This window comes from Cnephaeus nilssonii (genome assembly GCF_951640355.1).
Source record: "Cnephaeus nilssonii genome assembly, chromosome: 5".
Lineage (NCBI taxonomy): Eukaryota > Metazoa > Chordata > Mammalia > Chiroptera > Vespertilionidae > Cnephaeus > Cnephaeus nilssonii.
In genome coordinates, this window is record NC_137076.1 from 89,378,097 (window position 1) to 89,522,275 (window position 144,179).

The window sequence follows — 144,179 nt, forward strand, 5'->3', positions numbered from 1 at the left end:
GCTCCCGGGGCCAGGCCCGCGTTGGGGAGCGAACCAAGTGGCTGCCCGCGCCCCTTTCGCTCCCGACAGAGTCGCTCCACGTGCTTCAGTTCCACGTTGCTCTGCAAAACTTATCGGGAGCCCCCTCCCGCAGGCTCACGTGCCTGCAATGAGAATGGCCCCAGGCGTGTCTTTGTATTTCCATAGAAAATGCTCTTGGTCACCAACAGAGGGCCCAGCGATACACTCAGAGACGTGGACCGGACCCGGCCGGGGCGCCGCTGAGCCGTAGAACCGTTTCGGGGAACCCCTGGGGTGTCCACATAGGCGTTTGACAAATGACCTTTTAAAGACGGAATGGCCTGGAGAAATAAGCGCTCCCTCCTCCCTAGCGGATTAGAAAACCGAATGACAATGGCCGTGATGCGCAGGGTGTTGCACGGAAGCCCTAGCGGATCAAAGAGTTTGCAAACTACCGCCCCTCGGCAGCAGCAGAAAGGGGAAACCTCAGCGAACACGCACGCGGCGCCTTCGGGCCGACCTGCAGCCGCACTTGCCCCAAACGGCCGGGCTGAAATGTGTGATCTCCAGCTCAACAGCAGCTTTCACGCGTTACTTTTTACTTCTTTCACGGGAGTTGCTTTCTCCTTGGCTTTCCCTTCATAGTTGTCCGCGCTAGTGCAGACTAATGGGGGGGTGGGGTGGGCAGCAAGTGCCCTTCGGCATGGAAATAAAAAGTTGCCATCAGAAGAAACAAACAAGGGGAAAGTTTACCACTTGGTTTCCCTGGTACCGATCAGCCGAAAAGGCGGGAGAGGGGCCGCAGGGGCCGGATCTAACAAGGGAGGGAAAGAAGGAAAAAGGACCCCGCCCCGGACTGGAGAGGCTCAGAACCGCCCCTGAAGGCACGGCGGCCCTAGGGCTCGTTCTCCACGGTGGAGTCCAACCCCCGTGTCAATCAGCCCTTTCTTGCGTTGCGATTGGCCGAGGCCTTCCTCGGCCTCCCTCGTTCCCACCTCCTAGTTGCTTGGGGTTTACTTCCCCAAAGTACACGGGCCCCACCTTGTGGAGCAACCGCTCCTGCAATGGAAAACGGATCTCCGCCCAGGGTAAGACGTTTCAACGAATGGGAGCGGCCCCAAGCATTTATTGGCCATTGTGGGCATCGGTCAAAAAACTTCCCCCCCTCCTTTCCACCTTCCCTTTAAGTAATTGGTCCCTCTCTATGCCAATCCGTTACTAGGGAAACGAGATCCTCACAGTCTCATAGGCATGAGTCAAAGCCAATCAAGAGTCACGCCTTCACCCTGAGTCGATATCCAATTGCTGCTCGAGGAGCCCAGAGGACGCAGTCGGGATTGGTCGCCAGCCAGCCGGACCTGGCCGCAACAAGTTAGGCTGCGTCGCGGTTATATAGACCGGCGACGGAGCACGCGTGTGCGGACGCAGTTGCGCGAGGGCTTTTTCTCCTTCCTCCGAGCAGTGGCGCAAAGCTTGTTCCTCTCCGTCTCAGCCGCGCAGGTACGCCGGGGTATGGGCGGCGCTGTGCGGCCCGGGGTCGAGGAAGAGCGGCAGCGGTTGTGAGAGGGAGGAGAAGACCGAGCGGCGCCTGTGTGAGGCGCGCCCCCCCCTTCAACGGCCGCAGGCGGGCGCACGGGCGCGCGGAGGCTCTCCGCCCCTCCGTTCCCCTTCCCCCCCCCCGCCGGGCCGGCGCGCGTGGCCGTGTCCGCCGCGTGCGCGTGCCGCGCCCAACTGCCACGCGGGGCGAGAGCGAGCCGCGGCCGCCGCCCGGGGTCCCAGGGCGATCTCGAGGGTTCGCCCGCATTTCCCGCCCGCCTCCCCACGCGCCAGCTGGTCTTTCCTCCGCTGGCGAGGGGGCTCCAGCGTGGCCTGGGCCAGAGGAGGCTTTTATTCGGGGGTGGGAGCGTCACGAAAGTGCGATAAGAAAAGGATTTTGCGACCGGGAAGCAGAAGTGCTGCTTTTTGGTTTTCCAGGGAGTTAAGGGGGAGCAGTGGGTGCATGCATGGGTAATGAGTGGTAATAACGAATTCTTTCCCAGCCCTTATTGTGTGCCAGGCACTGTGTTGAGCCACTTGTGTGCCTCTCGTTGACTCCCACGGCCTGGGGAGGTAGGTTCGATGATTTTCCTCATTTTACAGCGGACTCGGAGGTCCCGCGGTGTGTGACATGGTCCGAGGCATGCAGACGGTAAGGGGGCAGGTGCTCGTTTGCACCCAGGTTGCCTGACTCCTAGTCCCCGAGCCTATTTTATTCTGTATTCCAGCGTCCTAGGTGGCCCCAGGGCACCTTGGCCCCCAGAGACCTGGTAGTCCCCTGGGGACGGCATCCGCCCCGGAAAGCCCTGCTGCGAAGGCTGCAGCGGCATTGGTACTCGAGCCAGTCCTGGGCTTCCAGGGAGACCAGGGTTGGACGTGGGCTGAAGACAAAGGAAGAGAAAGCGTTTGGGCTTCCTTTCTGTTTGTATTCGCGTAGGTAGCCGATGGGTGTGCTGCCCTCAAAGCTCCTGGGAAAAGTATCCGATGAAACGAATAAGTGCAAGGGAACATGGACAGTGTTCCTCGTCTGATTTGAAACTCACAGCGTGATGATGGGAAATTCCCGCCAGCAGGAAGTTAGGCTCTGATATTAGACCCTGAATCATTTCTCTCTTAAAAAAAAAAAAATCGGAGCATACTTTGGAGAAAGACCTTCGAGAACATAGCTTAACTTCCTCGTTTTATATAATCGAAGAAAATGAGGTTCAGAGCCATGTGTTTCAGACCTCGCCAGCATGTGTGGGTTAAAACTTGAAATAGGAATGGGAAGGAGGGTGCTCAGTTACAGTGTAAATCTGACCTCTGTGGAGCTTATGCTAGGTAAATTAGGGGTGACTGAGGTGTGTGGGAAATCTTCACCTTTGTTGGTAGTTGGGATCGTTTGCGGATGACAGCCTATCCGCATTCAGTTCATTATTTAGCATTTACTCTTAGGCTCCTGTGTATATGCAGACATAGAAGACACTTTCAAAGACTTGAGTGTATATTTTTCTAGTAAAGTTATATTTTAGTTTTTTGAAAGCCAGTATACTCCCTGGCTTCATGAAATAATAAATGTTCCTGTGTTGCAGGTCCATCATTACACCACAGATGTCTCTACTTGAGATAAAAAGTACAGTAAAAGTTTTGAGACTTAATCCTTTTGAATTTTGATTGGGATGACTTTCAACTTTTTTTTTAAAAAGAAATGTACCTGTTTTGAGTATATGGACACTATTTACGATTGGTCTTGATTTTTTTGCAATCAGAGAGAACACATAATTTAATCCTTGTAAGTATATTTAAAAACTATCAGGAAGCTTAATATTTGTAAGTGTGTCCATTTACTCAATACTTCCCATGTTTCTTAACAGAAAGTAGCAGCAAATATAGGATCGAAATTTTGTATTGAAAAGCTGTAGGTATGTTGGTGTTGCCATAAATAACAGATTGCCTTAGAATATAACATTGTTTTACTTGGAACTTGCCTTCCTGTAGCAGTGCCACTTACCTGCGATTAGACACCCGTTAACTATTGAATTAGCATTTTAAGTTAGCAAATGTTAAAACACTCATGACCTACATTTAAACTGAGTTTGAGTCCAGCTAATTTTATTACTGCTTGAGGTAAGACACATCAATGAAATTATCTTATGCATTAATTGGGGAAAATTTTTGTTACTTTCCCCTTCAAATTCTTCTTTTAAGGAAAAAAAAAAACCCCTGTTCTTGGCCTCAGGCAAATGGTTATCAGTTCAGCAGGAATATGAAAACTGTTATTTCCCAAATTGGTAGCCTAGCTGATCTCGTGTGCATTCATTTATCAAGAACAAGTGATTTTTGAAGAAAAATTGTAATAATGCAAGACTTAGGTGCCACCTTGATTCCCAGCCAAGTCAGAGGTTACTTTTGTTATTGTTAAACCCTTTCAATATAAGCTTTTGTGCCTCTTTTAACTGGTAGAAAAGTAGGCAGTTCTTTGTTCTTTATTTAATTCAGTTTGCAGTTCTCAGCTGACAGTCTGCTAAGGAACATCAGGAGATGTGGAAATGTTGGTGACCTACTTTGCAGCAGTTTTTTTGTAATTTACATTATTTTATTTTACTTGTTTTAGTACTTTGAATAGAAAATAAAGGGCAGAGGTTAGCTTTAAATTCTTACTGTTTTTTTTTTAATCATTTGTTCTTTTATTTTTTTTAATATTTATTGATTTCAGAGAGGAAGAGTGAGGGAGAGAGAGAGAGAGATAGAAACATAAATGAAGAGAGAGAATCCTCCTGCACATCCCCCACTGAGGATGGAGCCTGCAACTTGGGCATGTGCCTTGACTGGAATTGAACCCAGGACACTTCAGTCCGCAGGCCGATGCTCTATCCACTGAGCCAAACCAGCTAGGGCGTCTTACAGGTTTTTGAATTGTATATGGCTTTTAGGATGGATAAGGAAATGTTTAATTAAAAGATGAAATTTAATATAAAGCCTGAATTTGTGACCTAAATAATTTTTTTCTTTTTGCCAGTTTAATAAAATGACTCACTTGACCTTTCAGCAAATCCTACCTAATAATAGACAAATATGCAAATTGACCGTACCTTCGCTATGCCCACGATTGGCCAGGAGGCGCGGGGGGGCGGGACTCGGGGTGGCTGGGGTGGCTGATTGGGCCTGCGGGACGCTGAGCTCGCGTCGCCAGCGGCGGCTCAAGCTCAGCGTCTGCGCCATGGCTGTGCTGCGGCACAGAAGGGGCCTCTGGGGCAGCGAGCTCACGTCCCACCGAGGACCATCAAAAGCGGGGGAGCTGGGTGCCTGTCCGCTCAGGCACCAGGCCTTTCAGAAGCCTTCGCCGCGCCAGAGGGTTCTGAAAGGCCTGGTGCACCAGCGGACAGGCACCCAGCTACCCCGTGATCGAAAGCAAAAGCGTGGGAGCTGGGTGCCTGTCCACTCAGGCACCAGGCCTTTCAGAAGCCTTCGCCGCGCCGGAGGCTTCTGAAAGGCCTGGTGCACCAGCAGACAGGCACCCAGCTCCCCTGTGATCTAAAGCGAAAGCGTGTAGGGGACCCTACACGTGCATGATTCAATCATGCACTGGGCCTCTAGTATATATATATATATATATATATATATATATATATATATATATATATATATTTTAGTTTCTTTTTTTAAAATTTTTTAAAAATATATTTTATTGATTTTTTACAGAGAGGAAGAGAGAGGGTTAGAGAGCTAGAAACATCGATGAGAGAGAAACATCGATCAGCTGCCTCCTGCACACCCCCCACTGGGGATGTGCCTGCAACCGAGGTACATGCTCTTGACCGGAATCGAACCTGGGACCCCTGAGTCCGCAGGCCGACGCTCTATCCACTGAGCCAAACCGGTTTCGGCAGCAAATATATATTAAAGTTAATATTTCAGAATTTATATATGCATTGTATGTTCATTTAGTTGTGCTTTAAGACTGCTTTGGAGCTCTGGCTGGTGTGGCTCAGTTGGTTAGGCGTTGCCCTGTGCACTGAAGGGTTACCATTTCCATTCCTGGTGAGGACACATGCTCCAGTTTCAGCTCTATCCCTGCTAGGGGGGCAGACAGGAGGCAGCTGATTGATGTTTTGCTCTCACATCGATGTTTCTCTCTCTGTCTAAAAATCAATTAAAAAATCTTAAAGAGCCCTAGCTCTTTGGCCCAGTGAATAGAGGGTTGGCCTGTGGACTGAAAGGTCCTGGGTTCAATTCTGGTCAAGGGCATATGTGCAGAAGATCAATGATTCTATTCTCTCTCCTCATTGATGTTTCTATCTTTCTCTCCCTCTCCCTCGCTCTCTGAAATCAATTAAAAAAAATAATAAATTCAAAAGGAAATCACTTCCAAAAAGAACATTTAAAAAAAATCTTTTTTTTTTTTAAAAAATATCTTAAAGAAAAAGACTGCTTTGCACAAAACTTAATTGACTTTACAAAGGGAGATAATTGTCAGAGTAGGTAGGCTACAAAAAAACACACCAAACTGCTCTTTTCTCCTCTGGCTAGTCAGTTCTTAACATCTAGTGGGCAAAACCTTTCGTGCAATAATGTCCTTCCAGCCATGGAGTTAAATTTACATTGAGCAACTGTAATCTCACTTATAGTTCGTGATCACACTGTGGCAGTTAACCAGGTTTATGTTGTCACTTTTATTTTTTTGTTAATCCTCACCTGAGAATATTTTTCCATTGGTTTTTAGAGAGAGTGGAATGGAGGGGGAGAGAAAGAGAGAAAAAACCGATTGGTTGCCTCCTGCAGGTGCCCCAACCCGGGCCAGGAATTGAATCTGCAACTGAAGTATGTGCCCTTGACCGGAATCGAACCTGGGACCCTTCAGTCCATGGGCTGACACTCTATCCACTGGGCCAGAACTGGTAGGCAGGTTTATGTTTTTAAATCTCAAAAATAAGCTTTCTGTTTACTTTAAATTTTTTATTTTAAGTATTATTGGACACCTTGTCTGGCCTTGATTGGAAAAGCTAAATTGCAAGCCAGGTGATAATGGTGAAGAGCTAGGAATAATTGACACATGATGAGTGGGTTTTATAAAGCAGAAAGTAAATATGAAAAAAGGCTGTGGCTTTAGTAAGTTCTTATTTTTTTGGTAATATACTTTTATTGATTTCAGAGAGGAAGGGAGGGGGAGAGAGATTGAAACATCAATGGGGAGAGAGAATCACTGAATCACTAATCGGCTGCCTCTCCTGCACACCCCCTACTGGGGGTTGAGCTTGCAATCTGGGCCATGTGCCTCTGACCAAAATCGAACCTGGAACCCTTCAGTTGGCTCTATCCACTGAGCCAAACCAGCTAGGGCAGTAAGTAAGGTCTTTATATGATAGATTTCCCCTTCTGTCCTCGGCCAATCTCATAATATTGCTTAGCTGTTTAGCCTGTGTGCTATTGAGGTATTTAAAAAATATTAGATGGTTCAGAAAAAGAAAGCAGGCATCCTGGATGGGGCACATTTTGTAGGTATGTCATCCTTGGTGGCTGTTAACTTAAGTGGCTATGAATATATAACAGCATTGTATATTTGTATGGCCCTTTACATGTTTTAAAATTGCTTTCACATTTCTTAGATTTGCCTATGTTTTTACTTAAAAAGAGAACTGATAATTTGATATTCAAATAGTTGTCTAAACTATTTTGTTAAGCTTGTGGTGTATCTAGCTATTCAAAGAAAAACCCTGAAGGATTCAGAATCAAGATGGCGTGAGTGTGACACTTACCTGTCCTAGGCTGTGCCTCAAGTACACACCACATTTGTGAGCTTGCTCTTAGGGTTTCCTGGAGTGTATCCCCCTATGCTGTATGATCTAAAGGCTAGGAAGTTTATGTTTTTAGGAATTTCATAGGTAAAGCATTAATAGTAACTATAAAGTATCTTTTCTTCTTGATAAGAAAGAATATATAGTTGCTTAACTTTAAACACAGTGACTTAACTTTTAATTTTGAAATGGGAAAGGGATGTTAAAAACCACGAAAAGCTAGTGCATGTTATGTTTTCTAATTTCTGTCTTGAAGTTTTTATCTTTCAGGAAAAGTTGTTTTTGAGATAGATAAATTTTAAATTTATATGAGAGTTGGAATGTAATGTAGAGACATCTTTTTTTAAAAAAAAATCCTCACCTGAGGATATGTGTATTTACAGGATCTGTTTTTAATGTGGGCTTCGATGGGCTGCCTTCCATATGTGCTCTGACCTGGGATTGAACCTGCAATCTTTAAGTGTACTGATAATGCTCCAATCCACTGAGCCACACCAGCCATGGCTAGAGACATCTTATATAGCCTTTGTCTAGCTTCCCTAATGTTAACATCTTACATAATCATGGTACACTTATCAAAACTAAGAAATTGATATTAGTAAAATACTACTAACTAAATCATTGACCTTATTTGGATTTCCTTATTTTTTTCCCCACTAATGTCACCTTTCATTTCCCCGATCCAATCTAGGACACCACATTGCATTTAATCCTCATGTCTCCTTAGTTTGTCTTCTCTGGTCTGTGACAGTTTCTGTCTTTCCTTTGTCTTTTATGATTCTGACACTTTTAAAAAAAATATTTTTTTAAATTGATTTCAGAGAGGAAGGGAGGAACATCAATGATGAGAGAGAATCATTGATTGGTTGCCTCCTGCATGCCCCCTACTGGGGATCGGACTGTAACCCCGGCATGTGTCCTTGACTGAAATCGAACCCAGGACCCTTCAGACCGCAGGCCAGTACTCTATACACTGGGCAAAATGGGCTAGAGCACGTCTCGTGTTTTTTTAAATGTAATTTTTGTATGGACTAATCTATAATATAATATTCCTCCACTGCCCTCACCTCTAAAAAGAAAGTGGTCAGTGCTCAGAGGTTTTAAGTTGCTAATCCTATATAATAAAAGGCTAATATGCAAATTGACCAAGCGGCAGAATGACAGGTCGCCATGATGCCCACTGACCACCAAGGGGGCAGAGGCTCAATGTAGGAGCTGCCCCCTGGTGGTCAGTGTGCTCCCACAGGGGGAGCCCTGCTCACCCAGAAGCCAGGCTCATGGGTGGTGAGCGGTGGTGGGAGCCTCTCCTGCCTCATTGCAGTCGGACATCCCCTGAGGGCATCCTGTACTGTGAGAGGGTCCAGGCTGGGCTGAGGGGGGGGGACCCCCTCCCCCTCCAGTGCACGAATTTCGTGCACCGGGCCTCTAGTATTTGGAATAAAATGAGATAAACATTTTCACATATTTTCTAGTAGTTTTTCTCAAGGGAAATATTCCTGATGACTATGATGAGTAAACATTGTTTCAGAAATACTAATTTTATTCAGCAAACTAATTTTCCTAGCATAAGAATAAATTATTTAGCAGTGTTTAACAGAAAAGTAAAACTTAATGTTAATATTTTTTTTTTTTTTTTTTTTTTTTGTTAAGCCTCACCTGAGGATATTTTTCCATTGATTTTTTTTTTTTTAGAATGAGTGTAAGGGAGGGGGAGAGACAGAGACACATCGATTGGTTGCCTCCCCCACATGCCCTGACAGGGGCTCAATTGAAACTGGGACCCTTCAGTCCGCAGGTTGATGCTCCGTCCACTGAGCCAAAACTGCTAGGGCTAATGTTAATTTTTTTAAAGAGAGCAGAAATTTTTATACCTAACAGGGCTTAAACATACCTAAAACTACTGTAGTTCCAAGATGCATGTTTTAAAAGTTAAGATATTAAGATGTGTACTTGATTTAGTTTTAGATTTACAGTTTGACTGGACAGTTATATTCTGTGGGCACACAGACAAGTCTTTCTACATAGCATTAGTATGGGTAGACCACTGCAGTCATAAAGTCACCCTAAAAGTTTTCTAAAAAGGTCAAGTTTTACATTGAATGTTTGGGCTTCTGTATTTCAGGATACATTACAAAAATTCTTCTCATAGATGACATCTACATTTTTATTTTGCTAGCAGAATACTTAAATAAATTGTCTTATAAGTGACAGAAAAGGATGGGATATAGAAATGCTTTCTTTTATCATAGTTAATAATTATAATATTAATAGTACTAAAAGCTAACATTCAGTGCTTACTGTCTACCAGACAATTCTTATAATTAGGATTTTAATTTTACAGATGAAAAAACTGAGGGGCACAGATAGCAAGTTACTAGTCCATGAGCACAGCTAGTGAATGGAGTTGAGGATTTTCCCCAGTGAAAGCATTAAAGAAAGTTTGGGGGTACCTGTTGTGGTATTTCCAATACTCATTTACTATTTTTAAAATAGAGCACTCAATTTCCAAGTTTTGTCATGTTTTACTTCTCTTAATCATTTCTAAGTGGTCAATTTTGTCTTTAGTTCTTGGGGTAAAGAACTATTCCCTTTTCCTAACCTAGCACCTTTTTAGTATTTCCAGAAAAATATTTTGAGGGAAAGTATAATATTTAAAAATATATATATTTCCTGTCCCTTTTCATTGAGTAATTTTGAGATATCATGACATTCACAAATAATGGGAATATTAAAACTTAGATATAAAATTAGTGGAAAGTGAACTTCCTTTAGTGAAAAATGATCCACTTCTCTTCCTTTTATTCTTCCCACGTCCTGTTTCTTTCATCTCTGATCTTTCTAGTCTATAATGATTTCAGTTTATATCCTTCTTAGGAATATTATTATTATTTTATTTATTTACATTTTATTTTATTGTTTAAAGTATTACAAATAGTAGTACATATATATGTCTCCTTTTTTCCCCCATTGACCTTGCCCTGGCCTCCCCTACCCCCTGGCACATGTCTTCACTCCATCCCCCCAATGTCTTGTGTCCATTGCCTTCCTCCAACCCCCAACACTCCCCAGCCTTCCAGCTATAATTTGACAGTCTGTTCGATGATTCTCTGCCTCTGTATCTATCTTTTTATTCATCAGGTTATAATGTTCTTTATTATCCATAAATGAGTGAGATCATGTGGTATTTTTCTTTCACTGCCTGGCCTATTTCACTTAGCATAATGCTCTCCAGTTCCATCCATGCTGCTGCAAATGGTAAGAATTCCTTCTTTATAACAGCATAGTATTCCATTGTGTAAATGTACCATAGTTTTCTAATCCACTCATCTGCTGATGGGCATTTAGGCTGTTTCCAGATCTTAGCTATGGTGAATTGTGCTGCTATGAACATAGGGGTGCATATATTCTTTCTGATTGGTGTTTCTGTTTTCTTGGGATATATTCCTAGAAGTGGTATTACTGAGTCATATGGCAGTTTCATTTTTGAGGAAACATCATACTGTTTTCCACAATGGCTACACCAGTCTGCATTTCCACCAGCAGTGAAGGAGGGTTCCTTTTTCTCCGCATCCTCTCCAGAACTGGTCATTTGTTGATGATAGTCCTTCTGACAGGTGTGAGGTGGTACCTCATTGTTGTTTTGATTTGTATGTCTTGGATGATTAGTGACTTTGAGCATGTTTTCATGTGTCTCTTGGCTTTCTGAATGTCCTCTTTCGAAAAGTGTCTATTTAGGTCCTTTGCCTATTTTTTGATTGGATTGTTTATCTTCCTTTTGTTAAGTTGTATGAGTTCCCTGTAAATGTTGGAGATTAAACCCTTATTGGAAATAACACTGGCCAATATGTTTTCTCATGCAGTGGGCTTTCTTGTTGTTTTGTTGATGGTTTCTTTTTTTTTTTTTAAATATATTTTATTGATTTTTTTACAGAGAGGAAGGGAGAGGGATAGAGAGTTAGAAACATAAATGAGAGAGAAACATCGATCAGCTGCTTCCTGCACACCCCCTACTGTGGATGTGTCCACAACCAAGGTACATGTCCCTCACCAGAATTGAACCCGGGACTCTTCAGTCTGCAGGCCGACGCTCTATCCACTGAGCCAAACTGGTTAGGGCTTGTTGATGTGCAGAAGCTTTTTAAAATTTTTTTATTTTTAAATATATTTTATTGATTGTTTACAGAGAGGAAGGGAGAGGGATAGAGTTAGAAACATCGATGAGAGAGAAACATTGATCAGCTGCCTCCCGCACACTCCCCACTGGGTATGTGCCCGTAACCAAGGTACATGCCCCTGACTGGAATCGAACCCGGGACCCCTGAGTCCTCAGGCCAACGCTTTATCCACTGAGCCAAACTGGCCAGGGCAGAAGCTTTTTATTTTGATGTAGTCCCATTTGTTTATTTTCTCCTTAGTCTCTCTTGCCCTAGGATCTGTGTCTGTAAAGATACTGCTATGACATATGTCTGCAATTTTGCTATTTTATTTATTTTTAAAATATGTCTTTATTTGATTTTAGAGAGGAACATTGATGTGAGAGAAACATCTGTCCGTTACCTCCCACACACATCCCTACCAGGGACTGAACCCACAACCAGGGCATGTGCCCTTTAAGTGTATGGGACAATGTTCAACCAATTGAGCCACATGGGTCAGGGCAGGAATATTATTATTATCATTATTATTTAAAATTCTTATTGAACATATTGGGCTGACATCCTATATAATAAAGAGGTAATATGCAAATTAACCCTCACAAGATGGCTGCTTATGACCAGGCCGGCAGGGGGGTTAGTGAGGGACAACCAAAGGAATGAACAGCAGGCTGCGTGGGGCGATCAGGCCAGCAGGGGAGGACAGTTAGGGGTGACCAGGCTGGTGGGGTTGGGGCAGTTGGGGGTGGCCAGGCCGGTGGGGGGGCAGTTAGGGGTGACCAGGCTGGCAGAGGGGGGCAGTAAGAGGTGACCAGGCCAGTGGGGGGGGGCAGTTAGGAGCGACCAGGCCAGCAGGGAGGGGGCAGTTGGCCAGCAGGGTGGGCAGTTAGGGGCGATCAGGCCGGCGTGGGGGGGGGGGCAGTTAGGAGTGAACAGGCAGACAGGCAGGTGAGAGATTAGGAGCCAGTAGTCCAGGATTGTGTGGTCCCTGATTGGAGAGGGTGCAGGTTGGGCTGACGGGGGACACGCCCCCCCCCCCCCCCCCCCCCGTGCATGAATTTCATGCACCAAGCCTCTAGTAACTAGAGTCTAGTTGGTTAATAAAATTATATAGGTACCAAGTGTTCAATTCTATAATATGTTATATATTGTGTTCACATTAAAGATCAAGTCTCCTTCCATCACCATTTATCCCCCCTTTATCCTCTTCTTCTCACCCCCTTTCTCTCTGGCAATCACTGTACTTTGTTGTCTGTGTAAAATATACACAGACAACATATTGTGGATTCGGTCCCTGGTAGGGATGCATGTGGGAGGTAACTGACGGATGTTTCTCTCACATCAATGTTCCTCTCTAAAATAAAATTTTGGGCTGACATCCTATATGTTTCTCTCTAAAATCAAAGACATTTAAAAAATAAATAATAAAAATAATATTCCTAAGAATGATCTATCCTGTTGCTCTGAAAGCAGTGTAATAAGGGAGTGATCTCCACATTGGAATTATTTGGTCAGCCAGCTTTCCTGTGGTTCTGGATGATGTCCGTTTTGACTTTTAGTTGTGTTTTTGATATTGTTGTGCCCGGCTGTAGGTTAGGTGTTTAACCTATGCCGCCATCTTGGTTTCTCCAACATTGGAATTATTTGGAATGTTTGTTTAACGAACTTACTGTTTCTTGGGAGAATGGCTTCTTTTAGGAAGTCTTCAGCCAGGGGATTGCAATAGTAAGATGTTTCCTACTCCTGATTTTGATACATGCATCATAGTCTAACCCAGTGGTCGGCAAACTCATTAATCAACAGAGCCAAATATCAACAGTACAACGATTGAAATTTGAGAGTCAAATTTTTTAAACTTCTTCTAACGCCACTTTTTCAAAATAGACTCGCCCAGGCCGTGGTATTTTGTGGAAGAACCACACTCAAGGGGCCAAAGAGCCGCATGTGGCTCTCAAGCCGCAGTTTGCCGACCACTGGTCTAACCAATAATCTTTCCACTGATGGGTATATGCTGTTATGTTAGGAAAAGCCAGACTCCATAGTTGTATAAATTTATAAAACCTCTTTTAAAAGGACACGGTGTTTTAGGAGTGTTTAGTAAATGAGGGAGAATGTTGGAACTTTTTAACGTGGGTTTTCATTAATAGTTTATAATTGTCACAATGAATCAGTGATTGGCAAAACACCAGCTTTTCTGAGATGAATCCATTTGAGTCTGTTTACTTTCATTATTTTAGATTTGATAGAATTGAGAGTTATGACGAACAAGAGTGAGATTAGTGACTTTATTCAGGAGATGTGACATTAGTTCACATATTTTTCATAGCTTATGTTTTATGTTTGGGCCAGAAACAACGATGAAGATTTCAGAGATGATTAAACAAATAGAATTTTTCTAATTAGGATAGAGTCTCTCTGTATAGACTCAGATCTTTTGAGTCTATAGACATTTTCTGCATTTCTTTTTTACTGAGAATGGTGATTAAATAGAGATGAATATTTGCAAAACTTTAGGTGTATGATCTTAGATTACCTAAGAACTTCCCTAAACATTTTGTAGTCACTGATGCTGTTAGTGGTCCAGTAATCTTAATTATTTCAATACATTTTGTGATGTCTTCAGGGTTTTTTTAATATCACATGCAAAAATGGCTTTATTGACACATGCCCAATGCTATCTTTTTTTTCCTTATTTTTTCCCATCACCATTTATCCCCCCATACCCTCTTCTACATGTACCCTCCCCCCCAAAGAAAAAAAAAAGTCAGGATTTTTTTTTAAACGTGGAAGGTTTTTTAAAAAAATTTTTAAAAGAATTTTTGAGGTGTACTTTACAAACAGTAAGATCATAGAATGTAAAGGTTCAGTTTGAGAAGTCATATACATATAACTGTCACCTTAACACATGCATTTTTCTCACCCTAACCAGTTCCCGTGATCCTTTTCAGTCAGTTCCCTCTCAGGCAACTGTCTTCTAGCCACCTTAACCATAGTCTTTTCTTAACCTTTAAAGAAACAATGTTATGCCTGCTATCTTAATCTAAATTATACAAACCCTGACAAATGGATGGTCAGATATTCATTTTGCTTGCATAAAATTTTATCCTCCATTTGTGTGAGAATGTTGAATGAAAGAAAACTTATTTCCTATTAATGTTTCAGCTACTATTAAGTTTTAGGAGTAGAAAGTTATGTAAGAAATTATCTCTATTCTTAAGAAATGTAACATGTAGTAAGAAGCTTGCATTCTTCCTAATGTGGAATTCTTGAATCCTTTGATATTTTAATTTTGAAATCAGCCCCTTTTTTGAACAGTGAAGCAATACAGTTCCTTTCTACTAAAGTACTATATATTTTAGTCACGTGGACATAATTTTCCCCCAGTTTTATTGAGAAATAATTGCCAAGAATATTATTTTTAAATACTGCTACAGTTTCCCTTGGGCTCATTGTTCAATGTTTATTATAGAAGTGCTTAAAGGAGAGACTTCAAGAGCCAAAGCTTTCATTTTAGTGGAACCACATGTGCCAGTGGTATACATAAATAAGCCTTGGAAGCAACCCTGATGATCCACATTAAAACTTGTAACTTTAGTACTAGAGTATTGAAAATTTGGTTTCAATGTAGCTATATTGCATGTTTCTGAAGTTGAAAATTTCAACCCCAAATAAAGTACCATCTGTTTGGAAAATTCAGAAATTGTAATTATAAACCTAGTTTTCAATTATGTTAAGCTAGTAAACTAAAAAAATTAATGTTTGGAAACTTGGTGAATTATAAGTATTTCTCTGACAAGGTCCAGAATTATAGCAGTTAAGAAAAATGCACAAATGTGATGAAGATAAATTTAGCATATAAATATGTTTGATTTTACTTACTTGGTTTTATGGTGATGACCTGAAATAAAATGTTGATGATAATGGTTCAGTGAAACCAATAATGAGCTTTTAAAATTCTTTTTTTTTTTTTAATATATTTTATTAATTTTTTTACAGAGAGGAAGGTAGAGGGATAGAGAGCTAGAAACATCGATGAGAGAGAAACATCGATCAGCTGCCTCCTGCACACCCCACACTGGGGACGTGCCCGCAACCAAGGTACATGCCCTTAACCGGAATCGAACCTGGGACCCTTCAGTCCGCAGGCCAACGCTCTATCCACTGAGCCAAGCCGGTTTCGGCTTAAAATTCTTTTAATTTGAATTATATAGGTAATCTCACAGAAAGAGAAAAGAGAAATTCTAGAGGTGGTCTAGAGGTTTAATTTTTTTGTTTTTGTTTTTTACCTTTGATATACAACCTAAAGGATTTTCAGGATTTTTGCATAGGAAGATTGGACATGAGAAATAGTATTTGATAAAATGTTACTTAGAAATTTATATTTTATATATATTTTATTGATTTTTTACAGAGAGGAAGGGAGAGGGATAGACAGTTAGAAACATCGATGAGAGAGAAGCATCGATCAGCTGCCTCCTGCACACCCCCCACTGGGAATGTGCCCGCAGCCAAGGTACATGCCCTTAACCAGAATTGAACCTGGGACCCTTCAGTCCGCAGGCCAACGCTCTATCCACTGAGCCACACCGGCCAGGGCTAGAAATTTATATTTTAATGAAACTACTTGACAGTATCAAAGGACAAAGTTAGGTTGATGTTATTGGCCTAGTAATGGTGACATTTGTAGTATTGCCTAGTGAATAAGAGCATATGGTACTGAAGAGAAGGGAGTGCAATTAGTGGAAAAAGATAGGAGGAGGCCAGTGTGGCTCAGTGGATGGAGTATCAGCCTGTCCACCAAAGGGTCTTGGGTTCAATTCAGGTTAAGGGCACTAAAAAAAAAAAAAAAGATCGGTGTTTACTTAATTGTACTGTTTTCTTTCTCTGGTTTATCAGTCCTGTCATGAAGGTTCCGTTTAAATTGCTTTTTATATTGTGGATAAATTGTATATTTTGGATGAGACAGGGAAGCAAAACTTTCTGTTCAGCCTCAATATATTTAAAAATATGTAAATACAACTTAATGGAATAAAAATGGTATTAACTTCATCAGTTTCTGAGGAATTGGAAGACTGGTTTAACATTCTGAAAATAGTTCTGAGATCTGGGAATTTTTTCTTTAATCTGACATTGGGTCAGATGTTAGTGATTTTTCAGTAGAGAAGCTAAGTCCCGCCACCCCCCACCCCCTTTTTTTTTTTTTTAACATTTAATCACATTTAGTTATTAGAGGCTGGGTACACGAAATTCGTGCAGGGCAGTGGCGGGGGGCTGTGCCTCAGCCCAGCCTGCACCCTCTCCAATCTGGGATCTCTCTCATAATCCAGGACTGCTGGCTCCCAACCGCTTGCCTGCCTGCTTGCCTAATTGCCCCTAACCACTTCTGCCTGCCAGCCCGATCACCCCTAACCACTCCCCTGCCAGCCTGATTGATGCCTAACTGCTCCCCTGCCGACACGATTGCCCCCAACTGCCCTCCCCTGCAGGCCTGGTCACCCCTGACTGTCCTCCCCTGCAGCCCTGGTCACCACCAACTGCCCTCCCCTGCAGGCCTGGTTGCCACCAGCTGTCCTCCCCTATTGGCCCGGTCACCCCTAACTGCCCTCCCTTGCCAGTCTGGTCACCTTTAACTGCCCTCCCCTGCTGGCTTGGTCGCCCCTAACTGTCCTCCCCTGTAGGCCTGGTCGCCCCCAACTGCCCTCCCTTGCAGGCCTGGTTGCCCCCAACTGCCCTCCCCTGCCGGCCTGGTCACCCTTAACTGCCCTCCCCTGCCAGCTTGGTCGCCCCTAACTGTCCTCCCCTGTTGGCCTGGTCTCCCCCAACTGCCCTCCCCTGCCGGCCTGGTCGCCCCTAACTGTCCTCCCCTGTTGGCCTGGTTGCCCCCAACTGCCCTCCCTTGCAGGCCTGGTCCCTCCCAACTGCCTTCCCCTGCTGGCCATCTTGTGGCTGCCATCTTGAGTCCACATGGGGGCAGCCATCTTGTATGTTGGTGTGATGGTCAATTTGAATATTACCTCTTTATTATATAGGATTGTTTTTGTTAATCCTTACCCGAGGATATTTTTCCATTTATTTATTTATTTTTTAGAGAGAAGGGAAGAGAGAGAGGGAAGGACAGAAACATTGATATGAGAGAAACATCGATTGGTTGCCTCCTGCAGGACTCCTGACCAGGGCCGGGGCGGAGCCTGCTACGAAGGTACATGCCCTTGACTGGAATCAAACCCAGGACCCTTTGGTCTGCAGGCTGATGCTCTATAAACTGAGCCAAACCAGCTAGTGTGAGAAGCTAAGCCCTTTTAAGAAAGGAAAATTTAAAGTGTAGTCACTCTGGTTTAACCTTTTGCACTCGGATGTCGAGTGTGACTCGACACGGTTAGCATCGGTAGCAGCTCTTTTTATACTCTTTGAATGTATCAATAATTTGAAATATAAAAAAATCCAAATAAATAAGTTTGTATGAAAAGAAACTCCAGTTTTTTATTCTATTGCCACGCTTTGTAAAATCTGGGGTATTTAAAAAATTAAATCCCGAGTAGAATAAAGGAATCGAGAAAAAAGCAAGCACGTGCAAAGGGTTAAGTAAGTAATGGGAAATCTTAAAACTCAGAAACTGCAGGCTAGATGACTATTAAGAACCTTTAATATCCAACTGTAATCTGTAAGTTCTGAAGAATCTAGGATCAGTAAAAACATCTGGAATTATCTTTTCCTGGACCAAGAGCCAGGGGAAAAAATACAGCCATTTCACATTCTGCCTCAGGTTAGTCTACTTGAAGTTTATTAGTTTAAGACTTGGGATCCAAATTCTTGTTACAGATATCCTCATAACCATGCCTGCAGGCTAACTACTCTTCAGTATGACTGGGAAGCTATTTCATAGGGGCTGTAATTTGGGGAAAATGCAGAACAGGCCTTCAACTAATTTCTTACATTCTGGTGAAACAAGTAAGTGGGACAGATTTAAGAATAATAAGGATGGGGACATCTGTAATAATGTCAACAATAAAAATAAAGTCTTTAAAAAAAGGAAAAGAAAAAAAATAATGAGGAAATGCAGTGGGTGAGGATAAAATATCTCCACAAACTGCTTATTCAGGAATTGACAAACCAAACTCAGTCCACTTTGCCTATCCTTTTTTTATTTAGATTTTTTATTTTTAATGTATTTTTATTGATTTCAGAGAGAAAGGGAGAGGAAGAGAGAGACAGAAACATCAATGATGAGAGGGAATCGTTGATTGGCTGCCTCTTGCACGCCCCCAACTGGGGACTGAGCCCGCAACCTGGGCATGTGTCCCTGACCGGAATTGAACCCGGGACCCTTGAGTCCACAGGCCAACGCTCTATACACTGAGTCAAACTGGCTAGGGCTTGCCCATCCTTTAGAAAACTGAAATAAAATTTGTCTCCTTAATTGATACTGTAATTAATCTGTATATACCCCTCTATGTTTAAATTCAAGATAATTTTACCTCTTAAGTAAAAAGTTAGGATTATCTCACGCCAAATACCTTTCAAAGTTTTTCTTTCCTATTTTTTAGGTTTGAAATTTTTTTCAATAACAGTTTACTTTCAATATTATTTTGTATTAGTTTCAGATGTACAGCAGAATGATTAAAAAAATCATATCCTTAAAGTTCTTTTAAAATAATAACTGACAATAATTGAGGACTTAGTATCTGTCAGGTGCCTTTCTTAATGCTCAAAGGTACTAACTTTAAATCATAATGATAATTTTGAGGTGATAAAGATTATTTTGTTGAGTAAAAACATTTTAACTTTTTTTACCCACATTATTTTCAGATTATTTTTGGTCCCATTATAGAATAAATTGAGCATATTTAGAACTTCCAGGTTTTGTTTTTAAAGATACCAAATATTTCTCTGACTTAGTTTGATTAAAAATGTGATAGTATGTGCCCATATGTCTTAAGCTGTATTTATTGTTTGATTTTATCCTCAAATGAAATAGCTCCATAAATAAGAATATGTTTGTAATTTATAACTCGAATACTCTGGGTTAAATTAATTTGGAAAATTACGGTAGGATGGAAATATGTACCTTTGAGTTTCTTATATTCAGTTTAAGAAAATTGAATATTGGGAATAATGATGAATTAATTATATATATTTTTTTATTAATTTTTTTTTTTACAGAGAGGAAGGGAGAGGGATAGAGAGTTAGAAACATCAATGGGAGAGAAACATTGATCAGCTGCCTCCTGCACACCCCCTACTGGGGATGTGCCCGAAAGCAAGGTACATGTCTTTGACCGGAACCAAACCTGGGACCCTTCAGTCTGCAGGCCGACGCTCTATCCACTGAGCCAAACTGCTTAGGGCGATGAATTAATTTTTTATAGTGATATTTTTTTTCTCACAGTATTTCTCTGATTACAATAAATTTCAATGTATAAAATCTCACCTGGTCTGTGTGTTTTGTTTTTATAATAATTATTTCTTTTTCAAACCAAGAATTTCTAAAGTAATCTTGTCTTTACTTTTGAGTTGGTTTTAGCTAAATGATTATCTTCTCCCCTGCTACTTTTTCCCTTTGTAAGTACTTGATCTTTCCGGTTGAACAAATTTAACTGTTGTTTTTTTTCCAGGTTGAATTGACCAAAGCAATGGTTATGGAGAAGCCTAGTCCCCTGCTGGTCGGGCGGGAATTCGTGAGACAGTATTACACACTGCTGAACCAGGCCCCAGACATGCTGCACAGGTAAAAGTTCTCCTTCAACTGCTGTTTTTTAGTATGTGGTTTTTTATCCTTGAAATTCTCTTATTCATCCTTCACCTGTAGGGTTGTTGCATAATAGTGCTTTCTTTTCATTGAATTTATTGGGGTGATATGGGTTAATGAAATTATATGGGTTTCAGGTATATAACTCTACAATACATCATCTGTATATTGTATTGTGTGTTTACCACCCCAAGTCAAAATGTCTAATGGTGCTTTATATAAGTGCCAATAAATTGTGGTTGTTAAAATGATACCATTTTAAATAGAATATACAAATATTATTATTACTAGAGGCCCGGTGCATGGATTTGTGCACCGGTGGGGTCCCTTGGCATAGCTTGCGGGGATTGGGCCAAAACCGGCAGTCCAGCGCCGTTGCTCTTGCCTGCCACTCCTGCTCATCCCGGCCCCACTGTGCCTGCTGCCGCCACTTGGTAGGCTCGCTGCTGCTGCTCCGCTGCGGTTTCCGGGCTGCTGCGGCCAGCCGTGAGCCCTGCGTCTGGTGCCCGTCAGTCAGCTGAGCAGTGCTCCTGCTGTGGGAGTGCATTGACCACCAGGGGGCAGCTCTTATGAACAACTGGAACGACCTGTCGAGCATTCGCTATGATGTGCACTGACCACCAGGGGACAGACGCACAATGTAGGAGCTGCCCACTGGTGGTCAGTGCGTTCCCACAGCCAACCTCCTGCAGTCCCTCCCCCCGGCCGGCAACCACCCCCCATGGCCCCGATTGGGGTGCCAGCCGGCCAACCTCCCATGGCCCTTCTGCCCCTGGCCCATCAACCTCCCGCTGTCCCTCCCCCTGGCCGGCCCTTCGATAGGCCTCGATCATCAGTCAGGCTGAGGGACCCCACCTGTGCACGAATTCGTGCACCGGGCCTCTAGCATATAGATAATTTTTTAATCGTCATCCAAGGATATTTTTTCCATTTATTTCTAGAGAGAGAGAAGGAAGGGAGGCAGGGGGTAGAGAGTGATAGAAACATTGACTTGAGAGAGACACATCGATTGGTTGCTTCCCGCACTGTGCCCCTACTGGGGCTGGGGAACCTGCAACCAAGGTATGTGCCCTTGACCACGAATCAAACCTGTGACCCTTCAGTCTGCAGGTGGATGCTCTAACCACTGAACAACCAGCCAGGGCTACAAATATTATTTAAAAATTAGACTTAAGTTAACAAAACTTATACATTATCAGAAAAATAATGCCTGAAAATCTAAAGGTATATTTATGCTTTTGTTTGTTCATTGTTTTGCTGTTTTTGTTGAGTCATGAATTATTTAGTAAGAATGTATTGAAGACTATTGAAGACCGTTCTTGTAATAACATACTTTAGTGTTGCTATGCTTTTAGAAATTAGGGGCTCTTTTTAGTGGAAATAATAATGCTTGTTGTAAATTAAAACATGAATTAAACATGGAAGTAAAACCATGGTAACCATTTTTCTATGTATGTACTCTAGAAATGGGAAATATTTCTTGTACCTGTTTCTTTTTGATCTTTTCCAAAACTTTTTGGTAAGGCATTGTATAGAGTTAATCTCATTTTGCAGATAAAGATGCTAAAGAGTTAAAAATCTGCTGGTATTCATGACAGTTAGTGATAGAAAAAGTATCCAAAGTTTTTGTTGTGTTTTATTTTTTATTAAAATTTTTAAGTTTTTTTTTTTTTAATGTTTTTAGAGAGAGAGGAAAGGAAAGGGAGATAGAAACATCAATGAGAGATAACATCAGTTGGCCGCCTCCTGCATGCCCCTCACGGGAGATCAAGCCCAAAACCCGGGCATGTGCCCTCACCAGGAATCAAACTGCCAACCACTCTTGGTACATGGGTCCACCCTCAATCACTGAGCAACACTGGCTGGGCCTTTTGTTGTGTTTTAGGTCAAAAAAAATTTTTTTAAAAAATATATCTTATTGATTTTTTTACAGAGAGGAAGGGAAAGGGAGAGCCAGAAACATCGATGAGAGAGAAACATCGATCAGCTGCCTCCTGCACACCTCCTACTGGGGATGTGCCCGCAACCAAGGCACATGCCCTTGACCGGAATTGAACCCGGGACCTTTCAGTCCGCAGGCTGATGCTCTATCCACTGAGCCAAACTGGTTAGGACTTAGGTCAAAATTTTATTCTTACCCTTACAAGTTAGGTAAATTTGAATTTAGTAAGCAGGAGTTGAAAGAAACTAACCAAGTACATTCATATATTTCTTATCAACATTGACATTTTTTTATTCTAAGACATCCTTTTTCTTTCACATTTTATCTCTAAGATATGAAAAGTGGCTTACCAGCAGTGAATTGATTTCACTGGCTGACGTGCAACCTTTTAATAACTAACAATTAAAAGGTATACTTGGGGTCTTGTGGGCCCAGATCTTTCTCCTTTTAGGGGTTGGGGGAGGTAGAGTCAAGATGTAGAAATGGCACTTATGGGCTCATTTGTGAAAATTATTTATATAAAGTACAGATATCAATAAATCCTTATAGGGTGGTAAACCGTGGGTTGGCTTTCCTGATCCAGTATAGAATTGTGATGAGACACAGCAGTCGAGGATAGAGAAAAATGAAAAAGCTATGGGAATTAAAATCTACAGCTTGTAGTGCATCAGCAAACATTACTAAAAAGTACTAAAACACACTTGCATGATGAGTTTAATGGAAATTCCTTACCTGCATTCTGGGATACAAAAGGACTCTCCAAGTCTATGGAGAGTATAGGTGTCCTCATCTATTTCAAAACTGCCTTATTGCTTCTTGAGTGAAAACAGGGACTTTTGTTTTATTTTAAGTGCCCTTCCTGACATTAACTTGAAGATCCTTCTCAACATGATCATCCTACTCTGAAACCTGGAAGGTGTGACTAGTAATATAAGTGTTCACCTCATTGACCAAATCCATTCCCATTCAGCAGTGTTTACTGACATGTAGGGGATGGATCCATGATTGTATACAAAGATGAAAAAGAAAGCACATTCTTGCTTCCAAGAATCTGCTGCTCAGGCAGTTAGGTACCAAACATGAAAAATTAATACCTGTTCTTAGGAAGATGACAAGTAAATTATATTCCTGTTTGACAGGTTTTATGGAAAGAACTCTTCTTATGTCCACGGGGGATTGGATTCAAATGGAAAGCCAGCAGATGCAGTCTACGGACAGAAAGTAAGCATACCAAGCTTTATGTAGGTGGTTTAGCAGCTAGAAAATAATCCCTAAAATTGAGGTAGATGCATGCTTAATAGATTTGCTGATACTGAAAGATCAAATTTGTCAAGTTTTGAAAAATTCAGGTATTTAATAACTATTTGGTTAACCTTTTGCACTCGGATGTCGAGTGCAAATTACTCTTTGAATGTATCAATAATTTGAAATATAAAAAAATTCAAATAAATAAGTTTGTATGAAAAGAAACTCCAGTTTTTTATTCTACTGCCGCGCTTTGTAAAATCTGGGGTATTTAAAAAATCCCGAGTTGAATAAAGGAATCAAGAAAAAAGCAAGCGAGTGCAAAGGGTTAATACGGTAGTTATTGAAATGCTTATGATGTCACATTGCTCATTTTGTATTACATATTGTGAAGTTTTTTTTATATGTGAGGAGATTATTGGTTTTAGCATGGGGTCATCTATTATAAACTTTTACATATTTTTTTTAACTACATTTTTATTGATTTCAGAGAGGAAGGGAGGGAGGAGAGAGAGAAACATCAGTGATGAGAGAGAATCATTGATTGGCTGCCTCCTGCATGCTCCTCACTGGGCAACTGGGCATGTGCCCTTGACCAGAATCAAACCTGGGACCCTTCAGTCCCCAGGCCTATGCTCTATCCACTGAGCTAAACCGTCAAGGGCTGTAAATATTTTTAGGTATGTTCAATACAATAATTTACAAGGCTCAGGGGTGGTCATGAGGAATCCTTTCTAATAATAGAGTAACATGTAAATTACCATCACTCCGCTACGCCCACGATTAGGCGGCGGGAGGCTGGGGGGCGGGACTCGGGGTGGCCTATCCGGCCATTGAGAGGCATGGATCTACTGCCACTGAGGGGGGCTACCCTGCTGTTGAGAGGCGCAGGGGGCGGGACTCCCGCCCCCTGTGCCTCTCAACGGCCAGATCCACGGCGCTGAGGGGGCCTGCCGCGGACACCCAGCTGCGCCTCTCAAGGGCAGGGTAGCCAGGTGTCCGCGGCAGCCCCCCTCAGCGGCCGCGGACCATCAAAAGTGGGGGAGCTGGGTGCCTGTCTGCTCCGGCACCAGGCCTTTCAGAAGCCTCCGCCGAGCCAGAGGCTTTGAAAGGCCTGGTGTACCAGCAGACAGGCACCCAGCTCCACCACGAAAAGCGAAAGCGTGTAGGGGACCCCACACGTGCATGATTCAATCATGCACTGGGCCTCTAATCTATATAATAAAAGCCTAAGTGACCTTTGCGGCAGAACGATTGGTTGCTATGATGCGTATTGACCACCAGGGGACAGATGCTCAATGCAGGAGCTGCCCCTTGGTGGTCAGTGCGCTCCCACAGGGGGTGCCCCGCTCAGCCAGAAGCTGGGCTTATGGCGCTCTGTGGTGGTGGTGGGAGCCTCTCCCGCTTCTGCGGCAGTGCTAAGGAGCAGCGAGCCGAGAGGTAAGGATTGAGGGGTCCCGGACTGCGAGGGGGTTCAGGCCAGGCTGAGGGACCCCCTCTTCCTTCTCCGCCTCCCCCCGACCCCCCCCCCCCCCCCCCAGTGCACACATTTTGTGCACTGGGCCTCTTAAGTATACTATATTAAAGCAAGTTATGGGGGAGCATTTGACATCTTGCTGCCTGCCATATGTCATCAGTTTGGCTCAAGCTGTTACATATAAAAAAAGAAGACAAATCAGAATAGGGTCTGTATAGTTTGTAATTTAAACATGTAAATTCTCTTTACTTGTGTTATGTGGGAAATTTTTTGTTGTTGGAGATTGTGTAAGTTTTAAGGCATTAACCTATGCTTTCATTCCTTAGGAAATCCATAGGAAAGTGATGTCACAAAACTTCACCAATTGCCACACTAAGATTCGCCATGTTGATGCTCATGCCACTTTGAATGATGGTGTGGTGGTCCAGGTGATGGGATTGCTCTCCAATAATAACCAGGCTTTGAGGAGATTCATGCAGACATTTGTCCTTGCTCCTGAGGTATGAAAAAAGAAACAGTGAATGGTTGTGTATCTCTTAAAAAAGTATTCATTTTTGAAATTTCCAATTTAAAGAAAAGTTATAACAACAGTACAATTAACTCCTATATACTTCTTACCTAGAGCCACTGTCAACACTTGTCCATACATTTAGAATTCTTTTTCTATTAACCTATCATTTTAATTTCTAAGCCATTTGATAGTAAGTTAGAAATATGCCTAGTCATCTTCAAATCTTAAGTGAGCATTTCATAACCATAGTATAGTTATCAAATTCATGAAGTATTGATGTAATATAGTTATTAATCTATAGTCCATATTTAAATTTTGGTTATCTTCCCAATAATGTCCTTTACAGTAATCCCCATCCACCTCCCCGGTCTAAGATTGAGTACAGGAAGGAGTACACATTGTGTATAGCTCTGATAGTTTACTTTTATTTTTTGTTTTTTGGTGGCATTGACATTTTGGAAGAGTATGATCAAGTTACTTTGTAGAATGCCTCAGTTTGAATTGTCTGATACTTCTTGTGATTAGATTTAAGTTATACACTTAAGTTCTTTCATTGCCTCATATTAGGGAGGCTCTTGATTTCTTTTAATCCTCTTATTAGTGATGTAAACTTTCGCCACTTAAGGCGATGGTCAACAGGTTTCATCACTTTGCTCATTTATAAATAAACTAGTTTTACTTTGCTCATTTATAAATAAACTAGTGGCCCAGTGCATGAAATTCACGCATGAGTGTGGGGGTGGTGTTCCTCAGCCCGGCCTGCACCCTCTCCAATCTGGGACCCCTCGAAAGATGTCCTACTGCCGGTTTACAGGGATCGGGCCTAAACTGGCAGTTGGACATCCCTCTCACAATCTGGGACTGATGGCTCCAGCCGCTCACCTGCCTGCCTGCCTGATTGCCCCTAACCACTCTGCCTGCCAGCCTGCTTGCCCCCAGCTGCCCCCTGCCACTGGCCTGCTCGCCCCCAAATGCCCCCCAGCCAGCCAGATCACCCCAACTGCCCCCCCCCCCCCGTGCCAGCCTGCTCAACCTCAACTGCCCCTCCTGCTGGCCTGCTTGCCCCCATCTTCCCTTCCCAGTGGCCTGCTCACCCTCAATGACCCCCCCCTGCTGGCCTGCTCACTCCAAACTGCCCGCCCCCCACTGACGGCCTGCTCACCCCCAATTGGCCCCCCTGCTCGACTGCTTACCCCCAACGGCCCCTGCCATCCCATCCCCCCAGCGACCTAAGGTCCCAGCCCCTCCTTTTTTTCCCCTTTTTTTTTTCCCTAGTGCCTCCTTGAGCAGAGGCCAGGGCCAGCTGGAAGCAAGTATCTAGGATTTATTTATCTTCTATAATAGAAACTTTGTAGCCTTGAGCTGAGGCCAGGGCCGGCCAGGTAGGGAAGCTTGGCTTCCTCCATTGCCAGGGCAACCCAAGCCTCCTGCTTGCTCTAGCTCCGTGGGTGGCCGCCATCTTGGTTGGGTTAATTTGCATACTCGTTCCTGATTGGCTGTTGGGTGTAGCAGAGTGATGGTTAATTTGCATGTTTCTCTTTTATTAGTGTAGATTGTGGGTGGTTCCTTGAGACTGCAAATACCCTGTTCTTTTTTTTTAAATGTTTTTATTGATTTCAGAGAGGAAGTGGGGGAGAGATAGAAATATCAATGATGAGAGAGAATCATTGATTGGCTGCCTTCTGCAGCCCTGCCCCCCCTTACTAGGGATAGAGCCTGTAAAACCCAGGCATGAACCCTTGACCAGAATTGAACCCAGGACCCTTCAGTCCTCAGGCTGATGCTCTATCCACTGAGCCAAACCAGCTAGGGCCAAATACCCCATTCTTCATCAAACTTATGTAGTAGTTTTTTCATTCATTGATGATTCTTGCCAGAACTAACTGCTACTTTGAATAGTTACAAATGATGATTATATGATTCTATCATTCAATATTAATTGGTATTCTACTGTAAAAAGCTTTGCGTTTTCTCCTATCTCTTGTCATTCATGAAGTTTTATGTGATGGGTTTAATCCATTGCTAACTTTATATTAATGTCTAAAATGTCCCAGAAATGGTAAGTATGAACCCCTTTAAGCCAGCTTCTGTGTGTGTGTGTGTGTGTGTGTGTGTGTGTGTGTGTGTGTCTTTTTTTTTTTTTTTTTAATCACTTTGTAACTTTGTGGCAGAAGATGCTTCAGGCTCATCTTGCACTGTCTCTGCTTCAACTCCAGCCCCTGCCCCAGCCCCAGCCCTGGATCAGCTGTTTTCTTCAAGAAGCCCTGGCTCTTTTTAGTTATCATGTTTATTAAAGGACCACAGATTTATGTTCAATAATTGCTTTTGTACTGTTTTCCCAACTGGTCCAGACTGAACCATGGCAGGAAGCCTATCTGCTTAAGTCTGTGGAAGTGGCTCAATAAGGACTTGCTGATTAAATGTTTTCTTTACCATTACTCTTAAGATAATATTCTGTTTAGGATTGTGAATCTAAAAGCCTCCTATCATTTTACTGTTTGAACATAAAATAATTCAGTTGTCTTTGAAAATTACATGTCATTGTAGTCATAATTTTTAGAGGAAGGCTTTGATTATCTACAGTGTAAAACTGCTGATGACTTTCTGAATCTGCATGGAGTTAGTTGGGATATAAAAGAGGGAAAGTCTATCTCATTTAATACTGAAAGCTCTAAGGTATATGTTGGTATTCCTTTTTACAGATGAGGAAACAGTCTTAGAGGTTGAATAACTAGGAGTTGACATAGTTGGATTTAGACTCGAGTATCTTAAGTCTAGTATAGGCAAACTTTTCCAGCTACCCCACTCTTGAGTGCTTGTATCAATAGTCGGGTACAGAATTAGGGAATTTAAAATATCGGCTGAAGTTGGTAATAGGTATTTGTTGTTCAAGAAATGATTTGAGGTGAGGGCTGTGGCATCTTACATCCTTAAAGCTTTATCACATTTTGGGCATCCAACTGTTGGTATGTAAAGCAAACCATATATTTGAGGCTCTTTCACTTGGGAGCATGCCAGCGCCTTTCCCTTCCCCTTCTCCACTCCCCCCCACACTCCCCCCTGCCCCCAGGCACATTACCTTTGCCTTTCTCCTAAGCTCTAAGAGCTCTTCCTCTACCTCTGTAACTTGATTCCTGAGCTTATGCAGCCCAGCTGGCTCACTTCTACTACCTATGTAGCTTTCTAAATAAACTTTTTCTTATAATTTTAAAAAAATAAAACCGAGCAAACCATATATTTGAGTGTTGTTTTTAACAGCCATAATGTAGAGTAGGGTTTTACAACCTTGGCACAGTTAATATTTTAGGCCAATAAGTCTTTGTTGTGGCTGGCTGTTCTGTGCATTTGAAGGATGCTTAGCAGCATCCCTGTCCTCTACTCAGTTGTCAGTTTCACTCTCTATGTGAAAACGGAAATGCCTGCAGGTATTGCTAAATAGCTCCTTGGAGGGGCAATAATGCCTATAGTTGAGAACTGCCAGTGTAGGGTGATTTGGCTTTTTAAAAGTCTGCTGAGTAAGTAAAAACTTTTTGGTGTTGCAGGGCTCTGTTGCAAATAAGTTCTACGTTCACAATGATATCTTCAGATACCAAGATGAGGTCTTTGGTGGCTTTGTCACTGAGCCTCAGGAGGGTAAGTTACTTGCCTAAATTTTTTTGATGGCATTAATTGACCTGAAAGAATATGGGTTTCTTGAATGTTTTCGTTATACTCTGTATTCTTCATTAACAACTTGTAGTTGTCAAGATGTATGAAGGGCCTGAGTTTTTAACCTACTTGAAGCTAACAAGTTCATGGATATTGGTAGAAGACATAAAACTCCTAAGTCAGAAGTAGATAGGCTATTACAGCAAAAATAAGTAGCATTTTTTTTGTCACAATTTCCACAGGATATTGAAGTCCAAATGATACCTGCATTGCAGTGGGATGCGTTATAAGAATGGAACCTTAAGTTTAGGGAACCCAGATCTTTCAGAATGGACAGTAAACATGCCTGCCTTTGTATCTGGAGGGAGACACTTTTCTGAGGTTGTTTGCTCTGTAAATGTTCTTAAAAGATAGTCTGGAACAAAGGATAGCCATTGCCTCAATTGTAAGATGTGTAGAAACACAAGAGACACATGGAGAATTGTCAGAATAATTTCTGTATGGCTGAGAGGATTCTAAGTGCTTTATATTTATTATGTAATACTATAGCCTTATAGATAAGTAAGTACTTTAGGCACTGTTGTTCCCATTTAATAGATTAGGGCACTGCAATAAAGACAGGCAATTTTCCCGATGGCATATAGCTGATATAGTGGTACAGTCTGTATTGGATTACTGGCAATATGACTTCAGATTCCATGTTCTTAACCCGACACTACAGTGTCCTTAAAGCCTATGCTATGATTTTACTAAATTGCCTTATTTTCTTGACTTTTTAAATATATATCTGCTTAAGTCTGCATTTTTTATTATGATGAACATTGTGAAAGAGAATTTATTTGTGAATTAAGTAAGCACAAAGTACTTTACGTTTCTTTTCTCACTTAGAATCTGAGGAAGAAGTAGAGGAACCTGAAGAAAGACAGCAAACACCAGAAGTGGTACCTGATGATGGTGGAACTTTCTATGATCAGACTGTCAGGTAAGGAAAACTTTTTCTGTCCAGAGCTCTTGAGAATTGGGGTTGTTTGGTCTTTCCCTTTGTTGGAGGGCAGTCATGTAATCTCAGAATTACCTCAGAAAATAGTGATAATTTCCCAAAAGAAAGATTTTACTTTTGGTACCTTTGAGCTTCCAAAAATCTATAATGTGTTCAATATACTTTGCATTATGAGGACTATTTAAATAGTATCTACCAGTTGCTTTTTGGCTTAGTTTTTTTCTGGGTAGAAGTGTAAAAGAGTTAGGCTTTCTTACCAAGTAATGAACACATCCTAGCAAGCCACAGCATTAAATGCTTTGGGGAAGAGGATGACTATAAAGTTACTAGGACTTGTTTGCAGATTAGGCATAAATAGATAGAAATTCAGACATGATTTATAGCAGTAAAGAATATCATTAACTGAGACAATAAATGTGCTACTGTATCTTATGTGTTTTTTTAAAATCTGCAACCAGAACAGAAATGTGTTAGATAGTAACAGAAATTACTACAATATTTATGTGTTGCCATGTGATACCAGTAATGTTAATATTCAGTGCTTAAAGGATATTTTCATATGTTTCTTAAGGTGCACTGATGAACTTATCACAGTATTCACCTGCGTTGCTGGTTGAAAATGACTTATTCTACCACAAACCTACCGAGTTAGAATTTCAGGGGAGAAAACATCTACAGCTTGAACAAACTGATTTATGTGAAAGTTAAAGAACTATTATTCTGAATCATAATTAATGTCTTTTTTTACCTCGTTTATTATGAGAGGTTTTATTTGTGTGGTAAAATCACATAACAAAATTTACCTTCTTAACCATTTTAAGTGTAATGTATAGTAGTGTTAACTATATGCACATGGTAGTACAACACATCTCTGGAACTTTTCATCCTGCAAAACAAACTGTGCCTATTGAACAGCTCAACTACCCTTGCCCCCTCCTCACAGCCTGTTAGAGTTGTGGGATCGGAAAATTGTAATAGTTTTGATCCATTTTGATCATTTTGATGCATTTGCTTATGAGAATTGAGCCAATCTAACTGTAGTTAAGGTTTGCTCATTGAGTGCTTTTCTGTTTGTTGTTTTTAAAAATACATATTTTTATTAATTTCAGAGGGGAAGGGCAAGAGAGAGAGAGAAACATCAATTATGAGAATTAATTGGTTGGCTGCTTCCTGCACCACCCTCTCCCCCCCCACCCCCCCTTCCCCGGCTTCTGGGGATCGAGCCTGCAACTTGGGAATTGAACTGTGAACTCCTGATTCATAGGTTGACACTCAACCACGGGAGCCACACCAGCCGGACTCATTGAGTGCTTTTCTAAAAAACTGCCTTGTTTTAATACTCAGACATGAATTTCTTATATCTGTTTTTGGGTTCTATAGTTAATTAATAAATACTTGAGAATTTTTTGCTAAATCAGTGGAGGTAGAATGATATTTCTCAAATTTTTCTGTGAAAGCAATGACTTGGAAGAACATTTAGAGGAACCTGTTGCTGAACCTGAGCCTGATCCTGAACCAGAACCGGAGCAAGAACCTGTATCTGAAATCCAAGAGGAGAAGTGTGAGCCAGTATTGGAGGAAACTGCTCCTGAGGATGCTCAGAAGAGTTCTTCCCCAGCACCCACAGACATCGCTCAGACAGCGCAGGAAGACTTGAGGGTGTGTAGCATGTCTTTATTTTTACCCTCCTTCTCATTTACTTTTAACCTTTTGCACTCGATGTCGAGTGTGACTCAACATGGTTAGCATTAGAATAAAGGAATCGAGAAAAAAGCAAGCAAGTGCAAAGGGTTAAATCTCTCTCTTGTTATGCTTGGTTGACTTCTGTATGTGCATTTTCATATTGGTGGCTCAGGGAAATTTCTTACACACTGAGCCATGCCTCAGATAAGAGATGCATATTGCTTTATAAAATCAAAAGTAACTTTTCTTTCCCCTCTAAGGAATCTTCAATACTTTTTGTACCAGAAATTTCAGGTGTTATTTTATCACCATATCAACAACCCCTCATCTTTTTAATATTTCATCTTTTAAATTGCAGATTATTACATGCTTGTTCTAATAAACAAGTGGTGATGTATCTTTAAAAAAATATGACACAATAGACCTTCCTCCCTTTTTTGATGAAATCTAATTGAGGATAACTTTATGGTAGGAGTAGAAGCAAACTGTTGAAATGTAACTACTTTCCTGATGAGAAACCTGATTTCAAAATGTTGAAACTTTTCAGTAACTCCTGTCACATCAGGATGATGCTAACTGAACTCCCAGAACCTTTGCATTTGGTACTCTGTGAAGAAATGTTGTAGTGCCTTGCAGGTAGAAAAGTAGGTTGGCTGGATTGAGAATGAATGATCAGTTGCTAGGTGGCTGTTATATTAATTCTGGAGAGAGAGAAAATGAATGATACTTTGGACTAGGGACATGGCAATGGAGATGGAAAGAAGATAATTCAAAATTAAATAACAGGATTTGGTGATTTTTATATAGATAGAAAAGGGGTTTAAGATAATTCTAAAGTTGATAATATTGGATCAGTGTTTGTATCATAGCATTTCTAAGAAATTTTAGTACTAAATTTGTAAATGGGGAGGGGGAAGGGTAATCTCAAGATACTTATAAACTACCCTGCCTATGAAAATGTGATGCATATATCATGTACAAGAAATCAAGAACTAATGGCTTTTATATTGTTTTAATGTATGGTATAATCAGCTGGTATTGGTGTTTGTTACCTTAGACATTTTCCTGGGCATCTGTGACCAGTAAGAACCTTCCACCCAGTGGTGCTGTTCCAGTTACTGGGATACCACCTCATGTTGTTAAAGTACCAGCTTCACAGGTAAATTTCTAATTCAGCTTGCATATTAAGGCGAATCTATTTTTATTTTGTGTACTGTCTTTTCATAGTGCTTTAGAGAATGTGGAAACTAATATTATAAGACCAGAGGAGAAGGGTAAAAGATAGTTTTTAATGGTTTTTGTGTGTGAGAGGGAATTGTCATATTCTAGTTTAAACCTTATTGTTAGCTAAGAAACTTCACAAGATAAAAGTAAGCATGCTTTGTTTTTACACAAAAGTTAACTTAGAAATGTTTCAGCCTCGCCCAGAGTCTAAGCCTGAATCTCAGATTCCACCGCAGAGGCCTCAGAGGGATCAAAGAGTTCGAGAACAACGGATAAATATTCCTCCCCAGAGGGGACCTAGACCAAGTAAGAGCTCAGAAGAATGACCTTTCTAGTGTGGGGGATTTTGAAGTGGGTACCTTGTTTCAGGGGAGGGCTGTGCTCAATATTTTCTTAGATTAAAAAATTACCTGAGAGTTGAAATTACCTGTATTTAGGGTAAAGAGAAAACACTTGTATGGTACAGTCACTGAAAGGTGTCTTTGTCTTTCCTTGTTGCTTTTGTTTTCTCTTAAGTCCGTGAGGCTGGTGAGCAAGGTGATGTTGAACCCCGAAGAATCGTGAGACACCCTGACAGTCACCAACTCTTCATTGGCAATCTTCCTCATGAGGTCGACAAATCAGAGCTTAAAGATTTCTTTCAAAGTAGGTGATTGAGTTTTAAACACTAGATTAATCTAATGCAGCATTGCCCAGTAGAAATAGAAGATGAGCCATATATGTAATTATTTAACACAAGGTATCTAAGCTGTCATTTCAACATATAAAAATATGTAAGAGATAGTATACATTTTTCTATTCTCAGTCTTCAGAGTCATGTGTTTTTACCCTTAATGCATGTCTTGTTTTGAACTAGCCACATGTCACGTACTCTGTAGCCATGTCGTATTGGATAGTGTGCGTGTATTATTTAAAAGAAATGTCCTAATAAGTTATTTGAGAATTTGTATTTCACTTTCAGATTATGGGAATGTGGTGGAGCTGCGCATTAACAGTGGTGGGAAATTGCCCAATTTTGGTTTCGTTGTGTTTGATGATTCTGAGCCTGTCCAAAAGGTCCTTAGCAACAGGGTAAGCATCTTTTCATCTTTTTTTTTTTTGTTTATAAGCATGTGTGTTGGCTCTTGGAATATTTATCCTTATAACTGTCTGATATGTAAAGTGCAATTTATTCCAACATGTTTGGGTAATATATTCTATGATGATGTTCAACCCTTTGTATCAAAAGAACTGCCTGGGAGTTTAGAAAAACAAAGCTTCTGTCTAAATAACTTAGTTTTTTAATAAGTGAATGATGAGAATAATTCCCGATTCACTGAGAGTTAGGCAAATTCCTTTTCTTGGTGGTGGCTTCTGGTGTAGAACATGAAATGCAATGTTGTATTTAGCTAAGATAGCTTAAGAGCCTATTTGCCCTGGGTAGTCTTGGTATAAAACTGCTGCCTGCGTTATAACTAGGAGGAGCTTTGCCTTTTATTCTTCTATAAATTGTCTGGGTTTGGAAACCACTTTTACTAAAATTACTGTTAGTCTGCCCTAGCCAGTTTGTTGGCTCAGTGGATAGAGTGTCGGCCTGCGGACGAAAGGGTTCCTGAGTTCATTTCCCGGTTAGGGCACATGCCAGGGTTGCGGGCTCAGTCCCCAGTGTGGGGTGTGCAGGAGGCAGTCAGCTGATCAATGGTTCTCTCTCATCATTGATGTTTCTCCCTCTCTCCCTCTTTTCCTCTCTGAAATCAATAAAAAAATATTTTTAAAAAATCACTGTTAGTCTAATTATAGAGGGATTGTAGAAACGGAATTGTCTTACTGTGTAGTTCTAAAGAACTTTTCCCTTCCCCGACATCTTTCATTAGTAGCAAAAAAATACTTTTTGTAGCACTAGTAGTAGAGAAGAACAAAGAGATAATTGTTAATTTTCTGAGATGGGTATGGGAACTTAAAAACCTCACTTTTTAAAATTTGAGGTGAAATTCACAAAACAAAATTAAGTCTTACTTTAAAAATATTTTTATTGATTTTTAGAGAGAGAGGAAGGGAGAGGGAGAGCGAGAAAGAGAAACATCAGTGTGAGAACTGAACATTGATCAGCTGCTTCCTGAAGGCCCCCTCCTGGGGATCCAGCCATCAACCCAGACATGTGCTCTGATGGTGAATCGAACCATCAACCTTCAAATCATCAACCTTTTGGTGCACGGAGCAATGCCCAACCAACTGAGCCACACTGGCTCATCTTAGTTTTATTTTAAAATATATTTTTATTGATTTCAGAGAGGAAGGGAAAGAGAGATAGAAACATCAGTGATGAGAGGAAATCATTGATTGGCTGCCTCCTGCACGCCCCCCACTGGGGATCAAGCCCACAACCTGGGCATATGCCCCTGACCGAAATTGAACCTGGGACCCCTCAGTCCACAGGCCAATGCTCTATCCACTGAGCCAAACCAGCTAAGGCTTGTTTGTTTCTTTTAAAAAATTGTTTCTATTATAATTGACATTCAATATTATGAGGTATGCAGCATAGTGGTTACCAGGGGTCCTCAAACTTTTTAAACAGGGGGCCAGTTCACTGTCCCTCAGACCGTTGGAGGGCCGGACTATAGTTTAAAAAAAACTATGAACAAATTCCTTTGCACACTGCACATATATTATTTTGAAGCAAAAAAACAAAACGGCAAAAACACCCACATGTGGCCCGCGGGCCGTAGTTTGAGGACGCCTGGTTAGACATTTATATAATTTACAAGGTACCCCCTATAACTTTAGTACAATACAGTAACATTTATTAACACCTATCTAGTTTCAAAACATTTTCATCAGTCCTAGCTAGTTTGGCTTAATGGATAGAGCATCAGCCTGCGGACTGAAGGGTCCCGGGTTTGATTCCGGTCAAGGGCACATGCCCACGTTGCAGGCTCTATCCCTAGTAGAGGGCGTGCAGGAGGCAGCCAGTCAGATTCTCATCATTGATGTTTATATATCTCTCATCCTCTCCCTTCCTCTCTGAAATAAAAAAAAAAAAAAGGAAGAAATCAGAAAAAAACATACACACAAAAAACCCAAACATTTTCATCAATAGTAAGTCCCTTACCCATTAAGCAGTCTCTTCCCTTATCCTCTCTACCCAGCCCCTGGCAACCAGTATTCTGCTTTCAGTCTCTGCAAATTAAAACTATAAGTTTTATTAACCATGTAATAGGAATGTTGTAGATCATTATTTCCCAGAGGTTCTCCAGAATGTTAATGGCTATATACTGCAAAGTTTGATGTAGTCATAATATTATGTGAGCCTTAACCTCTAGGTGTGCATTATCTTGAGTGCCAGTGAGATGTGTACATTGAATCTAGTATTTTTGTGAAGCATCTCCTGCACAACTTTGAGAAGTGAGAAAACTAGCTCATTTTCTCACCAAGGCCACAGAATATTGAACCTAGAAATCTCCAGTAGGCTTTGTGGCTAAATCCATCATCGAGCATACAATAGGTCTAGTGGCCAACCTTTGTGGTGCAGCCTTGAATTCTTTGTTTCCTTACAGCAGGGGTGGGGAACATCTGGCCTGTGGGCTGTATAAGGCCCGCAAAATTATTTGGTCTGGTCCTGCCAAGACATTAGGAGTGAGTTAATTAAATGTTTGACTAAATATAGCAGCCTGATTTATAAGTCGATAATTTTGTATGGCCGGTGAACGATGTTATAAATACCCAACTGGCCTTTAGCAAAAAAACGATTCCTCACCCCCCGCCTTGCAGGGTATGATATTCCCAGTGGGCCAAAGGATGTCAGACTTGATAACTGGCTTCCTAGTTAATTGCCCAAGATAGGGATTTGTTTCTTTTAATGAACGTGCGTGAGCCAGGGTATCTTTATGTATAAGAATTGTTTGAAGTAAATTGTCTCAGGAAGGGGTCGTATGTCTGATACCTTTTCATTCAGATTGCTTCTACCCTATAACTCCCAGCGATGTTTTCCATAACTATGTTTCAAAATATCCCAGCACAAACCTCTATCCCTTGAATCTTTCAGACTTTAATATGATTTTATTCTTCCCATTGTATCTAGAAGATTGCCTAGAACAGTGCTTCAGATTGCATGTGAAGTGTTTTTTATAAAAATATTTGTTATTTATCTTAAGTGTTAAAATATAAATGTACAAATATAAATATATGTTTAATCAGAATTTAAAGTATAAATTAGAATTCAAAAAAGCCTTTTTTAAATGTATACTTTCAGATTATGTCTTTGTAATTTGGGAACTTCAAATGTATCTTGATTTTTCCCTCATCTTACTGTATTGGTAGAAATCCCTTCAGTAATTTTTTATGAGTATAGAAGTAGCTTATATAAGCCTGATGACCATGATATTTGACATTCTTTTGTGTAGCGTGGTGGTTCAAGCCGGATGGCTTGGTTTACAGTCCTCTTCCATCACTCACTCACTAATGTTGTGGCCCATGAGCTGAGAGTTCCTCAACCTTCCTGGCCCTTAGTTTGCTGGCCCCTAAAATAGGTATAACAACAACCCTTAGAGGGTTGTGACGGTCAAATGAGAGAATACATGTGAAGTATATAGAATACTTATCTGCAGAGCAAGTACTGTTAGATATTTATTTTTAAAAGTATTTCAGCAAACAGGATTGCTAATGAAATGTGTACATTGAATTCTTTAGAATCTGGAGTAACCCTTTGTTCCTACTTTAGCTCTGTTGAGTGAAAAGGAAAGCCAAAGACTTAGCGTGTATATTTTTTCTTTTAATAAGATAATGTTACCTTTATTGTCCTCAGTATTTTTCAAAATTCTAAGGCAAATAGCATTTTGTGAAAATTTTATATATATATATATATGTATATGTGTGTGTGTGTGTGTGTGTGTATGTATGTGTGTATATATATATGTATATATATATATATAAGCTAAGTGTTGGTCAGTCCTACCGGTAACTATGACACACTGACCACCAGGGGGCAGACGCTCAACACAGAAGCTGCCATAATGCTCACTAGCCATTTAAAAATAAGTGGCACCAAGGACCTGGCGCCGACAAACCAACATTTGGCTTCCCCCAATGGGACACAGGCCCGCCACCATCCTGGAGTGACACCCCACGAAATTGCAGCCAACGCTGCTAAGACCTCATGGCGCCAAAGGTCTTTTCCACAGCCCAGCCCCGCCTGGAAAACGGTGGCTGTGGGCGCCGGGTAATGATGTCACGTAGCTGTACCTGGCTTCCTCTCCTTAGAGACTAGCCTCCTTGGAGTTTCTTCAGCCCAGGAACTCGACTTGCTTTATAGCCAGGTGCAAACATTTTACAGTTTAACCAAATATTTGTGAAGCGTTTTCCCATGCCTCATCTCATTTGATCCTTACAGAAGTCCTAGAGTAGGTAGGTAGGAGACTTGGTAGAATCCTATTTTCTTTTCATTAGCAAGACGAGAATAGCGATATTAAATATTTCTTCTAATTAATTTCCTTTCAGTGTGTACTAATTCGTGTACGGGGACACTAGTATTTAGATAAAATTAATGCTTTTGAGATGTATATGTACTTTGTATAAATATGTGCAGCACAATCTTTCCACATTCGGTGATGGGGTTTTATTCTAAGCCTTGAAATTCATAGAGAAGATGACAATTCTTATATTCTACTTATGTAATTCTTTGGGAAAATAAGATCTATTTTAATAAAGTACAATTAAAGAGTTACTTGTGCTCCTATGCTGTTTAAATGGACTTTTTTGGACTAGCCTGCATACTCCTGCATACCAGATCGCCTTTCCATGGTGATCTGGTATGCAGATCACTTATATATTCTGAATTTAAAAGAAAAACTGAACTGTGAGGACATAGGTGATTTGTAAGCTGCTGGTTCTGTATAATTGCTTTGTTTTAACCTTGCCAGTTGGTCGCTGGTCAGCACTGTGTGTAAGTCTTCTCTCCTTGACTCTTACAGCCCATCATGTTCAGGGGTGAGGTCCGTCTGAATGTGGAAGAGAAGAAGAATCGAGCTGCCCGGGAAGGAGACCGGCGAGATAACCGCCTGCGGGGACCTGGAGGCCCTCGAGGTGGGCTGGGTGGTGGAATGAGAGGCCCTCCCCGTGGAGGCATGGTGCAGAAACCAGGATTTGGAGTGGGAAGGGGAATTGCTCCAAGGCAGTGAATTGCTCTTCACTGATCTTCACGCAGCAGTACAAACCCTGTTCCTGCAGAATGGTGATTTCTTCAACCATCCTTTGGTATCTTGCAGTATGACCCTGGTCTCTTATAAACTGCTTAAGTTTGTACAATTTTACTTTTTGTGTTAATGGTGTGTGTTCCCTCCCCTCCTCTTTTCTCTCCTCACCTTTTATTCCTTCACTTCCAATTTTGTGGAATGATATTTTAGGAAAAATGGATTTTTAAAGAAGAAAAGAAAAAAAAGAGACTGAATCTCCTTGCTTTACCTTGCATATACAGACTGGATTTTTTTTTTTTAAACAGCCATTTCCCCAAAGGAATGTGTCGCTTATTACTGACATTTGGTATGTTTCATTCATTGGGATATTTCTTACTTATTTTCTACATGTTTCAAAAGCCTTTGAGAAATACAGGATTTGATAAACATTTTGAAGGCAGGAAAAACCCCAAAATTGTTTCTTTTGAGAGTCATGACTACCTTCTGGTGTGGAGAAACTGCCATTGGAAAATTTGACATTTTGATTCTCGCTGATATGGATAAAAACTGAATAAAAGATGTTAGTGAAGTTTTTTCTTTTGATATGTGATCACAAAACAATTATAAAATCCACTCTTTTTACCACTCTTGTTGAAATTTAAATTGTGAGATAGGTTTTAAATGTCTAGAATGCAACTGATGTGCTTTTCTTAAATTATTAGGGGTTATTTTGAAGTAGAATTTATTTTCATGTTTAATTTGTATTTGTTAAACAAACAAAAAAAAAACACAACACCCTCCCCGCCACAATCCGAATAACACAAAACCAGAGCAAAACTGTTGTGCCTTCTATTTATCTTTGATTCCGGTCTTGGCAATTGTTGAAAGAAAAATAATAATAAAAAAAAATCTAGATTTTTTTTTCCAGGTTCACAGAGTATGTTGGGAATTGTGGAACCCCTCTTTCACTGTGCGTCTCCTGTTCACTTGTTATGCTTTAGTCTGAAATTGAGTCTCAAACTGGAATGCCTTGAGGACGGGTGCTTCTGTAGAGGTTCTTTGACCTAAATAGCTCAGCATTTTATTTTGGTATCCAGAATTCTAATCAGCCCACAAGAAGGAATGTGATTTTCATATTGGACTTTGCTGATATGCTTGACTGTCTGCTAGTCTTTTTTCCTTTAAATCATAGCCATTTGGTAAATTTTCTATTTTGTTACTTGTTCTCTTTGATTGATGGACATGCAGTAGGTGTTTATTTGAAATGGCCAATTTTTATTAAAATATTTCTGGAAGAAAATTTAATCTGGCAATGTAGACTAATACTCGTTTTACATAGTATGTTTGTTGAATGCTGTGTATGACTTGGGTTTTGTTTACACATTTGTGAAGCAAGCCTTTGTGTAGTATCATGTCATTGTTACTAGTTGAAGGGCAAGAAGGCTGTCAAATTTAACTTATTTTCTTTTTAACAGTATTCATCTTTAGGACTGTTGCTTGAGGATAGTGTGAGTAGGAATAGGAATGTTTGTTTTTCTGTTACTGGGAAACTAGGTTTGCTGAAGGGTGTAGTCTTAAACTAAAATGAAATTTGATGTTATCAGTTGGTCCTCAATACCTCAAATATTTGAAAATTGGCAGCATCTCCTTCATATAAAGAAACTTACATAACTGAATCACATGGCTGTTTTGGTGTTCAGTTTAAATGATTATTTGGTAACCACTTCATTTGGCCTAGCCAGTGATAATTAGGAGAAATTCAGCTTATACTTCTGTAGCTTATATTAAGCTTGTGGAAAGAAAACAAAACTTAGCCTGAGTTATTTTTGCAGTAACTGTAAAGGATAAATTATGGATAACCTATAAATCATTTTTCACAAGTGAATACTAAACCATGCATTTTCAAAATAGGAGTTCTTTCTACTCAGGTTTAAGGGTACTAACTAGATACAGTGGTACCCAATTTGGGGCTGTTATATCCTAGAGGACATTGGAAATGTGTGAGATTGTGAAGGGTGTTGGAGGGGAACACTGCGTTTGGCATTTAGTGGGTAGGGATCAACAATGCCACATGTTCTGTAAAAATGAAGCAACTGCATTAAAAACAGTTTCTACTTCTATAAATGATGATGGGTGGATTACAGCTGGAGTTGAAGACTCATTCCTTTGCAATAAAGCTTCAGATAAATAAAAATAAATGAATTAGCAAATAGCTCTTTCAGCAATTATAGTAACATTTATTGTAAGTTATCTAAATTTTCCTTCATTTGTACCAATATGTGGTTTAAAAAAGTTTTTGGAGAAGGTCGCATTATGCTAGATGCTGCTTGTAACTTGTTGCAGGGAGTTACTGTTTAATCCCAGAAAACAAAAGTTTACTTCAGGAATTTCAGCTCATCAGAATTTGGGTGATTGTGGAGTTTTGAGGACTTTTATATATAGGATTTAGCATCATGTTTTTTTTTTTTTTTTTTTTTTTTTTTAGCATCATGTTTTAACACTATAAAAATCCTGGTATCTTTGTTTCCATTATTGCTGATGGAATAAACATGATACTGTAGAGATACATATATTCTCACAGGAAGAAAGTGAAAATAAAATAAGGCAAGATTTTTCTATAGGCAGCATTGGCTCATCATATTCAACCTTTTCACGTTTTAAAATACAGTTTTTCATTTCTAGGTATGGCCCAGTGTCTAGTTCTTTTCTACTGAGCTTAACACCCTTCACTTACTTATCTAGTATCTTCCTAGGTATAAGATTAGTTTAGTTCATTGTGCATCTTGGTCTTTTAAGACCTGTTGAAAATAAATACACCTTGGGACTTAAAAAAGTACTTTTATTTGCTTTTATGGTGAGGTTGGTCTTGACTTGTGTATGCCTGTGTTCTCAACTTTTTGAGCTTTTGCTGGGGAGCAGTGAAAAGAATAATCCAAAAATAATTATTTGAGTAGGTTACTGAACAGTATTAGTTGAATTGCACTTTAGTTTAGGTTGGAAAAATAATTTTCACGACTCTGGATTAGGTACTATTTTCCCCAAAGTAATAGATAAAGGAGAAACGGCATCAGAGCAGCTATGTGACTAGGCCTCCAAACCATCCATGTAGCAAGGAGCAGATTGACCTCCGAACTGATGCTTTTTCTCCAAAACCAAAATGCCTACATATGTACATTTGAATGACATATTAAGATACAGGATATGACCATATAGAAACCAGGGTCTATAAAACATTCATAACAAGGTTAGCATTTCTGTTCATTTCCTTAGGGTAAATAATATAATTAAATGATTTGTATAGGGCTTCTTTTGATTTACAGACTATTTGGTAACAATAATAATGACTTGTTCTTAGATTAATTTCTTATCTGGTTTGATAATACATTTAGTACAGTCTTGAAATCTGGAAGTGAATATTTTTATCAGAGCATAATCCAGGTGAGTTTATAGCAGTTATGTTTTGTGCTTATAACTGCCATCCTCTGATACTTTCTTCATCCCTTTATTTGAAAATCCGTGTAGAGTTTAATGAGCTTAGTGGAAAATGTGGCACTTTATAGAAAACAATTTGTTAGAATCTATATGGAAATAATCTTCCTATGAGGTTTAAATTTGTAGACCATTGTTTATGCTGAATGGCCTATTTCTTTTATGTAAATGGTTGCATTTGTCAAACCTACTGATCTAAAGATTATCTTTTATATTGAAGTTTTATTTTTGTGCTACTTAAAAGAATTTCTGCAGGAACTACATACAGATGACCTTTTTAGTTAAGCAATCTTGAACTTCGAAAAAAAAAGCAACTTCAACATTTATTTGAATATAAGGTTCTAGCTAACTGCCTAATATATTGAAAATGGGCGTTAGATAATCATGATAGTCTTTCACAAATGTTTAAAAACCTTAGGAATGAATGTTAGCAACGTCTTGTGTGGGATGAGGTTGTAGATTTAACTTGATGATCAAGTAAAGTATTGGCTATGTGGTACTAGATAATTATGTAAGGATTTCTGCTTTAAAGGTAGTAATTCCTCTTGGGATTTGCATTTGTATACTGTGATATTGAAGTTCTGGGGACCATAGGCAGGCTTGTGAATTCTTACTAAAGGAAAAATGGTGGCACATGTGAGATAAAGCTTCCATTTATATTCTTTTTAGTGACTATGTATCTAGCTCAGAATAATGCTGAAATTAGACTGCTTTGTTGTGCTTTCATGAAACAGTCTCTCATTGTGGCCTGAATGAATAAAGAGTTGATTAGAGGTGGCCTAAAAGCACTAGTTTTATTTTAGTTTTGATTTATGCTAAAGTACGGCTTAGAATAAAGGTTGTTCGCTTTTTGATTATGTGACTTATTTTGAAAACCTTGGACAGTCTCTCCTCCAATTTCCACTTGAACCTGGTAGCTTTTTTTTTTAGTTCGCTGGGAAAAGAAAATAGTATTGGAAGTCAGTTCCACTATTACTCCATAAACCATGTGACCTGGCCACCTAGAAATCCACATGTTTCGCACTTTGAAACGTGGCCTATGTCACAGATTCCAAGGGACTTGCATCTACCCAGTGTGTCTTATTACTTAAAAAAAGAAAATTAAGGGATGTTTACCAAAAGTTTACTAATGAATTATTTTAACAAAAGTATTTTTTCGTAAACCCACTTATGGGAAGTTTGCTTATACATTTGGTAGTAATTTCAGGGATGATCATATCTTATTTAATCTGGATACAAGCAATTTTAACTATTGTTATAATTAACCATTTTGGTTACTGAAACTTTCCCCAAGCTTTGTTAGAATCACCTATTTTACTTTGGATTTTACTTAAATTCTTAAATGTCTTTCTGAAGATTGTGTATGTATACTGATTTGGCCCTTTTAAATGAAGACATACTGAGAAGCTGGCATAAGAGAGTAGGGAGAAGAAAAGGACTTCTCTTCCTTTAAAGATTCAGTGCATACTTAGATTGTAGAACATATCTTGTTAAAAGTAAATTCACATAGGTAGTTGTTAGATTTTGAAGATGAGTGAGGTGGAGGTGGAACTTAGCTGATGGTATAAGAATCATTTTGTGATTTATAAGAAAAAAACCCATAATTTTTAAATGAGAAACAATTGAATGTTTCCTTAAAAAATTTTTTCTCGTTCTGATTATTAGCACAAGAGACAGAAGAGCTCCTAGAATTCATAGAAAGTTAGTGCTGGAAAGGACTAAAATGATTTGTATAACACCTTCATTTTTCCAAAGATCTAGGTACTCAGAGAATTGATTATTGGTACAGTGTCCCAGATCGTCCTGTAGAAGTAACATGGAGGGGATTGCTAGTCCTCCCTATGCTGGCTGAAGGGTCCGGATATGGGAGAAAGGGGAAGGAGCCACATTTTACATGCTCACTCAGTTGCTCCTATATAGCTCAGTTTTCATACCTAGGTTTACTCCATTTCCTTAGAACTCTCTTAATGCCCACTTCTACCTGGGCCTGTTGAAGGACGTTAACATGTGTTCCCCTCAGGGATGGGTTTACTACTAGCTGTCCGAAAGCTATTGGGTATCCTAATGTGTTAATAGCTGAAACTCAGCTGTAATTTTCTCCTAAATCTGTCAGCATTTTACATTCTGTACATTGTGGTGCTTTTCCACCTTGTATTGTTATAACTGTAAGCTCCTAAGGGGCAGCAATTTGGTCTTAGGCAGGTACCCTGTTCAGTGCCTGGCAATGCCGTGTGTGTATCAGGGTCCTAACCTTCCTTTCCAGTGATTTCTCCCATTCTTCGTGGAAGTGATGCTCCAGCCATCCTGAACTACTCCTGGCTCCTCTGAGAGGCCAGGCATTGCAACTCCGTTGCTTCAAGTGCCTCTCTCTTCCCTGAAGATACACTTGCATCTGCTTTCCCCCGTCCATATAGCCCTTGCCATCGAAGTCATTTTTTTGAAGATCCAGTTCAAGAACTAATTGTTCTTTTTCCCCAAGAGAGAAAAAATGTGCAACAGGAGTGGGGAGCCTTTATTTGGTGGTTGATCTGGCCAGAATTTGAAATGAACAACAAACTCATTCCCATCTTCTTCCACATTGTCTCTCTTGTTTGACAGTCTGTCCCAATCTTCATTTTTAAAAGATAGGTGTTCCTAGAGCACTTTCTACCTTTCTCCTAGCTGAAAACTTATGCCTTCAACCTGGAATTAGAATGACCTGTATCTGTTTTACAACATCATTAGACCACAGCTCCTAGAGAATAAGGACTGGGAAATTAATCCCTGCACTCCACCGAAGGTACAGTGACTATAGGAAAGAGGCATTTAATGATGACTCGTTGAGTTGAATGAATTAATGTATTTCTGTTTTCATTTTCAAAAGGGAGGTATGTCTAGAGCCAGGACTTAATTGAATAAATTTTAGGCACTATGACATTTCATAGTGGAGGGGATTGTTGGGAAATTTTAAGCGGGGGGTGGGAGACAGAGGAGGGAGGAAGTCACTGGTCATTTTGAGGTACTGCCATCCTTGGCCTGACTTAAGTGCCCAGTATATCCCAGGCATTTTGTTTGTATGCAGAAGAATTTTATGTGCCAAATTTAAATTCTTTTCACAAACCTACTCCATTGTTCTTTCAGTTCATGTCATCACCCATGTCCCAAGTCTATATGTTGTCTGCTTCCCTTTTTCTTGCTCCCTACATCCAGTGTCCAGCTAAGTCCTGTCAGTTCTACCTCAACAGTCTTTCACATCTTTCTCCTCACTGGGATAATTTCAGTGGCCTCTCAGCTTCCTCGACCTCTTCTTACCCCAGCCTACTGATAGCCCACGCTAGATTCATCTTACTGAAACAGCTCTGACTATGGTCCCATGTATGTGTTCTATCTCCCCTGCTAGACTGTAAGCTCCTGATGGGCAGGATCTGTGTCTGAGTCATTTGTATCTCCCTAGCGCACATATCAATAAATATTTCTTGAATTAATATAAAGCCTGTCGTAAGTGAAATGATGATTTCTAGATCATATGTAGGTTTCTTTCTGGGGTAATTGCAAGACTTCAAAAGTTCTCTAACATATAAAGTTGGTTGAATAATAACAACTATGGATTAACCACAAAGAAAATTTCAGAAAACTTTAATTTTTTTTCATTGGAATCAGCATGGATATGTGTATATGGATGGTTCAATAAATATATTTTTATATACATGTATCACAGAAATTTTACATTCCATCTTCAAACTGCAGAAATAGACTTTTTTTTTACAAGCCAAAAAATAATTGCCATAACTTTTATGACTTCATGCAAAAAAGGGAGGAGTAAGGGGCAAAAGGGAATAGGTTGGTTAAGGTTAAGAGTCCTGTAAGAAGTAAAAATTTTACATTAAGGAAGCGATTGCTTAACACGCTGCTTAAGGTGGTAGCCAAACAAATCCTTAACTGCAGCATTAAGGCCATACCAAGTTTATACATATATACAAAGAAATTTCCATATAAAAGACATACTGTCACATTTTCTTATGGGAAAGGATGAGGAGCTTTGTGAGTAATTCTGACCCAGTTTTCCAGGCCAAGTAATTGTTTTCCCTAGGCTATCTCTTAGAACTCTCTTTTACTTTGGCTAGCTGTCAGTTACTACTCTGTGGGCTTATGACTTTTGTAGTCTCTTCCGTGGAAGTATGAGTGATCTTGAACCTCTTCCATCATAGGTGATCAAGCACTTTGTAGCTTAACTAATTCACTGCCCAGCGCAGCATATATTTTACATCTCCCTAAAGTATGGGAATCACAGAATTGTAACTTCAGTTGTCTTACCTGTAGCAGTCTCCACAGCCTGCACTGATAATGTCACCTGAAGAATTGGGTGCCCTTCTGTTCTTTGGGGTTAAAAATAATTTTGAAAAGCTATAGTGTAATGAATTGAAGTGTGAGGTTTCAGGTAACATACCCTGGATCTCTTGAAAGTTAATACTGAACTTTTACCCCACCCCCTGTCACAACACATTTCAGTTGGCACCTACCTTTTTGGAAAAAAGGAAATGTAAAGTCACTTGCAGAATAATTCTGCCTAAATATCAAATCAGGTAACTGTTAAGACAAAGGCTAGGTCTTTTGTGCAGATATCTAAATTAATGAAATGGAGCAAACACGAAGGGTGCGTCCTTTGGAGATGACTGCAGTTATGCAGGAGCCATTTGCTTTGGTGAGACGAGATCGGGCACTGGTTCTATTGGCAGAAACTGGCCTATTTTAGTGGATAATCTTGAGAGAAAAAAAAATTAAAACTAAGTTTATGATACATCATGTAAATAAAATACCCCTTTCCCCAGTGAATGAGTAAGCTTTTATTTGATAATTTCTAACTCACTTTGGACTGTTTTAAATCAATCTAATAACTGCTTTCTCATTGATGTCTTAGCTGTGAATTGAATATCACCAGTAGCCCTGTTCGTCCTGTTTCTAGGTATGCCTCCTGCGTGTTCACAACTATGGCTGCAAGTTAATTTGGTCTCCTCCCATGGGTTCCCTGGGCCAGTCAACTTTGAGAATGAGGTCTCTGGAAATGGCCTTCCTGGGAGAGAGGACCAAACAATTTGTGATTTGGAAGCACTTTAGTGTGTTTGAACACTTAGAAAGTGAGCAGTCACTGTCTTTCAATCATTCACCAGCCGCTCTCTGCCCAAATGACACTAGTTCTTTATATTGAAGTAATTCTCAGTTCTAGAGAAGTGATTTTAGCCAATAGGCCGATCATGACAATGAGATCCAGACAAGGAGCCCTGGACACCCTTTGACAACCTTACTAGAGGACTTAAAAGTATTAAGGTTTTTGTCTTGGTCACTTTGTGGTTCACTTTGTACATATCAATGTAATTACAGAAGGGGAAGATGGGTATTCTGTCCAGTTTTTCAAACTTAGAGGCAGCTGAGGTCCTTGCTGTGTTTGTCTTGAAATTAGAACTTACCTGCATAGTTTTCTTGGGTTCTTTTTGAGATCTTTGCACTATTGTTTGTCTAATATGCACAAGAATCACATTGGGTAGGCATTTCATCTGTCCAATAGACCAGCAGGATGCACTCCTTTGGGATTTAACTATTGTTAGTGCTGAAAATACAATAATAGATTAAGTCTTGGAAAATAGAACTATTAAAATATGAAATAGTATGACTTAAATTCATGGTATAAATATTAAACTTTGAAATGCATTATGGGAACACTCACTTTTAAAGCTTACTATATTCGGGCTAAATGGCATGCTGAGAGCATGCGGTACACATACCTTTAAATGAGGTAGAAATACCTAATGTGGAAAATATTTGATTTTAGCAAATTACTTATTTGATATGTAAGCACCACTTTTAAAAAAGATTTGGGCCAATCATTTACTAGTGTAGGTAATTCTAATCTCCCCCCCCCCCCCCCACAGTATTCTTTCTAAAGAGTTTAACCAAGAAAGGCAACTCTTTCTGAAAGAAACTTCATTTTACATACTAGCAATGACTTGATTAAAAACCAGTTACATTTGTCTTTTTAAAAAATTCATATTTGGCTCTTTTCCTCTTCACACCTTTTTTTCTCTATGAACATGACTTCATGCTTTGACTAGGGAGAGACGCTTAAGTTGGGAGAAGTCATTTTCGATGCAGCTGAAACTAAGGATATGCTAGGCTATATTTTCCTTCCAGGTCAGCTCTGTTTTCTAATTCAGAGCAACAAAAGGTAATAGTATTTGCACCACAAGCTCTCCTTTAGAATTACCTGCATGCACTAAGTACCGGCTGGCTGGCTGGCTGGCTGGCTGGCTGAGAAAAGATGAAGCTCCAGAAGAAAGTTTTTCAGAGTCACCATAGACTAGCAATCTCAGTGTAGAATCAGGACTTGATTGTACTCTATTATTCCCTCTCCAGTGCCTACTGAGCACAACCTACGTGCTTCCTATATGTTGGGGTGAATTAATGCCCTTGAAGATGTGACTTTCTAGTGGGTACTCTGTCTACTTCTAAGATGAAGGAAAAGGTAAGTTCCCTCAGATAAGTATAGGAGAATCTGAATGAGGCTGGAAGTGTCAGCTAATGGGAAGGAGATAGAATGAACTCTCGGCCCTTGAAGGTGTGCTGTGCCCCAGGTCTGTCAGAACTTTAAGGTTGTTATGATGTACTCCATGCTTTATCTGTGCCTAGCATTCACTACACTTGAACCAAACGGATAATCACTGTACCTTGTATGTGCCCCTAGTTTGTTTTTTTTTTTTTTTACCTCCATGTTTTTTACTCCTGCTATTCCCTCTGTTCTTTAAGGTGCTACTGCTCAAATGGCCCTCAGGTCTTGAAAGGCTCCATGATCTGTTTTCTGCCCACTTCGGGCACCCTCCTCATACATATTTTCTGCATTCCTCATTAGTGATTGTTTTGCAAGTTCTATTGTAAGAAAAGAGGCTTTCATTCTGATGCCCTGCTTTTACACTGCAGTTCTTGCCACAGAGATTTAATAAACAGCAGGTAGATGGATGACAGGCAGGTGTAGGGAGGTTAGTCCTGGCTATGACAGTAATTATGGAGACCTCCTCCCTGAGCTTCCACTTCTGACGTGTACCCTGAGAGGCTGAGCTGCTTTCTCCATGCTGAGACATTTTGAAAAATCATATCAAGGCAATTAATTACATAGCAGTGACCTACATACCCAGTGACCCTGACGAGGTCACTCAACAGGCCATTCAGAGTGCCCTTTGTCTCACCAGCACGCAGAGCTATGCAGGACTGGCCCTGGCCTTCAGAGCAGTGGCCTACACATTCTGGCATTACTGCTGTAGCTCATGGTCTTATTCTGCAAAGGCCAAGCTTCTGGATGCACGCGGAGAGACATGGATAGGCCAACCGAGTCCTGGGAACTGTAGTAAGCAGAGGCCTTGTCCCGTGAACTGGTCTGGCCTAGTTTGTGCACATCAAGTTACCCAAGGGATTGTTAGGTCAGAAGCAAAAGGATGGGGAGACAAGCAGCAGCTTCTCCTTAAAATAAATTAAAAAAGAAAATTCTCACCCAAGAAATACAATGTGAGAGAAACATGGGTTGGTTGCCTCCACGCACCCTGACCAGGGCCAGGGCCAGGGAGGAGCCTGCAACTGAGGTACATGCCCTTGACTGGAATCGAACCTGGGACCCTTTGGTCCGCAGGCTGACGCTCTACCCACTGAGCCATTCTGACTAGGGCCTGCCACTACTTTTAATACTCATTTCAATGGCATCTCATATAGAGGTGCTCCCTCTTTACCTGAACACCTGCTTGGGGGAAGTAGTTATATTTAAAAGGTGAAACCACAATTATATAAATCCAGATAGTAAACTGCTGTGGGAAATAGGAGTCTGAGCTCACCTATCCTGTTCTCCAAGAAGGTTCCTGTGAGTCCCAATTTCTCACCTCTGAATTCTTCCTCTGGTCTCTATTACCACATCTTCCCGAGTTAGAGAACTCATATCCAGATCACATCTCACTTCACTAAGTTCTGTAGTTAGGGACAGTGCTTCTTTCTGGTTCCCGTGCCTTGCCATGTTTGTAGGAGGTGCCTCGTCTTAGTTGAGTGATGTTTTAAAGGGATTCCAGATGTAGGGAGGACCTCCAGAAAAGGTTTAGTCTTTACTCTTGATTCTGGGCAAATCTAGGCCATTCCAGGCATACACTGATCTCTCCTGCAGGACTGTTAACGGAGTGTGTTCTCACTGTCCTCCAAATGTCATCGATAACCACCTGCCTGCTGCTCACCCTGCTTGGGTTCTTTCATAACTCTAGCTGGAACATGGCCCCACATCATGTATCAGACACTGGATTAGTAGGTGCTCAAAGTTTATGTTGCTTATGACCAAGTTCTGAGAAATCAAGACTGAGGATTGTCTCGTTTGGTTCTTGATCTAAAAGATGATGGATTTCCATTCTAGTACAAGATAGTATTCCCTGGTATTTAACAGATTGTAGGAGTTAAATTTTTGTATACTGGAAAGTACCCAGGCTAAAGGCTCCATAATTTTTATTAAGTTATAAGATTCAGTTAAAATGGACAATCTCATGTATTCTGCTTTTTAATGACAAACTACATCAATTACTTTTATAGTCAATTTGGGAGGTAGGTGGGTGACTGAGGTCATGGGGTGAAATAATTTGTTGAAAGTCAAAAACAGAAAGTGGAAGATGTAAACCTGTCAAGGCTGTTTCCAAATCTTAGCTTCCCATTGTCTTTAGAATCGTGTCCAAACTCTGCAAGGCTTTGACTTGGGTTGGTGAAAGGAACTTTTGGAGCCTACTGTCCTCAACTGTAAAATGAGAAATAAAATCAGGGCTATTGTGGAAATTCCGTTATTTAATTTAAAGACACACAGGAGGTGTTCAGTAGCAATATTGTGATAGTCCAGGTTTCTTCACAGTCCACTACTACTCTGCATGTAAGTGGCAACTATTCGCAGAGCTTAATATGGTGCCTTCTGTTCAGTGGGTGCTCACATCTCTGGGTAAAAGGGATGCAGGTGCTTGATCAGTGTAACCAGGACTAGAATTTAGGTCTCTAAAGCGTGTCCAGGCGCGGCAGTGAGCAGGGAGTGATTCACCAGTGAGGGGGTCCTTGAGCTGGTCATGAGATGTCAGGGCGGTGGATTTGGCCTTTTGGAGCCCATCTCAGTAAAGAAAGCTCTTTGATGACCTCTTCTGGCAAACAGGAAGAAGTGATGAGAGTCATAGCGATTGAGATCCTGAGAATGCTTTCCAGTTTGCAATGTAGGGGTGGAGTTAGCAGTCATTATGTCATTTTACCTGGACATTGGACCTGTGATGTGGAGATTACTGTCCCGGAACACACAAAGAAACTGAAGGTCAGAGAGGTAATGGTCTTGTTCAGGATAGTGTGCCTTTTGGTAGTTGCACCTCCAAGCTAGTGCCCTTCCCACCATACAAGGGAACCTGGAGTGGATTTAGAGGAAAGCTGAGAGGATGAGATGTAGTGTGGGGCCACCTTAGAGTCTGTGAGAAGTCCTCCTATTTTTCTGCAATTAAAAGACAACTAGAGAAGTGGCCTTTTGAAAACTTTACAGCTGGGAAAACCCTTCAAGCTTGATTTCTGTTTCACAGATAGGAAAATTGAGGCCCGAGGAAATGGGAGAAAATGTGGAAGCATTTTAGATGACTATATTAACCACCTGGAATACACAGTTACCATTTTGCTATATTTGTTTTATTGAAACAGCTATTCCTTTTAGAGGGCTCTTTTTATTTTATTTATTTTTTGAGGTCTTTAAAAAAAATATCCCTGATTTGAATCTTTTTCAGGGGCAAAGGAGTGGCTAGCTATATAGTGATGGTAGGAAATGGTTTATAATGTGGTTTCCATATTATTATGGGAAATATTAAATCTTTACAGTGTTAATTTTAAGTCTTAATTTTTAACATTGGGAACAAGAAAAAAATTTGTCTGCAATATTCTCATTAATTCCAGGGCCAGATGAAGGGAGACTGAAGAACATTTGTTATGTCACCCTATAGACATTTTGAAGAGATTCCGTTGAAATGGAGCATAAACACATCCCTGTTGGGAAAGACAGGAGCAGTGTTTTCTGATGACAAACAGTGTTTGTTGGAGCTACAGGAGTGTGGAAGCAATTTCAGGGTTGCCAGGGTGAGGTTTTGTTTGGGGGTGAGGAGTGGAGACAGCTGGAGTGGAGAGCGCTGGCCCAACTCCAGCCACACCTGCTATAATATTTTTTCTTTTTATTAGTGTAGCCTAGCTAATGGTATGAATTTAGATGTCCCCCCCTCCCCCAATGGTCTGGAGCAGTCCCATTTTTTTCTGCCTGTAACTACAACTACATTAACAGGGAAATATTCTTCAATCTTGCTGGAAGTTTCTGTTTATATTTAAATTATGTCTGTTTGGGGGCTGGATCAGGCCGGGAGGGGACTGGAGTCATTGCAGTCACTTCCCAAGGGCAGTTTCACAGGTTCTGCTCTGACACACTTCTCTTTGATTCTTCCAGAGGCTCTGGCAGAGCGAATTCACACAGGTGCCCTGGAAAGTGGGCCACAGCCTCCACAGGACATGCCTGCTAAAATGCCCGGTGCAATGTCCTGGTGTTTGATGGCATTCGCAGGTGAGAAGCTAGTCTGAGAGGCAAGTCCTCGGTGCTGGGAAATACCTTGACTGATGGCAGGAAAGTGAAGACTGTAATCTGCTTGAGGGCCCCCTCTGTCTCAACCTCTCCCTACCTGTCCCGGAAGGCCTGGGAGGGGCTCTAAGTGTGACATTAAAATGGGGAAACAGTGAAGCATTTTATAACACGCCCTTTCCATGAAAGTATCTAGAGTTTGGCTTCGAAAATTCTCCTTCAACCCCCTCTTTTTATTTTATTTTTTGTTAATCCTCAACCGAGGATATTTTTCCATTGATTTTTAGAGAGTGGAAGGGACGGGGAGAAACTGAGAGAGAGAAACATCGATGTGAGAGAGACACATTTATTGGTTGCCTCTGGCACGTGCCCCAACCAGGATTGAGCCTGCAACCAAGGTACATGCCCTTGACCAGAATCGAACCTGGCACCCTTCAGTCCGCAGGCCAATGCTCTATCCACTGAGCCAAACCGGCTAGGGCCAATCCCCTCTTTTTACAGGGCAGTAAGCCAGCCAAGAAAGGTGAGCCCAAGGTAGCGCCAGAACGAGGACCCTTTCCAACTGACCTCTGTCCACCTTGGATGGCAGATGTGTTTAAATAGGACACTGGGTTTCTAAGGTTGCATAAGAAAGCAGCTGGATCTGAAAAAGGTAGGCAGGCCAGGAACAAGGCAATGCAGGTGATTGTGAAGCAGCTCAGGTGTGGGGATTGGGACCCCATTATGCCTGGAACCTGCATGCAGCCAGCAAGTGCCTTTCATCCTCAGACTAGTTAGCTGGTACCGCTCTGTAGCTGGTTATTGGCCTTATGTAAAATATCATTTTTGTTGCTGGGCTCTCTGAAGGGTATATTTTTGGCTTGCCATTCTCTATACTCTGACTTCTCGACCCAGTGTTCCCGTGGAGATTTTCAGAGCAGTGAAATTTCAAACTGCATGGGCCAGAGGAGGGAATACAAATCGCAGCCTTAAAACAAATGAGACAGGAGCTCCTAGGTCCATTCTCGTCCCCACACATCCCGGCCCCCTCAGAAATAAACCAGCGTCCTCTGGCAGAGTCTAGTCTCAAAATGAGATGTGCAGACTGATGAGACAGAGGAGATGCAGACAGAGGGAGGCGGTGGGAGGAGGGGAGCAACCGAGGAAGAAGTAATGGTTTGGATGCTAGATGAAAAAGCCTTAATGATCCTAAAAATTATTGGGCAATAATTTCTACTTTGGAATTCATTTTGCTGTTCCAAAGAATGATAAAGTACCTTAATTATCGCTTTAAATAACCACACAGCTCCATCAAAACAGCATAAAATAGCACCCACATATGAACAAACCCATCTCCTGCCATTGCTGTCTTTACAGCTTGAGAAATCCTTAAGGAAGCAACAGGATGAAAAGTTGATAGAAGCATCATCTAGCCTGGGCTCTCATGATTCTAGGCCACTCGGGCCTGGGAGGGATGCTTGCAGGGCACCCTTGAACACCTTGGTATCCTCAGATCTTCAGCGTGGAGAGTCAGAAAAAAGTCAGTGCTTTCATTCTCTTGCTATTGGGCTAGGGTGGGGTGGTAGCATTTCAGGATTTTTAAAAGTGATTTAAAAGTGATTTCTAGACTTGAACTAAGATAAGAGAGAGGGAAGAACAGAGAGAAATATCGATGTAAGAGAAACACATTGATTGTTTGCCTTCTGCACACTCCCTGACGACCCTTCAGTCCACAGGCCAACTCTCTATCCACTGAGACAAACCGGCTAGGGCTTTAAAAGTTTAAATCCACAGGGATTTCAACCTATCCAAGGTGTTCTACCCGTTGGAATTTCAGGATACTGTGAGACCAAAACCTTTCCAACATACGCTCTTCCTTACACTGATACAAGTTGCTAAAAGTAAGCCAGCTCAACCAAGCAAGGCCTAGTTCTTTTATTCCTCCCTTTGGCCAGGATAAGCTCCTGTTTCTAGCTTCATGGAGCTGCAGGAAAAGGGGGGGTTCCTTAATTCAAACTTCTAGAGTGGGTTTCCAAGAGAAGGGGCTTAGTGGAGCGAAAAGAGCTAAACTATATCTTAAAAATCTCTTTCCTGCTTGTCTGTTTAGAGAATTTTTGGTCTGGTTGGTTCATGAATTAACGATGCTTTATATCATGGGTAGAGAGCCATTCACCCCTTCTCAACAGACCTCACCAGCCCCTCAGAGAAGCTTTCTGGTTAACCCGAGAAACGGAGCCCAGAGAGAAAACTCCATCTTCCCACCGCCTTGCGAGTGGGGGTAGAGTGTGCAGCAGGTGCTGGTTGAATAAATCAGATAGCTTCCCGAGTGGTGCTCATTGTCCAGGCCTGGGCTTCCAGCTGGACTGGAGAATGGCGGCAAATCCCGGATTTCAACCCAGTCCTGAAGCTGGCACGATTGCACCACTACCAAGCCCTCTGCTTGCCAGCTGTTCCTACTAAGGAGGCAGTTCCTGCAGACACAATGACAACTCCCTTCAATGTCAGTGTGTTGCAATTAAGTAAGGAATCTAATTTTCACAAAAGACTGACTTATCAGTGATCGTATCACCTTAGCTGGGGCACCAATCTACTTGGCAACCTAATATTATAGAGCCTCACAAAGCCACCTCTTTTTAATGATGCTCATGAAAATGGGTACTTTGAAGGAAAGGAACCATCTCCTGCCATATTTACTTTCTCCCCAGTATAAAAAAAAGCCTATGAAAAATACTGGTGAGCTTTGTAGAGGGATACATTTCTTATTTATCAAAAGCTTAAAAGAAGAAATAATTTGGATCAAATGACCTTTTTTCTTTCTAGACTTGAACTAAAAATAGAATTATAGTCAAGGTATTTCTCATGAGCATGCACACTCAATTTTCTTTCTATTTACAGCTGTCCTTGGTCCTTCCCAATAGCTTTAGCTAAGAGCGGACTTTTGAATGTTTAAAAGGACCAGAGGGTGGCAGAGCTGAGCCATTTATTTTGGCTGCTCTTGAAACAAATGAGATCCATTATAAACTAATAGGTGGGAAGTTACTGGTATTAATCTGTCTGCTTAATTGCTATCGCCTAAATTTGGCTCCTAGGAATAGCTGCAGTTTTGGGGGTGGTTGAAATCAACTCCTCTGTGCCAGTATAAATTCTCCCTTCCTGCATAAATGCTGGTCTATACATGTAAAGGGTTTGAAAACCAGTGAACCACTCATTACACCTGTCAGTTTCCCCCTCACAGTGGCACTTGGCAGGTGTAGTGCTAAGCCATGGTATCCTCTAAACCATAAATTCAGAAAGTATTGTCCTATTTGATGGAGCCACCTAAAAAGTATTTGGCCTAAATTATCTAGTTTGATTTTCTATAATGATGAAGTCCATGTAGTTTATTGCTAAATCCTTAGCGACATTATACACTAATGAGAATGTCTTCTTGAGCATGCGCCCTGCCTAGTTCATGATGCTAGTTTTGACTTTATAATGGTTGATGTTTACCCCACCACGGTTCCCCTTTGATAAAGCAGAGCAAGAGGAAAAATGAATCTGCCAATTTTTCAAAGGAGGGCAACAAGAATTGTGTGGGTCCACATATGTGTGCACATACATGTGTGCGTCCACTGGGGAGGTTCAGAAATCAGGGTGACATTAAACTGTTTGCTGTGTGAATGTCCCGAAGACCAGCTCAAGCACAGTTAGAGCGAGGAGGGAGTTAGAGGCCACCTACACCACTCTCCCACGTGCATTTAGAGAAAGTAAAGCTAAGTCATTTACCCCAAGTCATCCAGCAGGTTAGAGGCAGGCTTAGAGTTCAGGTTCCTTTCACTGCTACAAGGCATCCACTCACATTTGTTTTCCATGAGGGATGCCATGTTTGGAATAATCCGAGAGAAGATTCCAGTGACATCCCCACTCTGTGTCCTAAGGAGATCATTCTGTTGTCTGTTGGCTACTGTCTGCTAGACCCGGCAGCTCCCAGTGGGCCCGCAAGTTGAATATGGGCAGAAGGTCAAGGACCCCGCCGAGGGTGGGCAAATGGCCCGGTGATTTCTGTCTCAGAGAGATTCCAGACACTTCATTCAGGGAGCCTGGTTTGAAATCTGTGGGTTTTGCTGTTTGGGTGGAGGCAGAATGTCTCAACAATTGGCACTGTCTCTAGTCCCCTACGGGGCCTGGTGCCTTCATTGCCTTACTCACCCAGACTTCAGGCTTTCCAAATTCAGACCAGCAATGAGTAAGGTAGGGAGAAGGGCCTCTTTAATTTTTTTCATTAAAAAATAATGTTTCTTTTATTAATTTTTTTTTAAAATATATTTTATTGATTTTTACAGGGAGGAAGGGAGAGGGATAGAGAGCTAGAAACGTCGATGAGAGAGAAACATCGACCAGCTGCCTCCTGCACACCCCCTACTGGGGATGTGCCCGCAACCAAGGTATATGCCGATGAGAGAGAAACATCGACCAGCTGCCTCCTGCACACCCCCTACTGGGGATGTGCCCGCAACCAAGGTATATGCCCTTGACCGGAATCGAACCTGGGACCTTCCAGTCCGCAGGCCGACGCTCTATCCACTGAGCCAAACCGGTTTCGGCAAAAAATAATGTTTCTTTTAAATAAAGTGCTAAGTGAAAGGAGCTAATAGCATCTTCAAAGACTCATGAATGGAGCTTTCCCCCCTTCCTTAAATAAAGTGAATATCGTGCTAATGAAAGGTGCTAATAGCAGTTCAAAGGCGGATATTCTGGTCTTGAACTGGTGGTGGTTTCAATCCCTCTATTTAACTTTTCCTCCATAGACACAAGTTTGTGGTGGGAAAGGATGGTCTTGGATGAGAGACTCCCCCCACGTGGCTCCCCTCTGTCAGTGCTTCTCAGAAAAGGATTCTGCGAGAAGGGGAGCATGACTCACTGGCCTTGGAAGCCCCTGTAAACAGCTCTGTCCTCAAGCCCCAGAGCCAAATCCCTTTTTGGCTGCATAGTGCATCTCCTTTACCTAAGTCCTTCTAGATCCTTGTCTTGGCCTCTGCAGGCATCACTGATTGTGCCTCAGGGAACAGGAGAAGAGTCCCTACAGGAAGGTGCTTTAGGGAGGGGTTAGGCTCCCAGCATCTCATCTGGGTCCTGCCCCGGGTTGGGCACACTCTAAAGACACAAGTGAAACCCCAAGCCACAGTACAAATTGATTGTCAGCTCACCATCGACTGATTTTGAGCCAAAGCCAAGACACTAAAGTGCAAAGAAAGAAGTGGAACCCGGTATCCTGGTTACTGACCAGAGTGGGGAGAAGGCCAAGCCCATGGTGCCAGTGCTTCAGGCCTGGTGGGGTTGGCAGAGAGGGGCGGAGGCTGCCAGAGACAGCCCCTCTTTCCCCTGCAGCACCCCCCCTCCCCCGCAGGCTGCCGTCTGGGGGCAGCTGGGCCCTTCCGCTGGATCTCCCTCCCCTTACAATCCATGTTCTAGTCTCTCTCCTTTCTTTCTGGGGTGCCCTACCTACCCGGGGATAGGTCTGGCATGTCAGAGTTAGAAGGAAAGAGAAATAATTGTCCAACTTTCCTAAATGTTAAAGCTAAACAAAGCACCGAAAAAGAAAAAAGACTTATAAAAATATAATGGGGTCATCCCCCCAAGCTCCCACATTATTTGCGGTACATGAAATGTCAAAATATAATGAACAGACTTTCTACACATTCCCTTTTCTTCCCACCCGTATATATCTAAGCTGTAGCAGCTTCAGTACCCGCCTCTCCCTCTTAAAACTTCACTCCGCAGAACCACCTGTAATAAATTCATTCATTCCACCGACCCCACCTTCCCAAATATACAGCAATTCCAAAGAGACTTTCCAAAAAAATAGACATTTGAAAAAGTGCATCTGTTTACACTCAAGTCTACGCACATTATTTCTTGAGATTATTACTTTTTTTTTTTAACCATAAAAAAGATTGCATATTGGCAATATAATGAGAAGACCATGGTGGCATTTCTGGGCGGCGGTGGACAGTAAGGGGGCGGGTGCTGGAGCACAGAAGCGAGAGGGCGCAGAGAGGGGCGGGCGCGACCCTTAGCCTGAGACAGGACTGCGCAGGGTTATCTGGATTCTCCATCCTTGCGCCTCTGACACGTCCCACCTCTTTAGTCACTCCCTTTTGCGCTCCACCTCTGCCCACGCCCACTGCCACGCCCTGGCCGCACAGCCCTGTGGAAGCAGAGGCGGAAGCTTTGGCATGTGTCCACCCGGGTGGGCGTGAAGACAGGCATGGCGTTTGGAGGGGTGTGACGCGGCCACACACCAGAGCAAGCTTATTTGTGACTGTTTCCACTCTGGGAAAAATTGTCCATCACTTCCGTGACTTTAACAATTTAAGCAGTTACTAGGCTGATAGGTTAAGAAACATCGTTTGTTCTTGTGGTTTTGCATTAATAGTAAGCATGAATATATATCATATATTACATTGCTTTTCTTCTGCTCTGGGGCAGGCTGCACTCTCCTTCCAAACAGCAAAACTGCACAGCCCGTGGACGGCCCTCCCCCCCGCCCCTCTTAACCCTTCCCTTCCTCCCCACCCCTCAGTTCCTATGTTAGGAACCCCCTCCCCCCCAGCTCCCCGTGGTTAAATAGAGAGTGCCACATTCTAAGACTCATGCATCACTGCCTCTTGCTATTGCACACGGTGCAGAGAGAGAGTGGGAGTCTTGTGTGCGTGCCCCGCCCTCTCCCGCCTCTTCCTCGCCTCTCAGATGCCTGTGCTGGTCCCACCGCCCGCTCCCAGCCTCCCCCGTCCCGGACCCGTCACTGGTTGTGGACGTCCTCCCTGCGGACGATCTTGTAGATGATCCAGTAGAACATGTTGAAGATGAGGAAGGCCATGGGGAAGCCGATGCGCGATATTTTGTCAATCTTCTTGGCCCTCTGGATGAAGAGTTTTCGCATCTCCTCCGGGGACTTGGACGGCGCAGGAGCGGGGTTGGTGGTGTTGTTGTTGTTGGCACCCTTGACCGAGATGCCATCCTTGGCCTGTAGACAGGCTGGGCCCATCCCATAGGCAGAGAAGTTGAAGCGGCCCTCTCCGGCCTCATCCTCCTGGAATAGATTCAACATGGGGCTCTACTTAAAATAAGACAGGGGCTGGGCACCCTCCCTGCAAGGCACTCCCCTGGGGCCAGGCCACACCATCTGCCCCCCACCCCCCCATCCCCCGCCTCCCTGCACCACTCCAGGATTCTGAGGCTTTCTGGCTGGCTGGGGAGTTACGCCTTATAGAGGGGCGCCGCTCACGTGCCTTAAACAGATGCAAACCAGGGGATAGAAAGGAGGCATAGGGTCCTGAGACCCGAGTTCACCTGTCAGCTCTGTTACCTTCTAACTGTAGGACCTTAGGCAAGTCACTTTCTTCTGTGAGTCTCAGGGTTTATTTTATTGCATTTTTACCTACAAGTGGGGTTAAGAGTCATCTCACTACCTCAAAGCTTCTTTTGCCCATCAGAGGTCAGAGATGAGTACACACTCTGGATGCTACTTTATTGGAAATCCAGGGGACAATTTGGAGAGATCCCCTGCTTTGCTTCTGTTGCCTCTTTGCCCTCCTCCCCCATTCCCATCCCCAGTTAATATCTTCTTGTGTGTGGGTGGGGGCAAAGGGGCGAATTCTCCAGGAGGGAGCAAGCCTGTGGGCCTCACCTGCATTTCTTAAGCCGGGAAGCCACAGCTTCTTCCCATTTCCATGTCCCCATATCCCTGGCGGTTGTGGCCTCAGACACAGCTCTGGGCCTGTATCAGGTTTTCATTCAAGGCCCTTCATTATTTGTCTCCCACTTACCTTTACAGGCTTTTCTCTCCCTGTGCACACCTGCCAGCATTGTGGCACTTCCTGAGTCATCCCTGTGCACCCCACCTCCCTTAGGCTCACACCAACACGCCTGCTGCCCTGTCCTTCTCATCTCTCCCTTCCTGAGCTAAGTCATCTTGCCTGGACCAGAATCATGGAGCCCCATTGTCTGCTCTCATCGCGTGTAGCTTTGTGTCCTTTCCATGTGAGCTCTGAGGGAGGACCTGTCTGCCTCTCCAGTCTCCTCTGTGCCGTTGTCTCTCCGGCGTCCTGTGCTCCACTCACCCTGAAACATTTCCATGGGGTCGGAAATGCCACGCTTACTCTCTAACTCCGGGCCCCTGCTCCATCTGTCCTCTCTGCCTGGGGCACACTCCCACCTCCAGTCCTGCTTCCAACTCCTTCTCTTCCACTGAATTAATTCTTACTCAGAAGCCTTCCCTGAGCCCAGAAATAGGTTAGGAGTCCCTGCATGTTCTCCATAAGGTCCCTGTACACTGCCTCTCCCGCCTCCTTGAAGCTCTTAACATGTTGTATTCCTTGATTGATGGCTACCTCTCTCATTAGACTGTAAGCTCCGTGAACTCAGAGTTAAGTCTATCACATTCATTGACCCCTCAACACTGAATGAACATACAAACAGGGGATGATCACTTAGCTCAGAAATGGAGAGACGAGAAGGATAAGGGCAGCAGGCATGTTGGTAGTGAGCCTAAGGCAGGGAGTTGGGGATGTGCAGGGGCAACAGAGAAAGTGCATAAATAATAAATGAGAAGATGTCAGCGTAGGTAAAGGTCGGTACTCGCCACCTCCCACAACCACATCAAAATTACAACTAAATTACAGAACAACCATCATTCAGAACCACCTGAAAGCTGGCTGAATGGAAGTCCTACAACTAGAAAAGTAAAAAAGAAAGCATGTTGAGACTGATAGGAGGGGTGGAGGCATGGAATGGGCTGGTCCAGCATCCACGTGTACCATTTTTTCTTTTTTTAAACCCAGAGGGAGATCGTCCCCGCAGAGGCCACTGTGAGAAGCAAGGAGTCCCAGTCCCACACCAGACCCCCCCACCGAGGGTCCCAGAGCTGGGAAGAAAAGTCCTTGTAACTTCAGGCTGTAAAAACCAGCAGGGATTGTGGCTGAGGGACATGGAGGTTTCCCGAGACCTAGGTGTTTCTCTTAAAGGGCGAGGCGTGAACTTACTCAACTCACTTCCTCTGAGCTCCAGCGCCAGGAGGCGTTGGGAGATCTAGACACATACAGGGAGGAACTGGATTGTCTGGCATTGGGGCAGGAACTTGGGGGCAGCTCACAGGGGTCATTGTTCCTGTGCTGAGACTTCCTCTGCCCCAGGGCTGACTGGCAACCAAATCTGAGTCCCCATCAACCTGGAACACACTGCTCCGCCCTGCTGATTCCTGAGACCCCGCTCCATCCAATTTGCAGCCCCACCCAAGCTGTATGCAGCAACTTTTCCATATGAATGGCTTATCTTGGCTCAGGCTTCAGACTTTGCTAATATCTCTCAAACAAGCTGCATTTGGTGTGGGCATGCCCCAAACATCAATGAAAGGCCCAAGATCGGGCACCAGCACCAGCCTGCTTTGCTTCACAGCTAGGCCTCACCTGGGCACTTCCAAACCTGCTACAAATAGGAGGAATTTGCAGATCTCTCTGTAGCTCCTGCCGGGTAGCCTCAGGCAGTGGCTGACTTTGCACCTTCTGGGAGGCCCCAGAGCCAGTGCACCTGGTAGACAGCTTCAGACCTTAGCAGATTACAACTCTACACACCCACAAGCGACACTCAGGGGACAGATTCAGTGAGCACCAAAGCCCCACTGAAGCAATCCTGCTCCATAGGGGTGTCTCCTGCACAGCAGCTCTCCCACTGTAGTCACAGCTAGTCCTCACAGCCAATTGGCCTGGAGGTCAAATCCTCCCAGTGACACCAACAGCAATCAATTGTGAAGATGAGGCTGGAGAGAAGAGTGGGTTCTCTGATCCTCCTGGGGAAGTAGCTATGGACCAGGTGTGGGGCCAGTTTGCTCCCACAGGCTGCACACTCCCCAGTGGCATTTGGTGGCTGACTTTTCAGAGATGGCCTGCCAAATCTTCCTTTATTCAGTCCCTTAGTGAGAGAATCCGCTCATGGGAGGATCTTTCCTGATGGCCCTTTCTTGGACGTAGGAAGCAGAAGCCTGGGATGTGGACATTCTACTCTAAGATCTCACCTTCTGTGGTACAGTTCCCCTCTGGAACCACGCCAACTGAAATAGTGCAGCCCTGCAGGAAACACCAATTAGCATCTCGCAGCCTGCCATGCTTTGGGTTTTTAGCTAGTCATTATCTTGGTGCCATCAGCATTTGCTCCATCAGTTCTGTCTTCGGGTGCAACCTGATAATTTCTGCAGTGTTATCATGGTTGGAAGAGTGACTGCCTGTAGACCCAATCAGGGCCTTTCCCACTGAGAAGGATGGTCCAGCAACACAAGTATCACAAGACAAGGCTGCCACCAGCTGTCCCTCCTCCCTCGGGCAGTGACCCAAAGGCCTACCTTGTGGTGTCTTCGCTTCCTCCTGAACCGGAGCAGCTCTTTGTGCTGCCGAGACACGAAGTTGACAGCAGCATACTCAAGCAAGGCGGAGAACACGAAGAGCAGGCACACCGCCATCCAAATGTCAATGGCTTTCACATAGGACACCTGAGGCAGGGTGGGGGAAGAACACAAGGGAGTGAGGGCAGAGGAGGGTGGGATATTGAGTGTGGTGGAATGTTTTCCGCTGCTCAGTAACTCCTCTCATCCCCCACTGCTGTCCTCTCCTCAGCTGGGATATTAGGGTGGAGGTTACAGAAGAAAAAAAGAAAAACCCACCAAGAAGACTGGGCAGAATATTGGGCACAACAGAACACAGTGCCTGGAAGAGTACTGGCGAGAGGAGGACGGTGGGCCCAGCATTATTATTCAGTGGAACAGAATGCTGTGTTTAGTCTGAGGGAGAAGAAACGGGATGCCACACCTAATGTCAAAGTGGAGAATGCCAGCAAATTGTGCAATAAGAGCTTTAAAAACTCGCTCCTCCATCAAAGCAACAAGAGAACCAGCAAAAATGGTCACAAAAAACTTTTTTCAGAACTCTGGTTATTAGCCATTAGACCAACAGCAATCCTGTGAGCATTTATTTAAGGAAGACAACTGAATCTCAGTGAGAACAGCAAGCTTTATAGTATTTTAAAAAGCAGCTTCATTGAGATATAATTCACATACTGCACAATACACACATTTAAAGTGTTCAATTCCATGATTTTTTATACATTCACAGATAATGTGCAACCATCAGCACAGTCCATTTCAGAATTTATCACCTCAAAAAAACAAAACCAAAAACCTAGTAACTTTTAGCTGTCATCTCCCTATTGCCCCCACTCCCCTACCCCAAGTCCTAAGCAACTAGTAATCCATTCTCTGTCTCTATAGATTTCCCTGTTCTGGACATTTCATATGAATAGAATAATATGTGACCTTTTATGACTAATTTATTTCACTTAGCATAACATTTTCAAGGTTTATCCATATTGTAACATGTATTAGTATTTCATATATATATATATATATATATATATATATATATATATATATATATATACTAGTGGCCCAGTGCATGAAATTCATGCATGGGGAGGGGGTTCCCTCAGCCCAGCCTGTACCATCTCCAATTGGGGAGCCCTTGGGGGATGTCCAACTGTCAGACGTCTTGTGGGATCGGGCCTAAACCGACGGTCGGACATCCCTCTCGCAATCTGGGACCACTGGCTCCTAACTGCTCACCTACCTGCCTGCCTGATCATCCCTAACTGCCTCTGCTTTCCTGCCTGTTGCTCCTAACCCCTCTGCCTGCCTTCCTGATTGCCCCTAACCTCCCTGCCTGCCTGATTGCCCCTAACTGCCCTCCCTTGCCGGCCTGATCTTGCCCCCACTGCCCTCTCCTGCTGGCCTGATCTCGCCCCCAACTGCCCTCTCCTGCTGGCCTGACCACCCATAATGACCTCTGCCTCGGCCCCCACCACCATGGCTTTGTCCAAAAGGAAGTCAGACATCCAGAAGATGGCCGGTCGACCCGGTCTAATTAGCATATTACCCTTTTATTAGTATATATATATATATATATATATATTGTAACATGTATTTTCAGAGAGGAAGGGAGAGGGAGAGAGAGAAAAACATTAATGATGAGAGAGAATCATTGATCATCTGTCTCCTGCATGCCCCACACTGGGGATCAAGCCTGGAACCTGGGCATGTGCCCTGAGTGGGAATTGAACCATGATCCCCTGGTTCAAAGGTCGACGCTCAACCACTAAGCCATGCCGGCCAGGCAGTATTTCATTTTTAATGGCCAAATAATATTCCATTGTATGAATATACCACATTTTGTTGATCCATTCATCAGTTGATGGGCATTTGGGTTGTTTCTACCTTTTGACTATTATGAATAATGCTGCTACAAACATCTGTGTACAAATTTTTGTGTGGACATATGTTTTAATTTCCCTTGGGGCTTTGTGGAGTTTTAAATTGCCCCATTTCTATCCCCTTCCCTCAGCTCCATGCCAGCCTTAAAAACCAATGTCCTGGCAGCTACTGATGGGGCAGAACAGAGTTGGAGCTTGTGCAAAGTTCCATCTCCAGAGGACTGTCATTATTGGACCTAACGGGGGCGGGGGGGGGGGGGCGCTCACTGAAAATTGCTGGCCCAGTGTGAACAGCCTTTCCCTGGGGGCGCTTGATGAAAACAGTGACAACTGTTAAGCATCAGATAACCATTGAGGCAAACAATAGGTTGATCAAAAAGCTTAAACAGAAAAGCTAGGGGTGAGATGTCCATAGGGGGCTTATTCCTAATTCCATAATAATTATTCAATTAATGTTAATTTTTTAGATGTCATAATATCATTGTGATCCCTATTCTTTATTGTCATGATGTGGGTAGCTTTCAAATACTTGAGCAAAAACTGCATCTCTCTACCTACTTCCCTTGCCCATCTACCTATCTATATATAGAGGGACAGAGATGAAGGCAATGAGGCAAAATGCTGACAATTGCAATGCAGGTAAAGGGTGTTATGTGCTCATTGTGTGTTATTTCAGTGTTTCTGTATCAAAACAGAATGTCAAGTGTGGCATTAATTGGACATTATGCAGCACATTGCATTTAGCATGAGGCTGAGGGAGCAGAAGGTGGTGTCTGGCATTGGGAGCAGTGCAGGATGTTGCATCTAGTGTTGGATGGATAAAGCAGAATGTGTCTCCAATGACAGCAGGAATGTAGGCGGAGGCAGTGCCTAGTGTTAGAAGAGAGCACAGCAGAATGGGGCACCCGGCATTCACAGCGAAGGGAGCAGAACCTCGGATCTCAAGCACAGGGGAACGGAGGAGTATGTGGTATTTGGCACTAATAGTAAATGAAGCAGAACATTATGTCTGATGTTACTAGTGAATTAAGCGGAATGTGAGCTCTAGTGTTAATAGTGAAGGGAACAGAATGGTGCATTTACAGTGAGGGTGACTGGAGGAGAGTTAGTGTCTGCTGTCAGTAATGAATGAAGCGGAATGCTGTGCCTGGCCTTGGAAGAATGGAGCAGAATGTTGTGTCTGGCCTAGAATGAATGAAGCAGAATGCCTACCTGGCATTACTAGTAAACGGAGTGAAATCTGTGGTCTAGGGTTAATAGTGAATGGAACAGCATACTATTTAAGAGTTAATAGTGAATGTACTAGAAAGTGGTGTTTAACATTAGAAATATAAGTATCAGATTAAGGTATGTGTAGAGGAGGGTTAACATATCAGGCATAACATATGAGGCTGCTACCTAACAAAGGACCTGCTTGCAAGGCTGGCGCTCGGAGGACATCTGGGAACTTGGATTTGGGGGTTGTTCCCACTTTTCCTAACTGATAAGGGTGCTTGGACTGCTTGTGCAAACAACATGGTTTATGCTGAACATCTGTTTTCCTTCTGGGGGTCTGGAATTTTCTTATGTGCTAGCACCCAGCACCCAGTAAAAACCTTCAATAATGAATCTTTAAAGAAAAATAAGTTTTTTATTGATTTTAGGGAGAGAAAGGGAGAGGAAGAGAGAGAAACATCAATGAGGAGAGAGACTCATTGATAAGCTGCCTCCTGCACGCCCCCTACTGAGAATTGAGCCCACAACCTGGGCATGTGCCCCAACTGGGAATTGAACTGTGATCTCTTGGTTCATGGGTCGAAGCTCAACCACTGAGCCACACTGGCCTGGCCCAATAATGAATCTTAAATGAATCTCTAAACACTTTCTCTTTCTGTCTCTCTGGGCAGAAACATTTCACACTTGTGCTGCCTTTTGTTGCTGGGGTAAGAGGGTGCTCTCTGTGGTCCCTCGTGGGGGGTGGGAGAGAGCAAGGAAGCCTGCCCATGGATTCCTCCAGACTCTGCTCATGTCACTTTCCTTGTCATCTATCTGTGCATCCTGGATATACCACTGTAAGACGTCTGAGCCTTGAGTACAACTATATGCTGAGTCTTTGAGTCCTATCAAGTCCTGAACATGGGGGTGGTCTTGGAGACCCCCAACACAGAGTATCTACATTAATGGTGAAAGGGGTGGAATGTTGTACTCAGCACTAAAAGTGAATGGAGGAATTGAGTGTTAATAGTACATGAAGCAGAATGTGTGTCTAATGTTGGTAGAGAATGGAGTAAAAGGTGTCGGGATTGTATTGAACATAATGTTTCCTTCCTTCCTTCCTTCCTTCCTTCCTTCCTTCCTTCCTTCCTTCCTTCCTTCCTTCCTTCCTTCCTTTTGCGTTTTTTTTTTTTTTAACATAATGTTAAATCTGGAGGAAGCTTTTGGTGAATCAGAGTGCTGGACCCTGACAAGTGTGGTAGATGAAGAAATAGTGACTAATTCCTCGTGCTGTCATTATTGCAGGCAGGGGAGGGAGATGAGTGTCCTCCTGCCTGTCCAGGTGCTCTGTGCGCTTGGGCAGTGGGACTTACCTTGGGCAGGGATGCTCGGGAGCCAGAGCTCTGGGTGGTCATGGTGAGCACGGTGGTGATGCCGAGGCCCACACGAGCTGGTGCAGCATCCATGTTGATCCAGAAGGAAATCCAGGAGAGGATGACAATGAGCAGGCTGGGAATGTACATCTGGATCAGGTAGTAGCCCATCTGTCGCTCCAGGTGGAACCGAGCCTCAATGCAGGTGAATTTACCTGCAAGAAATGATAAAAGTAGCCTACTGGATAGGAACAAGACTTTGAGGTCAGAACAATCTTGTCTATGGAAAATTGGGGATGATGATGAAGATGACAATAATAATAATAAAAAATACCTACCTCACATGTTTACTCATATGGTAACTGTGATGAGAGAATGAGATGGTGCCTATAAAGAACTTAGCACAGTCCTCACACATCATTAGTGCTTGGGAATGTCAGTTGCGATCATCCTCATCCTCACTATTTTGTTGCAAAGAGTGGGCCTAAGTGGACCATTCTCTTTCCTTCTGCCAGTTTTCTTCCCAAAACATGACTTGATCCTGTTAGCTCCCTTTGTAAAACCTTTCTTTCCTTCCTTCTCTCCTCATACAAGAAGGTCCCCATTACCTGCAGGGAAAGTTCAAACTCTTTAGTCTGTCCTTCACAATGGAGCTCTGCCTGCTTTTCCATCCCATGTCCCTCCTTTCTTCACCTTAATCGGGACCACCTACACTCTATCCCTTGCCTTGAGCAGTTCCTCTGACACAGAGGTCCTCCCAATACCAGCTCTTCCTTCTGCCTTAGGAATTGGGTCCATTTTGAGTTAGGTACCCTGCTGCCTGGAATAAAGACTACCTGTATCTCAGCTTTCTTTGTAATGAGCTGGGGCCTAAAGTTTAAGTTACTTGCCCCAGGACTCACAGGAAGAAAGGGTTGGAGCCACTTTAATAAATATACAACCACTAGTAATAAACACAGAGCTCTGTCCATCATGTTGAAGCAATGACTGAATGAATTTTTGAGATGATCTCTGGTCCTGGTGGGGGGTGGGACCTGCGGAGGGTGGCCCCTCACACCTACCTGTGTTGTAATGCTTGGTGCAGTATCTCAAGTCCTTCTCCTCCTTCAGGATAAACTGGGGCAGAGTTAGTCCATCTGCCACCTGCACAGCTCCCTGCTCCTGCCACTCAAAGATGAGGTCATTCATGGTATAGCCAACTGGGATGGGATCAGAAGAAGAAGAAGCAGTCACCACCCAGAAGCACTTATTTGAGGCGTGTCTGGCTTTAGGGTTAGAGAAAGAGGCACCAGGCAGTTGAGGGAACTCATGAAACCATGTTGCTTCCTCCCCGCTCCACATAGGACGTTAAAACTGGTTTAATTGTTTATATTTACCCCACAACCCTTCTCCCTCTCTCCCTACAACTCCCAGCACCCTACCTTAGCGTGTCCTGTTGCCCCTCCCCCTTACCTCCTGGTCAAGTTCAGTTGACATCTGCTATTCCTGCCTGTACACCATCCTTGCAAGCTCCCTCTTTTGCTCACAGCAGACTTTCCTCAGGGGAATGACTCTATGGGGTGCTTTTGTGGTGGGACTATCATTTGGGGGCCAAAGTGTGAGATGCTGACTCAACTAGGCCTTTGTCCCACGACTTTGACCCTTGGGTGAAGTCACAGGAGGCTCAGCGCTTGGCTGGTGCTGATTCTCTCCAGAGGTGTTGCTCTGAGGGGAGGACCCATTAGTCCCTGATGCCTAAATGCTCTGCCCCAGTTTCTGTACTTCTGGTTTCTCATACAAGTCCATGAGGAACCTCCATATCTTTCCATTTAATTCTACTTTTAAAATGCGTCTGATTGCTTTCTGGGTTTACAGTCAAAGAATCCAGCTACCTACCCCAGCTGTTAAAATCCTGGTTCACTTGATCTCCATAAAGCCTTTTCCAATACCGTCCCTCCTTCCCAATCAGAAGGAAGCCCGCTTTCAGCCATGAGGCCACCCTCTTTTCTTCTTCTAATAGAACACTTACCACTCGCTGCCCTGTGTTAGCCAGTCATCTGTCTCCCTGCTGGAGGGAGCATTCCCGTAAGTTCAAGGACCATGTCTTATTCCAGCTATTTCCCCATTACTCCTGGGGAGCATGTTCACGAGGGACAGGGGACAATGCCTCTTTGGAGAATGCTGCTGGCTCCAGGGCTGGGCCTCTGACAATATAAGGGGAGTTATATTTCTGAAGCATTCTCTAAGAGCCAAGCCCCTCATCTGGCCTTTTGAGTTATTGCAGTAACCTCCTGGGGCCCAGCGGTTGGGAGCAGCTGTGTGGGGATTTATGCCAGTCCTGTGGGTAGAGGGGAGACTGGTTCTTTCTAGAGGCCTCACGTGAGGGACTCACAGCTTTCCAGTTGCATGATACATGTCTGGACATCCATGGGGAAATTCTTCAAGTCCATGGGGCAGGCCAGCGTCAGGGTGATTCTGGGGAGAGAAGTGAGTTGAATGATGCTGGGTCCACAGACCAGGGAAGTTGTGCCTCCATGCTAGTTACTACCAGAAGCCACTTAACTTGGAGAGGTCAGGGAAACAACATATGTACATTTCCACACTTCAGATATGTAAATGGGGCAGAGAGAGATGAAGGTCACAGAGAGTCAATAGAACTTCTGTGTTTCTTTGGAGTCTGTGTGGCTCCTAGGGGCCTGCCTTTAGCAAGGTGCCCGAAGACCTGGAGGCTGGGGGCTCTCCCAGCTCTGCTCTTCTGCAGAGGCCTCGGGTAGGAACAAGGCCTGAATGATCCTTTGAGCAGCACAGGCCTCAGGCATTCCCAGGTACACTGGCAGCAGGTGCCGCTAGTGGTTCCTGACTCCCTCCCTTCATACCCGAGGCCCGTGGTCAGCAAAGCCACTCGTGAGCCACATGCGGCTCTTTGGCCCCTTGAGTGTGGCTCTTCCACAAAATACCACGGCCTGGGAGAGTCTATTTTGAAGAAGTGGCGTTAGAAGAAGTTTAAGTTTAAAAAATTTGGCTCTCAAAAGAAATTTCAATCGTTGTACTGTTGATATTTGGCTCTGTTGACTAATGAGTTTGCCGACCACTGCCCTAGGCTCATCAAAAGTTATTTCAAAAGATCCCTAAACAGTTGGTGTCCAAACACAGCTGGCTCACATCTGTGGGCTCCTACTGGTATCAGCTGGGAAGTGGTGGGCATCCCTGGCTTCTGGGCTAGCTGTTTATTCTGGGTTATTCAACCCTTGCAGAGGGCAGCAGCCTCAGACCCAGAGGAAGCCACCTTAACAGAACCCGCTGTCTACAGCTCTGGATGGGATACAGGCTTCTGCTTGAATGGCTTTGCCAACATCTGAGCACCTGCTGCAGGGGATGGAGAAGAAAGAGCCTTAGATCATCAGGCCAACTCCCTCATTTGACAGGTGAGGTGCAGAGGAGGGTAGGTAGGGAGGGACTCGTGTAAGGTCACACAGCAAGCCGATGGCTCAGGCAGGATTTAACCAGGTCTCCCAGCCTTGGGATGCTGAGTGTGGAAGCTGTCTGGCTGGCTTCCCAGCACTGCTGTCCTGAAAGGCACCGACTTGGTTGTGATCACTCAGTGCTGGCACCCTGGCTGCACGTGGTGAGGCACTAGGCCCTGTGTGAACCTCTGCCCTCCAGCTCACACCCACAGCTCCCATGTGGGTCCCTTCAAGCACAAAGTAGAAGCAAGAGGGGGAAAAAGAGAGGGGAAGAGAGGGGGGAGATGAGAGAGAGAAGGGAAGAGGAGGAGGGGGAAAGTGAATGCAGTTGATTTCTGAAGCTAAAACCTCCAAGGTGGGGCAGCCGTCACACTGGGTTAATTTCCTGAAGTTGAATGACCTTGGGAATATCACTTGCTGCTGATTTGTTCCTCTGTCATGCTGCACTGGGGCCTAGGTTCCCAGAGACATGAAACTAGCCTGGCAGCAGCAAGAACCAGGCAGGGTGACCCTCCCTGACCGCCAGCCAGCCACGGCCTTGGTGCCATTTCCTGAGCCCACCACCCTTCCAGTCTGGATGGGCACTGGGTGGGGTGGGCTCCCAGGTTTGGAAGGCATCTGCCTCTGGTTCCTCCCAGCCTGCCCCTCTGTGGTGCTACTTTCCCTGGAGAGATTTCTAAGTCCCCTCTCCCAGCCAGTCTGCTTTTCAGCCACATCCGAGGATTGGGACCTGTGCAGCCTCTCCTATGAGCCTGGACATTTAAAGTTCACCTTCCAGCCCAGTGGTTGAGCATTGACCTAGGAACCAGGAGATCATGGTTCAATTCCCAGTCAGGGCACATGCCCAGGTTGTGAGCTGGATCCCTAGTAGGGTGTGTACAGGAGGCAGCCGATAGATGATCCTCTCTCATCCTTGATGTTTCTATCCGTCTATCTCCCTTCCTCTCTGAAGTCAATACAAATAATTTTTTTTTTAAAAAGCTCACCTTCTAATGGAAATGAAAAGGTTTAGTCCCCTGAGAAATGGGAGGGTGAGGAGGGGGAGTCATTTAGGATCAGTGCTCCCTTTAAGCCCTTTCAAATAAAAACATCTTCATTCAGCAAATATTTGAGTGCCCATTGAATGCCACGCCCCTGTTCTTTAAGGTTCAGAGTGGACATCAGATTAGCTGTGGGAACTTTGCTAAGTACTCAACTTTCAGGCCCTCACTTGTCTAATCTGCAAAATGAGCACAATAAAACCTACTTCATTGGGTTGTGAGGAGGACTAGAAATCATCTGTGTAAAGGACCCAGCCTAGTAAGTACATTTCAGTGAATGGTGATCTGTAAGAATCACATGGACATTAGTCATTTTCTTCATGTCTTGGGGGACAAGATTGGGAATTAGGTGGGGAGGGGTAGCAGGAGACTCTGAAAGCTTGCCTCTGACCAGTATCTGCAGGAAGCTGGGGAAGGGGGCCCAGCTTCCTGGACCCGGAACAAGGTAAGGAGGATGGGAAGCATTTTCAGAAGGGATGGAGCAGCCCTGACTGGTACCTGTGAGCAGTGCCACTCACCGGCAGGCCATTTACGGTGAAGTTGCTGGAATTTTTCAGGTTTTGTGCCTTTGCTCCTGCTATTTTTAAAAATTTTGGTAAGAACATTTAACATGAGATCAGCCCTCTTAACAAGTGTTGAAGCATTCAACACAGTATTGTTAACTATGGCACTGTGTTGTCCAGCAGTTCTCTAGAACTTATGCATCCTGCGTAGCTGCATGCTCCTGCTATCCATCGTTGCCTTTGAATCCTCTTTTTCTTTATCGAAATTCTGGGTAAGGGTTGGGGCCTCACTTCTCCCAGATGCTTCCTGGATCTCCCTGGTTAGAATAAACCACTCGCCCCTACGACTTTGCCCGGTATTTTATTCTTACTCGCTGAGTGTACGTTCTGGGCTGGCTCGGCCCATCTGGCAAAGGTGTCAGGTTGCCAAGGCCCCTTCACCGGTTTGACCCGCCTCTTCTGTCTGCTCCCAGAAGACAATGGGGCAGGGCAGGTGCTGAGGAGGGAGGCGACGGGCCCTGGGCTCACCTGATGCTGTAGAGGACGTTCCCGCTGCGGGAGATCCGGAGCAGCTTGTTGTCCGTGGTGATCTCGTGGAAGTGGGCCCCCTTCTCATTGGCGAAGAACAGGTCCGGTTTCCAGATGGAGTCCAACATGGACGGGTCCAGGTCCAGGGAGTCGTCGGGGTATTCGTTGTAGGCCAGCCGGGGGTCGTTCCACTGCTGCCGCAGGAAGATGTTGACCCTGTAGTCCTGCAGCCAGGGGACAAGGGTTAGGTCCTGGGTGCTTCCAGCCCGTGTCCCCCAAACCCTCTGGAGGATGTGGTTCGAGTGTGGTGGCAGCTTAGTGGGAGTCGGACAAGTCCATGCATCAGGCAAAAACCATCCCAGAATGTTCTCTAACTGCCCCATCGAGTATATTCAACTTGAACTGAGATTATTTAAATGTTATTTTTTTATGAAGTTAAAAAAATATAAAGTTCAGGCTTATCTAATAAGTGCCTGTTTTCATCCTGTTAGATAAGAGATAAAGTTGAAGTCCCCCTTTTATTATCAACCTGTCAGTGCAGTAATTCTCACTTGCACTCTGGTTCGAGAGCTGCTAGTCTAGACAGATTGAGAAGACAAGAGGAAAGACTAAAAGCTGATGCCTGGAACTAAAGTCCGTAGTTCCCATTCACAACCTGAGAAGAAGTTAGTGGTAGGGTTAGGTCTCCAAGGCTGGGAACTGGGTAATGAAATGAAATAGTTGCAAAGAAAAGTTTTAAATTTTTGTTAGCGAGGCATTATAAACCTGGGTCCCATCACTATCATGACACTGCAAGTAGAATTTAGGGTACATCTGAGTTTTCCCAAGAAGAAGACCATAGTTCTCTCTATTGGATTCCCACAAGAGTTGAAAGTCCTACAAGATGAATAACCTCAGGTCAAATCCAACTTTACATGCTTTCCTTCAAGACATGAGCTCCACTCATGAGCTCCACCCTCTGCCGATCTTTCCTGGAAGGTGCCGGTAAATGAGATGTGCTGCATTTCCTTTGCAGTGCTGCTTCTACATGCTGATCACTCAATCTGTCATCAGCAGGGGTGAACCAGAACAAACATCTCCCCTCCCCCCCAAGTTCTTCCCAGCACAGGCCTCATTCCGTTTGCCTACAGAAATATCAGTAGCTTTATAAATGTTCCAAGGTATTTTACAGGATTGTTCTATAATTTAATTGAAGCCTCTCCCTCCAGTCCCATAGAAAATGACATTTAGTCTCATAATCTCATGTCTTATATGTCCCGTGGTGGAGGGAGAACTTCAGGCCAGACCTGGGTGTTGACAGTCAGAGACAGCTCCTGGTCTGGCCCCCTCTGACCAGGGGTTAGACAGCTTTCTCTCTTGGATTTAACAGGAGAGAGAGAGAGAGAGAGAGAGAGAGAGAGAGAGAGAGAGAGAGAGAGAGAGAGAGAGAGAGAGAAGTCCTATCAGAGTAAACATACTGTGAATGGTTGGGCAGAAAAAGCCTTCAGCCCCCAAACCCCAGCTGTGCTTTTGGTGTTCTTGCCAGTGACATGTCAAGCCTGTGTATGTGGCTGGAAGGAAGAAAAGAAAGTGGCACTACTTAAAATGATCTGTTAGGCATAGGCGCTGTTCTAGATACTGTCACACATTTAATCATCAAAAAACTCCTGCAAGTTAGACATCCAGATTCCCATGGTGAGGAGGGTAAGGAAGAAGTGGCAGAGCTGGGCTCAGCATCCGCAGCGTCTGACCCTCCATGCGCACATCCCACGGGGTGGAGAGCCGGCTTTGTGCCGGGCTATGCGCCTCCCATCCTCACAGCCTAGTGAATTCTGCCCACTCAGCTTAGCCTCACCTCCTGCAGGGGCCTTCCTGCCCTCAGGCTTCCCTGATCGCTTCCTTTTCTGATCTCCCAGCAAAACGGAATCACCAGAAACGTTTAATTTAGCACTTCCTCACTGTGTGTGTTTTATCTCCTCTCCTTGATTGGCAACAATTTGAGGGGATGAACTTGAGCTTCTATTTCTCCCGAACCAGCCCACCTACTCACCCAGTCATTTTCTAAGATCACACAGCAATTCAGGAAAGGACCAGGGATTAGACCTGAATTGCTTCTCTGGGTCTCACTGTTAAAAAAAAAAAAAAAGGAGCTAGGCTAGATGGTCTCTTAACAACCCTTTCAAATCTAATAGCTAATTGTTACTAGTTTTGTTTGTGTAATTAAGAACGTTTAACTAGTAAATGCCAGGCACTGTTCTAGGCACTGGAGAATATTCCGAGAACAAGAAAGACATATTTATGCAGACACAGAGCCTACAGTGTAATGTCTACACCGCACTGAGGTAAGGGCTCTGGTAGGGATTAAGTACAGGGTGCTAGGTAGAGAGAGGAGACAGCCTCCCCCCACATCTGGACTTGGGGGTGGAGGGCAGGGAAGGCTCCAAGAAGACATGGTATTTAAGGCGAGACCAGATATAGTTGAGCCAAAGAGGAAGGGCATTTAGAGACCAAGCAAGAGTGCAGTACTCTGGAAGAACAGCAAGTGAATGAGGGGGAGGGGAAGCAGGCAGGGCTCAGGAGCCGTCCGAGGACTTTGGACCTCATCCTGGGAGCAATGAAGCAATGACGAATTTTAACTATAGAGGGACATTATTTATGTTTTCATTTTATTGCTGATATTTCATTTTTATTTTCAATAGGAAAAGGTGTGTATTTATTGATTGTATACATCTATTAAACTGGTATATAGTGGATACTTTAACATACTACACATCATTTAATACTCATGATATCATTAAAAACTAGCTTATTATTTCCATTTTACAGTTCTTATTCCCATTTTACAGTTGAAGGCATTCAGGCTCAGAATAATTAAGTAATTTTTGTGAATTCATGAAGGAAATAAGTGGCTGGATTCTAAGCCAGATGCTTGCTGCTAGACTTTATAAATGCATCATGCATTTCCCTTAATCTAAGTATATGTATGCAAAACATATTTATAACACTCTTTCATGGACAGGAATAGTCTCTATTTTGTTATTACTGATATTTAAAAAATATTTTACTCTTTCTTATTCCAAAAGTAATGCATGCTGATTGTAAAAATACAAATATATACCACCTAAAAGAAGAAAAAAAGCCCTGTAGGGTCTCATTATGAAATGACGAATGAAAGGCATGAGCTGAGATCTGGAGAAGGTATCTGGGTGTCCTCAGGCAGCCCCACTTCCCCTCAGCAGCTGCCATTGACTTCTCCTGCCTCATTGGTGAACAGCAGTGGGAAATGCAGTTTGGGAGAGATCAATGTAATTGGTGCAATAGCCTGAAAGCTAAATGCTGTTTTGCTCACTTAGCCCTGTGCTCACATGGGTTGGTGTTCGACATGGTGAGGGCGGGGGGCAGTCCATGTTCAGGTTCATGGGCCAGGGAGCAACATTTGAATCCTCCACCTGAGAACCTCGAGGTCCACCCCCAGTAATGGTTTCTAGGTTTCACACTCTCATCTAAGTCTGAGGCGGGAGGGATTGATTTCCTGAGCTCTAGCTCAACAGTCTTTAGCACTGGCTCACCTTTCTTGCCTCTGAGATTCCCTGATGGTCTGATTTCTGGAAATTGGGCAATTGGCATGCTTGTAAGACCAAGGTGAAGCATTAACTAGTTCATTTTGACATTCACCAAATATTTATTCAGGGCTTTCTGTGTACCCTCTCTTCATTGTGTCTAATTTTGGTTGGATTTGTGTCCCCCCACCCCGTTGTATCTAATTTCAGATTCCAACCTTTCCCAGTAAACTCCTCTAAACTCAGCATTGTCGTGAAGTAGCATGCACGAGGTATTTTAGTAGGAAAGAGCTAAGAGCCTGATGAGTGTGTTGGTGGGAAGGGGATGGAGAAACCATTGCCATCAGAACCAAGAGATATCACCCAACAGGTAGACAAAGAACAAGATTCTTATACCTGCTTAAGTCTCAGCAAGCGCTTCAGCCCTCAAAGGGACGTCTCTTCTGTAACTCAATTAAACTCTATAGACATTATGCCCTGAGGGAGAACAGTGAGGGTGGAGGCACATGGTCTTGATTTCTACCCTCACTGACCTTGAAGTATCTAGCAGGCCAGGCAAGATATGGATACAAACATCTACCATGCAAAACTGAAAGTAATAAGGGTCATTGAGAGCAGTACCTAACAAATGGCTATTAGGTATTGTTCTCAAGACATGGAGATTACTTTCAGCCAGGATGGGTGAATCTGGAAGAGCTTTTGGAGAGAAGGTGGCATTTGAAAGGACCCTATCAGTCTATTCCATCCTCCTGAAGTTGGCTTCTCTAGATCTGGTATTGTTCTGAGATGTGACCAGTACCTTTCGGAGGCCAGTGATGTTTGAGGAGGTAAATCAAGGTATACAGAGGCTAAAGAACTATTTCTAACATCACACAGCTATAAGTGTCAACTCTGGGATTTGAACCCAAGATGTTAATGTCAGAGCCCAAGTACTTAACCACTAGACTATACTACCCCGGATCTCTCAGAATTGCACTGAGCAACAGTTTGATGATGCCTCAGTGCCATTGGATACTGCCTCTGGCTGCTGTTATGTACCTGTGGATTTGTAGAGACCCACAATCAGCAGGAAGGACAAAAAGCCTCTGTCCCAGGTCCAGCAGTTCACTGGCACTTCTACTCTTTCCTTCGCTGGCCCTCCAATTTGACCCATTGTCTGCTCTACACTGGAGTCCAGTGCTGGCGACTCCCCAGATCCTGACTCATTGCCTCCTTGGCTCTGGATGCCTGCTCTGTGCCCTGAACTCTCCTAAGTCACCACCCTGCCTGTGCATTCTCATTTGGATCTCACACAAGCAGAGCTACATTTGTTATAAAGAACTGTAGATGGTTTGACCAGTGGAGTAGAGCATCTTCATTTGTCTCTAGGGGATCACTAAAGCCCAGCGTGAGTTTAATAATTACGTGAACATGCTGATAGCAGCTCCTTTTATTGGGCGTCTAACACTTGCTGGAACTTTATTTTTTATTTTTAAATATATTTTATTGATTTTTCACAGAGAGGAAGGGAGAGGGACAGAGAGCTAGAAACATCGATGAGAGAGAAACATCGACCAGCTGCCTCCTGCTCGCCCCCCACTGGGGATGTGCCCGCAACCAATGTACATGCCCCTGACCAGAATCGAACCCGGGACCTTCCAGTCCGCAGACCGACGCTCTATCCACTGAGCCAAACCGGTTTCGGCACTTGCCGGAACTTTATATACATTCTATCCCTAAACCTTTCATCAATCCAACACACTGGGTATTATTACACTCATTTTACAGGGCAGGAAACTGAAATTCAGAGAGGTTAGACAGAGGTTAAGCATCTTGCTCAAAGTTCCATAGCTAGTAGGCACTAGAGCAGAGATATGAATCCAGGAGTGGGTAGCAGGCAGACATAGTGCATTGTGTCCTACTGAACTCATGAGATAGTTGGCTCATACATATCCTGATAGTGCTAGGTGGGGAACTTTGCACTGGCCTGTTAAGCAGTGAGACGGATTCATAAGTGGTTGCCAAAGGTTGCAAATTGAAGGGCGGATGCTAACGTGGAAAGAGGACAGTGTTGGCAGTCCAGGCACCATAGTGAGACACTAACAAATGTGGAAATGTGGAAAACAAGGTTGCTCTCTGAGAGTTAAACTAACAGCAGAGATGAGTGTGCAGGAGAGGAGCTGGGCGAGGCTCAGCATCAATCACAGGGACCTCTGTGCAGTCTCCATGATTGAAGACTGGCATGTGTTGTGATTTAGTAAGTGGAACCTTAATTGATTTGATCGTGTCTTGTTTAGAGAACTATTTTACAAACATGTGGGAGACATTGATAAGTAGTATAAGAAAGGGCAGGCGGAGGAGCAGGAACCTGGCAGCAGCACCTGGGGAACAGGACCACTCCAGCTTTGTTGTCACTGGAAGGAGGGTGTATGTGTGGCGAGGTGAGGATGGTGTCTTATTAGACCCCTAAAACGGCCTGGTGAGCGTGCCTTCAAGACTGTTTTTTTTTCTCCAGTTCCAGGTACATCAAAACAACTTTTGATTGGCTCCCTTAATATTCAGAAGAGTGGTCAGGGAGTGCATTCATGGAGGACGAGAGCATTCCTCTAATTAGAATGGAAAGATCCGTCATAAATGAAAATGACCTGGCAGTCTTACTTACCTGCTTATCTTTTGTGGGCTTGACTGTTATGAGTCAACCTTGCTGAATCTCATCTGAGGGAGAGCCCCCTGGGTTGTCGTAAACGCATGCTGGTGATGCCTCCCTTGGTGCTGTCGGGAGAGAGTCACCCTGCAGATGCTACCAAGTCTGCCTATGATTTCGCTTTCTGCCTGTGACAGACGCTGGTGGCATTTCTGAGAGCTCTCTCTGTGGCCTTCTCTTAGTCTCCAGTTTACCAAGGCTTTGTGGAGTATTGAACCATATCAAACTGGATGACATTTAATATAATTTTTCTTGGATTCCCCCAACCCATGAGCATAAGAAGTGACCTAGCATTAGCTGTGTAGAAAGACTGAGAGTGTCATGGAAAATGCAACCATAAGAAGGGATCTCATCCACAATAGCAACCAACCCCACAGACTATCCAGGAATAAACCTAACAAGCAATGTGTGAGATGTATATATTTAAAAAACAACAACTCTTCAACTTTACTGAAAAGAGTAAGGGAATACCTACATAAATGGAGAGACACACCATGTTTATAAAATATACTAAAGATGTCACTTCTTCCCAAATTAATCTATAAATTCCATCTCAAAAATTGGAGGCAATTTTTATAGGCGTTGACAGGGGATTCTAAAGTTCATGTGGCAGAGAAAATGGGCTGAAAAAGTCAAGAAAAACCTTAAAAAAGAACAACAGAGGACTATCTCTCCCAGGCATAGAAATATAATGTGAAGCCTAGTAATGAAAGTAGTGTGGCATTGGTGCAGAAACAGACAAACAGAGCAATGGGCAATAAACAGAGACTAGAAACAGACTAGGTATATATGGGGATTTCTTTCTTTCTTTATTTTTATATGGGGATTTACTTTATGAAAGAGAGAGCATTTGAAATCAGTGGAGGAATAATGGCTACTTAAGAATGATATTGGAAATATTACTATCTAATCAGAGAAAAGTAAACCACCACCAAATACTTTACAGAAAACTAAACTAAACCAAATGGATTAGGGAAGTACATGTTAAAAAAATAACCTATAATATTATTCAAACTGCCCAATAAACATATGCAAAGATGCTCAAATTCACTAAGAATCTGAAGTGAAAATTAAAAATGACTATGAAGTACCATTAAAAAACTTATCTGGTAAAATAAAAAATAAATGGTAATATCTTGGGTTGGCAAGAGTGACGAGAAATGAACACTGTTGGGAGGACAGTAAATTATTAAAACTTATTTGGAAGTTAGCTGGGCAATAATATCTGTCAAAATAATAAAACGAAGTGCATGCTTTTTTGATCAAGTAATTCCACTTCTGGAATATATCCTAAGGAAATGGGCAAAGAGCTATACACAAGAAAATTCATTTGTAATAATGAAAAGCTACATAAGCCTGAAGGTCCATCAGGAGAAGGGTGGTTAAATACCATGAAATGATGTTCAGACCATGGAATTTTACAGGTAGGCCATAAAGTCTGGAAACATAGATTAAAGTCATTTTGTCATATATTGAATATAATAATACTAGTAATTACCTATTATGTTCCCAAATTTGGTGGTGTGTGGAGAGTTAGGAATGAGGTATACCAACATGTAGTGATGTGGACAGATTCCAGGCCATGATGGAAGAAAAACACAAATTGTACTACTGCGCCATCCTATTTCTACAGAGATGTGTGTCTCCACAATGTATGCACAGTCAAGGGGAGGACCTAGTCGGGCGCACACTAGGTTGTTTGTCTGCATTCCTACTTCTCTCTTTCTTTTATTGGACTTATTACAAAGTTTGTTGTAATAACAACAACCATGTGCCAGAGTTTTGCTGTCCATAAGCATACTGTGGATAGGCGGTCACTAATCCCCAGGGTCCTGGCCAGTGTGCCTGGATCTGAGCCAAGCTAGTCTGACCCTTGGTAAGAGAGGCTGCAGCTTAAGACCTGATAATGGAAATACTGGGATTCATGCCCAGAGGACACCAATACACACACACACACGCTCTCATTTGTTTACATATAGTTCCACATGAATTGAGCGATATACGTGCCCCCATATGTGCACACTCCCATGCACACCTGCACACATGTATAGAGAGACTCACACTCACATACCGATTCACATGTAAATTCTCTTTCACTTATTCACATGTATTTGTACATATATTCACATGCACATGCATAGACACACATATAAATATGATGCCTCATGCTGATGCATACCTCACTATGTGCTCACATATTTGCAAATATCCACACACAATTACATAAATGAAAATAGTACCATTCATGTACACTCACTCTTAAATACTTTCTCATATTTTTACATATATACATACACAGATACATGCACATTCATACTTATACATATTCACATGTACATTTATAACCAGAAATACACATACTTATTCCTATGCATGGCCATACACATTTCCCTTTGAGGTTACATGTGCAAATACATTCAAACTAGCATATAAATATGCACATGCCTATGTGTACATTTGTACAAACAACTCCACAATACACTCATGTGCATGCATACTACTCAGACACATAGAGGCTATAGTGCACACTCATAGTATGCATGTCCAGACAAGCTGGTGGTTCCCAGAAGGTTCTAGCTCCAGATCTTGCTCTTGGAGACTGCCGGAGGGAGACTCTCGATCAGGAGCCCCTTCCCACCTCTCCCTCATTCACTCCTTTTCCAACTTCTACCTTTGTCTTGCTGCTTAGACTTAAAGAGAGTCCCTGGAAAGGTCAGGTGAAGGACAGGAAGCCTCAGCCCTCCGCTGGTCTGGAATGAATTGAGACCATTGCTGCTTTGCTGGCTGCCTGTCTCTGCTCTCAGGTCTGGTGAACAAGGCCAGGCCCTGGGAAACAGACAGTCAAGCTCGGGGACTCCAGCTGTTTATAGAGCTGCTGGCACTCCTGCTGCTCCTGCAGAGCAGACACAACCTGGGGAGTTTCTGGCACAGGATATGTCCACATTACCGGGGATCCAGGGTGCACAACCTGCTCTTCACGTGATTGGAGAGGCAGAGCCCTGGCCTGGAACTGGGCCTAAACATGTCTGTTCAATAAGTTTCCTTTCGGCCTTGGCCTGTTTGGCTTAATGGATAGAGCGTCGGCTCATGGACTGAAGGGTCCCTGGTTAGATACCCATCAAGGGCACATACCTTGGTTGCAGGCTTGATCCCTGGTCCTGGTAGGGGCGCGTGAAGGAGGCAACCAATAGATGTGTCTCTCTCACATTGATGTTTCTCTCTCTCTGTCTCTCCTCCTCCCTTTCACTCTCTTTAAAAATCAGTGGAAAAATATCCTCAGGTGAGGATTTTAAAAAAAGTTTCTTTTCAGCTCTAACTCCCTATGACCAAACCTTTCTGATGCTCAGTTTCCTTATCTGTAAAATGGAAATAACATTTCCTGCCTCAGGGGGGCTGTTGTGAGTCTAAAGGAGAGGTAATATGCATAAGTACTCCCCATACTGCCTACCACACAGCGGTGTTTAATATGTGGTTGTTGCTGTTGTATTCTGAGTGATAAGGAAAGAGGTTCGAATGGGAAAGTGGCCCACATGGGTTTGGTTGGTGGGAGCTGGGGGAGAAAGAGCTGAAGGGAGGGTCACCCTTGGCTGCTGCAGAAAGTACCCATTCCATGCTCTGTGACCTCGTGACCTTGCTCAAGTGATGTCACCACTAGTCATCAGATTCCCTTTCTGTAAAACAAAGAACTGACTTAGACAGTTTCTTGAGTTTTTTTTGCCAGTTCTGAGATTTTTAGATTTTTTTCTCCCCCCAAATCATCTACAAAGCAAATGAAACACATATAGATCATTAAGAACCCAGTGTGGGGAAAATCGCAGTACTGTGGATGTGCAAGCTGGAGAATGGCAACTCCTTCCTACTTTGGATTAACTTTAATAAGTAAGGGGAAACCTGTCACCTGGGGACCTCTCCCAAGGAAGCACTTCATTGCCAGTCCTGCATTTCCTGTCTAAGATCATTGATCTCCCCACTGGGGGCTTTGTTAGTTATCTCCCTTATGAAAGTTGAGAACTCTTTGCAGTAATGTGAACAAGACTCATTGGAAGCCTGAAGTAGCCTAGTCACAGGTGGATGTCCAGAAATGGATGCTTTAGAGGAGTTTATGGAAGTACTGTCTATAGTACTTGGTGACTGGCTTTTCTTACTCTGCTCATAAAGAGGTGACTTTATTTTAATCCTCACCAGAAGATGTGTTTATTGATTTTATTTTTCCATTGATTTTTAAAGAGAGTGGAAAGGAGGGGTAGACATACACATACAGAGAGAGAGAGAGAGAGAGAGAGAGAGAGAGAGAGAGAGAGAGAGAGGCATTGACGTGAGAGAGACACATCAATTGGTTGCCTCCTGCACGCATCCCGACCAGGGCTGGGATTGAGCCTGCAACCCAGTTACATGCCCTTGACCAGAATCAAACCTGACACCCTTTAGTCCTTGAGTTGATGCTCTATACACTGAGTCAAACTGGCTAGGGCTATTTATTGATTTTAGAAAGAGAGGAAGGAAGAGAGAGAGAGAGAGAAAGAAACATTGATGTGAGACAACACTCCAACCAACTAAGCCACCAGCCAGGGCATAAAAAGATGACTATAAATGGCCTTTGTTATTTTCTCACAAGTGAAATCACTCCCTTCAAAATAAGCACAATGGATTATTTTTGTTTTCAAGGAGTGAGAAAAAATTTAAAGTATTATTGTACCTATTCATAGTTACTAATGTAATATTTACTCCTTGTAGAAATTTGAAAAATATAGAAATGCTTAAAGAAGAAAATAAAATTATCCATCAATCTATGATATAGGGATAATTGCTTTTAACATTTTAGTATTTTTCCTTCTAGCCTTTTTTTTCTAGTGTAATTTATTTTAAACTTTCTACTATGGGACTTTTTAAGTACATACAAAAGTAGAGAGTAGAGTAGAATCAACCCAACATATCCATTTCAGCTTCTATATCCAGTCTTCTGCTATTCAAGTTGCACTTGAACTTTACAAGTAGGTCTTTATGTTTTCGTCTAAAACTTTAGCCCATTGATATGATGTTGTTTTTGCAATCCTGGGTGTTTGGCATGTGCAGGCCCTGCTGGCTCTTTGGCCATTTTCAGATATATGTGCTCACCTAAAACATGGAATAGGGCAGTAAAAATGTTCAGTCGCTATACCACCTGAAACCCACAAGCACACCAGATTCCCCACCTCCTTGGGAAGCCCAATGCAGAGGGGAACTATTTCAGGGAGAGAGAGATGCCCCACAGGAAATAGCAACTTGTGTTTTGACTCACTCACCATAGTTGTCTCAGCAATGGAACCAAAGCTGTTGATGAAAATGTTGCAGCTCACATTCACTGGGGGACCTGCCAATCAAGAGAGATACCTGCGTTAGCTCCATAGCCATGAAGAAACCCACAGGACAGGACCCGTGCCTGAAACACTGACCTCAGGGATGGACACCCCTTGGTGAGGAGCCCCTTGCTTGTTCTCCACCCCACCCCGAGCATCTGGGACTCCCAGCCACACCACTCTGCCAGATTCTCTGGTCCCCGAGTGAGCACCAGGTGCAGAGCACCATCGTCTGAGCCGGGATGTATGTTCATTAATGCAGGATGATTCACCTTCCTGCCATATGGTTGAAATCCCTTCCCCAAACCCCACCGGCCGCCTGCTAATTTGTGGCTGAAATGTATTTACGGCTACAACATTTGGAGGCCATCTTGGGAATCACAAGGAACAGTGAGTTCCTTGCCTTGAACTTATGAACCAAGAATGATTGCCTGAAAGGGCGTTGATGGGAATTACCAGTTGAGGAATCCAGAGGGAACCTCAAGGGAAGTCCATAAGTCTTTGTTAAATACTTTCTAGGCAGGCTTTTTGAATCCTGTTGCAAAAGATAGGAGAGAAGTGGAGGAATATTTGCTTTTTGGAATCATATTGCTAGAGGGACCTCTGTCCAGTTGAAGCTAATTTTATGCTATTAATTATAGCACTTAGCATTTATTGAGCATTACAGGTTTTGCAACTGGGCTGAGTTTTACTAACATGGATCTCCTTCTATCCTCTCTGTAACTCCACGAGGAGGCATGGTTATTATCTCCATTTTACAGATGAGTAAACAGAGGCTCAGAGAGGTTATTTGTCTTGAGCCATACAGTTAGTAAATGGACAAATCAGAGTTTGAATTCAGATTTGTCTAATTCCAAAGCGAATGGTCTTAAAGGCTGTTCTTGTAAAAATGAGGTTAGAAAAAGGAAATGGAATGCTCAAGGTCATATAGTGGCAGAATCCAGGATTTTAAGCACTGGGCATCCACATGAGCTGACAAGAGGGCCAACCTAAATAAACAGAAAGAAATGTGAGACGGTGGGTAAGAGTGACATAAGCAGTAGGATCCCAGGTACAAGAGAAGTTCTGGAGACTGCGGTATTAGGGAAGAACTCATGAAGATGATGACCTTGAGCTGACTTTGAAGGTGGGTAAGACTTAGACTGCAATGTGCAATTTGTGAAATTTTCAGGTCCACTTTCTTGTTGCTCCCCATGAGGGCCTGCGGTAGGCAAGGCAAACTTAACGGTCCCTGCTGTTCAGGTGGAGCACAGAGAATCTTAGCAACTCACTTGGGTTGATTTAGCCAGCAAGTGGTAGAGCCAAGACTTGAACCCAAGTTTCTGATTGTGGAAAGAAGGAAGCAGATATCCTTGTGTCCTGTTACCATGTCCTCTCTGTCACCCTTGAAAAAGTAGCCCAAGCATTTCACCCAAGCTCAGCCAAGATTTCCCTCTTTTCAGAAGTCTTAGTGTAGAGGGTGGGACTCATTCTTGTGGTGAGAATCCAGGTTTTTCCTCCAGGGGAGTGTGAGGATCCCTGGGTTTTGGACACAGCTCCAGTGCTCATTGGCTGTTTCACCTCAGGCCCACCCCTTCTTGTTCTGGTTTGCAGTTTCCCATCAATCTGGGAGAGTAGCTCCTTATCTGGGTAGTCACTCTGTGCTCCAGTGGTTTGGAATTCCCTATGGAAGCTAGTCATTCAACTTACAAGGTTATAAGATTTCAGGGCTGGGAGGTTTCTTAAAGATCACCCGAACTGACGTGCAGGCAGGGCTGTTGGAGGTAGCATCACCAGGAGAACTAGTTAAACTGCAGATTCTTCAGCCCAACCCCAGGCCCAGTGAAGCCAAATCTCTGGAGATCAGCCCAGAATCTGTATTGTAATGAGCTCCCTGGGTGACTCTCATGCACAGCCAGGTTTAGGAACCTGCTATACCAGCCACCCTCTCAAAGCTCAGTGCTTGAACACCTCCAGTAGTGGGAACTCATTTTGTCTTGAGTGGTCCATTCTGTGGTGATAGCTCTGTCTGCTAAAAAATGTCTCTTATGCTGAGTAGACATCTGCCTCCTTGTCACTTCCACCTAAACAAAGGCCCATTAGATATTTTTTTTCTTTCTCATTTAGACTCAGACCCAGGTTTTTCTTTCATTTAGCCTCATACCATTAAGATGCCCTAAAGAGTTACTGCCTGTGCCTTGAATCACGTGCACAGACTTCCCACCCAGCCCCATGCAGTGCCTGGTGCTGTGATTCCCCTATAAAGTAGGTCCTGATTTATGTGTGCGAGAGGGTGCCTGCCCAGAGGACCCCATGGGGAGGTGAGAGTCATTGACATACATCTGAAATGAAATTATCCTCAAGAAAATTACAATCTGGCTGCCTTTGGCAGCAGGATAATGTATATATTTCATTAAATATTAAAGTTTAATTTTGCTTTTGTGTATGTGTTTGCATCGGCTGTGCCCCTGATCCTGGGAACCATTGTCCGACACAGAGTCTTGGAGGAGATGCAGACTATCAGAGCCGGAGGGGCCTCGGCTGCTGGATCATTTCACAGATGTGGAAACAGAGGCCTGGCAAGTGACTCACTCTGGGTCACACGCATCAGGTAAGTAGCGGGCATTCTAGAACCCAATATTCCCGCTCTGTTACTTCCTATTACAATTTGCACTGCCACTGTGTTCTGCAGGCCGAGCCTGCTGTTCCCGGTCTTCCCTGTCTTCAGGAGAGCCAGGAGCAGGCAACATTTCTGGTGCTTGAAGAAAACTGCGGAGTGGTTAATCACTGGGTTTTCAAACAATGCAGGCCTCTTCCTAGTGTGTTGGGTCACAGAGGCCTTCTCAGGAGCTCTGTAGTTTGTGTGGGGCTTTGGGGAATCTTACTGGTGTCTGGGTGGAAGTATGAAGGGACCATGGGGGTCAGGGGCTGGAGGTCCCCTCCTCATGCCAGTGTTTCAGCCCTCAACACCAGGGAGAGAGAGAAACCTTGTTTCCAGCTCCAGCCTGGGTTCCGGGAAGCTGCACCTTGCTCAGAGCCCTACTCGGAGGGGCCTGAAGGGGCTAGAGATGACACAGGGTCAGGAGACGAAGATGATCTAGATCTGTAGATTCTTGGGCCCAAGTGTTTGGAGGAAGGCTTTCAGAGTGGGGAGAGGATGGGCCCTGATTCAATGGTTTTATAGTCTGGGTGAAATTTTATTTCTTAAAGATGTTCACTGCTAAGTAAGTAAGCTAGTAAATAAAAGAAAAAATGACTAGCATTAGATAAAGAACTGAGTCAGAGTAGCTAGCTGGGTTAAAGTCCCTACAGCCTTGACAGCATGGCTCAGGAGTCATTTAACTGCTCTAAGCCTTAGCACATTTGTTGGTTGGCTCATTCATTCATTCATTCATTCATTCATTCATTCACAAAATGTTTATTGAGGGCCTTTTATGTGCCAGGTACAATGGTATGCACAAAGGATAGCTAACACCTGAACCCGGGATGCATGCACATGCAACAAAGGAGAGCAAAACCACGGCACTCAGTATGGAGTTCTGAGAGTGTCCACTAGGGGGCATAGTGGATCGGAATTCCTGAAAACTGGACACAACCTGATGGTCAGTTCTTCAATGTGTTTGGTTTGGACAACGGCGTTTCTAAAATTTTTGACTTAGCTGCCAACCTCAAAGATTTCACAAAACTCCAGACTCAAGTCTTGGAGGGCCAGCAGCACAGGGCCTGTGTTTCTACTAGGCAGTTACTGCCAGAGCTGAGAAATAGGTGCCCTGAGACTAGCCCTGTGTTCTCTAGTTTTCTTTCCTCATGTTCCTCCTGCCTCACTCATGTGCCATATCTGCCTAGTTCCTCTGGGTGTTTGAGATTGAGACTCTGGTGAAGGGCTTGGACCCAGTGCTATGTATGACAGCAGCCTTGGTCCTGACTTACCTGCCCTTGAGGGGACCAAGGTTATGCTAACAGTGCTGGAAGGTGTGGCCCTGGGAATAAAGTGCCAGGGGAGTGAAGGAGCCTCGAGATAAGCAGGGTGGAGGTGGGCCCCAACAAACCTCAGTGCGTCTCTCAGACAGTTTTCTACCTGCAGAGCACTGAGAATGGGGGTAAAGTGAGCAAATACTAGGAAGCTGTACCAGCTGTCACCTCCCTTGTTTGGTTTTGGACTTGTGCTAAAAGGAGAAGTGAGGAAGGGCATCTGGAATCAAAATTGATGAGGAGGCTGACAGTGGGTGCTTGAAATAAGATTTTTGCAGGGGTGCTGGGAGGAAGGTTCGTGAGCACAGGCTCCCGGGAGGTCCTAGGACTGCACCTGCAGGGTTCTGCTCAGCAGTGTGATGCTGGGGTTCTTTTCCCAGCCTTACAAAGGGTTCAGCAATCTGGAGAAAGGGGCTGATGTGTAGATTCAAGAAGGAGTCCAAAGACGAAAGATAATTTTGAAAAGCATTGGGGGGTCAGAGGATCTTCAGCTAAAAGGAGCTAAAGATTCCTTTTTGCCTAAGGATCCTGTGCTATTTATTTAACACAATTTGTCCTAAGGCAAGGTGGAAATATACACTTCAAAGGGTAAGGTTTCAAAGGGTACAGAAGCATTGTCAGTTTGGGGAATAGCCTACAGCTGTTCAGGTGTTTGGCCAACAGGAGGCAATAAAATGCCCTGAGCTGTCTGGCAGCAAGTGATTATCCTATTCAGGTTTGGGGGAAGTGCCATTTAGTCATTCCCAACAGGTAAATTACATATGTGGCTCACCCTTGTTGAGCCACCCAAGTTTCACCAACCTTTTGGTGAAACTCTTGTAATTATTACATGCTGGAATTGGTTCCCGGCAGTGTGAGGTGGAGACAGCTTCCTAAGGCACCAAAGGAACCGACTCCCTCTTGTTGAGATCTCCCAGGACTGTGAGAGCTAAAAGAAACCCCTCAGGTCACTGCGGGGAGGGTTTGTAAACTGGCTACCCACAAGGCATGTTTGGCTCTCAACAAACATGTTCTGTTTGAATGTACATATTTTAGGAATCAAGAAACTTTGCATAAATCTTCATTTCTGGCTCTTCTCGGAATACTGGGTGACCTGGCAACACGGGGCCCACATTCCTGTTGGGTAACTGTGGGCTGGGGCTAAGGAGAGGCTGTCCCCTTTAGAGGGCCTGCACCTCTATTTCTCCATAGTCTCTACCACCCCCTATTGCCTTACTCCTGGCTCCCCTCACTCATTGAAATTACCTACCTAATTCCTGTAGGCATATGAAATTGTGACTCTGGTTTAGACTAGGAAGTTTCAAAAATTATTTGTTAATCCCTGGGACCTTTCCAGGAGGTGAATTTCAGTTGGAAGCCTCTTATGTAAAACAAGTAGAAGTGGACCACTCGAGGAGAAGCAGAGTGGTCTTGTTCATTGTGCTCTCTGCTCCTCCCTTTGGGGGGACATGGTGGGAGTCCCAGAGCTCCCACAGATAGACAGCTTCATCACTGCAGAGATGAGGAAACTGAGGCCCAGAGAGAGGAAGAGGGTTATCTGAGTTCAGAGAGTGAGTTTGTGCCTGAACCAAACTTGACCCCGTTTCTTTACATGCCACATTTACCTATCTATCTATTATACCAGAGGTAGCAAGTAGGTTTCAACTCATACACAGACTCCTGGCAGCCAGAGGGCTGTTAAGTCTGAGTGTGGTTTGTGTGGGCATGGTGGGGGAGCAGTCCGAACTGATTAATAGCATCGGGCTAGGGCAGAGGGGAGGCCTGGGCTCCTGCCATGTATGTACCATCCAATCCCATGCTGCTTGCTTCTGAATCTAGGAAAACAGGTGCCTGGGGATCTGGAAGGAAAGTTTTCTCTACCTTTAAAATTGGGCCTGATCCTGGCATCATATCCAGAGGTTCTCCCCATGAGCTTATCCAGGAAGTCCGAGGGAGACATGGGCTTGGGCGCGGAGCGGGCGGCATCAGCCTCCTTAGAAGCAGCAAGGCTAAAAAAGGAGAGAGGAGAGCAGAGGGTTAACGATGGCCCTTTCTCATGCGCGGTCAGATCCCAGCTTGGCCCAGCCCTTGTAGACCCGAGAAATAGGTAATACAGGTCCGGGTCCTTAATGAGGGAAGGCCCAGGCTAAATTGTTTATCCAGCCCAAATATCAGCCGGCGTGGGATCCTGGCAGGCAGCCGAGTGTCTGACCGCTGCTGAGATGCTGCTGCCTCTTCTAAGGCTGCAGGCCTGGGGATTAGAGCAATCACACTTGGCTGCAGGTCTCCCGGGGAGAGGGGAGAGGAGATTGAAGGGCTAACCTCCCACTAGGCCCAGCCCTGTGTTTTGGGTGCCTGCACCCTGCTCCCTCCCCACCCCCCCGCCCCATGGGTCCATGGAACAGCGAAAGAATCTTAGAGATCAAGTAGTCCCAGATTTCCCCAAAGTTTCTCTTCAGAATCGGTCACTAATTGAACAAAAAGGAAAGTTGCCCAAGTCTAGTGCATTTGGGAACACAAATTTAACCAGGCATCTTTACCCGAGGTCTTCTCAGAGCCTTTAACTAGCTTAGATGCTATACTTATGGGACTAGTATCTCATGAAACACACACTTAGAAAGTCTGTTGGGAACATGGAGGCACAGCTGGTGGAAGTGACCGACCCCCCATTCCCACTCAACAAAGTGCTTTTAGGCTCATTCATACCGTAGCAAGAGTTACTGAGGTCTAAGGACAGTGGCCCTCCACCTGCCGCTCTCAATCAAAGGTGCGCAGATTTCTAGAGGAGTCAAAAATGGTTGGAGGATAACCATTTGTCCCGAAATGCCACCAGGAGACCCTGAGCTAGGCACCCTGTCGTGTGTGCCAAGGGGCTGGTACCTTGGAGGGAGTGTAGGTATAGAGATGTGCGCCTGTGTGTTGCCAACTAGGACATCAGCTCCCTGAAGATTTGCTCTCCACCCCTCTTGTTCGTACCCTGGCCCCTTTTCTGACCTCATCAATCCTGTTTCAGTGATCACCTCTTACAGAGGACTCTCACATCGATGTCTCCATGCCAGCTTCTCGCTGGAGCCCCTTTTCCTTATCTGCAGACACCTGCAGGGCGTGTCCATCTAGATGTCCTGTTTGGGCCTCCGGTTCCTTTCCCACCCTGAATGCCACAGCTTTCTTCCTAAACTTGCTTCTCCAGACCACAGCGTCCCTGGAGGCCCCAATATCTCCCCATCCTCTAGGCGTGGAAGTGTCCCAGCCATCTTATCTCATTGGCCCCCTCTCCTTACACACCCCTCGCTCAGCAGGTCCTGGCCATGCTACCTCGAAGTATAGTTACTTGTGTTTGTATCTTAAGACCACGAGTCATGGTGTTTTTATTTATTGTTTGTTTGTTCTTTTAATCTCCTACTGTGTCCACGATGATGTTTCAAAAACATAATTGGTGCTCAGTAATTGCACAGTAAATGAGTGACTGAATAATTTGCTACTTTAATCAAATATCCTGGCGAGTAGTATATTCGTAAATATGCATACGTGGATCAATAATTTTAAAATGATTAGACTATTATACCCACTAATCAAAAAATACTGAAAGCAATGCCTGGTATTCCTTTGAAGATTCAGAAGGCATTCCAGGATGATGCAGACACTCATGCTTAATAATCTGGAGGTCCCTTATTCATAGACTGAAGAGCTAGTTTTGATTGACAGGACAAATGCGTTTTACTGTTTTCATGTGTGTGACTGGATGTTTGTGACTTTGTGTGAAGCGGATGGGTTTTCAGGTGTGATGTGTATGCATATTATATGTACAGCTGTGTGGGTGAGGATGGATGTGTGGGGAGTAGAGTGTGCATGGGGGTGTTTGTGGGTGGATAGTGGATCCTGTTACATAGATTTGTATGTGCAAAAATGTGAATACCTGGGATCATGGTGAAGTATGCTGTTCAGTGTGACATTTAGTGTGGGCATGTGTACATGGAGTATAGGATATGAATGTATAAGATGCCTTTGTGGATGTATGTATGTGGTGTGTATATTGCATGTGTGTGCTTCTCAAATGCATTGTGAGATGTAAAATAGAATAGTGCAAAAAAGAGTGAAAAGCACGGGTGATTTGGAATCAATGATGTCTCATACTAGCTGTGTGATCCTGGGGAAGTTACTTAACCTCTCTGAACTTCCATTGCCTCATATGTCATTTTAGTTTTACACAAGGAGTAACTGAGGTAGCACAGCTAAAAAACAACAGCACCTAGTTCTTGGAACAGAGCAGACATTCAGTATATTTATTGTCTTGCTCTTGACTTGCTGTGTGTGTGATTGTGTGTGTGTGTGTTTGAAGTAGTTCAGAACTAGTCTGGGGACTTCTTTGGGTCCCACTGCTTTCAGCTGCACCACGGACCCCATGTGGCTGGGAAGTCCTGCCAGGTACCTTCCATGGCCCACAGGTAGGAAGTACCACATTCCCAGCCTCTTCTCCATTCAGCACCAGACTCACCAGACTCACAGCCGCTCTGCGGTTCTGGTGTGAGCAAAGGGGACCGCAAGCAGGCAGCTGTTGATTTACGACTTTTCTGCGGCTATAATTCACTTCTAGAACCTCTCCAGGAGTGGCAGTGATGAAGCTTTCATAAGCTCCTGTTCTCTGTCCAGCCCCTCCTCTCAGATAATAAGATTTGAGAACATAGTACGCCCTCCCAGCAGTTACTAGAGCACAGGCGATCTCGTGGCCCTTAGGCCTCTTTCGTAAGCCTGAATCCTATTAGGTGGCACAGTGAGAGAATGAATCCACCCCAAATTATCACTCACCATTTGCTATTAGCAAAATGTGCCATTTAATACCTGAATCCTCCCCAGCGCTGAAGAGTCCTCTGGTTACCTGAGCTTGAGTGTCTGCAAGGTACTTGCAGCCTGGTCACCTGGTACTGACTCACTAAAAACCCTGGCGGGGCGAGCTGAACGAGACAGAGACTCTGAGAAGTTAGGTAACTGGCCTCAGGTCACACAGCACTTTAATGAGAGAAGGAATTAGAGCACAGATTTTCAAGTGTTGACTCATCCAATGCTACATGTACGGGAAAGCCTTTTATAAATGGTGAAGAGGATAAATCATGGTAGCCACTATTATTACTATTTGTTTTGAAGCTTGTTATATTCTGTTACATCCAAGAAAATCAAAACATGTGTCTGACTTCCAGCAACCCTATATACACACCTAAAAATGGAGGAGAAATTGCTGTGAATTACCAAATGAGACTGTTTTGCCAAGTGATTGACAGAAGTCTTTGAAACTTTGGGGTTCTCTAGTCCATACCCTGAAGTATCATGTACCAGTGGTTTCTAAATTGTCTGTTTCTTTTAAACCTACCATTGTAAAAAAGGGGTTTTATATTACACCACTCAAAAATGAACAACTAGTATTACTTGGCATAATAGAAATAACCATGGTAGTGAATACAATGAAAACAAAAGGAGAAGTTTAAAATTTGATGTAAACGCTGTTGATTGCCAACAGGACTACCCTAAGTCCCACAGGGAGACCATGAGTGTTGGAAAGGCGTTAGAGATGTATTAACACATAACTGAGACTTTCTCCTTGAGATAATGAGAAGAACTGAAAGAGAACTGGTTCAGTAATAATTCACCGATACTGTGTGTGAACCAACTAAAATCCTCCCCCATCTCTTACTGCCCCATCCAAAATGTCCCCAATTCTTTGTGAATTACAAAGGCTCCATTTTAATGTCAAAATAGTCATACCCCTCCACTTGACAATCATTGCACCTTTTTGTCTGTATTTAGATACTGTGCACAGAATTAGTCAAGGCCCCTATAGTAAACCTGTGCTCTGTGCACCTGTGCAGAGTAAACAGGCATTAACGGGCCCTTGCTGCACAGTTGGAACCACTACCTGTGCTGAAAGCAAACATCTGCTGACAGACTCAGCTATTGGACAGAGAAGCTGGGGATGGAGCTGAGCCATGAAACATGTGATTGTTAGGATCTGCTGACCCTGTACAAGTATTTGGAAGTGCTGCAAATTGTTTCAGGGATTACTGCAATGCAATGTAGTGAATCAGACTTAGTTTAGACAGATTTGATTAATAGTAATTTCCAGAAAGACAGTGAGGTCTTCTGGGACCCAGTGTTCTGCCCCTTGCAGAGAGGCTTATGATGGTGGCTGACTGGATGGAGGTAAACTATCTATCACCATTCAGTTAGGGGATTTATCACCCCAGGAGCTTAGGTACTTAAAGGACCTCCGATTTAAAAAAAAAATAATGTTTTTATTGATGAGAGAGAGAAACATGTATCAGCTGCCTCTTGCATGCCCTCTACTGGGGATCAAGCTCGGAACCAGGCATGTGCTCTGACCTGGAAATGAACTGGTGACCTTTTGGTGCATGGAATGATGCTCAACCAATTGAGCCACACCAGTCCAGCAAGGACTTCCTGTGTGAACTCCTGTGAGTCACTCCCCCTTTTGCTTTCAGTTTCCCAAGCTATAAAATGAGGGGGTTAGAATAATCTCTAAGAGTCCTACTGGCCCTAAATCATCATTTTATTAGTCTACAGTATTCTTTCTTTTTTACACATCTGATCTTGGGATTTGAATTTGTCAGAACTCCTTTGTGGGAATGTAAGCGTGTTAGTGTCTTGGTTCTTCCACATCCAGTCTCAAGATTTCTCCCCAGTGGACCAACTCATTTTTCAGGGATTTGTTGGAAGAAAGGCCAGATCAATGCTTAGATTCTCATTCTTCAGTTGCAACATCAGTTGGAAATAGGGAATCAATATGGAGCTGTCAATCTGAATTTCAAATGAGCTGGGGGTAGCAATGGTACTGGGGAAAAACAGTTTCAATCACACCCTGCATGGCACCATACCCCCAAGAACCACCTGGGTTAGCAGAGAGGGTCCCTCCATCAGATTCCATCTCTGCAGTTCACCATGGGCAGAGAAGTGAGGAGCTCAGGGGTGGGAAAGGAGAGGAAAGGCAAGGCGAGGGAGAAGACAGAGTGTAAGAGGCTGAGGGTAACCAAGGGAGGGACAGGTAGGGCTGGGGAGGAAGCTGGAGGTGCCAACTTAGAAGGGAAGGGAGATGGGGGTGGGGAGAGGAAGAGGCAAGTGAGAAAGTGGAGGTGTTTGAGATATGGCGGTGAGTACAGAGGTCAGGCACCCAACTGCACTTGGTGGAAGTGTGGGGGTTTCCAAGAGGCATGTGGAAAAAGTGGCTTTTTACAGTAAAACTTAAAGGTTGGGAATGAAGTTGGCCTGGAAGAAATAGGGAGGAAGAGTGTTTTGGGTAGAAGGAACACAGCACGTGTAAAGTCTAGAGGTGAGAGAGGGCTTGGAGAATGGAAACTTTAGTGTGTGTATGAGAGAGGAAAGTAGGGAGAGAAGGTAAGAAAGAGAGGGGGAAGACAGACAGAGAGAGAGAGAAAGAGAGAGGATAAGAGGTGAGGATGGAACGCTGAGTCTGTGGGGATGGAAGTAGTAGGGCTCGAACCCAGTTCTCTGGCTTACCATGGGTCTGAAAGTTCAGGGAAGATTATACCTCCTTAATCCCTTTGCAGTAAAAATAATCCATCCAATTTCTTAGTTGTTTCTGGTTAAAGTGAATTGTGGCCTGGCCAAGCTTGGGAAATGGGCCCTCCAAAGACACCTCAAAGGCACCTTGCATGCAACTTGCCCTCTGACTTGTGCTAGAATGTCTGTTTCCTGTGCTTCGGCAGAGAGGTAGTCCAATGAACTGGTGCTTATTTTGTGCAGAAATTACCTGGTCAACTAGTCAAGGTCATTTGAAGGTCAGCCATGTGTTTCCATGGGCCTTTACTCAATACACAGTTATGAAGGTCACTGTGGAATAGAGCAGAACACATTAAAGTGGGGGCTGAGAAACCCAGGAGTAGTCGTGGCTCTATTACTAGCTTTCTGTATGGTCTTGGGCTAATTCTTTTTCCCTGATGGTCCTCAGTTTCTTCTTCTGTGAAATGGCAGTTCAGGATTAGGTCAGGTGCAGGGGTCAGTTTTACCTTGCGTGCCCACTCCATTCTGGCAGTGGCTGCCCAGAGAAGGGTCCTGGGGTCTAACCCAGCAGGGAAGGGTAGCAGGATGGTCGCCACTGTCTGCCAAGGGACTGCATTGCAGAGAGGAGGCTTGTCTCATTTCTACGGGCCCTCTTGCTCAAAAAGCCTCTGATCCTTCTGAGGGATTAAGCACCCACTGCACGCATGAGGCACCACGGGGGAGACACAGGTAAGTATGTCTCTGCCTCCATGTGGGCAGAGTTTGAGTCTGTCTTGTTCTGTGCCTGGAGTGCAGCGGCAATCAATCATCATTTGTTGATGAATAGCCTCTGCCCTCTAATTGTGTATAGTCCAGCAGGTAGAATAGATGAGGTACAGAAACAATTATAAGAAGTTGCCACCCAGCCTCAGGGGCATAATTGGACTGCCATGGTGGTTCAGAGGAGGGAGGCGGGGACAGATCAGCTAATTTTCCCGAGTTTTATTAATAAATCTTTGTGCATGTTTAGAAAGACCCAACATTTGGCAATGTTCCTGTTGTGTATTTGAGAGAGAAAGCTTGCTTCTGCCCATGGGCTGTCCTGGGGCAAGGTGGTAGGAAGGCTCAGTGACCTAGGCTCCCGGGGTGGGTGGGGCTGAGTGAAGCTAGCACTCACGGACCGAACCAGCGTCCTGTTCCTGGCTCTGACACCCAGCAACTTTTGGGTTTGGGGCAGCACAATCCCTGCTGGGTGCCCTCAGCTTTTCCTGTAGGGTTGGAAGTAGTTGCATCCTTAGGTCAACATCTGGCTTCCCTGGGCCAGCTGTGCAATTTGGATTTTATCTGATTGCAGGAAGGGGCTTAGGCTGATGTGGGAGTGCCTGACATTTTATTACTCTCATTCCATGATCTGCTAAGCACCCCTGGGAATGTCACAGTTGTCATGCTCTGAGCCCAATTCTCCCAGGGACCAAGACATCCTCCCCGCTTCCTCACTCGCCTCCCACCTCCCACAGCTCTCTCTGCCTCCTATAAAGAACTTTTACCTGGGTAAAAATCACATGCTTGGTAAAATAAAATCTTGGATCTTTGCATCTGGTTCTTCCCTTGCCCCCAGGGAAGTGTGATTCTCCAGGGATCTCTCACACTCCTTATCACTCCTTCCAGTTGCCCCTCTGGCTAGCTTTCCACCCCCTAACTCTCCTGCCTTAGTTGCTGTTCCCCACATAGCAGGACCAGCAGCAGGGTGAGGAGAATGAGGTGCCTAGCAAAAATTAAGGAGGCTCTCGCTCTCAGGGTTGTGTAAGTGGCAGCTCTGCACTCGCAGGGCCCCGAGAAGGAATGCCACCTTAAATGCTGTGCCCTGGTTCACTTGCCTCACCCCAGTTCTGCTACAAAATCATAGACCCTCAAACCCAGTCATGGAGGGTAGAATTTACTATAGATAATCCCATGTGTTCATCTGGAGAGGGAGTTTCTACTTCTCACAGCCTCTCATGTTATTTCCAAAAGCTTCGCTTTTATTTTCTTGTTTGGTGGCAAAAAACACCATTACATATCTTATCACTTTGTCCTGCCAAACAGCAGGAGAGGTAGGGACGTCTGTCCCCATTTTACAATAAAATTGAGACTGAAGGTGTGTGTCTTGAGGTAGCTCTGGCATACCATATGGCTTTGGATAAGTCATGTCGATGTTTTCTCTTTTCTCACGTCTCCTTTTCCTGTGTGCGTGTTTCAAGGCTGGAATCGTGGCAGTCCTTGGCTCAGCAGTCAGCTCTCTGACCTTCCTTCCCCTTGGCATTGAGGTGATCAGGTGTCATGTAGACAAGACCCCGAAAGAATGATTTTTGCAAGCTTCTTTCCAGGCTCTTAATAAATATGGTTTTCATGAAGCACGAGCCTGGCACATGCTCAGGGATCAATAAGTATTTGTTAAATGGGTGACATACACCTTGTATTCCAGAGGAGGTTGAACTTAGCCATGCAGGGGCTTGGCATCAGTGATGTGATTTGACTTGGGTAAAGAGCCCCACATTCTGCCCCTTTCACCAGTCCCTGGGGGAAATACCTGATGTCCTCTGGGAAAATCCAAGGCAGGAACACAAGAAATGAAGCCATCCCTTTTCTTTTAGGAGCATCCATAGCCTCTCACAGAATGACTCAGGCTAGCGGGCCAGGTCAAACCTGTGTTTGCACATAAACCTTACACTTCTCCCCATCTAGGTTGCTAGTTATAATTCTATAATGACCATCTCACTTGGCCCTGGCCATCCCTATATGTCTCACTTGGGGACATTTTTCGGTGCCTCTGACTCTCTTGGCTTAAGCCTGTGGACATCAAGAAGGCCCCAGATGAGAACAGGGGTGGGGAATCTTTTTTTCTGCCAAGGGCTATTTAGATATTTATGACATCATTCGAGGGCCATACAAAATTATCAACTTAAAAATTAGCCTGCTGTATTTGGCCAAACATTTAATTAACTCACCCCTAATGCCTTGGCAGGGCCAGACCAAATGATTTTAGTGGGCCTTATAGGCCGGATGTTCTCCACCCCTGAGTTACAATGTGAGGAGTCCAGCTCGATTCTTCAGAGGCTTGGATGCTGAAGAGTAGGCCTGTGGGGGTTACTCTGCTGGAGTCAAAGCTCTCAGCAGGCCCCGCGTCATCAGCATGCATCCCACGAGCTGGACAGGAGAGCAAATGGCTCTCATTACCTTCAATGCCGCCGCCTTTTTAATCAGATAAATCTCACTGGGAAAGTACCTCTTTACAGAGAATGGAGCTTAGGGCTTCTGGACAAAAAGTTTGGGGAAAAAAGATTGCATTAATCAGCAGGGATTGGTTATTTGAGGTTGCAGAGACTTGGGAGTATAAATATTGAGGAGAAGTAATAATAGGATGAAAGCAGATACGGACATGATATTAGCTAATGATAGCAATAGCTGCCATTCCCTTAATACTAACTGTGTGCTGGGTACTTTAGATATGTCACTGCATTTAATCTTCCCAACATTCCTATGAAGATGACATTGTTGCCTCCACATTACAGGTGAGGACGGCGACACGAGCGTTTTTAGAGGTTTAGCTGAGGTCATACAGCTTGTGAATGGCAGAGCTCCCCGGGCAGCTGGTCTCTAAAGCCCTCACTATTAACCACTGTGCTCTATTGACTCTTCCAAGTGCTAGTGATTTACAAAGTCCCTCTGAGGAGCTGCACTAGTTCACAATAGAAACGTTTACATGGCTCTTCAGAGCTGCAAGTGAGAGTTCAGGGGCTCCGGGAACTGGAAGCTATGGGCTGAGAACAATGCTATGATCATGTGCACACCGATGAAGCCTTCAGTGTATATGGCACTTCCAAATCCATCACTGCATTTGATCCTCATACCATCCCCATGGCAGCATCTCCATGGGCAGGTGCTGACACTGAGGCTCACCTGAAAGTTTAAGAGACCTGCTCAGGGTCTCGGATGGCAGGGCCAGAATGTGACCAGGGTCTCCAGATCTGCTCTGGGGCATCTTCTGCTTGACTACAGTATCTTCAAGTCATTCCCAAATGACTGGAAGGGGGAGAGTGAACCCTTCTTGATTATTTATTAAATCGTCTCTCAGAATTTCTCTGCAGTCAGTTTGCCTTTCATTTTATTTTTCTCCATCTCAGTTCACTCATCTTTAAAATACAACCTGCCTTTACTAATTGTAGGCCTTTTTTTTTTTTTAAAGGAGAGAAACATCAATTTGTTGTTCCACTTATTTATTCATTCCTTGGTTGATTCTTGTATGTGCCCTGACTGGGGATATAACCCACACCCTTGGCATATTGGGATGATGTTCTAACCAATTGAGATACCTGGCCAGCACCTTGCAGGTGTTGTTTGAATGGCAAAAGCTCATAGTGCTTTTACAGATGCTGTGGAAATAAGCTCTTTTTATTCTCAGAAAAAGAGTTTATTTCCATTCACTAGGCATGTTGAGACAATCCTCATTTCACTGGAGATAGTATTAATGAATTACTTCATTTATTTACTTATTTATCCAGAATAATCATGGGTGCCTACTGTATGTCAGAGATCAAATTAGGTGATTGAACAGAATATAAATGATAAAATAAAACCAGCTAGCCCTCATTGAGTGGTTACACAGTACCAGGCATTACACTAAGAGCTTTATCTGCAATAGTTAATCCTGAATGTAATCCTATGGGTTGGGTATCATTATTCCCATTTTACTGATGAAGAAACTGAGGGTCATAGAGGTTAAGTAATGTATCTAGTTACCCCTGACCCCACAGACTTCTCTCTTAACTGTATCAGTAATAGAATATGTCATAACCCTTGCTTTCCACGAGCTCCCAAACTAATAGAGAAAAACCTATGTGAAGACAAGTAAGTGCTTGAATCCAGACCCTATTAAAAAACACATATCTTTTCCCCTCCCAAGTCTATACTAGTTCAAACCTACAGTGAAAAATAAGCCAGGTTGCAATGAACCCATAGGAAATGCATCAGCAAAATGGGCTGTTTATCCCAGAGAAAACATGTTTTCATAAAGTAAAGAGCATGTATGTGGTCTTCAAGGATCCAAGAGACTGATTCAAAGGAGAATGCTGAGAAAATAAATCATCCTCACTGGGCACTGAGGAAAATGGTTTTAGATTGTAGAAAGAGCCACTTGTATTAAAATCTGAAGCTGCCTTTAATAAACTGACTGACTAGCCCTGGTTGGGCAGCTCAGTCGGTGGGAGCATCATCCTGTACACTGGGAATCAAACAACAAAGGTTGCACGTTTGATTCCCAGTCAGGGCACATACCCAGGCTGCAGGTTTGATTTCTGGTTGGGGTGCATACAGGAGGCAACCTACTGACATTTCTCTCTCACATCAGTGTTTCTCTCTCTCTCTGACTCCCTCCCTGCCTCTCTCTAAAATCAATATAAAAAATAAGTAAACGGAGTGACAAATCTTCAGAAAGAGAACACTTAACTGTGAGCTGAGAGGGTTTAGCTGAAGTGGGTATTTGCATGTAAATACAGAATTTACGGAAGCTTGGGGCTCTAATCAAGCTCTAAATAGCCTGGCCCTCTTTTGATTCCCTGAGTCCTCAAGACGGAGAGCTGCAGCTCTGCTCAGTGGGGTGAAACTCCTTTGTCTCACTCAGCAGGTTCCAAAGTCGTGGGGAAGAAGTAGGGAGAAGAGTATTAGAATTATGGGACCTGATCATCGTGTGCATTAAAAAAAAAGACATTTATTGAGCACCTGCTATAAATGAATGACTGAATTATGATTGCAATGTCAGTGGGGATGATCCTCTTAATTTTATAGATGAGGAAATAGACTTAGAGATGAACTAGCAATAATAGCAATCGCTACCAATGATTGATCTCTAGGTGCCATGCACCGAGCTTTGAAGTAGGTACCATTGTTTTGTCTATTTTTCAGATGAGGAAACTGATGCCTGGAGAGGTTAAATGCCTAATCAAGGTGCTTGGGTGGCGGAGTGGATACACGAATCTAAATGAGGTAGAATTTGGCATAAGGTTTGGAGCAGCTGTTCAAATGTGCTAGAACAGCTCACTCAACTTGAACATGCATTGTTGTAAGTTCCTGCTGCTCTGTGGTTTAGTATAAGCTTCTGCAAGGAGTATTTACAGAGGAGAATGTAGGAGAGGACGGGTGAGTGAAACCCGTGGGACTTAATGAGATGAAAGGAAGGTAGATGGATGGTGAGGGAAGGATAAGGAGCTGTGGCCAATGCCCCTTCCTGGTTTCAGGATGAAGGGGGGCAAAAGGACCACAGGGGTTACTGCTCAGTCTTTCTTTCCCTTCTGTGGTTTCTTTCCTTTCTCCCCCACACCTCAGGATTCTCCGGCAGAGCCACCTCTTTGTAGCTCACAGGGGGACCAAAGCAGGGCCCCAAATTCCATGGCCTCCTGCTTCTTGTTGCATGTCACAGAGGCACGGGAGTCCACTTCTGCCTGTTCTGATCCTGTCTTTTGTGACCTTGAGCAAGTCCTTTACTATCCTTAAAGCACCAGTTTCTACATCCGTTGAGTGTAGACACCTCTGTTCTAACTTAAAAATTACTATTTGAAATCTTGTTGGAGAAAGTATAAGACACTACACAATTAAAAACATTTCTAGACTGAAACAGGGGCATGGACTCCCATCAAATCCAGCCTCTGCCGTTGACCAGCTGTGAGGCCTTGGACAAGTTACTGACCCTGCCTGTCTTTGTTTCTGCATCTGTTAAATGGGGACAAGGGTAGCTGCGGCTCATAGGGTTGCAGTCAAGAATAAACCATTCTTTTGCAGTGCTTACGTCGGTGCCTGGCAAATCGTAAATGTTCAATGTGATTTTTATTGATTGAGAGAGAATTGATTGATCTAGGCTGCATGATGGGGGCTGAGTCTATGAACTTCTTAGAGGCTTCTCTGTGCTTTGTGCTAGAATCTTCAAGGACCACCCCCTCTCCCACCTGGAGGAGTCATCCCGCTGTGCTCCGAGTAAGTAGTAAATTAATAGCATTGCTTTGGCATTTCAATCAATAGGATTAAGGTGATCTGATGGCGACAGAGCAGTAATTGCTGCTGCACAGATGGAGACGGTCCAGTGGCAAAGTCTGTGCTTCACAAGCTGGCTGGCCGCCCTCAGATTCTTTCAACCCTTAAAAAAATAACACTTCCTCTGACAATGAGAGCAATAAATGCACATTGGAAAAATACAACCAGGTTCAAGGAAAAATATAACACCCGCCTGGAAATTTCATTATCTTGATACCTACTGTTAACATGTTAGTAAATCTCTTCTAATTTTTTCTTCTTCTAAAGGTTATAATCAGTCTCCTTCCACTTTTTCCCCGAAGATTCTACATGAGCATTTTTCTCTTGTTATTAAACCTTTAGAAACACAATTATAAACGACTGCCTATGCCAGTGTGAGGCTGTAATAGTATTCATTTAGCTGTCTCTCCTTTGATGGGCATTTATATCATTTTCAATTTTTATCTATTATAAATTATGCTGTGCAAAGACCCTTGGTCACAAATTTCTGCTCATGTCCTAGGAGCAAAATTTTGCTGAGTCAAAGGGTATGAATATTTCTAAGGCAGAAAAGCTCTGTCTGTGTAAAGGAGCGCTCCCCACCCCAGGACTCGGCTCCTCACTGCAACTTAATTCTTCCTGAGGCGGGGGCTGGCTGGAAAAGAATTGTTCGTATTGTCTCACATGGGGCACTGCGTTTCTTTTTATTATTATTATTATTACATTGCCCTGCCTATGTCTTCTGTTTGTGTCATACTCAACTTTTTATTTCTGAAAGTCCTTACATATTATAAACATCCCATATATGAGAGGTAGGGTAGTATGGAAGACTCAAATCTAATTCTGCCACACGCAAGTCTTTTAACATCTTTGAACCTATGTATTATAAAGCGAAGGTAATAACGGCGATCCTTGGATTGTTGGGGTGAATGGAGCAAATGTGTGTCGAGTGCTGATACAATGCCAGGCACATAGAGACCACTTTGTATGTTAGCCATTATTACAAATAAAAATGCAAGTTCCTGTTCATCAGATTCAAATATTCTTCACTACAGTTTTGTGCCAGTTTAGGTTACACCCAGTAATTCTGAAGAACTTAGAAAAATCTAAAGACTCAAAGAGTAAGGTATGGCAGGAGACATTGCATATGGGCTGTACTTCAAATCTTGGCTAATTGTTTCTGTTCCACCCTCGGTCCTGCATTTTAAGAGGGACATTAACAGGCTGGAGCAGGTCCAGAAAGGAACAACTGGGCTGGTAAACAAACTTGAAATTGACCTGTAAGGAATAATGAAAGACTCCCTGACTGTTTGGCTCAGAGAAGACAGAGAGATTCTTTTTCACAAATCCCTGTTGGGGAAGAGGGATTCAATTGAATAAAATAATGTTCTTGAGTATTTACCATTTGCCAGACACTGAGCTAAGCCCTTAGCAAATATTACTTTTTTTTTTTCTCTCCAAAAGGCTTTATGAGGTACCAATTTATATACGTATTGTACAGATAAGGTGATCGAGGCCCGGATGGCAGAGTGACTTGGCTGAAGGTTAGATGGTTAGTTGGTGGTAGGGTAGGAATGGAACCAGCTCTTTCTGAGTCCATGGTTTAGGTGCCTTCTACAGCTCACTGACTCCTTCTAGGTGACCAGGGACAGTGGATGGGACTTTCAAAGACGGAGGCGGCTGCCTAATGCATGTGAGGAAAGACTATTTTGATCATTCAATCTACCCAGTGATAGAAGAGGTTGCCTTCTGGAGTTGGTGAGTTTCTTGTCACTGGAAGTATTCAGGTACATTGTACAGACTGAACTCTCAGTAGCGCTCTATACACATGAACCAGCTGAGGAAGAGGCTGGGATGGTGACCTTACTACTTATTTGTATGACCTTGAAAGTTGCTTAACCTCTCTTAGCCTCAGTTTCTTCACCTGCAAACTAGGAATACTTAGTTCTAATTTTAGGATTGTTGGGAAGGGTAAAACATTCAGATAAATTGTTTAGCCAAGAACCTGGTATTCAGAAGTGGCTCACCATATGCTAAGTGAACAGTTACCTATGGTCTTGCATTTGCACCTGTGTTTGTCACTTGTGGAGTGGCAGTCTCTATTCCCTTCTTCATTGGGGTCAATTACAGATTTGGAGATGTCACCTGTAGAGTTGGTGTCCACCTCACTTCTGCAGAGGCAGGTGACTGCCAGGTTCTGCCCCCTCAGGCAGGACTTTGAAATGGGCAGTGCGGTATAAACAAAAGGATGTTTACACTGAAATGGTAAGCAACAGAATAGATATTATTGGGAGAGAGATTAGAGCCAGTTCACCCTATTGACCAGTGATCAGATGGGTTTGGAGAGCGCACTGTGTGCCCATGGGGATTAAGTATAACCAGGCATTGGAGGCACTGTCTTTGTGGCCAAGGGCCTTGAGGCCTGGGATGGCTCAGACACTATGAAAAGATTGGAGAAGAGGACTGAGTGTCATTCTGTGCTAAGGCCTTTGGCACCGGGTGGTTAGGGAAGGGATGCTTAGAGGCAGGAAGGAGGCTGGAGAAGAGGACCTTGGAAGACTTTCTGTCCTGGGCTTTTCTTTGTCTGATGGGTCCCAGGATTGAGTCCTCCCAGGCACTGGGCACTGTGCAGAAATGTCGCAGGGGTAGCTCCCTTGGGCACATTTCTCTAGTCTTTCCCCCAGGACATCTCCCAGGGCCAGGAATATGCCAATCATTGTTGTCCATGTTCAGGCCCGGAGGAGAGGAGCTGTCCCACTTCCTAGACGAGAACAGGGCAGCATCCTCCCTCCCCGCGGGCCCCTGTTCTTCAGACATTAGCCTCGGCTTCTCCCAGCATCAGCCCTGGCTCCCACCAGCGGGCACATGAAATTGGCTGCCTGAGGATGAATCTCTTATTGTTGTTAATTTTTGATGTGAGAGTCCTTCCTTCGGCACTTTCAACGAGATAAACAGACTCCAACTGTTCTGGGGAATGTCCGCCTTTCTTTCTCTCCTGGTTTCCTCCTCTCCTCATTCCTCCTTAGCATTTGCTTCTGCCCACCTGCGTTCCTCTCCCCTTCTGCTCCTCTACCTCCATCCTTTTTTTTTCATTTGCTTCTAATCCTAGAATAATGGCGCTAAGAGAGATCTTGAAAATCATCTAGTACAGCCCACCGACCCCTTTTACAGGTGAGAATGCTGAGAGAGAGAGAGAGAGAGAGAGAGAGAGAGAGAGAGAGAGAGAGAGAGACCAGTGAAGACCCAAGCTGCCTCTTTATTTCTCTGCGTGCCCCTCTTTCTCTCCCTCTTTGTTTTTCTGCCTTTTTATTTCTTATTCTCTCTTGAAAATATGTCCCATCCATTACTTGTTCTAAAAAAACCCCCGTCTGTAGTATAACCTGGCCTTCCATCGCGAGTGACATTTCACTTCCAGTGCAATGATGTCAGTGGGAAAGCAACTCCCATTTGCTCAGAAAATCCTTCCCAACACACCAGCCTCAGCCTCTGGGCTTGTTTCCACTTGTTCCAATCAAGCAGGCACTGGTTCCGATCGCTCCAAATGTGTTTTTCTCTCTACCTGTGCAATTAAGGTGGGCTCTGAGTTTGATTGTGTGCCCATGTTCTCTGATCCTTTTAAAAAAACTATTTTCAGCTTTCAAAAGTAATATGTACATTGTTGTAAAACATTCAAGCATTACTGAAATACTTAATTTAGGAAATAAAAGCCCCCCATAGTCTCAGTCTCAAGAGATAATAACAACTATAAACAGTTTTGGGTCCATTTCTCTGGACCCCCCCCCCCCCCAATATGAGAACAATAAAACATTTAAAAAATAAAAATAGGATCCTATTATACATTCTGTTTTGCTACTTGCTCCCCCCCAGTCCCCCGTTAGTCTCTCATCCCGGATATTTTGACTCTTCTGCATGGAATGAGGCCATCTGCCCCTGGCACTTACTGGCTGTGAGACTTTAGATGGATCACTGCCCCTCTCAGGGTTTCTGTTTCCTCATCGGTAAAAAAGAGACAGTCCCCTCCCACCTGCCATCTCCTGTGATTAAGGCCTAAGTGAAAGTGTAGGTGCCCTGGGCCCACTCCGGTGGACCATTCTCTGCCCCATTATCCTGTTTTATTGGGTTTATAGCACTGACCGTGGCCTGAAATTCTGTACTTTCCCAAGTCATTCATTGGTTTATACCCCCTTACTCGTCTGTCCCCAGAACTTAGAACAATTGCTGGCATATAGTAATATTTTTTGGGTCATGAACAAATTATCCACTCTCGGCTGGGCTTCCAATTGATGAAATACCCTTTGGGGAGAACAGAGCAGAGCAGGACAGGGCTGAGCTTGGGTAATGGTGGGACAGCTGGTCCACCCAGTGCCCTTGAGCTCCACCTCGCCCGGCTTGCTTGTTCTGCCAGCCCTTTCCCTCTGCCTGAATCATTCTCTCTTGGCACTCTTTGCCACCTGGTGAATTAGTCATTCTTTATGGCCCAGTTGAAGTGTCCCGACTTCTATGAAATGCTCTCCAACTCTGTACTGTCTCCCACCTCCAGGGAGAGTTAGTCAGATTCTTCTTCATCCTCCCACAATGCTTTGCGCCTATCCCTCTTGAATAATAGTGATCCCAGCTTTCCTGCTTTGCACAATTGCTATGTGCCACATGCAGCGCAAACACTCTCGGTGCCTTCTTCCATTTCATTCCTAGGATGATCTGTCAGGGAGGGATCATCACCATTGCCATTTTACAGATGAGGAAAACTGAGGCTGAGGAATCTTAAAAACAGTCTTGCTCCAAGGCATTCAGCTAGCAAGTTGTATAACCAGGATGCTAGAACATATCTGGCTGATTCCCAAGCTGCAGTTGTTAACTGCTGGGCCCTTTGTGGGCCAGCTTAACTGAAGAATTATGCAACGACAGCCGGGAAGACCCACCGTCTTTATATGGTCCAATCTTATTTTAGGGATGGGAAGACTGTGATTCAGTTACAAAGTCAGAGTGGGGCTTGTGCGGGGGAGGAAATCTCCCTCTAATCTCCAGGCTGCCCAGTTTTGAAATCTTGCCACCCTGATTTTCAGAAGTGTAGCTTTTTATATTTTAAGGCACATTCCACAAATTCCTTTAAGTCCCCTTTGTCCAGGCATGATGCAATCTTGCCTTGGCTCCTGTGAAGGGCTTTTCTTTTCTACCAGATGGTTTAGGTCCCACCAAGAAAACGATGTCCCCTGAGATCCACCCTCTCTGTAGGCCAGGCAGTGGTGGCAGGCAGCCTTGTCTGAGGTGGCTCAGGTGGTTTGAGAGGCCCAGAACTGGGACAGCTCGGCCAGACAGTAGGATAAGGCTGAACAACTCACTGCAGCAGCCACCGAGCCAGCACTGAGCTGCCATGTCTAGCTCACTCACACTGTGACTCATTTCTTGGAGCAAAAAGGGGGTCACGGTGAGATACAGCAGTGCTTTGGGGTTGGCTGGTGGGAAGCCTTCTGATCCTGGGCTTCTGCAGAGCCAATGAGAGGAGGACAGGAGCAGGCATGTGGGGACAAAGCCATTCCATGGAACAAACACTGAATATCTAATATACACGAACCACAGGGAGGGTACTACCCACAAGGGGGAAGTGGAACAAGTGGAAGATTCTGGGTAGCACCCCTTGTCCTCTTGTTGGCCTTTCACATGCACCAAGAAATTCATTAAGTTCCCAGCCATGGAAGGGTGTGTGATCCCACAGGAAGGTTAGAAGGGCACCTAAAAGTATGTAAGGCCACTTAGAGCAAACCAAGTGCCAAGGGTGAAGCCTGCATTTCCAAAGGGGTTTAGGAAGGAGAGTCCACGCCCGGTTTGGGGGAGGGCTGGTGGCCATCCAGGGGATTTCTCATGGAGAAAGTGATGCTAGGGGTGGATCCTGAGGCTGGGATCACAGAGAAGTGGAGAGGTAGCTACCATTTGTAAAGGGCTTGCCCTCAGCTGCGGGGAGAGGGAGAGGCTCCAAAGGTGACTTTATCTATCAGTGAGGTTGTTATTTCCATTTTTTAAGAGGAGGAACGTGAAGCTTAGAAAGGTTGAGCAAACTGCCAAGACAATAGATGGTGGAAATGACAGGGGCAAGACTCAAAATTCAATGAGCTTGAATCCAGAGGGCAGAAATGAGGAGAGGGGCTTGTCTAGAGTTACAAAGGGACAGACGACAGTGTGAGAAAAGCACAGAGTAGAGAATACTGGGCCTGTTACAGAGATCAGTGAGACTTCGGGCTGGAATTTGGTCAAGGAGCTGGAAATGGAAGGGAGGGGGACTGGATTGTGGCAAGCTGAGGGTTGTGTCATGCTGAAACCTGGTGTTCTCGGCGGAAGGCAGCACTAATGCAAAAATGAATGAGATGGCTGCTTATGTATGATGGCAAGGTACTGACGAGTGAGAAGAGGGAAGTTGCAGAACATGGTGTTTAATATAATCCTGTTTTTGCAAAACAGAAACAGCTTACTATTATAGCAAAGCCGGTGAAGGCTCCCTGAAGCCGGACTGCTTGGGTCTCAGTCTTCACGCTGTTCCCAAGCGGGCAGCCCTAGGAAAATTATTCCAGCTCTCCGCTTCCTCATCCACAACCTCATCCATACAATGGATGAGCAACAGTATCTGCTTTATAGGATTGTTCCGAGAATTGCATGGCTTAATACACATTCAACTTTTAGAAAGATGTCAGGCACAGAGTAAGCACTCAAGTTTTTGTCATTATTATGTTATTAAAATCATTTGCAAAAGACGAATATCCAACTGTATAAGTGATTTACCCCAGGGAGTAAGATTTCTCTGTATTTCAGTTCTAAACATATCTCCCTATGTGGTTTAAATATCTTACAGCAAACATGTATAATGTTCATCATGTAAACAAACAAACCAGCAAGTTTATTTCAAGAGCTGATATTAGGAGACATATATGTGTGTTGTGCTTTTTCTTCTACTAGCAACAGGCCTGCGGGGACACATTCAGAGCTGTCGCTGGTGTCACTCGGAGAACTGTTGGAGACAGGTGTCTGCGGCAGCCCTGTTTGGGCTTCCCACAGGCCAAGTGACACTCATGGTCGGAAAGGCGAGCTAGCCCAGTCCTCACTGCCTCTCCCCACTTTGCTCGGGGCTGAGTGTGGCTTCCTGGCCTCGGGGTGTTCCGAGAAGCCCTGTGGGTCTGCCTTGGGCATGGCAGATCCGGAGTTTGTGGTGGAACCCCGCCCCCCCTCATGCTGCAGATTGGGTGGCCTCTCCAACCTCCCATAGTGAAGATGAAGGGACACTGGGTACACACAGTCCTATGTGTTTGGGGGTTAGAGCATGAGGCTTGAAAAGGTCTTTGGTCTAAGTACTAGGGACCAGCAATTAAAAAAACATTAAGACAGGCCAGAGATTATGCTGTCCTGCTTCCTGATCTCCCAACTCAGTCAGAAATTCTCTCCCATAATCCTTGACAGCTTTTTCAATTGAGTGACTTTGGTCCCAAGGCAGGTGGGACAGAGAAGAAAGGGTGGGCTGCAGTAACCTGTCTCTACCCTTAGACAGAGGTCTAACCATGGACCTCTGTGATAGGCGGACGTTAGTGCCATCTTCCTCCTGTGTGCAGGATGGAGACTGGACACTCACCTCTATCTGCAGATGTACGTTAACTTTATGGTTATCTAGAACCACCTGCAAACGACTATGCCTTGATTATCTGGAGAGGCCAGTTCTGCCTCCATCTCCCTCTTCCAGTCAGTCCTGCCCTCCTCTCTCTGGTTCATTCTTGGAGTAACAGTGGCAGTGCAGTGATTAAAAGAACATTTTCTATTTTGAATCCTGGCTCTGCCTCTTACTAGTTGTCTTGCCTTGGGCAAATGACATAACCTCTTTTTGCTTCATTTTTGTCACCTGTAAAATGGGAATACAATAGTATTTATGTCTAAGGACTTTTGTGGGATGATGAGATGAGGCCTATGGTTGTTAGCACAGTACCTAGCATTCAGTAAACACTCAGTAAATAGCAATGGTTGTCATTAGCGAGTTGCTGCATTCAAGGCTGAGATGGAGCATTAGGAGGGAGGGAGGGGACAGTTCAGGAAGAAAGGAGTGTCTGCCTGCAGCATCTGTTAACATCGAAGGTGCGCATGCTCTGTGCCCCAGGAAGTCCATCTCTTGTTCTCGTTATCTGCCTGGCAAAAAGTCACACGTGCTCACAAAGATGTAGGTGCCCTGTGATCATTGCAACACTGATTGCGGTGGAAAAGTTAGAAAAACTGTAAATGCCTATCAATAGCAGGGTGGCTGGGAAACAATGGGAGATCTATAACTGAGGCCCTGCGGTCGTTAAATGAATGAGCTGGAGCCAGTGCCTCCACGGGGAGGCTTCCCAGGACATGCTGACCCCTGAATAAGACAGACTGCAGGATTATATGGGTAATCTGATCCCATGACATGGTCGTGTATGCATTTTTCAATAGATAGTATATGTAGCTCAATAAACTTTAATAGATTTCAACCTGTGTGGATAACTACTGAAACACATATACCATCATTCCATGTGTGTATAAAGATAAAATGATCAAGTAGGACACTCCTTAAAGCAATAAAAGCTGGGATGACCTGGAGATCATTATCAAAGGGGATTTGGGGCTTACACCTGGTTTCAGAACAACAACAACAAAAGAATGTGTGCATATACTGTACAATTAAAAATGATCAAGAGCAGAGAAGGAAATACCCATCTGGCTAAGAGTCGGAAGAAAATGACTCTGTCAAACGAAAGCCCTGATGGGAGAGCCCAGCTCTTCTCTCATAGGCTTTTCCCACCCCTGCGGCCCCACAGAGGGTGAGGGCTGCGAGCCTGATGTCTGCACCAGCTCACAGGGCTGCAGCTTTGGGAGGAATCTATGAAGAGGGATAGGTATACTGCACGTAGGGCTAGGGACGTGTATGTATTCCACCCTTAGGGGGAAAGAGGCAGTGTGGTCATCTAGGAGGAAGGAGATCTGTATTTGAATCCTGGCTGTTCCCTGAGATCAACAGTATGGTCTTAGGCAAGACACTTTTCTTCTCTAAGCCTCAGTTTTCTGAGCTCGAAAATGGGAGTAGTACCCACTGTTTTGTATCTATTTTTAAAGGTGATTGGGAAGCTCACCTGGGGCCATGGATGTGAGACTCTCTATAGACTGTGAAGTGCTCTTGTACGAGCGCCTGCACGGCTGCCTGGCAGTCAGGATTGCCGCGTTCCTCCGGAGCCTTGCAGAACCGAGCGCACAGCCATGAACACGCAGCTCTCAGAGGCCGGAGATGCCAGCAGCTACTCTATTCGGTGTGTAGGATACTAACGTGCTTTTTCCTCTACCTATCGGTCAGAGAGGTAGAGGAGAAGGAAGGACATGGGTCTGAGGTCAGACAGACAGATGGTAGATGGGCAGCAGGCTCTGCACACCTGGCAGTGCTAAGTAAGCCTGTAGTTCTGCAAGGTTGGTAGTACAGCCTGCACAGGAAGACTGTCCCCCGGTCACCTTGATCTACCTCTCCCATCGGTCCTCACAGACCCTCGTGGCTGCGTCCCAGCATTCGAAGCCCATTCTCTAGGTGCCCCTCTCCTACCCGGGGGCGCACAGTGGGAGTTCCAGGCGGTGGGAATGGGAGCATTTGGGGCTCTAGGACTTCAGGGGTGGGAACAGCTGCCTGAGGAGCCCTTGTCACCGTGTGTGTTCGTGCTTCTGAGGGAGGACAGTGTGTTGAAGGGAGGAACGTGCAGTCGCAGAGTCCAGGCCACACGGGCTTTACAGACGACAGACATGAACGAGCTGGGGGGACGTGCACTATTGCGAAGGGCTCTGGGAGCTCTGCCATTCCCTCTATAACCTTGAGGAAGTCATTTTTCCTCTCCTCATCTGCAAAAATAAGAGGGTTGATCCATGTCAGGGGCCTCCATTCAGGTGACTTGGAGCCTTGCTATGCAAACCTTTGGTCGCCAGGAGCATTAGCACCACGGGGTTGGGGGTGGGTGGGGGGCTGTTAGAAGTACAGACTCTCAGGCCCCACCCAGACTCCTGAGTCCGACTCACCATCTTCATGGCATCCCCAGGTGACTCACACACACACTGAAGTTAGAAAAGCACTGCCTTAGAGACTCTTGTTAACATTACTGTTTCTGGGTCCCGACCCTGAGAGCTTCTGTTTCGGTCATCTAGTATGACGGTGGGAACCTGCATTCTACAGTCTCTCACCGCTAACTTGAGAGCTGCGCCTCCACGATTCTGATGGTACTTAAGACACTGAGGGCAAGTGTGGTTCTCTGTGGTGAGTGGGTGGGAGATTGAGGACGGACCTTGGGGGGAAGGGGACAGAGCCTGGTTTTCCAGGTGCCCGTGGGCTGCCCAGTATATGAGGCAGGAGAGAACGCTGTCCATTTCACGGCTGGGATTAATGCCGGTCGGCAGCTCCCTGTTAAGACGGTAAACTCATTTAGCAACGGACACTGAAAAACAGCCGAATTCAAAGGCAGAGAGTGGTAATCTAATTGCACTGAATTAGCCTCGGGAAACTTGGACAATATCAACTTCAGAAAACCACAAAGGGATCCTTTCTAAGGAGTTTCAAAAGCGTTGGGGCCTCAGCTCCCCTCATAAGGGCTTGCATTACAAAGCAAAGGCATAAGCCCCTCTCCCCGGCATCTCTGGGCATTGTTCCCTGCCAGTGTGCTTTCTGAATGAATTTGCTGTCCAGCCGTATGGTGTTTTCAGTTGTGTATCAGGCTTACCAGGGAGGTGGTTCAGGAGAGATGGCAGGAGTTCAGGGCTGAGCGGCCTTCAGCGTACAGACCATCAGTCCTGTGAGCACCAGCCGTGCCTGGGGACTTGTCCAGTGGACCAGTGCATTTGTTGGTGGTCCTGGCTCTGATATTCTCTTATTCTGAGCTAATTCTCACTGCGTAAAACCAGGCTCTTACATAATGAAGGTGATTTCCTGTTAATAACCCTCGGTCCTATTGTGTGTGCGTGGTCATTGCCCCCTTTATTCATTATACAACCAATGATAAAGAAGAAATAGGGCCCAGCTGGTGTGCCTCAGTGGTTGAGCCTCAGAGGTCATAATTCCATTCCTGGTCAGGGCATATGCCCAGGTTGCGGGCTCAATCCCTAGTACGAAGCGGGGGGCGGGGGAGGGTGCAGAAGGCAGCTGATTGGTGATTCTCTCTCATCACTGATGTTTCTATCTCTCTCCCTCCCTCTTTGAAATCAGTAAAAATATTTTTTTAAAAAAGAAGAAAAAGATATGGGTGTGTGTTTAAGGCATGACTCAGAGAGCTTACAAAGATCAGATGGTAATTTGGGGATCAGGAAAGGAGGGAGCGTAAGTATATTGAAGATTTACCTCTGACCTGCATTTCATTTACTTTTCTGGAGCAAATTACAAATCTCAACCCACAGAAGCAGTTTACATTTCTTTTGCGTCCCTCCTGGAAGGAGGACATCCGGTCTCTGCTTGCATACCTGCACTGCCAGGGACCCTCACTACCACCAAGCCAGCCCCGTTCACCATGTGACAGATCTGCCAGAAAGTTTGAAATTGCATTGACTCAGAATGTACATATGTGCATTAAAAAATTAATCTATCAATTTACCCCAGTTCTTCTCTTGGAGCAATATAGAATAAATCAAATCTAATGTTTTCTAAATGGGGTCCCTGAGTACATAGGGGGTTCATGAAATAGTAATGAGGACTCAAAATCCATTTCAAACATTTCAGAGTCTAACAGATTGCATATTTACTTCTGACAAGGCTCTATGGACTAACTAAAAACATCGCGTACCTTAAATTTTGTTTTTTCTTAGGTCAACTCAGTGTGGCAACATTGCTTATTGTATGATGCTCGTACTTCTGGCAGTTATGGGTGCCTTTGATTAATGAAGACAAGGACAATAAGTTAATTATGAATGGGGCTTGGTAAACAAAAAGTTTAAAATGTAGTCTTGATGTGGGAGAAAAGACCAAGCAGAATCACTGATAAAAGTACAGAACACTTTGGTCTTTTTCTTAGACCACGCTTGTCATCTCTTAGGATAGTGATCAGGCATCATGATTTCTCATCATAAGAAGCATTTTCTGGGGAAACTGACAATTTATGGGACCTGTCCATAATGGTTTCCAGGTTGAGATAACTATCCAGAGAGTGAAGTTGTTAGGTCCTCAATTCTTTCAGAACTTTGAGCCTGAATAGAATTCAGTGTTGCTCTTTCTTGTAATAATTGAAATATGCTGATAACTGTACCCCAAACCGTTCTATTATGGACGAGATGGGGAGAATATAATTTTTGGCTGACACAGCTAAAAAGTATTTTAGACAGAGTGATTTGTCGATTCCCTTTCTTTTGTGGCTAGGGAAACTGAGGCTGGAAAGGTCATGGACCCTCTCAAGGTCATGCCACTAGCTAAATTCTGGATTCCAGATCTCCTCCCTTTGGGCCAAGGCCGTTTTGCTCAAAGCAGCAGAAAACCTGCAGGATAGCGTCAAGATGGCCAGGCAGGAGACAGTGCCATCCATCTTAAAAATCATTCTGGCTTCTGTCAGCTGATGAAGGAAATAAAGTTAATGATGCCCACATGAATGCGCTGCCGCAGGACGCGCACAGGCTGTGGGAGGGGAGCTCTGCGGGTCCTCTGGAGAAGGAGGTAGGGTTTTGATGTAGCCTTACAGGGAGCAGTGTCTCCCCTTCCTGCAGGGACAGGGCTGTGGCATCTGCTACCTCTGTCTCCCTGCAGAGTGCCTAGTTTCAGACTGGACATATGAGCACATGATAAATAAGTGCCTGGTCAAGAAATGAAGGCAGTGTGAGCAGTGAGGCAGATTCATCCTGAGCCTGTGTGGGCATGGCCTCTGTCTCTCATAAAGACCTGAGACGAGGCTGCAGGGAACTGAGAGGTGTCGGAGTCAGTCATTTGGTAAGAAAACGGGAGTCCCCACAAGGGAAAGAGACTCGTCAAAGCCATGCTGCAGGCTGGGAACAGAACTGGCTCTGGGGGTGGGAGGAGGGCTCTCAAATCACAGCCTATATGCTCTTCCCATTGTACCCCATGGATGCAACCTCCTTCACAAGGTGGTCTCCACAATGAATTCCCCGAATGCCCCCTGAAAGGTCACACGGGCTTTACAGACGACAGACATGAACGAGCTGGGGGGGACGTGCACTATTGCGTGTGTGTGCCAATCCATAACTCCACTTACCAGTCTAGGGTCCTAGGCCAAGTCCCACGAGGACTTAAGACATGATGTTTTCTCTTTCTCATGGTTCCTAAGCCCCCAAAAGGGGGTAGAGTGACATTTTGATTGGCCCTACTGCAAACTTGCCCCAGGGGCTTCTCTCCTTAGGAAAAAGTCCTTGACCCATTTTAGGAGCTCCTAGGCACTTTCTGCAGTGCCCCAACTGCCGCGGGTGAGATTTCAGGAGGCTCCCGTTGTGCTACCCGGAGGGAAAGATCCAGGTGGTCATCTGCCCCCTTGGCAAGCTTGGAGATCAGGAAGCCAGAGGGGCCACTTTGATGGGAAGCTCATGTATCTTTCAACTGGGTGGTTTTCCAGCACCGAGATCTGAGCAAAAATCTACTTGCCATGTTTCTTTTGACCCCAGTGTGCTAGAAACATCTTCCCTTCAAGGTTTCGGTGACCTTTCTTAGCAAATGAGTGCCGTATTCTGTCCTGTGCAAGGAAGCATTTGCTGGGACGGCAGGTGGAATTGGCACATAGAGAAGAGCTGTCATCATTTGGGGAAGCCACCCATGGCTTAGACTTGGTTTACCTCCTCTGCCTTTATTCCCTTCTCAAGCACAAGCTAGGGTTCTCTTTGCTTCACTGCGATGCTTTACGTGTTTCATGAGGTGCATTTTCTTCCTTCCTTATTCTAATTAGTACGTCAGAGCAACAGATTAAACAGTTGTCACTGTATACCAGTGGTTTTCAACTGCAGCCAAGTTGATCCCCACCCCTGGATTTTTGGCAGTGTCTGGAGAGCTTTTTGATGGTCAAGACTGGGGAAGAGGTGCTATGGTGCTAAGGATGCTGCTAAACATCTTACAGCGCACCAGACAGCCCTCCTAACAAAGAATTATCCAGTTCAAAATGCCAACAGTGCTGAGACTGCGAGATATGGTTATTTACCGTGGGGTCTATTTGAGTAGGTGAGGAAATTGTGGGGTTGCCCCAGTACCTTCCCACCCATAAGCCACTGTAAGGGCTCTGGGAGCCAAAGCCAGTTCCCTTTGACTCAAAAGGAATGCATTTCTACTATAAAACAACACATCTTTCTGGATATAAAGCCCCATCCCCATTGATAAAAATAAAGAGACAAAATTTTGGTTATTGCATCCTAGAATTGCACTTCTGGAATTTTAGACCCACAGGCTTTTCAAATATCAGAGCAGGAACTTCAGCCAAATCACCTCGTTTTAGTAATGGGGACACAGCTGATGAGCACCGCAGTGCTGCTTGCTTGTCTCCCAGGACCCTAGTCTCTCTCCCCCTCAGCTCCTTCTAAGGCCTCGATTGTTCTCTGTGTTGGCACCGGAGGAGATTTCTGCCTCACGCACTCTGATTGTTGTTTTGTTGGTTTTGCTGTCATTATTGCCATTTCGCTGGTTATGTGCTGATGCAGCAGCATTTCTATTATCCAGGGTCTTTCCTTCTCTAGCCCCCAGATTTCCCAACAAGGTGAGCAGCTGGCATCATTCAATATAAGGAGTACCTGGGTACCTGAGATTATTGGATTGTCTTATTTCAACACAGTGCCTGTCTCTTTGGGGAGAAGGGATTATTCACATGGAACCTTCTAGGGAGCTGCCAGTCTCCATTTACCCCCACATGCATTCTATCGAACTCCCAGATTTTAATGCTTCCTTATTTTCACTTAAAATTTAGAAAATGAGGGAGTTAGAAATGAAAATGCCAATTAGACAAAGATAATACTTTGCCTCCTTGTAACCTTTCTCCCCCCCCCCCCCCCCCCCCCACCTCTCTGAAAAATTGCTGGGGAAATTTTCTTAGTTCAGTTCTCATTTTTATTATTTTATGTCTCAGGACATTTCTGAAGCAACATTGACTCCTCAAATGATGTAGCCATTTCTGTATTTTGAAAGTGCAATGGTACAAATCCCTTTCCAGCCCTTCAGTCATGACTCTTCTTTGCTTATAAACACATGGAGTCATATCCCATACCCATGGTAGCTCATGTATGTCTTGACACATGCAGGGAAGGAGATGTAGAGTGATGCTTCCTGATAGGCCACCATCACTTTACTTAAAGTCTTAACATGGTGCATTCACAACCTTATCAAAACGATTACAATGCAAACATTCTAAACTGTGTTTTCCTTTTGTGAAAGACAATGCCTGGAAGAATAAAATCAACCATACATACTGTTCACCAAGAAAAAAGAGTCGGGGGTGGGTGATGTGCTTGGTTTTATTAATTTGCTCTTTAATCTCTCTGGTTCAGTTCTGTCTTCTTAAGCAAAACAGAGAATCAATTTGCATACAAATGTGACCAAGTACTTCACCTCCATAGCATTTACAGTTCTACTATGTATATAGGGGAGAAAGGATTTGATATTGTTAAATTAAGAGGATACTTTCTGCCCTTTCCCCCATAAAGTAGCTACATTTCACAGGGCCCTCGATTGTTGCACTTTTAAAATTCTATCTGACTCTCTGACTATTTGCATTCTGAGCTGTGGGCAGGACTGTGGCCTATCAAAGAATGATTTGAACCGGGGATTAGAAGCTTTAGCATTGGGTAGCTCAGAGAAGGAGAAGGGTCTTCTTTTCATCTCAAGAGAAAGACACGAAGGCTTACATATAGACCCTTAAAATCTAGGGGGAGGTGTCATTCAAATGAATTTATTAAATAATAAACCAACCGACAGATTAGTCAAACCAATAATTCATATGCAGAGCTCTCTAAAATGTAATAAAACAAAACAAAAAACCCCAAGAATTACTTGCTGATTTATGATAAGAGAGAATAATATTTGATGGTTACTTATTTTAAAAAGGAAACTAGAGTAGGTTTTTCAAATTACTGTTAACCTAATGCCATGGTAAAACATGAGAGGCAGGCATCTAAAATGAGGAAGATTAATGATCCCTGCAGGTCATGGAAGAAGAATAATTTTTTTCAATTCATGTAAATGGAATTTATCATAACCATCTCCGAAGATGGCATGATTCACCCACTCTCAAAAGGACTATCTATTTCACAGCTTTCTGAAAAGGCGATTTTTCACTTTTGCTTGTATTAACATAAGAATGCTAAGCCTGTAGGCAAAAAATTTTAACCTGGGAGACTACGGGTAGGGGAACTCAGCTATTTAGTCAGAAGTAGACATAAATTAAAAAAAACAAAACACAGACAGGAATTGCCAATCAGGTCAGGATCTTCAGCTAACAAAGTTGAGTTTGGAAAGGTGAGTGGGGGAGAGGAGGGAGACAAAGTTTCGAAAGGGAAATGTTTCCCAGGATCTGATTCTAAATCAATCCACTGTACACCCAAGTTTAGGGCTTTACAACCTGAGGTGGTAACACTATTTTTTTCCAAGCACGAAGCCTTAGTAACATTCACCCACACCCCGCAGAAAACGGAAACAAAAAAAAAAAAGGAGAGAAAATGAAATGTTCTGTGTCCAGTGAGTTCGAGTGCAACCTCCCCCGTCACCACTAGTTGTCACTTGGTTCCCCCAGACAGGAGAGCTGAGATTTTCGGCACTGCGGTTAGAGAGAATGCAGTCCTAATTAAACTGAGTAACTCCTAAAGCTTCCCCTTAAAGTCCCCAGCCGAGTGAGAGCCAAATGCAGGGGGCCTGGGGGGCCAGTGATGGGGTGGTGGTGTAGCAGGCGGCAGGACAAACAAATCACAAGGAACAGGTAAACAGCTGCCAGAGCAACGGCTGTCTCAGACCTCCACGCACAAGCCAGACACCCTGCGGGCGGGGAGGGGGGTGGGGGGAGCGGCGGATGGAAGGACCCGATTGCAGCGGGGTACGGCATCCCCTCCCCACCCCCAAATAAGGGGATCACGGACAGAGTCAGCCTCCGTGCTCTTTCCCCCCATTTTCATCTGAGCGATGTGGTCAGTAGAAAATTGCATACCTGAAGAATACAATGGTCTCCCAAAGGTAGAGTCGAAGAGTATTGAAGCTGTACATTTTCAGGTCCTTGTGCTTTGTAGTCCACGAGTTATGGGGCCAAAAAATGTTTCAAATTGGTACTTACAAAACCAGCGAGCGCTATTGAAAAAATAATCCGGATGCCGAGGGGAGGTGGGAAACGGGCGCGGAGGGAAAGCCCCAGGGGAAATTGGAGCGAGGGGGCTGTAGGTACCACGGACAGCCGCCGCTGCCGCCTCCGCCGCCGCGAAGCGTTTCAGCACCACGGAGAGCGTCCAGCCCTGATTTTTGAGAGCGCGAAGAGTATTGCTGCTTGTTAAACTCCAGCGTGTCTGTTGGCTCCCTGCGGCGCTGGGGAAGCACGTTTGGGGGTGGGTATATTTTCTTTTTTACCCGTTTTTCTGCTTAAATGCCCAGCTTCATGCAAGAAAAAAAAAACACCTTCTGTGGAGATCAGAGCGCTGGCCGCGGACGGTTAGATGGAGCAAGCATCTTGGGCAGAGAGAGTAGGGCTTAATGCTGAGGGGGTTAGGGGCGAGGGGAAGCGATTGACGGTGCTGCCTTCAGTTAAATCCCAGAGAATGTGCCAGGCTGGCGCATCGCGACCGAGTCCCGGAATCTCGTTCCCCTGCCTGCGTGTCCGTCTGCTGTCGCCTTGCGATTCCTGTTCTCTGGCCCCCGACGAATAAGTTATGATCACTGCAGGAAAGGTGTCCCATTGCTCGGGGCTGCAGATGTGAGGGAGCTCAGGGCAAGTTTCGGGGGCTGCCAGGGTTCATGGCGACTCTGCGGGGCTCAGGAACCTTAGGCTTCAGATGCATCTTGGTTTTCTGAGCTCGCCCATCTTCCTTGTGCCAGGACTCCTTCAGATCTTCAGACTTTCTTACTGCATTAATTTAACAAACTGGCGGCGTTGGGGATTGGAAGGGGGGGGGGGCAGGCGATGGCGATGGGAGGGGGTGGAGAGAGGAAAAAAAGGGGGGAAAACTCCTTAGTATCTTCAAACCCTCCCACTCGAGGTGCTCATTGGCCAACGGCTGCAAAATCCAGATCTTTTCCCAGTGTTTGGCCAATCGCGTGTTAGATTCTGGGTTGAGTTTAACGCTTAGAGTGCTGGAAGAGATTCCATCTCCCCTCTCCTTTGCATGGGGGCGGTGGGGTAAAGGAGGTTATGGAGTTAATCTCTCCAGGTTTCTCAAAACAATGTCTTGTTTTTTAAAGAATGTAGTTGTATGAGAATAAAAAAAATCCACGGGCCCCAGTTCAGACATGCGTCTGGGCTCATTTTGTCATCTTAAATGGGAAGAATTGAACCAGGTCCTTGAGTTTCTCTAGAGCTCTGAAGTTATAACATTTGGCCCGAGAAAAAACACAGAGAGGTTTCAAAAAGAAGCCTAGTAGATAAAAGAAGGCACCCCCCCACCTCCGTTCCCCAGGGCCACTGCAGCAGGAAAATATAGGGGAAATTCCTTGAGCGATTTCCAGGATCAAGAGGGAGCAGTCCTGGCCTCACTGCTTGCACCCTTTTGGGAGACAAGAAAGATATGCTGTCTTCCAACTAGACAGGAGACAGTTTCATTTACATCTTACAAGCTGGGGAACCAGAGCCACAGAGAGCTGTGGCTTCCTCCAAAGTAATGGTGGGGCCAAGCGGTACATACAGTGCTTACCACTCCCATCCCTTTGCTTTTCCTTCCTCCCGCTGCTGTTTTCCCACCTTATTAGAGTCTCAGAAACCAGCTATACATTTCACTCTAGAGCTCAGCTGGGGAGGTGGAGTTAATCAGATTTTCTCCAAGCTACCGGGCTCTAATGGATTGCTGGCCTCTGAGGGTTTTGTGGCTGATTTGAATGGGCTGGGACTGTGGGGTCTCTCCCTCCTAGCCTACCGAGCCTCCCTCCTATCCAGTAGCTCTAGGAACTCCTTCTTTTGAGTTTTTGGGGCTGGTTCTCTCTAGAATAATTTATAACAGTTCAGCTCCCTCCAAGTCCAGGCCTTCTCCCCATAAAACAAACAAACAAAAAAACAACACAATCCGGAAAGCTTTGTTCACCAGCCTCCTCCCTGCCCCTAGGGTGATAGCACACCCCACGCCCCTCCCTTTTTTATTGGCTCCCACACACCAGAAAGTAATGAGCTACTTAGAATTTCCATGAGGTTCTGAGTAGTGACTGGAAAGAAAATTTTGCTTGGAAGGTGGGTATTCATGTAAGTCTGATACAAATTTATATCATGTATCTATTGATCACTAACCTTTATTAGTATGCCTTCTATGTGCCAGGTATTATTGTGCACTTCACATAATCTCATTTACTCTTACAGTCGTACCTTGAGGTAAACATTATCTTTATGAATGTGTTTTTACATTTGTGAGAATGCTTGGGCCAGACAAGCATGTATATTTCTGTGTACATAAATTGATTTGTGATTTGTAAAATGCCTAATTCTGAAGTGAATGTTAAGTGCATATGTGCATTTGTGTTTGTAAGTGGGTGTCTGTCCACAGAAGCATACGGGGTGAGGCAAAAGTAGGTGTATAGTTGTTTGTATGGAAAATACAATAATTAATAAATTTTAATACCAGAATAAACTCTGTTTCACATACTCACAACTGTGGGGCATTGTACCCCATTGAGGTACCAAAACAAACTGTGAGCTGGCAACTTTGTCCTTGCTCCTCATCTGGTTAGGAAGCACCTGTGTAGGCAGGTGTGAATGCAGTGTGTAGAAGTTACTTTTTCTTTTTTTCTCCTTCAAGGGTTGCACTCTCTCTCTCTCTCTCTCTCTCTCTCTCTCTCTCTCTCTCTCTCTGTGTGTGTGTGTGTGTGTGTGTGTGTGTGTGTGTGTGTGTTGTTGCTCTTTGTGGATGTGAATGTCTCTGAGGCTGTGGCCTCTGCAGGAGGTGAGAGTAATTATCACCTTAGAATAATTATTATCTAGTAGGCTGCTACTTTTATGGAATCAGTACACATGAATTGAGCATGTGCCAAGCATCGAGGATATGACAATATGTAAGAGAAATAGTACTTTGAACCCCTGAAACATGCAAACACTTCAGAGGTTCCGTGGGAAAAGCTCCTCATGGTTATGAATGTACACTTTTTACCCCATATCTCACATATTTCTTTTGCCTGTAAAGAGTACACCCAGATCTTCCTGTCTTGTGTAGGTCACTATTGAAAATAAACAACTGTAGGCTTGGAGGTCAGGGACTTAAGTTCTTATTGTATCTCTGCCTCAAAAAGGCTGGATGATGTGGGATAAATGACCAAACTTTCTGGGCCTAAGCCATATGAGGACAGTAATGCCTACTCTTGGCATCACATGAAGCTGCATAAAAGAAATGGTGTTCAGGTCTCATCTTATTGTGAAACTACCATGCTATGAAACAGAAACCCAAATGGAAGGGAATGGACTGTTTTCTGCTGATGGTCCATTTCTATTGGCAAGTATTCTGTGTAGCTTAATTCCAATACTGGACTGGTCCCTCATAGTCCCAGTAGCCAGATTTGAATCCTCCTAAGAAGGAATAAATTTCAACACACACTGAGACTTATTTTATTATTAGAGGAGATTCAATCTTTCATTAATTCAACAGATATTTATTGAGCATTTACTGTGTCAGGCACTGTTCTAGGCAGTGGGCCAAAGAAGTTAAAGATCCCTATTTTAATGGAGTGTATTTTCTAGTGGCAGGAGACATAAGATAAGCAAGTAAATTATGCTGCATTAGGCAATCATAAAGACGGAAAAGAAAGAAGCACAGTAAAGGGACACGAAGCACAGAGAGTGACACGAAGGGGCAGTTTTATATAGGGAGGTCAGATCAGGGAATGGCTTCCAAAATGGAGATATTTGAACACATGACTGAAGGAAGTCAGGGAATGAGTCATGTGAACCTCAGGGAGGGGAGGGTGAGCTCCCCAGGCCGTGGAAAAACAAATGCAAAGGCTCTGAGAGGGAGGTGTGCTGAGCGTGTGCAAGACACATCAAGGAGACCAGTGTGCCTGGGTGGAGTGAATGAAGGAAGAGTCCCAGGGTAGAGAAGTAGTTTGGGGACAGATCATGTACTACCTCCAAGGCATAGTAAGGACTTTGGGTTTTATTTCGAATGCACCCCATTGCGGGGATGTGAGCAGAGGAGTAACAAGATCTGACTTAACATTTTAACAAGATTAGTCTGGCTGCTGTATTTAAAATAAAAAAGTGGGGAGCGCCCTACCACTGTGGCTCAGTGGTTGACTGTCAATCCATGAATCAAGAGGTCACTGGTTCAGTTCCCAGTCAGGGCACATGCCTGTATTGTGGGCTTGATCCACATGCAGGAGACAGCCAATCGATGTTTCTCTCTCATCGATGTCTCTATCTCTCTATGCCTCTCCCTTCCTCTCTCTCTCAGATCAATAAAAATATATTTTAAAAAAGTGGGGGAGGGAAGGGGCAAAATGAAAGCATGGAGCTACTGGGAAAAACCTATGCAAGAGATTCTTAGAGACTGCTCTTGCTCAACCACTGAGCCACACTGGCCGGGCTTGTTCAACACTTTTATTTACAGAAGAGGAAAATTATATCAAGACAGATTAAGTGACTTACCCCTTAGACTAGTAGCAGAGTTGGGACAAGAATACAGGTACCCTGACTAGAACTAAGGAGTCTTTGCACTATTTTTTGCTTCAACTCAGATGAAAGGCATGCAAGAGAAGGTCAAGGAACTCTCTGAGGGAAGGGACTCTACCTGGTTTGTTACAGATATATATCTAGCACATGGCACAGGGCCTGGCACATAGGAGGTACTCAAGTAGATATTTCCTGCAAGGATGAATGGCCAAATAAGTGAAAGAAGAAAAAAGATTCATAGGGGCCTGAAGAGAGGAAAAGAAGAGAAAGGAATAGTGTTAATCGAGTGAGATTATGTTGTCCCCAGCCAGCTAATGAAATCAACCCAATGCCAAGCCTCTGACATTCACAGAGGAGAGAGCTGGATGCTTCAACACTACGTTGACAGGCTTCAATGACACTTTGTAAAGAGAGATGGATATTTGGAGCAACTGAGTAGCTTGCCTAATTGTGCTGAAGTATTATGATGAATATGGGTCTGAAAATGGGACTGTGGAATAGCCTTTCCTCCAGGGAGCTGGATGCTTACTGCCAGCCTCTCCTAACACAACTTAGAGATGCACTTTCTATATTTTTTAAAAAAATTATTATTTCAGTCCTGGCTAGTTTTGCTTATTGGTTAGAGCGTTGCCCCACAGATCAAAGGGTCGTGGGGTTGATCCCCAGTCAAGGGCACATACCTCAGTTGCAGATTCCTGGCCCTGGTTGGGGCATGTGCAGGAGGCAACCAATTGATGTGTCTCTCACATTGATGATCCCCTCTCTCTCTCTCCCTCCTTTCACTCTCTCAAAAATAAATCAATGGAAAAATTATCCTCCAATGAGGATAAAAATAATTATTACTGCAAAGTAATAGTCTGTTCTTTGTGCTTTAAAGAAGGGACCTCAGAACTATTTGAGAAATCTCAATGGCACCGGGAGATTTTTCATTCATCAGAAGTAGATGCATAACAGACTGATAGACCTTCCCTTCCATTTTACTGATTAGTTACACAGGGGCCAAGAAAGTGGCATGACTGGCTTAAGGTATCACCACAAAGCTGAATCTAGAACTCAGGACTCCTGTCTCTCAAGTCATGGGCCCAACCCTTTGCTCAGGGACCTGAAATAAAAGATGAGGATGTGGGATCAGTGAGGAAAGAAAGCTCCATATCAAGCTGGTTGGATCTTGACTTTCTGCCCAGAGACTCCTGATTTTTTACAGCCAAGTCTTATACTTGTCCTCTGGGCTCTAGCAGCTCAACATCCCTGTGAGACTTTTATCTCCTTGTGCTTCATCCCCATCTTTTCCCCAAACCATCGCCACCTCCTTCTCCTACTTTCCTCTCAGTCCTTAACTCTTATTTCATGTTTATTCAGTCAGTTTCTCTTACTAGGTCTCTCATTTTCTTCCCTCACAAGCACTTTTGACATAAAGAAGGTTTGGCTGATCTTGAACTCATATGCATATATGCATAACCCATAGACACAGACAATAGGGTGGTGAAGGTCTGGGGGTGGTAGGCAGGGTGGGAGAGGTCAATGGGGGAAAAGGGGACATAAGTAATACTTTCAACAATAAAGATGAAAAAAAAGGAAAAAAAAGAAAGAAAAAAAAAGAAAGAAAAAAAAGAAGGTTTGGCAGAGCACTCACTTTCCCCCCCCTGAGCTTTCATTCATTCGCTTAAAAAGTCCATATATATTAAATTCTGGATGCAAGTCTGACCCTGGTCTGAGGTTTTACATCTCTAACAAAAGATTTGTTTGTTCAGTTTTGAACAAATATTTATTAAGTACTTTCTCTGTATTAGGAACTATAGCACACGAAGCACAGGAGAGTGGAGGGAGGAGGTGATGAAAAGAGTTTCCTGTACTGCATAATAAAAACCATTTAAAATGGAAATGCACATATATCAAGTGCATACATTTTGATCAATTAATTTTAAAATGGATGCTGTCCATATCACGATGTAGAACATTACCAGTGCTCTAGACGTGTGCCTCATATTCCCTTCATGTCATTATCTGCCGAAGGTACCTACTATTTAATGTCTGTTTCTTCTGTTTTACTTGTTTTTGACTAAGTGAAATTATCTTTGTTCATGAGTGGGGCTGACCTATAACTTTCCTTTTTAAAAATGTCTTTCAGGTTTTCATAGAAAGATGTGGCTTCATCTACAAGTTGTGAATATTTTTTCTTTTCTATTCTTTAGAAATGTCTACATAAGATTGTAGTTATTTCATATATATATACATATAGATAAATATTATTGATTTCAGTGAGGAAGGGGGAGGGAGAGAGAGATAGAAACATCAATGATGAGAGAGAATCATTGATTGGCTGCCCCAGGCATGTGCCCTGACTGGGAATTGAACTGTGACTTCCTGGTTCATAGGTTGATGCTTAACCACTGAGCCATGCTGGCCAGGCTGGATATATTTTTAAGAAACACAATGGATTTGAAATTTATCTATTTTATGCCCTGTCTCCTGCTATACTTTCAACAGAAAGTATAAGAATATGTGATGTATTGTGACATATTGTAATGATCTGAAGGATGATTAGATTTTGTTTATATAAGGACATCATAACACATATTGAGATAAATACCTATTATTACTCAGGGTTCAGGTTCTCCAACTAGTAGCAGTTTACACAGAAATGTCTCAATTAACCTTATCTTTCATGCCAATCTGTGATGCTTTGTATTTTTGAAACAGATTCTTCCAAAGCAGAAAATAATCCTGATTATAAGTTAAGCCTCTTTCAAAACTGCATAAATTTTTTGAGACCAAGATAGTTCTATTTATGAAATGCAGTTTGGATTGTGTGACTAAGAATGTAACCCTCATTTTTATGAGATAGATACAAGATAATGTTTTCTTATGTATTTATCAACTCTTAGTGTTGTTTATTGATTCTTAATATATATATATATATATATATATATATATATATATATATATATATATATTGCAAGTAAAAAATGCATATAGATTTATACACAATAAAAAGTTTGGTGCTTAAAAAAGTGTCACTCCATTGTTTTTTGCCTTATATCTTTGAAAGGTCAGCTTTAAGTCTTATTTTTGATACTTTAAAGACAATGCACCTTTAAAAAAATATTTATTGTTGAAAGTATTACATAGGTCCTCCCTTTACCCCCATTAACCTCTTCCAGCCTGTTCCTGTTCACCCCTGCCCCTCCCCCAGGCCCTCAGCACCCCATTGTCTGTGTCCATGAGTTATGCATATATACATTCAAGTTCATTGGCTGATCTCTTCCCACCCACCCTTGCCTGCCTTCCCTCTAAGGTTCAACAGTCTGTTCATGCTTCTATGACTCTGGGTCTATTTTTGATCATTAGTTTATTTGGTTCATTAGATTCCACATATGAGTGAGATCACGTGACACTTACCTTTCTCTGACTGGCTTATTTCACTCAGCATAATTCTCTCCAGGTCCATCCATGCTGTTGCAAATGGTAAGAGTTCTTTCTTTTTTTATTGCTACATAGTATTCCACTGTGTAAATGTACCATAGTATTTTTATTCACTTATCTGCTGATGGACACTTAGGCTGTTTCCAAGTCTTAGCTATTGTAAATTGTGCTACTATGAACATAGGACTGCATATATTCTTTCTAATGAGTGTTTCAGGTTTCTTAGTATATATTCCTAGAAATGGGATCACTGGGTCAAATGGGAGTTCCATTTTAAATTTTTTGAGTAAACTCCATACTGTTTTCCATAATGGTTGCACCAGTCTGCATTCCTACCAGCAGTGTACTAGGGTTTCCTTTTCTCCACATCCTCACCAGCACTTGTCGTTGGTTGATTTGTTGATGATAGCCATTTTGACATGTGTGAAGTGGTACCTCATTGTTGTTTTGATTTGCATCTCTCAGATGATTAGTGACTTTGAGCATGTTTTCATGTGTCTCTTGGCTTTCTGTATGTCCACTTTGGAGAAGTGTCTATTTAGGTCCTTTGCCCATTTTTTAATTGGATTGTTTGTCTTCCTTTTGTTAAGTTGTATGAGTTTCCTATATATTTTGGAGATTAACCCCTTATCAGGTATATCAGCAATGCATCTTTTATTCTGGTGGTTTTAATATTTAACTGTCTTTATTTTTCATCATTGTTATATGATGTACCAGGTTTGTTTTTTCCCCTCTAAGGAATCAAACACGATTTATTTTAGAACTAAGTAGGACAGATTGAATAGCAGAAAATTTTATCCTCAAGTTCCTCAATGGACATTTCCTCACCAGGCTGCATGCTATTGCCCGTATCAGTCCCACCAGTGGCTCTCACAATATATTCACAAAAGTTCCACAAATTGTGCCATTTGGTTGAAGAGTCATATTTTAAAAGAATAATCTTTCCATTGTTTGTGCTTTATAATTCTCAAAACACATTTGTTATGCTCCCTGCCCCAAATTGTTCAATTAAGTTTTTCTTCTAAAAATAACTGAGAGCAAGAGAATCATTTACTTTATACACATTACAAACCAGAACTCATCCGTTTTCTCCAGGGTTCCATGGAGGGGAACCGGCCCAGCCACATGCAGGTAGCATAGTTATGTTTTCTATTTGGCTTCTCTGTTTTAATGACTAGAGAAAACGTGGTGTTGTTTTCATCTTGGTTTCAACACAATGGTATCAATATGCCTTTCTTCCTCTGAACCTTGATCTGGCATCTAACACTGATCTTCTACATTAAAAAAAAAAAAAATTCAAAGCTTTTGGTTTCCTTTCTTCTCACACGGTGATGGGCTTTTCCTTCCTGGAACACACGATCTTCCTGAAGTCAACACGTGCCCAGGTCCTCTGCCCTGTCTGCTGCCTTATGTGGGCTGATCCCCTTCAGTCCAGCTTTGGTTTTCTTTATGAATATCCTGCATGGAGCTCATAGAGCCTTTTGAATTTGTGTCTTGATTTATTTAATCAATAGTATTTCTTTAATTACTGCTTCTTCACTCTCTCCTCTCCATCTAGAATCCCAGTTTCACATTAGACCTTTTCATTGTGTTCCCCACATCACTAATCTGGATCTTTTCTTCTCTTTTGTCTAATCTTCCCTTTGGCTGTGTTTAATCTGGTTTTACACTTACCTGTTGGATTAATTTCAGTTAATTTAATTTTCAGGCTGGTGGGGGTGGGTATCTTGGGGATGGGGTATTGAGCAAAAAAGAAAAAAAGAGAGAACTCATAGACATGGACAACAGTGTGGTGATTACTGGAGGAGGGGCATGTGAGGGAGGGAGAGGTGGAGGTGGAGGAGGGCATATAGGGGATAAATAGTGATGGGGGAAAAAAGATTCTCTGAAGAAATTCTTCATCTTTTTATCTATTTTCTGGAACGTGTTCATCATAATCATTTTATGGTTCCTGTCTGATAATTCTAGAACCTGGGTTATCTATCAGCATGTTTCCATTGCATGCTATTTGATTTTATGGGATTTAGGTCATTGTGTCTGATTACTGGCATGCTTAGCATTTGTGCAGTGAATACCTTAAATCGAATATAAACAATTATAGTGGCTCTGAATCATGTTATCTTCTAGAAAGGATTAAATTTCTGTGTGGCTGGCAGAGTCAGAACAGATCACCTTGATCCAATCATGGGCTGTGATCATTTGATCATTGTGTTTCAGGCTTTGAGGGTTGCTATTTCTGATTTGCCTTACTCCTTGGGCATAGCCCATCAGGGTCTCAACTGAAAGCCAGTGCCTCTTCTTTGGTGGGCTCTGAACTCCAACTTTTGTTTCCCAACTTATGGGACTACTAAAATCATTGCTTAGCTGTTTCATTCTTAGCAGCTGCTTTAAAAAAATAATCTTTTTATTTTATTTTTATTTATGTATTTATTTCTTTGTATTATAGATGGTGCCCTTGACTGGAATTGAACCTGGGACTCTTCAGTCCCCAGGCCGACACTCTATCCACTGAGCCAAACCAGCTAGGGCTTTATTTTATTTTTGTAATAAAGCCTTCCCTGATCATCCTCCCTGAAGAATGCCCCCCATTACTGTTGTTTATTTTTAAATTATTTTCAGATATACAGAAAACTTCCCATATACCCTTCATTCAGTTTTCCCTAATTTAACATTTTTCACAACATGGTACATTTGTTGAAACTAAGGAAGGAATATTTGTATATTACCTTTAGCTAAACTGTAGACTTTATTTTTATTTCTTCAGTTTTTTCCTTATTGTTCTCTTACAGTTGCAGGATCCAATCCAGGAGACCACATTAAATTTAGCATCAGATTTTTAGTCTCTGAATCTTGAAAGATACTCAGTCTTTCCTTGTTTGTCAAGAACTGAACAGTTTTGAAGAGTCCTGGTCAGATATTTTGCAGAAACATCACTCAACTTGAGTTTGTATGAATTTTTTCTCATGATTAAATGGAGGTTATGAGTTTTGGGGAGAATACCACAACAAAGAAGTGCCCTTCTTGTCACATGATATCCGCCGGTACATGATATCACCGTGATCTGTCATGGTGGATGTGACCTTGATCATTGGTTATGGTTGTATCTGGCAGGGTTCTCCATTGCACACTCTGTTCTTTGGAAGTGAGTCATTAAGTCCAGCTCTCACTCAAGGAGAGGAAACTTACTTCCACCTCCTGCAGGAGGTTGTCAGTGTTCACTTGGCTTCCCAGACCCTCACACAAATGTGCATCTGAGAATTTGGCCAATGCCCTGAGGAGCAATTGCATGCAGAATGTCTATCTCACTTGTCTGTGGTTCTCTTTTCTCCTGGATATCGGCTCCTCAGTTTCTGGCTACTCGTAACTTACATTTTTGTTTTTCTATTTGTCTTAGCCTGGTGAAACTGCTGTAAGCTCTAGGCCACTGCTTTCTGTCTTGACTTTTTGTTCTGCAATGACAATCCGAAAATACCCCTCGTGGAGAAAACACAGGTTTAAGACCCACTTCACTATGTTTTCCTTTCCTCTGGCCCTTCAAGTCACGGCTGCCTTGGTTGCTCCCCTGATTTTATTTTTGATCCAGTTTTTATAGTTGTTCTCAGTAGGAAGCTTTGCCAGATACGAATTACTTCTTCAGAGGCAGGAGGCGCTGGGGAGCCACTGCGGGGTTCCCACCACCACTCTGCACTGTGCTCAGGGCTCTGCTCAGCTGGCTCACTGTGGCCTATCTTTCTCTCTGTCTCACCTGCTTTCCTCAGGGTTCAGCTGCTAGTTTTCTTCTTTGTGTCTTTCATCAAGCATTTTTCCTTCTCTAGCTCTTACTGCTACTTTTATACCTTCCCCATAGTCCATTCTTTACATAGTAGCCAGACCCATCTTTAAAATATCAAGTCTTTGCATTGAATTCCCTTTACACCTAGAATAAAACACAATTCTTCACCACAGATTTATATATCAGCCCCGACCTCCCTCTCTGACCAGACCCCATGCCACTCTGCTTTTATGTAATCGAACTACAGATTTTCCACTTGTCTTTGAGCTCAGATCTTCCTACAATTAGCTCTTGTCCTTCATATCTCAGTTACAATGTTACCTCCCCAACCATCCTCTCTGAAGTACCTCTGCCCCATCACTACCATTCATTTCGTTTTATTTTTCTTCATAGCAATTATCCTTATCTAAAATTATTTTGCTCATTTACATATTCACTGTTTTAATTTCCGAATACATGCAGCATAGTAATAGGAACACTCTTCTTCTCCACTGTATTGCCAGTGTCTATAGCAGTTCTTGGCACGTAGTGAGCCTGAAACGAACGAGTGAAATCCCACCAGGTGTATTTACTATGTGACATGCTCTGTGCTTCATTCTCCTGCTATCCTCTCTCATTAAATTATCTCCATAACCCTGTGGAGGGGAGTCTGTTATTGCCTCCATGTTGCAGAGGAATAATGTTTAAGGCACAGAGAGATCAAGTGTCTTGTTCATTCGAGCAGGTAACCGGTGGTCCTGGGATCTAGCCCCATGCCTGCACTTTAACTCCTAATGTCATTTTATAGGCTTACGCTGTGTGGTGTACACTTTAGGTTATTTCTTACAACCAATTTGGTTTTTTATTAATTTTACATGTGGCAATTTCGTCTCAACTAAAGAACATTCTCCTTGATGACAAAAATATGAACTTATTATAGATTTCCTCTTTGGATTTCCCCCAGAAGAATTTTGAGAATAAGACATATGTTGTTTTTGCTCAAACAGCATCCATTCGTCATTCTTTTGGTAACAGCATATGAAGTTTCCTCGGGGAATACCCCTCACCTCCCCCACTGTCAGTCCAGGTGGTCTGGGAGGGCTGAGCCCAAGATCCAAAGATGGGAGGGCCTGACTGAGGGGCTGCTTCATCAACCACCCAGCCCCGGACTAGGGCCCTGCTCAGGAGTAAGCACAGAACCCAAATCCATCCAATCACTTAGTGCTTCGAGGATGGAACTGGAAGAACACACTCTCCCCTCTCATCCACCAGAAGGAAAGAAAAAGGACGAAGCCAATACTGAGGACATCAGAATGAGAGCTGGAGAGAGCTGAGAGCCAGGTTCCCCATGACATTGGCTGCATCCAGCCAGCCTCAAACCTCCATCTTCTCTGGCCGTTTTAGTTAAACGGGCCAATTAATTTGTTTTGTGCTTAGGCCAGTTGGATCTCTCTTCCCTTTACACCTGTGAGAGCCCTGGTTCACACGGTGCTCCACAAATGCCTCTTGATGGTTGGCAGACTATGTGCACATGGAACTTGTACCCAGCTCAAGAGTGTATCTGCTGTATAGACCGAATAGAGGCAAAAGGGCTTCTTGTGTGACCTTGTGGCAAACTCCATCGCGGTCCCCCACCCCTAGCTCTCTGCTTGGGGCCCAGGACAGGGTGAGGGCGGGCTCCACGCTCAGGTGGTGGTAATCATGAGCCAGGTGGAGTGGCGGCCGAGGCTCGGCTATCAATTAGTGAAGCTCTAACTGCAGGAAAAGCTCTCAGACATGTCCTAATCTCTCAGTAGGCCTTCTCCTCTAAAGGCTTTGGTGGCTGACAACATGTTTGAGCTGTTGATCCTTTCTTTGATCACGCCTTATAGGATTATTCTGTAATGAGATGGTGCCGAGGAGTCCAGGCAGTTATTTGGTTGCCTTGGCTCACACTTAGGCCACGTGGCTTTGCTCTGGCGTTTCAGCTTTCTTTCTTCTCCCTCCGCTTGTGCTGGGACAGGAGCCCCTCAGTGGGCTCTCGCCAAAGCGTGTGTCTTCTTGTTAGGGGCAGAAACACAATATTGGAGACTAACTATTATAAGAAATAAAATAAGAAATATCAATCATGCTCTGTTAAACATGATTGTTTTGTTCTGATGAAAGAAAGCACATTCTAACCTGGCTGGGAGCTGTACGCCCTGGGACATGGGAGCCAACATCGGAATGCAGTCCAGCCTCCTGTCCCGAGAACTGCCTAGCATTATGGAAAGATTTACAACCTCCTGGCTGAAACAATCTAGTCCTGGAGGCACCTGCTCTTTACAGCCCCCAGCCCCTATTGCCTGTAATCTGGTCCCCAGGTTCCCATGTAATCTTTGTCCCACCCAATATAAGCAGCTGGCTTACGGGGAGAGGCAGAGCAGATTTTTGTGGATGACCTGCTGCTCTCCCATGCTACCAGCAATATTGGAATAAACGCTCATATATGATTCAACTCTGTCTCTGCTTAGTTGGCTCAAGTAGTGACAGGCAGCCCGGACCCCTTGGTTGTCCTGTTACATTCTGATTCCTCCAGCTTTCAGCAAATGGCGGAAGCCCCAGAGTTCTCTTCAGGCAGGAAATGGGGTTTAAGAATTCCTTGCACACCCAGGGCATTTTTTTGCTCATTATCATCTTATTTCAAGGCCCCTGCACCTGATCCCATATGGAAATGTGGGGATGGTCAGGACAGGTGTTACCAATTCTAGTTCCCAGGTGAGGAAGGTTAGGTACAGGTGTGCATATCCATTCTAAGTCCAGCAGTAACTATTGACCACCCCGTGGCCCTCTCACCACCCAGTTCTTTGCCACAGCAGATGGTCCGGGATAGTTCTTCTTCAAGGCCAGGCTTGAGTCCCTCTCGTCGTCCTCGCGTGTGACCAGCTGGGCACAGTCTCTCCTCGGCACCCGTACTGCAGTCTTTCAGGTGTGTGTACAGTTTCAAAATGCGATACCTGGTAATCGAATCATTTGTGTGTATTTTTGTCTTCGCTCCTAGCACTTAGCTCCCTAGACCCGTCGGCACATAGATTGCACAGTGTTTGGTCGTTGGGCAGTGTTTACTGAGAGTGTGAGCATGTAAACAGATGCCTTAATTGTGTGTGTGTGTGTGTGTGTGTGTGTGTGTGCAGGGTGGGGGGTGTATGGGGAGGTAAGGGTGTTATATCTGAAGGGTGGTATAACTGTTTCCAAAGTTGCAAAGAGGATTGTTAGTTGGAGGGAGGCTTGAATTTGTTCTTGTCATCCCAAAGGGCAGAAATAACGAATGGATAGACATTTAAGGGAGAAATATTTTAACTCAGTATAGGATTTCCTGTAGCCAAAGCTCTTAAAAGGTGAAGGGGCTGTCTTATAAGATGGTTGAGGCCTGTGTTGTTGAAGGTATGAAGGCGGGTAGTATTGGGTGATCACTTGGCAAGGATGGCGCAGAGGAGAGGCGGGCATCTTAGGAGGAGCTGGGCTTCGGGTTCCTTCCTGCGCACACAGTAGTATCCAAGAGATCTCTGGTGCAGTTGGCTTTTGGGAGCAAACCTTATATGCAAGAGGTAAATCCTCACTCATTTGTTATACACACAGGCAGTGGCCACAGTGACTAAGAATGTGGGCTCTGGGGTTCAAATCCTGGTTCCCCTACTTACTAGTGTGTGGCCGTGGCAAAGTCACTTAACATATCTGAACCTCAATATCCTTTTCTATAATGATAACAACACCTGTGTTGTTGGTATGTTGTGTAGTCACCCACAAAGAGCACAGAGCCCAGAGCCTGGCACAGAGAAAGCGCCCAGTTATTGTGGTTGTTCCCACCACTTCCTTCTCTCACCACCATCCCTAGTCTGTGTGTGCGTCCTCTTCCTGGGGCTGTCTCAATCCTTCCCTGCTGGCAGCGTCTCAGGCCTCAGGCAGAAGGGTCAGGGCAGGCCCCCGAGAGCCCCGGGCTGTGCCTCTGAGCAGGTGGTGGGTGAGTGACAGCTGCCTGTGAGACTGCAGAGGTAACCCTTGGAGGCTACTGCCACCTTCCAAAGCCAACAATGCAAGAGAAAAACACAGGCTCGTTTCTCCAGCCTCCTCTGGGCTCCTGGCTGTGGGCACGCATTAAAGGCAGTTTTCCTCTGAATTTCAGAAGCAAGGGGTCCTTTTTTTTGCTTTAAAAGCTTATGGTCTAACATTGGATTCCCAAAAGGCTGACAGCATTTTCTTCAGTTTCCCCCCAAATCCCTGACCTGAATTTCCAGTGCCTGGGTTACTAGTGCTTCAACCAAACATGTGCCCGGGGATAGAAAACTCAGGTTGTCCTTCATTCAGGGACCAGCAGGAGGAGTTCTTCAGTGCCCAGCCCACCCCTTGGCTGAGAGCACTGTTGCTCCCAGTCATCTGTCCTGCGAAGTTGGAGATTTAGTAAGGGTGAAACAAAATGGACTCGAAGGCTCTCTTATATAAATTCTTCTTTTATATAAGCTCCTTGATAAGAAATTATTACACATGGTAGGTAATTAATAAAATGTATTATCTACTTAATAGCATATCCACTTAAAAAGAAGATAAATGAAAAAGTATGATCACTTCTGCTTTAAAGATAAAGAGAGAGGCACAGGAGCTCACCCTGCTCAGCTAGTAAAGGAGAGAGTGGGGGCTCGAGGCAGAGGTATCTGACCCCAAAGCCTGGGCATTTATGGTGAATCATGCTGTCTTCTGTTAGTAGGGCTACAGGAGAGGATTTGTTATTTATAGATAATAAACTTAACAAATTAGCAAAACACACTGTGGAAATCTCAGACATGATGACATACATGTACAATGAGCTAATGTGGACGTCTTCACATTTAGCACCTGAGAGGTCAGTGTTCACGTCCTGATTTATATGTCGGAAGTACAGACGAGGAGGTTAAGGAGTTTGCCCAAGGGAGCAAACTAGCCCAAGGAAGCAAAGCTGGGATGCAAACCCTGCTTCTTGAACAACTGGGTGATGCATTTTCTATCACATCACAGTGGTAGACCTACAAGAAATACATTTTAAAAATCATCCTCAAAATATACCTTCTTTAATTTTTTTTCAAAGCACTTTAAGAAATCGTCCTGGAGTCTCTCAGTGGTCCAACCAGCCTGGCAGGCGCATTCAGCACTCTGTTTTCATGATGACTGGCCTGAAGCTAGGAGGTTTGCCTAACGTCAAACAAGGAGATCAATGAGCAAGACAGGTTAGGTAGGGCCAACCGTTCTCACTAACACGAGGCTCAGCTCTGATTCTTCTCTACTTCTTTTTTTTTTTTTGGGGTAATGCTCACCTTGCCAGTTCCTTGAGTTGTTGTTTCTTTTTTTTTTTTTTTTTTTAATTTCTTTATTGATTAAGGTGTCACATATTTGTCCTCATCCCCCCATTCCCATCCCACACCCCTCCCCTTGGATGCCCCAACCCTCTGTTGAACTTAAGCATTGGTTAGGCTCATATGCATGCACACAAGACCTTTGGTTGATCTCTCCCCCCCTCCCCCCCCCCCTCCCCTATCCTCCCTCTGAGGCCCGATAGTCCGATCGATGCCTCCTTGTTTCTGGTTCTGTTCTTGTTCATCAGTCTATGTTGTTCATCATTTCCCCTAGATGAGCGAAATCATGTGTCACTAGAGATATACTTATAAGAATTGAATGTGCGACGAGCAATAATAGTTATGCTGACAGGCAAATGAATCAGTCTGTAGTGAGTTCCTTTCTGGACCAACAGTTCTTTTGAGACCCAATATCAATGTCCACCAGTTCCCTATGAGTACATGTCGGCACTGACCCCTCAGCTCTGGATGGTGGACAAATGGTGGTAATGCAGGTCCGACTCCCTCTGGTTTGGTCTCAGCCGGACCCAGGGGCACTGCTTCACCCGGATCCAGGGGCCCACGGCCTCACCCGGACCCGGGGCCAGGCTCACCCGGATCCAGGGGCCCACGGCCCCCCCCGGACCCGGGGCCAGGCCCACCCGGATCCAGGGGCCCGCGGCCCCACCCGGATCCGGGGCCAGGCCCACCCGGATCCAGGGGCTCGCGGCCCCACCCGGACCCGGGGCCAGGCCCACCCGGATCCAGGGGCCCGCGGCCCCACCCGGACCCGGGGCCAGGCTCACCCGGATCCAGGGGCTCGCGGCCTCACCCGGACCCGGGGCCAGGCTCACCCGGATCCAGGGGCCCGCGGCCCCACTCGGACCCGGGGCCAGGCCCACCCGGATTCAGGGGCTCGCGGCCTCACCCGGACCCGGGGCCAGGCTCACCCGGATCCAGGGGCCCGCGGCCCCACTCGGACCCGGGGCCAGGCCCACCCGGATCCAGGGGCTCGCGGCCTCACCCGGACCCGGGGCCAGGCTCACCCAGATCCAGGGGCCCGCGGCCCCACTCGGACCCGGGGCCAGGCCCACCCGGATCCAGGGGCCCGCGGCCCCACCTGGACCCGGGGCCAGGCCCACCCGGATCCAGGGGCCCGCGGCCTCACCCGGACCCGGGACCCAGGCTCACCCGGATCCAGGGGCCCGCGGCCTCACCCAGACCCGGGGGCCAGGCTCACCCGGATCCAGGGGCCCACGGCCTCACCCGGACCCGGGGGCCAGGCTCACTGTTGTTTCTTTTGACCATTGAGTTCTCCAACCTGGTGCCTCCTTGTGTCTCTTCTTCCCAGTCATCCATTCAGTCAACACCTTGCATGCCAGGTGGTTGCCTAGGGAAGAGTTTGCCTGAAAACCGTTATCCTGCATTACTCCTCACTTCCCCACTTCTTAGCTCTCTCCCCAGCCCCATTTACTGGTACCCATCTTACCCCCAGGGACCTCAGAGTTCATAAACAAATTGTGTTTTAGATTTTAAGATAACTTAAAGTGTTAACCTAGTGCCGTGGTTGGCAAACTGCGGCTCACGAGCCACATGCGGCTCTTTCGACCCTTGAGTGTGGTTCTTCCACAAAATACCACGGCCTGAGCGAGTCTATTTTGAACAAGTGGCATTAGAAGAAGTTTAAGTTTAAAAATTTGGCTCTCAAAAGAAATTTCAATCGTTGTACTGTTGATATTTGGCTCTGTTGACTAATGAGTTTGCCGACCACTGCCCTAGTGTAACAGGTCAGCCAAGGGTGAGAAAAGGTCAAAAACAAGTTCATAGAGACAAGAAGAGAGCTTGATTTGAGACTAAGGGATCAGTCTTTGGAGCCCTGTGTGTGCAAGGGTTTGGCCCCTTGTCAGCCTTGTGACCTTAGGCAAGTTAAGTAACTCAGCCTTGTTTTCTAACCTACCAAATGTGCCTAATTTGTAGTGTTATTGTGAAGATCACAGGAGATAATTAATATAAACTGTTTAGCACAAGCCATGTGCTCTTTTATTACTATAGTAAGTGCTAAATAAATGGTAGCACCATTAATAGGGCAGATAAGACCTACATAAATACAGTAATTCAAATACAAAGCAGGGGTTGTATCTTAATGACGGCCAAATCCTCAGTGCCTAGGTAGGTACCTGGCATAAAGTTGAGGTTCTAGGTCTACAGCTATGGGGACCACCTATTAAATGCTTTTCTTGCTCTAGGCACCTGCTAAGAGTTTAGCATGCATGATGTTATTTAACCCTCCCAACAACCCCTGAGGAGAGTCTTTGGGCTCTCTTATACATTACAGACCATGAAGTTGAGGATTGGAAAGTTTCAGTCACTCATGGTCACATGGGCCACTTTAGAGACTACACACTAGTAGGGCCAGGGCTTGAAGCCAGTTATGTCTGACTCCCAGGCTCACTTGCTTATTCAGTGAGTGGTTTATGCATTCAGGCGACATTCTTTGAGAATCTCCACTGGCGTAGGTGCTGGGTTTAATGCAGTGGGGAAGATGGCATAATCCCTGCCCATAAGGAATTCATCGTCTGGGAAGCGGACTCCTATAACTTGGGAATGGGAGGATGAGTGCCGTGGGGAGGGGAGTGTGGGGGCCCTAGGCACACTCAGAGGGCCTTGCCTCCTGGTGGAGACGGACTTCAATCTTTGGAGATGAGTCAATGGTAGATCAATGAGAAGGCATACTAGGGAGTAAATATAGCCTGTGGGTCTCAGCAGAGGGCATGGAGGCGAACAACGAGGAATGAAGCTGGGGAGAAAAGTGAGGACCGAACTGTGGGAGTGCTGTAGAGCAGGTTAGGGGGTGAAGTAGGGTGGGCAAAGTCGAGGTCGAGATTAACACAGACTCGGGCATGTGGGCACTTACACACTCAGAGTGGGCACCAGAACATGGAAAAGTCATGGTGACTTTGTCACATTTTTTTTTATTTTTATTTATTTATTTATTTTTTAGCAGACAATCTTCCATACCAAAGGCAAAAGCTGTGAATTTCAGCAGGTGGGCAGGATCAGGAGAGGTCATTTGAGGCAGTGGGAGTTGTGGGGTCATCTCACATCAGACACTGGGTCTCAGTGGTCTTGTCCCACTTCTCTCCCAGGAGACTGTGAGCATGGAATGAGATAAGGAGAGCCCTTTGCAAGCTTCAAAGCCCTCTGTTCCCGGGGGTGTTGGGGTGAGGGTCAGCTAAGGAGGTGCAAGGATGGGCCTTGTTTCTCCCACGATTTGATTGGGCCAGTGGCCGTCCTGCTGGTCCGTGGAGCTCCTTGGAGAGGCCCTGCTGGGCATTTTCTGCAGCTGCTCTGCAGCCACATTGCCTTACACTGTTATTCCTCCGACCAATCGTGAGGTTATCGAGTTATCGAACACTCCGGGAGCATTGCAGGTGGGAGGCAGCTCCGCAAACTGCGTTTGCTTCTCTGTGATTTCATTGCAGTCTATAAAGGAGGAACAGATCCCATATTTATGTATGGGTTTCCAAATGAAGACGAAAGCAAGCAGTTGAGCATATGATGCTCTGTTTTTTCTTTTCAAAAATTACCTTCAAGGCCATTCCATTTCCATTCCTTTGCCAGTTCTGTGCAGGATAATATAGTTGGTGGCCCTGGAGAACTGGCCCTGAATTCATATTCTGTGTGCGAGGCCGGAGCAGGGCAGTGGGGCCCAGCGTTGAGAGCACTTGGTTTGGAACCAAAGTTCCTCCCTACAGTCACACGAATGAGACCACCCCAATTCTCTCCTGAAATTAGAGCAACTCAGTATGGTCAATGCCAGTCTCTTGTGGTGACTGGGGAGGATGCCTGTCATTGGTTAAGAAACAGAAAGACAGTCATCAAGACTTAAACCTTCAGTTTGGTATTTGAAATATGTTTAAGCCAGGAATGCAAATGGGTCCTCATGGTACACAAGCCAAGAGCCACCAGTCCTAGTCATCCCGTCTGTTCCCTGGGTCTTCTCTAGAGACCCTGGTCCACATCTCCTGCTCTCCCTCACATAGAAGAACCTAGAAATATAACCTTGAGACCCCCCTGACATGGGGACACTTGAGAAAGCAGAAAGGTTGTGTCTCAAACCTGTTCATGGCAGTCCGGGCCACTCTCAGTTTAGAAGCCACACCTCTTTTTAGTCTCATCTCCAGTCACTTTTGTTCAGTCAGCCTGGAGTGTTCTTCCTGAGTTTTATGTCAAATGAAGCACTAGATGCTACCCAAAGCCCTGCTGATAGGCCACGCCCTCCCTGAAGTCTTCTCCTCCACTCAGTCCAGATGCTTCTCTCCTGCTTGTACACACCTATGGCTCTTTGCTTGTGCAGTTCCGGGAATGTGGGCTTCATGAGCCTGGCAGCTGGGAAGGTGGTTTTATGTCGACAAAGACAAAGACATGGAATTGAGGCACGTGATGAGGAAGTTGTTTCCTCTTCAGTGTTTCTGACTACAGCCAGGAGCAGGTCTCATGTTGCCGCTGCTGTGACTTCAACGCCTTTTTGTCACTTGTCAGTTTCTTTTTTTTTCAAATAAAGGCAAAGGGCAGAGCAGACCTCAGGCTCAGAGTCTTAGGCATTAGCTGGAATTTAATAGCAACCATTGAATTGTATTGTTTTTATTTATGTTCATCTTCTGTTTCGGCAAGTAACACGGGTTTTTCATTTATAAAGGTATTATAACATGAAAAAAGAAACTTAAGTAAAAAAGTGAGTTGGGCCCAGCTGGTGTGGCTCAGTGGTTGAGGGCTAATCCATGAATGAGGAGGTCAATGGTTCTATTCCCGGTCAGGGCACATGTCTGGGTTGCAGGCTCGATCCCCCATAGGGAGCATGCAGGAGGCAGCGGATGGATGAGTCTCTCTCATCATTGATGTTTCTATCTCTCTCCCTCTCCCTTCCTCTCTCTGAAATCAATAAAAACATATTTTAAAAAAAAGTGAGTTGGTAGGGAAAAAAAGGATGAAATAATAGCAGAAGTTTCTACGGCCATACCACCCTGAACGCGCACGATCTCGTCTGATCTCGGAAGCTAAGCAGGGTCGGGCCTGGTTAGAAAAAAAAAAAAAAATAGCAGAAGTTTCCCAAAGTTAGGGCAAGTGCGTGGAAGTTGTAACGCAGTGACTGAAATTGAACTAAAATTCTCTCAGAGCAGAATTGGTTATGCCTCCTCTTCTCTCGAGTCTCCGAGGGCCGGGACTCCTCCTTGTACATCTCTGAGATATTCCAGCACAGGGTTGACCAACTTCCACCTGGAGGCCAAATCTGGCCCACTGTCTGTTTCGGAATGTCCCACAAGCTAGGAATAGTTCTTACATTTTTTTTCTTTATTGATTAAGGTATTACATATGTGTCCTTATCCCCCCATGCCCCCCTCCCCCAAGTTCTTACATTTTTTTAAAAGGTTATAAAAAAGCAAAGGAATAATATTTTATGACACGTGAAAATTACATGAAATTCAAATTTCAGTTCTTTTGTAAACACGCCAACCACTCCTGTTCCTGTGTCGTCTACGGCTGCTTTCGTGCCACAGCGGCAGCGTGCAGAGACTGCACAGCCCACGAGCCTGCAGTGGTGACTGTCTGGCCTTTGCAGAAAATGTTTGCCGATCCCTGTTCTGGAGGGTTGCCGGGCTTGGGGTCAGGAGGCCTGGGGTTGACCCTGGCCACTCCCACTTAGTCACTGGGTGACCTTGGTTGAATCAAGTCCTATCTCCAGGCTTCCGTTTTTCCATTTATAAAATGGAAATAATAATAATAGTGAAGCTAATAATAGTGCCTACCTCATAGGGCTATTATGAGATTGGATACGTGTGAATCCACTTCACAAATGTGAACGCATTATACAAATTTGAGATATTTTTATTCCCCTCAATAGTTCTAACTTTTGTTTTGTGAACACAGTGCATACTCATAAATACCAGCTCAAGCTCCTCATGTTTTCAGTGGAATCTGGAGGTCTATTTTTAAGCTAAGGAGAGATTATGTGCTCCCTTTTTCTGCTTCTAATATTCATTGTCTTGCTATATTCTACTGTTTCATTATTTCCTCACTGGAAATTAAGAAAGTACTCCCTCCCCCCGCCCCTTTTCTTTTGAACTTCTTCCTCTTGGCCATTGTAATCAGCTGGACCCCAACCCAGAATTCCTCCTCCAGACCAAATTTTACTTAAGGAAATATCAGATCAGAAATAAAGTATTTCTATTCAGTGCTGTCTTAGATCTGCTGAGTGCTGTAAGAAGAACATACATAACCTCTCTTTGCCTTTTCAAACAGAATTTGCTCAGGCAGGGATATTTGGATGAACTTGTGTGTGTGTGTGTGTG

At 44.1% G+C, this 144,179-nt stretch overlaps 2 protein-coding genes across 4 annotated transcripts; one reads left to right on the top strand and one right to left on the bottom strand.

Annotated features, from left to right (window-relative positions):
• Positions 1-1,369: 1,369 nt before the first annotated feature.
• On the top strand, positions 1,370-46,266 carry G3BP1 (G3BP stress granule assembly factor 1). 2 transcript variants are annotated; one of them, XM_079770140.1, is made up of 12 exons: positions 1,370-1,500; positions 20,077-20,189; positions 23,292-23,373; positions 25,201-25,374; positions 28,928-29,018; positions 29,922-30,015; positions 31,491-31,692; positions 32,774-32,875; positions 33,135-33,246; positions 33,457-33,585; positions 33,902-34,011; positions 38,886-46,266. In XM_079770140.1, the coding sequence occupies exons 2-12, from the start codon at positions 20,095-20,097 to the stop codon at positions 39,090-39,092; spliced, it is 1,398 nt and encodes a 465-aa protein (XP_079626266.1). In that variant the 5' UTR covers positions 1,370-1,500; positions 20,077-20,094; the 3' UTR covers positions 39,093-46,266. The 2 variants fall into 2 exon arrangements, with proteins under 2 accessions (XP_079626266.1, XP_079626265.1); XM_079770139.1 differs by lacking the exon at positions 1,370-1,500 and adding an exon at positions 2,021-2,188.
• A 13,690-nt stretch (positions 46,267-59,956) lies between these two features.
• On the bottom strand, positions 59,957-120,755 carry GLRA1 (glycine receptor alpha 1; the record flags this gene model as incomplete). Of its 2 annotated transcripts, none has more annotated exons than XM_079770357.1 (9): positions 59,957-60,247; positions 63,551-63,697; positions 68,034-68,248; positions 69,095-69,232; positions 70,405-70,487; positions 73,548-73,771; positions 85,052-85,119; positions 90,917-91,044; positions 120,700-120,755. In XM_079770357.1, the coding sequence occupies 9 exons, from the start codon at positions 120,753-120,755 to the stop codon at positions 59,957-59,959; spliced, it is 1,350 nt and encodes a 449-aa protein (XP_079626483.1). The 2 variants fall into 2 exon arrangements, with proteins under 2 accessions (XP_079626483.1, XP_079626482.1); XM_079770356.1 differs by having other exon boundaries at positions 59,957-60,271.
• Positions 120,756-144,179: the final 23,424 nt, after the last annotated feature.

Coding starts and splice junctions, on each gene's coding strand:
- G3BP1 (XM_079770139.1), top strand. CDS start 2,168: ATGGTCCGAGGCATGCAGACG. Junction 20,190..23,291: donor GCCCCAGACATGCTGCACAG/GTAAAAGTTCTC, acceptor CCTGTTTGACAG/GTTTTATGGAAAGAACTCTT. Junction 29,019..29,921: donor TGTCACTGAGCCTCAGGAGG/GTAAGTTACTTG, acceptor TTTCTCACTTAG/AATCTGAGGAAGAAGTAGAG.